Below are 144,179 nucleotides of genomic sequence, written 5' to 3' on the forward strand. Positions count from 1 at the left end.
AGGGCAAAAGTTTAGGGGTAACATGAGGGGGAACTTCTTTACTCAGAGAGTGGTAGCTGTGTGGACCGAGCTTCCAGCAGAAGTGGTTGAGGCAGGTTCGATGTTGTCATTTAAAGTTAAATTGGATAGGTATATGGACAGGAAAGGAATGGAGGATTATGGGCTGAGTGCAGGTCGGTGGGACTAGGTGAGCGCAAGAGTTCGGCATGGACTAGAAGTGCTGAAATGGCCTGTTTCTGTGCTGTAATTGTTATATGGTTATATGAGTAAGGACATGCCTTGGGATTTACACTGGGAGCATCTGCGTGAACAGAATGCAGTTGAGGTGAGGGCTTGGGTCAGGTATGTAGACAGTGTAGTGGTTGAGGGGGGTGGTCAGGACCCGGAGGAAAATACACTCAGTGGCCACTTTATTAGGTACACCTAGACACCTGCTCATTAAATATTTAACCAACAATCATGCATGTGGAAGTAGCTCAATACATAAAAATATGTAGATAAGGTCAAGAGGTTCAGTTGTTGATCAGACCAAACATCAGAATGGGGCAGAAATGTTATATAAGTGACTTTGATAGTGGAATGATTGTTACCTGATGGGGTAGTTTCAGTATTTCAGAAACTTCTGATATCCTGGGGTTTTTAAGCACAACAGTCTCTAGAGTAGGGGTTCCCAATCTTCTTTATGCTATGGACCAATATCATTAAGCAAAGAATCTGAGGACCACAGGTTGGGAACCCCTGCTCTGGGGTTTACAGAGAATGACAAAGTGAAAAACACTCAATGAGTGGCAGTTCTGTGGGCAAGAATGCCTTGTTCATGAGAGAGGTCAGAGGAGAATGGCCAGGCTGGTTCAAGCTGACAGGAAGGCAACAGTAACTCAGATAACCATGTTACAACAGTGGTGTGCAGAAGAGCAACTCTAAACGCATAACCCATCGAAACTTGAAGTGGATGGCTTACAACAGCAGAAGACCATGAATATACACTAGGTGGCCAGTTTATTAGGTATAGTGGCCACCGAGTGTACACTGTGTCAGAGTGGCATTGGTGCACAAAGGCAGGCCGCAGTCTAGCAGCGGGAGATCATCTTAGTCACTTTTCTTGTGATCGCAAGACCCTGTTGGACATTGTTAATGTGGAATACTGCAAGGGCGATTCACTGATTTCTTGGCAGGTAGCGGGGGTGCTGCGTGGCCTCGGTCAGAGAGAGGACGAGCCCTCAAGCTGCAGTGTTGCCTGTTCATGGATGCCCAGGAGAGAGGCGCTCCACCAGAGGCAGTGTGGCATGTGTACAGGCTGGAGCTGGTGCTGCCCCCCCAGTGTTCATTCAGCAGAGGACAAGCTATACGAAGGGTCTCGACCTGAAACGTCGACTGTACTTCTTCCTGTTGATGCCGCCTGACCTGCTGCGTTCCACCAGCATTTTGAGTGTGCTGCTTGAATTTCCAGCATCTGCAGATTTCCTCATGTTTGTACTGTGACAAACTGGGCTGAGAAGTGGCAGATGGAGTTCAACCCAGATAAATGTGAAGTGGTTCATTTTGGTAGGTCAAATATGATGGCAGAATATAGTATTAATGGTAAGACTCTTGGCAGTGTGGAGGATCAGAGGGATCTTGGGGTCTGAGTCCATAGGACGCTCAAAGCAGCTGCGTGGGTTGACTCTGTGGTTAAGAAGGCCTACGGTGTATTGGCCTTCATCAATCGCGGAATTGAATTTAGGAGCCGAGAGGTAATGTTGCAGCTGTATAGGAACCTGGTCAGACCCCACTTGGAATACTGTGCTCAGTTCTGGTCGCCTCACTATAGGAAGGATGTGGAAGCCATAGAAAGGGTGCAGAGGAGATTTACAAGGATGTTGCCTGGACTGGGGAGCATGCCTTATGAGAATAGGTTGAGTGAACTCAGCCTTTTCTCCTTGGAGCGACAGAGGATGAGAGATGACCTGATAGAGGTGTATAAGATGATGAGAGGCATAGATCGTGTGGATAGTCAGAGGCTTTTTCTCAGGGCTGAAATGGTTGCCACAAGTGGACACAGGTTTAAGGTGCTGTGGAGTAGGTACAGAGGAGATGTCAGGGGTAAGTTTTTTACTCAGAGAGTGGTGAGTGCGTGGAATGGGCTGCCGGCAACGGTAGTGGAGGACGATACAATAGGGTCTTTTAAGAGATATTTAGATAGGTACATGGAACTTAGTAAAATAGAGGGCTATAGGTAAGCCTAGTAATTTCTAAGGTAAGGACATGTTCAGCACAACTTTGTGGGCTGAGGGGCCTGTATTGTGCTGTAGGCTTTCTATGTTCTATGTTCGACTGCAGATTTCTGCAACATTCATGGACTCAGGGTGTTGAACTATATTTTTGTGTGACTGTATTTTACTGATATCATACGTGTGGTTGATACCTTATATGTGCTCTATGTGCCTTGTGCTGTGTGTGATGGTTAGTGCTGCATTTTGCACCTTGGCCCCAGAGTTAGGCTGTTTCGTTCGGCCGTATTCATGTATGTTGAATGACAATTAAACTTGAACGTGCACATGGTCAGGTGGCAAGAGTGCGGGTAAATTGTGGCAGGGAACAAGTTGTGAGGCAAGAATGTGGTTGGGGGCCAGAGGAAGGCCAGCATTGGCAGATGGAGACTGGGAATGCGGTCAGGTAGGAGGGAGGGAACATGATGTAAGGGCTGAATGGACAGGGTCTGTGAAAGGGCAGGAAGTGGTCAGAGAACTGGTCGGCTGGTTTAGAGGAACTGGGGTATTCAGAAAACTCTGAGTGAAGCTGCTCAGGGTGAGTGAGGACACGTGGGTGCAGCTGAGGTCAAGGGGAGGATGGGTGGAGGGTTAGGAAAGTCAGAGAGTTGTCAGTGGGCAAAGGTGTCAGTGCCCAATTCTATATGGATGTGTGTATTTGTGTGGTACATTGGCACAATATTCAAACATCTCCAAGTATCTCTGCTGTATAACATCACCCTGTTCTCTTATTTCTATATATTATTGATATGAGGAGGCCTTTTGGTGCCATTGATTCACAGCGGTCCCAGGTAGAGCAACCCCAATAGTCCTATTCCTCTTTCCTTAAACCCCACCCCCCTTGCCCCTATCACTTTCTCTTTACACGAGCCTCTTTAGACCAAACCTTCCTTGCACCAACAACTTCCTGCACTCAAGAATTCACTTCCAGTGCGGGGCCGTCTGCATCTAATACTCCCTATCTCAACGGCGTGCAGAAAGGACACGTGGCTGGCTGCACAGCAGGTCGCCACAGAGGGAACACAGGAGAGGGCAAAACAAGACTCAACACCAGCACCATTCTCACCCAGTTTTTGCTGAGCCCATGCCTTTATCCCTGACTACTCTACCACAACCATCCTCACTATGATTTGCAACTTGCAAGGCAGCCTCATAGTCACCCTTAGCTAGTCAGCCCCGGCATTGACTCAGGATGCTGCCATTAACCCGTATCATATTTTAAAAGTTAATGCATTATTTAAGGAGAGAAGATTTCATCTACTTTTCTGCCACCCTAAAGACTAAAACCTTTTGTTCATGAGGACCTCTTAACATTCTAGGTTTCCCAAACTACTGGCGTTCAGAGTCAAGTCAATGTGGATGCCCGAGATCTCCCTAGCAAGCTCCTGCCAAGAGCTCCTTTTGTTACTGTGAGGCACACCAGGCACATAGGAGCTTTCTCCTGTGAGTGATCTCCTATTAGCGAATCTGAATGTCCTTTTCAACCTCTCTCATAACCAATTTCCACATTATCGCTGGGTTTTGCTCGTTGCAGCAGCAATCGTTCTGTGCTGCACATAAGAGTTGGAACTCACGACTCCAGCTGTGTGGTTAAGAACAGGCAGCTCTGTGACATTGCTATGGAGAAGTTCAGCAGTCTGTGCCTAGTCACGAATCAGCACTATTGAATAATAATAACAACTTTATTGATCTAGCACCGGTCTTACATTAAAATGTAGGCTCATAGTGCTTTACATAGCTTGTAAAGATAAATCAATATTGTCATAAAAATGAGACAAAATTAAAATCATAAATAAAGATAAACATTATATAGAATAAAAGGTAATCAAATATACCTAATTACATAAATATAATCAACATCAACAGACATTGAGTAATCCTATAAGTAAGCCAAATTAAAAAAGATAAGTTTTCAGAAGTGTTTTGAAACATTCCATAGTCCCAGCCTGGCATATCTCAGTCAGTAGAGTATTCCAGATTTTTGGTGCATAGAAGCAAAAGGCTACATCACCAGTTCTTATATGCTTGGCTCTAGAAGCATTAAGCAAACCAGCATTAGTGGATCTAAGATTACGATTAGGGATGTAAGGGGATAGACACTTCAAAATATATTGGGGAGATAAATTATTCAGAACCTTATATGCAACTAAGAGTATTTTAAAACTGATCCTAAAGGAGACAGGCAGCCAGTGTAATGATGCCAGAACCAGTGAAATGTGCTCAGATTTTCTTTTTTTTTTGGTTAAGATCCTTGCTGCTGCATTCTGCACAAGCTGCAGCCGATTTACATCTTCCTTAGACAGTCCTGAAAAGCGTGCACTGCAGTAGTCTAATTAGCCAAAGACAAAAAAGTGTGTATCTATTTTTCTGTATCTTGAGATGTTATAGGAAATCGAACTTTTGTAATGTTCCTTAAATGAAAGAACATTAGTCTTACTAATATGGTTAATATGCGATTTCAGATTTAGCTCAGAGTCAATAATAACACATAAATTCTTTACTTAGCTTTGATTTGTAAAGCCACAGGATCAAATTTATTTCAAAAATTCATACTTTTTTATTGCTACCAATTTTTCCTTATTTAGTTTAAGGAAATCTGAACTTACTCATTCTGTAATGCTTGTAAGACACTGAATCAGAGGGTTTAAAGCTTCACGGTCATCTGGAGTAATAGACAAACACAACTATGTATTGCTGCAAAGAGCTGGGGCAATTCACCTTGTGTTTTGAAATAATCTGACCTAATAGATGATGGGGTGGAGTTATGTCTCTACCAAAGGTGGTGTAAATCACTCCTTCCCTCCGCTAGCTTCAGGTCATCCTTGGGTAAGGTGTAACTCCTGCTTAACCTCCCGATCAGGGTCACATGAAGCCATAGGAGCGGGTGGTGGATGATCATATGAGCAGCTGGTGCATATCACAAGTCCTGGTTATGCAACCACTGACGCCGCAGACAATCTCTGAAAGGCATTGATAATGGCTGGGGTCAACTGCTTTGTAAAGACACTGCCCAGAAGAAGGCAATGGCAAAGCACTTCTGTAGAAAAATTTGCCTAGAGCAATCACAGTCGCGAAAAGACCATGATCACCTACGTCATGTGACACGGCACATAATGAACGAGCAAATGGGGAGCATGAGACTGAGAGCGGCAATGGGCCAAGAATTGATCCTTGCAGCACACCAAATATATAGATTTTAGACCACAGTCACCTTAGCTAACCAAAATATCTCTTCCTGTTATGTAAGATTGAAACCATCTTAAGGCAGTGTTAGAACGATTCAGGCAGTTTATGAGAATGTTGTGATCTATGGTATCAAATGCTGCACTCAAATCTAAGAAGAACTGACATGTTCCCTGCAAGTGACATTAAGCCACAAGGCGTTACATACTGCAGTTTCAGTACTATGATTTGATCTAAAACCCGACTGGTAATTGTCAAGAATCGTATTTTTATTTATATAATCACTTAATTGTTGAAAAATTATTTTTTCTAAAATCTTACATGGAAAAGGCAGGTTGAAAATAGGTCTAAAATTGTCCAAAACAGAGCCGTTTAGCTTATTTTTCTTAAACAGGGATTTATCTACTGCAGTTTTTAAGGAAGTCGGAAAACTGCCAGAAACTAGTGAGCAATTAACTCTGTCAACTACACTGTCAATTAGCGTGTCAGGAACTTCTTTAAAAAAGCCCGAGGGAATAGAATTTGACCGATGAACTGTACAGTGCTTTTTATTGATGATTGTGTTAAAATATTGCAATGCCTTTTTAATGTTTCCAAAAGCAAAATAGAATATTTAGGCTCTTAAACCAAAGTCAACTCTGCTTACACCAGTACATCTTAAGAAAACCCCATGGTGATACTTGGAGCACTATCGAAGTTATCCTCAATGTCTTTACCAACATTTACCTCACAACAAACATCAATAAATAGATTATCTGGCCATCATCATATTGCTGTTCGAGGGAGCTCTGTGTGTACTAATTTGGACAGATTTCCTTCATTACAACAATGAATAAATTTCAAATTCATTGGATGTTAAGTATCTTGGAATGCTGGTCTCCTGCTCTCCTTCCACCCACTTTCACTAGGGTCAGTTTATCTACCAGCATGTCTTTGGGATGTGGGAAGAAATCGAAGCACACAAGGTGGAACCCTGTCACAGAGAAAACTCCATGTTGACAGCATCTGAGGTAAGGATCAAACCCAGATCACTGGACATGCGAGGCAGCAGGACTAACTACCCTGCCAGCGTCCTGTCTGATGCTAAATTAGGTACAAATCCTTGCAATATTCTTCCAGCAGTCGACATTAATGCAACAGATTCATCTGTAGGATCTCCCTAACTGCTGGTACATTTGCAATAGTTTATCCCTCTTGCTATGCATCTATAAATACAGCCCAAGACAAGGAGTACAATTATATTCAAACGCATATTTCTACACAGTGTTTTTAAAGATGCCTTCAGCATATTTCAAACCAATTCACAACCAAGCAATGGGTTCTGTAGTGCTATTGTCACCTACGTGAGAGTAGGATGTCTAGTGTGTGACTCACTGCTCCTTTCAAATCCCCATTTCACAGTCTACTGAGACAAGCAATAAAGAAAAGCCCAGCAGGATCATTCATGTTATTCTTTTCTCTCAAAACAGTTTATTAAATAACATCTTGAAACTGTAAAATGTTAAAAATTATTCAAATCAGTACTGAATGTTAAATACAGAAAGTGCAGAGCTTTACAAGAAGGAAAGAGCAGTCTGTACATTTATACAATAATCAGAGTGGTGGGTAAAACAGGCAGAGTTAAGAGAAGATGGCATCCCTTGGGATAGACCTGGTCAGGCTGCACTGTAGCTCACAGTTTGCAAATGGACCTTTTGGTTTTGTGGCATTTAATTTCTCAAGATCAGTCCAAAACGGCACGAGTTACATTCTTTTGGAAGACTATGCTATACGGAGGGTCAGTGGACTGGGTCAATCATTCAACCCATGCCAGGTGCGGTGGGAGTTTCTGGCATCCTGGTACCCAGTGTGAAGGTGGAGGAGGTTGCAAATATCAGAGACCTGTTTGACATTGAATTCCCAAGCAGGGAGGCACATTGGTAGGTTCTGCATGGCTGCCTCAGAGGTTGGTGACCACTCCATTGTAAGTCACTGGAGGAGAATAAGGCAGCTAATGAGGGAGCGAGGGTGCTTGAGAGTAGAGGAAGGGAACATGAGGAGTGAAGAGGGTGGGGTGTGTAGCGGGAAGAGGGCAGGGAGTGAGGTGACCAAGGGACAAGGGGGCAGGGAATGGAGTAATGAGGGAAGAGGGCAAGGGAAAGTGGAAGTGAGGGAAGAAGAGGGCAGGAAGCAAGCTGAGGAAAGAAGAGCAAGGGAAGGGTAGGCGAGGGACAAGGAAAGGGCGAGTGAGGAAGGATGAGAGAAGGTGATGGTGAGGTGCAGGGCTTCCCAATCTGGGGTCCATGGACCCCTTGCTTAATGGTATTGGTCCAAGGCATAAAAAAGATTGGGAACCCCTGGAGAATTTGAGAGAGGAAGCATGTGAAGGAAGTGGGAGGAAAGCAAAGGGCACAAGGCTTCAGAAGTGGGAAGAGTTGCAGGGTAATGGTAATTGATGACTCAGAAGCTGAGGATAGAAGCCATAGGCAGCAGGTCACCTGATCTAATGGGTACCATCCAGCACCGGGAGCGAGGAGGGAGAGAGTGGGAACCTCCCGCCATCCCGGGAATCTCCAGGACGTTAAACTTCAAGCAACTCTGCTTAGAGTTACATTGCAACATGGTTAACATCAGTAAGAAAAAAGTGGGGACAGAAGATATTTTCCCAGTAATCACTAACTAGAATCTGGCCGACACCTTGTAGCCAGTGCAGTGGTGGTAGCTTGGATGGAGCTGTGTTATTATTGGTGGTTTGCCTGTTGGATGGTCAGTGTCCCACCCAAGGGCCTTTCACCTGCACAGAGAGCTAACAATCCCAACACCATCTGGGACAAGGATGTAAATGAGAGGCTAGGCTACAAATGGCCTTTAAATCACAGCTACTCCCAATCGTCCTCCTGGTCAACGGGATTGAAATCTTTGCCATGCTATCGTCTCTTTGTAATAGGAATGCAGGTGAGGTGTGGTGAGGCTGGTGTGCATGCAGCCTGTGTGGGGGAACAAGGGAGCCATCCCTCAAGATGCTCACGCAGCACTTTAACTTATTGCTCCAAGTATTCAACAGAGTGATTTCATTTTGATAAAATAGAAAATCTGTGCTTCCATGAAACAATACAGATATAAAGGCAAAATTGAAACAAATTCAGATACAACATGTGGCAAAGGACCAAACAAGAGATCTGACCAGCTCCCACCAGCACCACATCAATCAAAGGCGTGGAACCGGAACTGTGCTAAACATTAATCTCTGCTAATCAGTGACACTCCAAAAACCAAACTACTTAACTAGTGACAAACCACTCATCAAACTCTTTGAAATGGCACCATACTAAATATAAAACCTACTTAACTAGTGTTATGCCAAATAACAACACTCACCCAGGATCTTTCTGAATTACTATAATTTCTGAATGGCACTGCGTCATGTTTCATGATATCCTAAAATTTCTTGCACCAAAATAAGGTACAATAACCAAGACTATCCACTATTCTAACCAGCACTGCTGAGTAAACCCTCCCCTATACATCAAGATTTCAGAATCCTTACCATGCCAAATATTTTGCCTGAAATAACCAGGTTGTTCAAGTGTAAATGCTGGGAAAATCAGGATTTGTATTCCCGGATCTGGATATGTGGCTTGGACTCAGAAACGAAGACGCTACCCCGACATAGGGATGAAGCAGCAACTCTGATCTGAGCAGGAGCGACGTCCTTACAGAGAATACATTGGGCTGATGTTCAGCTTAAATCTTCAGTGTCGCTTGGGCTACAATTTGCCTCCGTGGCTGAAGTGATTGGTGCAACGTGGTAAGATGATCACTGATCATTTAAAATGCATCCTGCCTGACAGTTCTTTGATGCAAAGAAATTCATGGTAGGTTGAAGATGCACATAGTGAAACTCAGTCTGTGGACGTAATATTTTGATCATGAACATTCCTGCAGCTGACAGTCCAGTTTATATGTATACTCCTAGATGGCTCATGAGGATCATCTATTTTCGAGGCATTTACTTTCGCCACAGAGCAACTGTGATCAATCGTTTATTGGATATTACAAGATATGTGATCAATGAAAGTACCACTAATGTAAGAGGCCCCCCCGTGATCTTATTAAACAGTGGAACAGTCACAAAGGAGCTGAACGGCCTACTTTTGCTTCGTTGTTTTAAGGTTCTTCAGGTTTTTAAGTATTAAGCCTCACCTCTCCACCACCACCTCCAAATTCCTTCCAACGCTCTGCCATTTAGAATTCGGGGCTTGACAATACTCCTAATTATCGATAAAGCTTGAAATTAGATCTGACTCATTCTTGGTATTGTTATTCTGCAAACTCTTTCTGTGAAGCCATCTGGCATTTGATGCAACATTCACTGAAACCCATGAGATTTACAGCACGAGCTCACATAACTGGGAATGGGGAAGAAGATTCTGGGATGGGGGGGCGGATATGGCAGGAATTCAAGAACAGGGATGAAAAGGGGGTGGGGAAAAGAGTACATGGAAACTCAATATAGTTGAGGTGACTTATCATCTGATAAACTTGGTAATAATATTAACACAAGATGTGCCTTGATTAACTGGGGTATCAACTCCACCATGTCTTTTTTTAATCTTAGGTTGCCATAAAATTTGCATCATAATGAAAAATCTGTTGATGTTAAATGTATTGAAGCTTAAAGACCCTCTAATCAATTATCTGAACTTAATTATTGCCGTTTCAGATATCTCATTTGAAACATTATGTGTGTAGAGTGCTCTGCAGCCTGGTAAAACTATCCTTGCAAATCCTCTGTATCACTCATTGCAGGTGCTACATATAGAAAAAATTAACAGGACCTTTAACAGAGAAAGCTCCAACAAGGATAACACGGGAGAGGAGATTGAAGAGGAGGTGCTCTGTCCCTTTGAACTTCTGATGAAAAGCTCCAAGCAGTACAATTATAGAATTTGTTCTTGACAAAACTGGGTTACCTCTCCAGAGGAAACTTCCAGCTGCATTTGCTGCTGACAATTAAAAATATAATGCAGCCATCTGACACATCACTGGGATGTATTGTCACCAATGCATTTAACTAAACTGAGAAGCTATAATGGATCACGACAATAACTGTATCCAGCATCTCTCATATAATCTACCTGAGAAATCAGTCGAGGAGCTGTCACTTGTGGGAAAGGCTTGTTCCATCCAGTCCCTACTAAATGATGGCAATCGGCCTGTGTATTTAACAAGCAGCATCAGGACGCAATAGATCAGTTGGTGCTACCATCAACGGTGAAAATCCAGTAATCCAGCACCTGATTGTTTGGAAATGCTGATGGTCTCACACTTGGTTTACTCGTTGATCAGGAATGAGAGGCAGGGTCCAGAGTATAAGTGTAGTGTGTGGCTAGAGGTATTTGGAGGATTCGCAAGAGTCTAAGCTGTGGGTTGTAGCTTAAGTCAAGGTCCGGTGTATCTGTACATTTCCTGCCCTCATTAAACTCACTGGGTTCATTGGAAATGTTATTTTACTAACATGAAACAAAGTGAAATAAATGTGTTTTTTTTTGGTAGGAATAGCAGTAACATCCTATCACCCAGTGATGCCCAGTCCCAACAGTGCCAATTAGCAGTCTTACTTACTTCATTGCCACATAGCACCAACCTGCACCAAAATGGGTTCATTGGGTTTTTCAGGAGGTATTTTAAGCATAGAGAACCACAATGCATTAGGAAAACAAGGGGATGAGAAAAAATCCATTCCCCCACCGTGCTAATGGTCAGTGAGGATCCAACCCAAGTCATTCAAGATTTTTGTCTACTGAAGCCTATACTAGGCTGAACTTTTCTGTAAATGAATTAAGTGTGATGGGTGTATCAAGACTAAAAGTAACTTCTGTCTACATTCTGCTGACTTCAGGTTATCAAGTTAATTTAGTTAATTCTATAAACCATCAATCAATGCTTAACTACTCTTCTACTAATCAATCACACAAAGATTGTAATCTACATTTCCAGTGCTTGTGCTCTGTAAGCGACTTTGAGACACTCTGGATGTTTTAGGCAACGCTCATTGACAAATTCTAGGCTGGTAGGTCTACAAAAATTGGGTGGCACGGTAACCTAGTGGTTAGCACAACACTTTACAGTGTAGACGACCCAGGTTCAATTCTTGCAACTGTCTGTAAGGAGCTTGTACGTTCTCCCTGAGACCGTGTGGGTTTCCTCCTACAGTCCAAAGACATACCAATTGGTAGGTCAATGTAAATTGCCCCATGATTTGGCTAGGATTAATCTGGGGGATTGCTGGGCAGTGCAGTTCAATGGGACCGAAGGACCTATTCCACGTTGTATCTCAATAGATAATATATAAAAATTAAACACGGCACAAGGAGAAAACAGATTTCCACTTTATCCAAAATAATTCAATAATGAAGGAAAGATCTCTGCTACCCAACCAAACTTTGGTCTGGAGTTTGCAGTAGTTTCCTGCCGAAGAATCTCAGCCCGAAACATCGACTGTACTCTTTTCTATAGATGCTGCCTGGCCTGCTGAGTTCCTCCAGCATTTTGTGTGGGTGGCTTGGCTCATGGTCTACTCTGTAAGTGTCAGCAACTTTCAGTGTTCACGTGCATGGAGTTATGTGTGGAAATCCAGTCACAGCTGTCAGTTCTTCCCCAGTGCAATCGACAATGAATGAGTGGCTTGACGTGAACTTCAGCCTCATAAAAATCAATGTGTCCAATTGTGTAAATATAATGCAACATATAGTTAAACATAAGCATTGCTGAAAATGCACCATGGTCCTGAAATTCTGATTTTAAATGTAAAATTGTGTAGGGCAAAATAAATAGCTGGGAATGAAGTATTTCAGAGGTTGGATCAATGCCCCACTTCTGAGTTTGGCCTTAACAGTGACATGATGATGGTTATCAACAAGTACATGTGAAACACGCCAGTGGTTGCAGAAAAATGACTCATTTTAAAGACATCCTCCCAAAGGAGAGCTCATAATTTGACTGAACTAAGGAGTGTTATAGGGTGTAACAGAGGGACAGTTAACAGTGTGCATTTTCAGACCTTGTTTAAATTAAATTGTGAAATTGTTTCAGCAAAAAACAAAGGCAAGTTGAAAACGATGAATTGCTGAGTGACTGTCCTAATTTGAGTTGTTGTAACATTTCTCAGGAACTGGTACAGATTTGTGGCAATTCTTTGCAAGACGATGAAATCAGCATTAACATCCTTTCTCCAGGATGTCTGCAGACCCTACTCTGAAATTTCAAGGATCAGTCACGGAAAAAATTCAAACCTGAAACTGATTATCAGAAAGCGCACAGAAATCATCGACTTTGAAATGGATCTCCCACATGAAAAAACTGGAACTTATTTAAATAATCAACCCAGTACTGTTGCAGGACAGGGTTGAGTATTCCTGGAACGATCAAAAATGGGATGATTGGTCTTTCTTATCCCAAATTAAATGATGGTCCATTTGTTATTTGTTTTGCATCTGTTGTCATAGAACGTGCTCACCACTACTGACTGACAGTGCTAAATTAGACTAACATTAATGTTGAATTACAAGTATATATGTAAAATACTTAAGATGAAGTTTTTTTTAATGAAAAGCTGCTTGCTTTAAATGGTGAAGTTAAAATCCTTTGGTACAATCACAATATAACTGCATGATAATACTGTATTCTATAGCTTAAGGATTTATAATGAGGAAATTGTGATTGGAGAATATATTTGGTGCCTGGAAATCTGCGATTCTTTGGGTTTTAGAAGGTCAAGGTCTTTTGTGTCTGCTCTTTCCACCCCACCCCCGACACACTCCCAACTTTTAACACAGAGGTAACAATCTGGCTACTGAGACGAGCCTCATTTTTTGTATATCTTACATTAATAAAGAATTCAAGAGTTGAAGGAACTACCTTAAAAGTAGCTGACTGAAAATCAAGTTTGAGTGTTTCTCCCCACCCCCCATATGGCTAGACTACATTGCAACACATTCAAGAATATTCTTTTATAAAACCTTTTGATTACAGTAATATCTTACCTAAAGGACATCTCCTAACCTACATAGCCTAGCCTAAGTCACAACAATAAAACATCTCCAAGGTTCTGCCACACAACCATTTTAAGAATGTTACTTGCTATGACAATGCAATGGAATTGAGCATAAATAATCATCAAATCCAATCAATACCAGAATGTCAATCAATAAAAGTCAACAGTTCATATTCAGACCTTTGCTAGTGCACTAGGGCTTCCTTGGAGAGGGATGAATCCAGAATTCATAACAAAGATCAACAAAGATCATCACAGTGTCTCTAATTAGATAAAGGCAATGCTGTTGGTGTTCATAACGGATCTGATAAAGCTTATCCTATAAGAATTGCCCTCAAAATAAACCTGTCATTGTTAAACCTCCAATCCAGTTGTTGCCATTTTACCAACAACCTCATTGATGATTCTTCACGGTTTCCACATCTTTTTTGTTTAAAACACAATAAAACCCACAAAACTATTTTTCTACGACTCTATCACATCTGATAGACACAATGATGCTAGGACTGTAATAAACAAAGTAAAGGCAATAAATTTGCTTCATCACAGGAAGGTACCTCTCAGTATTTCTGTCTGAAGAGTCAACTTTTCAACATGGTGAACACCACCTGGCTCTTCCTTGCCACTGCTTGAGTGGTAAACTAATGTTAATGGGAACCCACTGCATCACACTCTCAAATAGATGAAAATATCCTAACTACCGAGAAACTCTTATTAACTAACTCATATAATTAGCACTAATCAATTAAAAATCCGTTATACCTATATTCAGTAATAAAACCTTCAACTGCTTTTTCTCCGCACAATACTGGCCTCCGTTGAAGGTCTAAGGTCCAGGAGCAACGAGGGGAGCTCCAGAACCATCCATGTATCAAGTCAAGCCCAAGGAACCTTCAAGGAATCTTGTTTGGCACCTTCTCGTTATCCAGGATCCCAACAGCTGACCCCTGCAGCCCATCCTTTGTGTAAGGAGGGTGGGACGAAAAATAAAATAACCCGAGCTCTCCTGTCTTGACCTGGGTCAGACTCACCCTGCAGAAAGTAAAATTCGGACTCCTGCTTTATCTGCAGAAGGAGGCAAAGCTCCTAACTGCTCTGATCCATTCTTTACCAGGACTTCCATGAACCCTTTCTTCCTCAGAATAAGATACAACAGAAGTGTGTCCTGGTTCTTCTCCGTCCCTTCATAGACACTCCATCATCTGCACTGAGGAGACGTCTTTCACAATAGGAGCAGTTACAATTGATCATTCCAATACCATCTTCCTTTTTCTCACAAGATGTCATCATAGTCCAGCAGTTTTGAGTGCTGCCTGGATTTCCAGAGTCTGTATAGTCGAAAATCAAAGTACGTCTCTATCATCCGCTTCCCTGTAATTCAATGCGGCAACTGTCAGTTAATGGATTTATCAAAGATAACTGTCTTCAAATCATTAAAGTAAAACATAATCAAGTTATTACTGCCTAGTTCTATTTTTCCTTGTAACATAGAAGGAGGTGATTCAGTCTGTCTAAACTAAGCCAGCTCACACTAGCCCTTTTCCCCAATAATCACCTCTATGAAAGATTCTCTCACTTTCCCATCAGCTACACCCAGATTCTATCCCTCGCTAATATTAGGGGCATGGTATAGCAGCCAATTAGCCTACCAACCTTTTTCTCTTTGGGAGTTGGGAGCAAAGTGGAGTACTCTAGAGGAACCCACGTGGGGGAATGTGCAAATTCCACACTAACAGCACCAGAGGTCAAGAATGAACCTGGTTTACTGGAGCTATGGGGCAACAGCTCTATTAGCTGTCATCCTCACCAATTCTAACACGGATTACATGAGGAGTCTGCACCTTGTCAGTTTTCCCATCAAGGTGCAACCATTCTGCAAAATGTCCTTCTAAAAAGTTGCTCTTAACTTTAAAAGCCAAAACTAGCCATTTGTGGAGGAGGCTATGGAGGCAAGTTATTTTTGGTCAATACCCTGGAAAGACAAGAAGGGAGAAGAGAAACCACTGTCTGCGCTCAAGGCAAAAGAGGCAGCTGAAAATCCCACCAGAGGCAGGGGAGGAACCTCTTCAAGCATTTTTGTAAAGCAGGAATTGCAGGAACTCAGCTGATTTCACACCAGCCTTTTCAAACTAGTTTAGATATTTTGCACATGCTTGCTTCCTCCTTGCTTGCAAATGCTGCTACATTTGGGGAATGGATCCACTGCAATATCCCAAGTGCTTCAGTACACGTGCACTGGCTTCTCACGGCAACACTGGCATGACCGTCCAGAATGACACATCCAGTTCCAATCCCGACTTCACAGGGCCCTCCCATAGAAACCTTCAGGAAATCTGAACAACAGTTACTCCCTGCTTGTATCTGAGGTGTTGAGACTATTCTGGTACAGACTACGGACAATCAGATTGTGCGCTCACGGTGGTGCGGAAGACACACGAGATGGATCAGCTCTCTGAGCTACCCAAGGCTTTTACCACTGGCATTCCCCAAGTGCAGAAGCAGCTCATTAGGGCCAGGATGGAAATCAAAGAGTAGGTGTCCACCCGGACTATCATGGAAACCTGGAACTCCTAACCCTGAAAGCTGTTTGAGGGAAGGTCACTGCAAGCGTTCAAAGGCCAACACACTGGGATTAGGCAAGTGTCTCAAGGGACGCGGAGCATAGATAGGGAGATTGTGTTAGTGTGCAGATTAGTCCACATAGAACCAAAGGCAGAACAGTGATAAGAGGTGAACAGGTTTTCTCCTGTTCCTTTGCTCTAGAGCTCTGTTAGAGTTCCTTTACTCTAGAAGGTTCCCAACTTTTTATTATGCCATTGACCCCTACCATTAACTGAGAGGTCTGTGGATCCCAAGTTAGGAACCACTGCAGTAGAGATTCTAAATGACTTTTCTCTTGTTCCTCTCCATAGTTCCAGACACTCCAACCTACAGAAAATTTCTGCTTGTCCGAAAACCAGGACTTCTTGGACAGTGTCCCTCTCATTCTTTCCTTGGATCTTTGTACTCTGAACTTTGACCCAGCTTTTTTCGTACAGTCTACAGACTTGCAGTTGGGATTTGGCATTTACTCCTGCATTTTCAGTTGGGTCAGTTTATCAAAATAATGTAAAATATAAGGAACATTTTCCAGCTATGCTTCCTTTGGGGCTTGGATTGAATCAGCTATCGTTAACCTTCAAAAGTGAAGCCCTTTAAGGAGGGCATCTCTGAGTCTAATAAGGTTACTGTGCTCAAATCAAAAGTTCTCAATTTTCCCAATATTTGATCTGACAAACATCAAACTAATGCCTACTGGCTTGATCTGTCAGGAAGGGCAGTACATACAAGGAAAAAGTAACCAGAAAAAGTAACTGTTTCTGTTGACATGGACACCACCCAAAACTGATGAGAGTTTCCAGCATTTTCTGCCTTTATATCAGATTTTCATCATCTGTGGTTCTTTAGATTTTCAAATCTGGACATACCTTGGGCTGACAGTTCCAAAGGAGACTCGAAGGATATTCGGTGAGGATTCATTAGATTTTTCAGACTCTGAAAAAGCTGAAAGCAAAAGCAATGAATAATTATAAGGGAATTCCAACGTGAATGAAGTGCTGTCAACATACACTCAGTGGCCAATATGTTAGGTACCACTGTGCATCCGCTTGTTAATGCATAAATCTCATCAGCCAATCATGTGGCAGTAACTCAATGCATAAGAGCACACAGGCATGGTCAAGAGGTTAAGTTGTTGTTCAGACCAACGAGAATTGGGGAAAAATGTCATCAAAGTGACTTTGACCGTAGAATATCATTGACGCCAGAATGGGTAGTTTGAGTATCTCAGAAACTGCTGATCTCCTGGGGTTTTCACACACAACAGTCTCTAGAGTTTACAGAGAATAGTGCACAAAGCAAAAAAAAAAAATCCAGTCAGCAGCAGGTCTGTGAGCAGAAAAGTCTTGTTGATGAGAGTTCAGAGGGGAACGGCCAGATTGGGTCAAGCTGAAGGCAACAGTAACTCAAATAACCAAGTGTTACAGCAGTGGTGTGCAGAAGAGCATCTCTGAATGCACAACACATTGAAACTTGAAGTGGATTGCCCACTGTAGCAGAAGACCACAAACATACACTCAGTGGCCATTTTATTAGGTACAGGAGTCTGTAATAAAGTGGCCACTGCACATATTGGAGTGCAGAAAAAGTTTAGATCATCAATTGAGTTTGATTCTTTCCATTTTTTGTTCTTAATTTAATTAAAATAATGATTTGATGAACACAGCAAGAAGCTGCCTAGGGTGAGTACAAATGAGGAATTGATCCATGGCACACTGGTGATATCTTTATATTGACTTAATGAGTAGAATCTTTCGGCTCCAGTTGATGAGTTTTCCCTGTGTTGTTTGGATGGTAAATGGAAATGATTTCTTCTGATGAGGTCAAAGACAAGACCACCAACATTAAAATTAGAGCTATGCTGTTAAGGTTGTGGCAGGAGTACTTCTTCACAAAGAGGAAGGCAGGATGTTGGCATAACTATTGTGCAATACAGGGTAGCTCAGTAAAATTAAAATCCCAAGTCTAAACATAGGTTATTGGCTGCCAAGGGCATGAAGTGTTAGAGAACAAAAATGGGTAAACAGAGGTCAAATCTAACCGAGGGGCAATAAATATTTCGCAGGCTAAATGGCTTCCATGCCATCTCCATTGTGTTGCAGGGTTAGGGTTACACCCAGGCTTACAGCAATAGAGTGGGAATGGGAATGGGGAAAGAGATGAAACAGAGAAGAATCAGAAAAAAGATGAACACAGATTTTAAGCACACCAGGGAGATATGAGGGGAAAGACTGTTTTATCCTCAGGAGCATGTGTGCAGAGGGAAAGGGTGGCAGAATGATACAGAAAGAGTGAGTGGGGGAAGAGAGAGAGACAGACAGACAGACTGAGAGAATAAGAGAATGAGAGAGAGAATAAGAGGGAGAGAATAAGAGAATGAGAGAATGAGAAATAGAGAGAGAATAGGAGGGAGAGAATGAGAGAGAAAGAGAGAGAATAGGAGACAGAGAATAAGAGAGAGAGAGAGAGCGATGAGAGTGCTACAGATCATGATAAAGATAGAAACAGGGTGATGTCATTCCTCATAGACCACTGCTTCAGGAGCAGGAGTGTTTGGACTGTGTTGCTCAGGAGGATCCTGTCTTTAGGCACTCTGGAATAGTGATCTGAAATTTAACTTCTAACCTTAGATGGCCACATGCTAAATAAGATCTCTGCCTCCACCATACTAAAACAAGCTTCCACAGATGTCCTCAATTCTTGACCCATATTTAAACTCTTAATTGTGCTTACCCAGCCCGGCAACACTTGTTTTACTGTTGTGCTGCCAGCCCACACCTGTTGGAACATACCAACCCACCTGACTTCACACCCCTACCCCCACCAACAGCTGCTCTGATCTCCTCCTCCTCCTATTCACCACAAAGAGGCTGCTTATCCATCCCAATCTCTACCCTCACACCACCTCCCCGTTCCACCCTGCAACAATGGAGACGACAAGAGCACCAACAACGTCAGGAGGTGACTGCTCCGAGGTTCCCTATGTTCACACCTACATCAGGCTGAATTTGAATGTCTGTGTGCTAGTGAAGGAAACCTGGCAAGGGTTAGCAGATACAGTGAGATGGAGGGGGAGTGAAGGCTTGCAGTGATAAAGTGGGACAATCAGGAGGATGGGAATCTAATCAGAAACAAAGTCAATGATTAGACCCTTCGCTATTGATTGATAAACAGGATTAACAATTTTAAAAATCGAATTCAAAAATAAAAATTGTGTTTTTATTTGACTCACTACCCATGGTTGCATAATCTTATGTTTGATGGAAATTAAATCATTTACCTTTAGAGTGATCTAGACAGTATTGGCTGTTCTAATTGCCTTTCCTTCAGAGAAATGTAAGACTAATCTCTAACCTGGCTTTACAAAACGAGTCATAATTCATTTTTGTAACAGGCACACTGGATCTTCACAAACTAAGCCATTTTGTCAGGCTGATGCTACTGCCTACTCCTGTTCAATGATGAATAAGACTTCACACTGCGACTGAAGTGCCAGGAACTGCAGATACTGAGCAGATTGGTAGACTGGGAAATGCATTGAGATAACTACTTGGTGGCCAATATCAATGCTGACAGTTTCCATATAACACTATCAGGATCCATGCCAGTTCTCTGAAGAGCTATTAGGTTGATCGAACACCTCTACTTTTTCCCATCGCCTTGTCACACAGCTCAGCATATCACAGAAACCAGATTCCCCTCCATGGTCTCTTACTGATCTCCTCACTGCCTCAGTAAAGCAGCCAGCATAATCGAATACCCCTCCCACCACAGTTATTCTCTCTTCTCCACTCCCATCCGGCAGGAGATACAGAAGTCTGACAGCCCCCACCACTAGGCTCAAAGATAGATGGAACATAGAAAAGTACAGCACAGGAACAGACCTTTGGCTCACAATGTTGTGCTGAACCAGCTGAAAACTAAATTAAAAAAAACAAAAACTAACCCCTCTTTCCTACACAATGTCCATATAGTTTCATCTTCCTCATATGCATGTGCCCACCTAAACGTCTCTCAAAAGTCTCTAATGTATTTACCTCGACCACCATACCAGGCAGCACATTCCACTCATCCACCACTCTGAGTTAAAAGCTTATCCTTCACATCTCCTTTGAACCTAGCCCCTCTCACTTCCAATGCATGCCCTCTGGTATTAGACATTTCTACCCTGGGAAAAAGATGCTCCCTGTCTACTCTACTCTATCAATGCCTTTCGTAATCTTATAAACCTCTGTCAGATCTCCCTTCAACCATCGCCCCTCCAGGAAAAATAACCCAAGCTTATCCAGCCTCTCAAGATAGCACATGCCCTCTAAACAAGGCAGCATCCTGGTAATCCTCTTCAACACCCTCTCCAAAGCCTCAAGTTCATTTCTATAGTGTTGTAAACTATTGAAAGAACCTCTTGTATGCCATGATAAACTCTTGACCTCATAACCGACATCGTGCTGGCCTTGTACGTTACTGTCTGCCTGCACGGCACTTTCTCTGTGACTGAAACACGATATTCTGTGCTCCGTTACTGCTTTTCCCGTGTACTGATATAGTGATGTGATGACATGATCTGTATGGTAGGTGTGCAAAGCATTTTTCACAGTCCCTTGGTATATTTTTATTTTATTTTATTTGGAGATACAGTGCCAAACAGGCTCTTGTAGCCCAGCAAGCCACACTGCCCAGCAGCTCAGCTATTTAACCCTATCCAATTTACAATGACCACTTAACCTACTAACCCACAGTTAAGGTCACAGGCATCTTTGGGACTCTACTGAGAGAGTCTCCAAAAGAATGCCTGCTCGTCATGATGAATAAAGACTTCTATATTACCAGCTTCAGTGTCTCTCCTGTAATTCAGATCACAGTCACAACACCACCATCAGGCAGATCACAATATATCACGGTGTATCGTTTAATCTTTATGTCTCATGATTTGAGGAAACCCAGGTGTTCCACGGGGAAGATATACAAACTCCTTACAAACAGCATTGGAATTGAATGCTAAACACCAATGCCCCTAGTTGTAATAGTATTGCAGTAACACCAACACTACCGTGACACCCCAAACATGTGACAATAATAAGCCAATTGCCAATTTAATTTTGTTTTCAACTATTTATCCAGTTCCTAATCGAAAACTTATCAATGAATTTCATTCCACTGTTGGGATTATTGAGGAGTTATGAAATGATGTAAATATAACAAACATTAATTCAAACAAGAACCAGACTTCAGTCCTTAATGTAAGTTGCAAGCAGTTTGAAGTTAAAAGAACACCTTTGCAAATAAACAATACTGTCCCTGGAGCATAGTCTGGCCTACAGCAGGGAGTGGGGTTGCTGGCTATGGCTTGCACCATGAAGTGACCATGAGATGTTCTCACATGCAATGTAAGACAAAGTGACCATGAGACATTCTTGTATGCAACATAGGACAACGAGGTTAATTGACCTACACCATTTTGACTTGAGGTCAAGCTGGCAGACCAGACTGAAGTTGTCACCTAGCATATCAGTGACGATCACAGGTACCGTGCGTGTCCACAAGTATCATTGGCACTCTACTGAGAGTGCCTCCAGAAGAATGCCTGCTTGTCATGATGAATATAAAGACTCCTATATCAGTGTCTTTCTGGTATTTCAGATCACAGTTTAAAACACCATCAGCAGGCAAATCACAATATATCACGGTGCATAGTTCATTCTTCACCTCTCCTCTTGACATCTTTCCAGGAATCCACTCATCCAGTTGCCACATCTGTCCACACAGTAGTGATCATACTTCCCCAGTGGGGCAACATAGGAATCTGATCCAATAAGGTTGAATGCAAGATTGTTTAGGCAGCATCTTGCCTTGCGAGACTTGCAATGGAGTGTTCACTCACTGTCTACAAGGGATCTTTTCAACAAGGAAGTCACATGCTTCTGCCCCAGATTAATCATTGTGAAAAAGGAAGAATTGATGGCTCTGTTCTGAATGATATTTTTGATACTCTACACAATGCTAAAGGTCATTTCTTACTAAGTCAGTTTCTTCTGTAAGATACACAAGATTCTGCAGATGCTGGAAGTCTGAGCATTACATAAAGGTGCTGGAGGAACTCAGCAGATCAGGTAGCCTCTATGGAGGAAAATGGATGGTCAATGTTTTAGGTCTCAACCAGTCTAGATGAAGGGCCCCAACCAGAAATGCTGACTGCTCATTACCCTCCACAAATGCTGCCTGCCCTGCTGAGTTCTTCCTGTGCCCTTGTGTGTTCCTTCTGTTGAAAGTTCATTAGAAAGTGCAAGGGTTGGAGCCACTTTATATCTGGGAACTGTTGCCCAGAGACACTGGGATTGCCAGGATACCTGGATGGCATGGACTCCACCCAATGGATTTGTCACTAAGAGTCTGCAGGTGTTGTCCACCCCTCAGTGAGGCCTACCTTTTCTCCATTGGGGTTTCCTAGGATGTAGCAGCCCATTACATGGATCACATTTGGCTCGGGGTTAATCTTGCTCATCATCCTGCTCAGTCGCCTCCAAAACCTGCGCCGGACAAGACACAAAATTCTTGTCAGATGTTTCTGCTGCCGATCAGCAAACACGGACAAGAGAAACACAGTCCCACCCTCCAAGCACCAGCTTCTCGATTCCCATTGGGCCCAGAGGGACACCTCAATTTGCTGGCAGAAGTCAGGGACGCAACTGGAAACCAACGTGCCCTCATGCAGTAAAGCTCTGATAATCTGTTATCTGATTGATTGGTAAATCCGATGGGTTTGCATCTGCTTCGGTCACTAGTAAGCAACTTTATCCATGGACCTGGCCCGTGCTACAGGCCAACTGGGTATTACTGGGAGTTTGAACCAGGTGTGCAGCCAGAGTGTGAGGGATCCAGATTGCTGACTGGGTATGTTTCTAGAACAGGAATTGGGAGTGTGGGACCAGATTTGACAGCGGACCTGGAATTCAGAGCCAGAACTTGCTGGTCAAGGTAAGATGGACCTGCGGTCTCTGTTGAGACCAGGGCTCCGAATTAGTTGTTCTTTAGGTTTGTAGGGATGATTTTGGAGAGGAATTAGGGATCTGGTTAGGGTTTAGGGACAGGGATGTGGGGGAATTAGAGATCAGGCCAGAGCTTAAGCCTCCACTCAGCATTCAGAGGCCAGCAATGTGGACGTGGGAGATCTGCAGTCGGGTGTCGGGCCGGCAGTCCAGTGTAGACAAGGGTTGTGGCATCCCCCATCAGGTCAGCGCATTGTTGACGGGTTCTGGAACCAGAATTCCATGCAGGCTTGAAGAATGAGGGCTGGTGACCCTCTAGGTACGCGAATTGACTGTAGTTCGAGACCCGGTATTCAGGTCCCAGCACAGGCGAGTCTGCCATTCAAAGCCTGGTGTTCATTCTTCAACTTCGGCGAGTTCTGGGTCAATACCGAAGCTTGATCGGAAGTTGGGTAGCCAAGGCCGGATGACCGGAGCCCTGAGTCTGTGGACCTCTGCAAGTCTGTTGGGGAAGTCAAAGGCCCAATGTCTTTGAGTGCTTGACTCCGCTGGAGGCTGGAGGCTGGAGGCTGGTGGCTGAAGGCTGCCTCTCTTGGGGTTGGTGGACTGTGTATGTGGGTGGGAGAGAGGAACAGGGCTTGGTTTGCTTGTTTTCACCTGTGTTGTTTTGTAGTTCTGCCGAGCATTGTGGAAGTGTCCCGTTGGTGCCAGAGTGTGCGATGACACTTGTGGGATAGCCCCAAAACATTCTTTGGTGTTTCGGTTGCTAATGCAAACAATGCATTTCTCTGTATGCTTCGTCGTACACGTGATAAATAAATCTGAATCTTGAATTTACAAGCTGAAACTCACTGGGTTCAGCTTCCCACTCACTATTCAAACATAGTGGTGCCATTCAGTTTCCCACTCCATTTAAACTCACTGTTTCCATTGCAAAAATGTATTATGCCACTGAGTAACAATATAGAAATTAAATAAATGTGCGTGGGATACAGAAGTAATATCTAACAACCAAAGACCTGGATTACGATGGGTTATTGCGGTCTCACTACGTCTGCTTTCAAGTTCAAGTTTATTATCATTCAGCCGTACGCATGTATACAGCCAAATGAAACAATGGTCCGCTGGGACCAAGGTGAAAAACCTAGTACATATATCATATGCAGCACATAAAATATTAACAGATAATAAAAATATTCTGTACACGCACAAGTTAACATAAAGTGCCTATGTCGTATAGTAATATATACAACAGTATAAAGTGCATTTGCAACATAGCTAAATATACAACAACATAATACTGATGGTACTGTCATAAATAATGTGTACTGGGTGGTAGCAGAATGTTCAGAAGTGTCACAGTCTGGGTGAAGCAGCTGTTACCCAGGCTAACAGTTCTGAAAGCCCTACCAGGAAAGAAAGGCTTCAGTTACCAGAACCAGATGTAGGATGTCAGTCCCTGCGTGTGTGCTTGGTGACAGGGTTGCTATTGTGGGCTTCTGACCTCATTAACGACGAAGAATAGAAGTTGTTTTTATGAATTAATTTCTCTGGCGTCTGCAAGACCACAAATGCCCATGGTGTTTCATGTTGCCTCTGACATTGGAAGGGAATTTTCATTTTTAAATGCACTGACTGTAGTGCAGTCGCTAAAGGGGTGAGGCAGATTAAATATAACTTTCAAAAAGGAGATCAGATATATTCTTAAAAAGGAGAAACCAGCAAGGCTCTAGGAAACGTCCTCGTTCAGAAACAGGTCTAAGGAATTGTCAGGTAACTCAGTTAATCCCCGGTTGTGGGGTGTTTTGAGGAAAACTGATTACAGAACATGACAGCAGACATTTGGAAAACAGAAATCCAGTACTGACTTTCCGGAGGCAGAAATATTTGACGAGCCCAATAGAGATTTTAATCAGGTAACTGAGAAGGATGAAGAGGCTACCGCTGATGCCACCTGTATGGAATTTTAGATGTTAGACTCCTTAATGCAGTCCCTCCAGCAGATTCTTACTGAACCACATGCCAGAACTACTGAGGGATGGATAAGACCCCTGGTAGGGTGTGGCTAGGATTGGGATTGGGTGATCTGTAGATGAAGTCATTCTCCCTATAGTTTAAAACTAAGCAACACACATCAAAGTTGCTGGTGAACGCAGCAGGCCAGGCAGCATCTCGAGGAAGAGGTACAGTCGACGTTTCAGGCCGAGACCCTTCGTTTCTCTATCCAAGTCCAGAGGAAGGGTCTTCCACTTGAAATATTAGCTCTGTTTCTCTCTGCACAGGTGCTGACTGACCTGCTGAGTATTTCCAACACCATTTTTATTTCAGGTTTCCAAAAATCTTCAAGACTACAATTTGCATATGACATGCAAATGACTTACAGAATCAGATCCTCCTCCTTCTCCACCTTTGCAAAAGTGGCAACTTTGTTCTTCAGAAGGTACAAATGGCCAGGACCCCCCTACCAAAAAAGCACAGAACCCATCATTACACAAAGAGTTGCTGTGGCAACAGCATATTTGCATCAATTTACTACAACATGCCTTGTGTAGAAATGATCAATTGTGTTAAGACAACTTCACAAGATATGTTGACCCAGGCATACAGGAATGCCCATTTTTTGGAAATGTTAATAATTTCTTCAATATCAGGATGCTGACATCATGAGAAATTCCAGTCCAGTCTTAACTGTCTGCAAACACCCGTGGATGTGAAGTCACGGAGAAGTCAAACTAGATATTGATGGCAGATTTCCTTCCCTGGAGAACAATATTGAGCGAGGTGAATTTCACTCGACTGTCATGGTCACCATTATTGAGACTAGGCTTTGTTTTTAAAATTTCAGATTTATTTAACTGCTTGAATTGGAACTCTGCTCTCTTGATCAATATTCCAGGAATCTCACAACTTATGCAAGAATCAAACGCTATATTGAGAAGCGAAGTGGGAATAGGTGAAGGAGGGAAAGCCAAGCAGAACAACAAGATCTAAGGTTACTATATTGTAATAGAGTCAACTTGATACCCCACCCCACCAACAGAGATGGCAGAGGGAGAGGGAGGAGTATGTGTGTGTCTGAGGGATGTGAGGCTTGCAGCATATCCTGCAGGTCGGTAACAAGGTGAGGGAGCAGTCAGTGAAACCGTAATAACACCAAAGAGAAGAAATAGTGTTCACAGAGGGTCTCCAGTCCAATATACAGTAGGGGCACAGTCTGGTCCGAGAGGGCAAAAACTCTACAACGGATCTGAGCACACAATCCTCTCATAAAAGGGCCTGAGTGATGACACTCCAAGACTGACTCATAATCACAGGATATCAAGCTGATAAGTAGAGCGGTCGATTGTGGTCGCTCGGCGCAGCATCACCTGACAGAAGATCAGCAGCTTCCAGATCTTGCAGCCCCTGCGGTAGGTGGTCAACTTCCTCTCAATCTCCTCTGTGAGGAAACAAACATGGTTGCAGATTAGATCAGCTTTATTTGTCACATCTACATCGAAACATCCAATGAAACGTGTTGCTTACGCCAACAACCGACACGGTCTGAGGATGCGTTGGGGGCAGCCTGCAAATGTCATCATGCTTCCGGTGCCGACATAGCGGGCCAGAAAGCTACCCACCCATACAGCTTTGGAATGTGGGAGGAGACTGGAGCCCCCAGAGGAAACTCACTTGGTCACAGGGAGAATATAGAAACTCCTCATAGACGGTGGTGGGATGAATCCCAATTGCTGGCACTGCGAAGCATTACACTGACTGCTAAGCTATTGTGCTACCCTTATGCTCATAGCACTGTGAGTAAGGCTCCAAACTACCATGCACAAAGAGGGCATTTGCTTGTGGATCTCGGGGAGGAGGTAGAAGCAGGCTGTAAGTGGCTGAGGTGATTGTGGAGGAGTGGGTGTGGAAGACGGTGTCATCAGAACAACTACAAGGCAGCTCCAGGAACAGGGAATAGAATGGAGACTGCCAGAACAGGAGAATGTGTGGGTGTCTGTGTACATGAAGGATACTGGCACCCAGCCTATTAACTGATATGGAGATAGAGCGTTGAGTAAAGAAAGAGAGGGGCTGCGTGAAACTGAGTGTGGGATGCAAACTGGCAGCAAAGATGTTGACTTTTCCTAGTTCAGTACTAGGACTGATACATCATCAATGCACTAGTAGAAGGTCTGTGGAGAACTGAGACACTTAAACACTCAGTGGCCACTTTATTAGGTACATCTGTAACACCTGTGCATTAATGCAAATAATCTAATTAGCCAATCATGTGGCAGCAACTCAATGCATAAAAGCATGCAGACCTGGTCAAGAGGTTCAGCTGTATCACATACCAAACATCAAAATGGGGAAGAAATGTGATCTAAGTCACTTTGACATTTGAATGATTGTTGGTGCCAGATGGAGTGGTTTGAGTATCTCAGGAACTGCTGATCTCCTGGGATGTTCAGGCACAACAGTTATCTGGAGTTTATAAGAGTGGTGTGAAAAACTACAGAACAATCCAGTAAGCAACAATTCTGCAGTCAAAAGCACTTTGTTAATGAGAGAGGTCAGAGGAGAATGGCCAGACTAGTTCAAGCTGATAGGAAGGCAACAGTAATTCAAATAACAACATGTTACAACAGTGGCGCAGAAGAGCATCTCTGAACACCACATATCGAACTTTGAAGTGGATGGACTACAGTAGTAGAAGATCGCACCTGGTTCTACTCCTGCACTTAATAAAGTAGCCACTGAATGTATGTTCCACATACATGCACAAGAGTCAGATGTGGCCTGGACACATCTGTGTTCACATAACTACCTCTGAGTTGAAGAAAGAGAGTAGAGTTGAAGGGTAAATTGTTCAACATGAGAAAGAGTTCAGCCAAGTAAAGGAAGGTTCTATTGTAAGGTGACCATTTGGGCCCTCTGGCCATCCTAGTGTAAGATGGAAATGTAGAGAGACTGGATTGGTGGAAATGACCTGTCTGGAACCAGGAAACACTAAACCATCAAAGTGGTATATGGCATTAAAGGTGCTATGGAAGTAAGTGGAACGAGCCTAGATAAAGGGGCATAGAGTTGAGGTGAGAAGGAATAAGGTTTGTGGGATGGTACGAGGATGATGGGTCTATCAGGGCAGCCCCATCTGTGGATCTCGAGGAGGATACAAACATAAGCTTGGTTGACGGACTATGAGGCAGGAAACCGACTGAAGGACTGAGAGATGAGAGTTACAAGCTCTAAAGAAACTGAGATCAGTGACTGTTCTGGAAGACAATGGTCTAACGTTTGTTGGTGGGGTCGTGGTCCAGGGGGAGTTGTGAAAAGGTGTCACAGAACTGGCAAAGAGCACCTGTGAGACTGAGGTCAGTTTGTCAAACTACAGTTGACTGGTGACCTACCATCAAGCAATAAACCTGATCTATCTACTCCAGCAAACTGACACACTTCTTGACAAATCAGAAGCAGGTTATTCACCCCCTTCCTGCCACTGCCTCACAGTGCCCAGTGTCTGTGACCGATGAAGGGGCTGGAAGTCGCCTCTCTAGGAGATCTGGTGGGGATTGGGACAGCTGCAATGCTGCAACATTATTTTTTACAGTGAACAAACTCTGAAATGAATGGAATCCGAGCAGGGTAGGTTTTAAAAAACGTTTTGCATTTTCACTGCATCCTCAGATCATCCCCAAACAACTTGCAGCCAATTGAGTGCACTTGAGGTGCTGCATTTGTGATCATGCAGGACAGAGGCATTTTGAATGCACATGGAAGTTGACACTGATCCCACAGTTTGTTTTAGTGCTTTTGGTTGAGGGATGAACATTGGGCAGAACACCAGCGAGATTTCTCCAGAAGAACATAAGGGATAGGACCAGAATTAGGCCATACAGCCCATCGAGTCTGCTCTGCCATTCCATAATGGCCGATCTATTTTTCCTCTCAACCCCATTCCCCTGCCTTCTCCCTGCAAGCTTTCACATCCTGACTAATCAAGACCTATGAACCTCCGCCTTAAATACACCCAATGACCTAGTCTCCACAGCTGCCTGAGACAGCGAATTCCACAGATTCACCAGTCTCCGGCTAAAGAAATAACTCTTCATCTCCATTCTAAATGGGAACCCCTCTGTCTGCAGCTGCTGCTCCTCCTCCACACAGTTCCTCGGAGTCTTTTTACATCCACTGGAGATGGAGCTCTCAGCCATGTATAATAACTATTTCACCCCAAAATGTACCATATCTTTCTAAATCAGTTTAGGATTTAACTTAAGGCAAAGTGAATCTTTAAATACTCTGGCCAACAGTGGCTTCAACAACCACTTAAGCCTAGAGTTTACTCACCTAAAATGTCATCGAATGTAGCATGTTCATGGTCCTGTTGGAGAAATGAAAGGCACTGTTAACCCTTTAAACATTTAGGACCTTCTAGCCACACCCTTATCTGCCTTGGATATGTTTTATCCTTCAGCAGATGTAAGTGGCCATGGTGAAACATCAAACCTTCAGTCCCTACTGAATGTAAATTAATATCCTTTCTATTGCTTTTGTGATTATTGTTGTTATATTTTTTAATTTTTCTCAGCTCAAGCTGGTAAAACCTGAGGTAGGAGCATTGCCAAGCACACTCATTTCTCAATTGCTAGGAACTTTCGGACTATTTTAGTGGTGCTTAGTATTGTGGCTTTATGGAGATTTACATAAATATTGCTGCATAGGCTTAACTGTTTAATACTATTATGTAGTGACTTTGGAATGATACCAGTCGTAGTTAATACTTTTGGGACAATGTATACCCTGTTCATGTTCCACTGTCTTTCAATTTCTTCTTTTAATTCAGCATATTTCTGGTGGTTTTCAATTATTGACTTCTGATGTTGTGTGTATTTGAAATGGCCATATCTAGTAAGTAAGCTGTTCTTGCTTGTTTATCCTGTAATATTATATCTGGATGGTCATTATGGATTGTCCTATCTGTAATAAAAGATCTGTTGTAGTATAAGGTCTTTTATCAGTTTATATTTTAAAGCAAGATTTTGGTGAATGATGTTTGTCACTTGATTGTGCCTGTGTAAGTAACCAGGTTAAGTTAAATTGCTGCAGGATCCTGTAATGTGTTGGATGATTTCTGGTTTCTCTTGGCATTTTCTACATTTATCATCTGCAATTTGTTGGTCTTTTATTGTGTATTCTTAATTTTTTTGTGTTAACCACATGGTCCTGTATTGCCACAAGGAAGCCCTGTTTCTGGGAAGGAGTCTCCAACTCTGAGCCAGGTGTTCAGCACTCCCTGCTCAGATCGAGGAGGGTCATGTCCTTCCATTGGTTAACCTTTTCTCCTGTAGTGATAATTTCTTCATTTTTCAGGGTGTGCTTTCATTTACGTTTAGTGGTGTGTACTCTTATCAAAATTGCATATGCTCACATGGAGTGCTAAATCCTGTTTTCGTTGATGGAAGTATATCCTTTGAAATTTTATCTGACTGTTGCGTAAATTTTTAATGTCTGTTATTCCCCTTCCTCCTTCAGTCCTAGGTAACGTGAATCTAGACGTGCTTCAGTGTACATAGTGTTTGCATTTGTCATTTCAGGTCTTATTTTCCTTTGTAAATTTTCCAGATTGGTTTCAAACCAAGATATTATGCCAAAAGAATACATTAATATGGGTATTGCAAAAGCATTCATTGCCCTTGTTATATTTTTACTATTGAGCTCTGTTTGGCAGATTTTCTTCAGCCTTAAAGTCAATTCTGTCAAAAATTTTCCCTTTATCGCACCATGATCTACTTTCTTTGCTTTTTGATATCTCAGATATTTATCTAAGTTTTGTATTCATCCATCGGTTGTATTGTATCCTGCTGCTTTGTTTTACATTCTATAAGCTCTATTGCACCTTTCTTTATGGTTAATGTTCTGCACTTATCTAGTCCAAAGTTCATGTTTATATCTTTTGAAAATAGTTCTACTATTTGAATTAACTGTTTTAGCTTTACAGATGAAGGAACATATAATTTCAAATCATCCATATACAGAAGGTGTGTCAAGATATAATTTGTTTGGTTGTTTCTGATTTGTACCCCATTTTTGCCTGATTCAGTAAACTAGAGAGCAGATTTAAAGCAAAGCAAAACCATAGAGGGCTTAGAGGGTCACCCTGAATAATGCCTCAGTTTATTTTGATAACAGTGGTTGTTCTTTTTTGGTTGTTAATAGAGAGGGCGATTACAGTACGCCAATGCTTCATCAGATGTTGAAGGAATTGCACAATTATTGGGTGTAGTTTATATATATTAAGAATTATTAACCATGAGTATTGGATAGAATCAAATCCTCTTTGGTAGTCAATATAACAAAATGAGAGATTTCTGCTTTTCCACTGGGCTTGACTTAGAATTACAGAACCTATTGTCAGTTGACCTTTACATCCTTTCTGCTCTTCTGTAAGTATATTGTGGTGATTAGTTGCAAGATGCATGATATTGCAATTTTATATATAGTTTGTAAACAAGTAATGGGATGATATTTTGATGGGTCATTTGTGATTTCTCCTTTAGGTAAAAGATATGCTTTATCTTCTGTCAAGAATTTGGGGACTTTTCAGGATTTTTGAGAAATTTGTTGATATGTATTTATATGTTATACTATTATGATTATTATTGGCTTATGTACTGAGTCACAGTGGAAAACTCGTCTTGCAAGCATCCATACAAACGTATTCATTACAACACTGCATTGAGGTAGTACAAGGTAAAGCAATAACAAAGAAAACATAGACAGTAAGGAGCAAAGTCACATAGAGCTACATTGTGAGGTCAAGAGTTTGGCTATTGAGTGTGCAGGTCAGGAAGTCTTCTCGCCATTTAGGCCTGGGCTCTCTGGTGATGATCCACAAATGGCAATGAATTTAAACTCAATTAATGAAATCAATTCTGGAATTGAAGAGCTAATATTAATAGTGGGAATCCCAAAACTTATGTCTCCCAGGGAAGGAACTGAGTCACTTCCACTATGTGATTCCAGACCCATGGCAGAAATTGACTCTTAACTTCTCTCTGAAATGGCCCAGCAAGCCACTCTGTTTAGGCGGGAATGTAAGAAGGTAATAAAAGTGAAAATCACATGTCCATGATTGAACAGAGAACAGAGGTTCAAATGCAGCCCAGATTATTCTACCAGAGCTCTAGCGAAGTACTTTGTAATGCTCAGCCCGGTTTCTTCAAGTCAAGTCTCTGATTTTCATTTATTCCTGGGATCAGCTCAGTGCTGTTGCCCCAAGTCATCTGCACAGGCCTGGATGTTAATGCACATCGTACAGAGTGCATTACGTGGGGAAGTTGTTGGCTATGGCATCCAAGGTACAGGACTCTGGTGTCAGGCAACATGATCTCAGATCTGGTGGGGATGGATGGGATTGTGGTTGTTTGCCAAAGACTGCCCTCTTTTTGGGTGGCAGGGAGAATTGTGGTTTTAGTCAGGGAGTCAGGGAATTAGGGGGCAAGAGGTTAGGAGTGGGTATGGATACTGGGCTTCAGGGGAGAGGGAATACACAATGGGGTTCTATACTTCCTGGATCATGTGCACTGATTTCCTCAGCACTACAAACTTTCAACAAAATTAGAGAAATACTCAAATCACGAACAAGAGAAAATCTAGCAGATGTCAGAAATCTGAGCAACACACAAAAACTGCTGGAGGAACTCAGCAGGCCAGACCGCATCTTGGAAAAGAGTAGAGTCGAAGTTCCGGCCTGAACCATTGACTGCAGTTTTTTCCTTGATGCTGCCTGGCCTGCTGAGTTCCTCCAGCATTTTGTGTGTATTGCTTTGAGAAATACTCAATGTTTTGCATAACCATGAGGACTGTGGGGAACAATGTGGAGTGGGAAAAATTGAAGGAGATGGATAGCATTGTCAGACAACCTTCTCTTCTATCTTCAACATTTTATATCTAATAAACAAAGTATATATATATATATGTTTTAAATGGCTATGTGATTTTTTTCACAGGAACTGCTTACACAGTGTCCTTGAGGTTCATCCAGAATTCCTGGAGACTGTGGGTTTTTAGCCCTAACCCATTCAGGCGTGGAAATATTCCCCTTGACTGAAACAGCCAGAAGTGTGGAAAGCAAAAGTCCAAAAATGTTGTACTCACATAGAGGATGGGGATGACGGAAGGGTCATCCCTGCGGATAATGGTCGGGATGTACTCTGCCTTGGGAACCTTAGATGAAATAAGCTGCAAACAAAATAAGATAATTATTTGAGGTGGAGGCGGACGAAACTGCAAGTGCTGGAATCTGAAAGCAACACACAGAACACTGCAGGAACTCAATGGGTCAGGCAACATCTGTGGAGGAAAATGCAGCACCATGACTACTCTCTGAACACTTTGCACTAAAATGGACTTTGTTCTTTGTTCTAATTGTATTTCCATTCTTGTAAGAATTATGTATAATTTGTTTATATATATCTTGTGAATTTTGCTTATATGATTCTCTGTGCTTGTGATGCTACTGAAAGTTCCTCATTCCAGCTGTGCATTTATGTACTTGTGTATATGACAATAAACTTGACTTTGACTTTAAATAATGTCGTTCCCCAAATTAACTGGCTGGATTGTAATCTTTTGGTTGCTCATCAGCAATAGGCTAATCGAAGATGACTGGCAGAGTACTGAACCAGGCTAAGTAGATGAACAGAAAGAGTTCCCAGTTCCAGATTAACTACTGCCAGCAAAAATCAGAAGATGCTGGAAATACTCAGCTGGTCAAACTGCTCCAGTGCAGCAAGTATCTCTTACATCAAAGCTGGGAACATTCATAAACGAGAGAAAATCTGCAGATGCTGGAAATCCAAGCAACACACACAAAATGCTGGAGGAACTCAGCAGGCCAGGCAGCACCTATGTCCTGCCGAAGGGCCTCGGCCCAAAACGTCGCCTGTACTTTTTTCCATAGATGCTGCCTGGCCTGCTGAGATCCTCCAGCATTTTGTGTGTGTTGCTGGGGCCATTCAAAGATTTTAGGATTACCTCTGCAAAATGAGCAGAGGTGCTTCCCAAAACAATCACCCAATCTGCATTTGCTTTCTTCAGTGTAGAGGCCGCATTGTGAACACTGATTGCAGTTCAGTGGATTGGAAGAAGTACAGTGAATTGCTGCTTCACTTGGAAAAGACTGTTTGGATCCCTGCTGGATGGAAAGGAAAGAGGTATTGCCTGTCCTGTGGTTGCATGGGCAAGTCCTGTAAGATGAGGAACTGTCAGAGGGGACAGAATAGTGGCCCAAGGACTCACAAAGTGTGTAATCCCTTTGAAATGCTGAGAAGGGAGGTTATGGGAATATGTACCTGGAGGTGGAATCTAGTTGGAGCTGGCAGAAATTGCAGAGGCTCGTAAGGTGGAAGGTGAGGATGAGTGATCTCCGTCCAGTGGGAGAAAGGGTGAGGGGAATAGATGCGATGTGATTGAGTGCTTTGTCCGAGAGGAGAAGCCGTGGTGAAGTGAGAATTAGTCTCTCTTTGTTCCCGCCTCTATTTCTTGGTCATCTTTACTGTTTCCTTCAACAATTCTGCCATTCGATCTCTGAGGCCTTCTACTCCCTCCCCTTTTGTGCTCCCTGCCTTTTCCTCTGTAACCTTATAACTTGTTCTACTTTTAATTTTTTCCATTTCTGATGAAAGATCATCAAAATTTTCTGCACAGGTAATCTGATTATTTCCAATACCTGTAGTTTTATTTCAAATTTCTAGCATCTGCGGTATTTTGCTTTCAGTCTCTGCTCTCACAATCACATCCAGCCATGTGAGGATTGGACGCAGGGCCACTAGGCCCGATCTGTTGTGTTGGCAACAGTTTTACTGCCCGGGTTCAACAATGACACCTTTAGTTTTGGCAAAGCTCCAAAAAAAAACTGTAACCAAACACCCAAAACCAGCAAGGCAACAAACCAAAATCTTAAGTCAAAAATGTAATGCTTGCTTTAAGGGAAAGTAGTAGTAAGATTTAGGAAGGGAATTCCAGAGCTTAGGACTTGAGCAGCTGAAGGCCTGGTGAGCAGTAACAGAGATGCAGAGGCCAGGGGGGTGCAAGGTTATCAAAAGGTTCAGGAAGGTTACAGACCCAGGAAGGTGGAGAATTTTAACAAGAAGTTATGTGTTGGATTGGCAGTGTACGGAGAGTGGTATACGGTGAAAAATGAAATGGGAGCAGACTGAAGGCACTCAACCCTTACTGCTACTTTTGACAGTCAATTCGATCTTTACCTCACGGATGTTAGATGCCAGGACTTGGTATGAGATATTAACCACCCGCCCCGCCCCCCCCCCCAGGTATCACTCGGAAGAAAAGGTGCGAGAGTTGAACCCAAGCCATTATTGCAGGACAGCTTTTGAGCTGCAATAATTATGTGAATTAACTGGCCTGGGCCAGTCAAAATGGCCGCTGGAAGTTTCCTCATTGAAAACCTTACCATAATCTTGGGCGGAACGAAGTCTTCACCATCGCACGACAGCAGCTCCAACTCCTTCTCCGCCTCCCAGCTGAGATCGTCAAAGTCATCATCCAAAGCAGCGCACAAGCTCTGCAGCTCGTGACCTGGTGTGACGCAAGAAGGGAGATCAGGCAGTGATTACCATGGAGACCTAGGCAGTGTTCCAACAGAGCAGTCTTTTGAATAAGTATTTCATAAAAACACACTGTCGGGGCTGAGTTCAAAAGACGCCCCATCTGTTACTTGGGCGTTATGTGTCTTCATTACGTGTGACACTGTGAACCTCTCACGCGGAGACGCTGCTACAGAGACCCCTGTGGAAAGGAATGAGCTGAGGCACTGAAGCTATTCAGGAAGCAGGATTATCAGATCACTTCAGGGACTGACTTTAGAAAGCAGATGCCACTCACACAACATGGTGTCTCCTCTCATAATTCCATTAACTCCACAGCGTAAATCATAATTAGATGTCAAGCTAATGAGCAGGAACGAACGAGGTTGTATGGGAACCCAACATTTAGAGGAGCCTGAGTAAAGCAGAGTTGAATGAAATTGTCCCAATTTGTATGATTCAGTCCTATTTCACCATAACTGCCTTTGTTGCTCCAATCACTTATTTTTTATTTATTGAGATACAGCGCGGAATTCGCCACCCCCCACACCCGTCGAGCCACACCACCCAGCAATCCCCTGATTAATCTGAGCCTAATTATGGGACAATTTATGATGACCCATTAACCTACCAACCGGTACGTCTTTGGACCGTGGGAAGAAACCAGAGCACCCAGAGGAAACACACACGGCCACGAGGAAGACGTGCAAACTCCTTACAGGCAGTGGCGGGAATTGAACCTGGGTCACCTGTACTGAAAAGCATTGTGCTAACCACTACACTACGGTGCCACCCCAACAACTGCTTTTTGTATCGATCAATAACACATCAAAAGTACAGAAATGTAGATGTTCTGGTATCACCTAATTCTCTCAGAGTCCAAGCAAGGTGTAAGATAGATCTGCTTTATACTGTCTGAATGTTGACTCCCAACTTGGTATAATGTGAGATATACTACCAGAGGACTCCTGTGCACCTACATTTCCATTGCTTCATAATATTATATCGCTCCCTTTTATAGTCCTCCTCTATTCACAAAATTCCAGGGCAGTTCAATATATGCTAGAAACTGCCTTTTCACACATTCCTAGGTCAATTTGGAGCTGATCATTTCCCATAGTAAATCTCCCTCCCTCAACACTTCCCCATCAAGTGTCACTAGCTGTAGCAGAAGATGCATCAGATGCCAGTGAAAATGGTGGATGCAGGGTTGATGTCAACATTTAAAGGAAGTACATGGATGGGAGGGTTATGAATAGCTATGGTCTGGGCGGAGATCGATGGGACTAGGCAGAATTATAGTTCAGCATAGACTAGATGGGCCAAAGACCTGTTTCTATACTGTAGTGCTCTATGACTCTAAGTATAATAAATTCCATTTGCACTGTCCCATCAATTAATTTTCACACTACTAAATGGTGCAGATCTCCTCCCAGGTTCCCAGAATCTATTCCCAAGCGTTTCCTTTGCACTTTGCTGTAATTGCTGTGGCATTAGAACCTGTGCTGCTGTTGACCTGGTCTACCGCATAGAAAGCCTGCTGAAGCCCAGCCTTGTTGCCTTACAATTCAACCTGGGCCCAGGGACCTTGTAACATAACTTTGAACAGCAATTTAAAACAAAGCACTGCATCATCCACCTGAGATTCTCCCCCCACCCCAAACCAAGAAGTTAATGGAAAACCGGGAGATGTGTGTGGCTGGTGATCTGGTAAACCTTTGTCAAAGGTCAAACAAATTAGAATTTGTATTTCTTGATGACGCAGAAGGAAGTCATTCAGTCTGTTCAGTCAATGCTGGCTTTGAGCCATCGTAACAATCCCATTCCCTTATTTAATTCCCTGAACCCTAACCGTAACCCTCTACCCATCCCCCCCCCTCACACACACACACACACACACACACACACACACACACACACACACACACACACACACACCACAGATTCTGCCACTGCCCACCCACATCCGGCCAATTTAAAGTAGCCATTGAACTCACCAAGCAGCACGTTTTTGCAATGTGGAAGGGAGACAGTGCACTGAGGGAAGCCCATGTACTTGCAGGGTGAACAGGAAAACCCCACAGGCTGCACCTCGGTGAGGCACCCACTGTGCCTCTCTGCTGCCCTTAACCTTGCACCTTGTTTACAACCTCTACTGCATTAATAGATGGACTTAAGAGACAATTTTACACCTAATAGTTGTGGAAGCTATAATGACCCTTCTATATGTTTGCAGACATCTTAACTTCTTTTAACTCCTGTATAAAAGGCCTAATTAATTTTTATAAGTTAAGATTCCACAAGCTGCTAATTAAATCAACTTTCAAACAAGCCACTTGAGGGAGAGATGCCAGCCAGGAAATTTGAGAGAGCTCCTGGTTCTTTTGAGACTGCGTTACTAGGCTGACAACAACACTCCACCATGCTACCAGCCTGAATAATGAACCCTTATAAACTCCTGAAGGAAAGGAAAGTCGACCGATGTAAAAAGTTACTGGTGAACCTACTATCACGGGGGTCACACATCAGATCGGACTTCACTGGTGTGGGATCACTCCAGGAGCGACCTAAATTTTTCTCTTGTCGCTCAGAGAAACCTGTAAAAAGGTGTGAAACGTACCATGTTATTGATATACAATGTATAAAACACAACATAAGTACCATAGAGTCATAGTCATTGAGTCATACAGCATGGAAGCTGGCCCCCTCAACCCAAGTGGTCCATGCTGACCATGGCCCCCACCTCAGCTTGTCTCATTTCCCCATGTCTCTAAATCAGGGGTTCCCAGACCCCTCGGTTAATGGTAAGGCCTCATGGCATAAAAAAGGTTGGGAGTTCCTAGATCCTGCTCTAAACATTTCTTCTCCATATACCTGCCTTGTTAATGTAGCTGCCTCGAACACTTCCTCTGGCCGCTCATTCCATATACCGACCACCCCCAGATGTAAAAAAAAGTTGCCCCTCAGGTTCCTGTTAAATCTCTCCCCTCTTACGTCATGTTTATGCCCTCTAGTTCTTAATCCTACAACTCCAGGAAAATGACCAAATCAAGTATTCAAGTGAAAATGAAACAATGCAATTACTTCAACAAGCTAGGAACTACGAAGGATTTGAAGGTATCGACAATCATCTTGAATGTTACAATGAAAATGAAGATTTGGAGGATGCAACGGTCAAAAATTGTATGAAGGCAGTCCATTATCTGCACCAGGTATCCGCACTGATTTTGTTTATTTGCAGTCAATCAAAAGAAGGCGGCAGTGTGTAGGTACACTAGATGAACTCCTCCATCAATAATAACTAAAACACAGTTTTATAGTGCTGTAGTAGTATTGATAGTGTTCTAACTTGTTCTGCATTTCATTTAAATACAAAATTTGTTACTCAGCTAAATGGTAGTTTGTCTTTTTCTATGCCTTTATAACTACTGTGGGCCGGCTGGTGGTGTAGTGACATCAGCACTGGACTTCAAGACAGAGTTCAAACCCAGCCGGGCCCCAATCTGGGCAGCAACAGTATCTGAGCGGAAGAAAGGCCTGGCAATCTACTTCCGTATGGACCCTAAGGTCCATGAGGTCACAAAGAGTCAGACTCGACTTAACGACTGAACAACAACAATAACTATTGTATTTCAATGAAACTTTGGCTAATTGGGGTCCCCTCTTAATTATTTGTGCTGGGCATGTGGCCAAGTGGTTAATGCGTTCATCTAGTGATCTGAAGGTCGCTAGTTCGAGCCTCAGCTGTGGCGGCACACAGACTTCTAATCTGTGCCTTGTAAGGCACGAAAATGCCCGACACAGGCCTCTCGTGGTCTGAGTTGACATTCCCTCCCTTAATTGGGCCAAAATGTACTTGTTCTTATGTGTCCCAGTTAACCGGAAACTACGGTATTGTTCATCTCATGTTGGAATCTTTCTGTGCTCCTATCACATCCCAGCTCTGTGGCCTCCCCAGCCCTCCAAAAAATGTGTTCTATTATTTGAGGGCTCGTGTGTCTTCCTGCACCCTTTGGTCCATGACTGGCAGAAGGCTCCTCAGTATTGAGGCTCAGGGGAAGTGTCAGTCTGATTAAGCTCCCATCGACGCGAGGACTTTTGCTACCATTAGTCGCAAAGTACGGCTTGGGGTCTGAGGAAACATGTTGGGAATGAGCTAGCTGTTGCCCAGCAACGGTGCTACAGGAGCAGCCTCTGCATTAAAATCACAAGCAGAAAGACCCACAATTTAATGGAAGCGTACTGTGCAATCCGCAGGAGACAAGACTGTCCAGAGCTTCCCTTCCCCACAAGGGCTGCAGATAGTTGTTCAGAACTCACCGACTCTGGGCTTCAGCCCTCTGAGCTGCCTGTGCACGTTCGCACACTGAGTGAAGGTGTAACGTAACCAGGGACTGAGGTCATGGACCAGGGACCAAGGTTAGTGGCTGAGGGGAGATGTTAGAGACTGTGGACAGAAGGGGACTGGGGCTCGCAGGGAGAGATCAGTGACTGTGGACAGGGTTCAGTAATCGTGCGGAGGGGGTCAGTGACCATGGGCAGGAGTCAGTAATCGTGGGGAGTGGTCAGTTCTGGGGGTAGGCGTCAGTGACTGTGGCGAAGGCATTACTGAGAGGAGAAGTCAGTGACTGTGTGGGGAGGGTTCAGTGACAGAGGGAAGGGTCCGAGACTGAGAGGGAGGGCCGGTGACTGTGGGTGGGGCTTGGTCAGTAAGTATGGGGTCTCTGTAACTGTGGGAGAAGGCCAGTGACTGGCGGGAGGTCGTAACTGTAGGGAAGGTTTAGTGATTGCGGGGAGGGTCAGAGACTTGGAAGGGGTGTAAGTGTCTGTGGTGGGGTAATGACTGTAGTGGGGTCAGTGACTGCACATGTTGGTGGCAGTGGGGAGAGGGTCAGCTAATGTGGGGAAGGGGTTAATTACAACGGAGAGGGGTCAGTGACTCTGGGAGGTATTGTAGTAACAGTAACTGCGCGAGTGGTTAATGACTACAGAGAGGGATGACTGATCGTGGGAGCAGTGAGTGACTGCAGCAAGTCATCAGCTGTCATGGGAAGAGATCAGTGCTGAGGGGTCAGCAGCCAAGGGGAGCGACCAGCAGCTGAGGTGACAGGTCAGCGGATAAAGGAGTGGTCAGGAGGGTGGGGAGGGGTCAGTAATTGAGAGCGGAGGATCAGCAGCAGTGGGGAGTGGTTTTGGAATTGGGCAGCAGCTCAGCGCATCCCTCCGTGGACTGCTGCCACCCAACGACGCAGTACACGAGCAGAGCAGTGGACACTCCCGGCCGTCTGCCTGATGTCCCCTGCGCTCCGTAGTGATTAGCCCCATGTCCCGCCAAGCACAGTCTCAGTATTCTTAATCAAGTCTCACACTGCCACCCAAGGGGATGCATTTAATTAGTTTTTGACATCAGTAAGGTGATGCGGTACTTAAAAGAGCAGAATGCATTAAATAATGCATGAAAGGACAGGGCAGGTGATGCAATCCATTGCAGGATTTAATAAACAATTAAATACCAACTCCGTGATCAAACTTGTTCCTGAACTCTCTGTCACACAGCTTGCAGTCACTCTGTCGTAGAGCCATACAGCATGAAGCAGGTTGTTCAGCCCAAATTCATCCATGCTATCCCATTCTAATCTGGTCCCAATATCTATCTAAATCTTTTCTCTCCATGTACCTGCCCAGGTGCCTTGTGTGCTGTACCTGTCTCACACACTTCCTCCGGCAGCTTGTTCCATATACTGACATCCTCTGGGTGAAAGAATTCTACCTCATTCCCATTAAATCTCTCCTCGCTCACCTTGAGCCTATGTCCTGTAGTTCCCGATTCCTCAACCCTGGGGAAGATCACCTTGTGCAGTCACCTTGTCTATGTCTCTCACAGTTTTATACACCTCAATAAGATCACCTATAACTGAATGAAAGGGTTAACGTTTGCGGAATGTTTTATGGTTCTGAGGCTGCACTCCTGGAGTTTAGAAAAATGAGGTGGGGGATCTCACTGAAACATACCAAATATTGAAAGGTTTAGATAGAGTGGACATGGAGAGAATGCTTCCATTAGTGGCACAGCCAAGGAGCAGGGGGCACAGCCTCAGAAGTCGAGAACGTCCCTTTCAAACAGAGATGAGGAGGAATTTTTTGTAGCCGAGGATGGTGAATCTCTGGAATTCATTGCCATACCTGGCTGTGGAGGCCGAGTCACTGGGCACAGTAAAAGCGGAGGCTGTTAATAGTTTTGATTTGTAAGGGCTTCAAAGGCCACAGGGAGAAAACAGGGGTAAAATTTTCACCAGAGGATGGTCAGTACGTGGATTGCGCTGCCAGATGAAGTGGTTGAGGCAGGTACATTAACGACATTTAAAAGGCAATTTAAAGGACAGAGACGTGCACAGGAAAGGTTTAGAGGGATTTGCATCAAACACGTGCAAATGGGATTCGCTTAGATGGGTCAGCATGGACTTAAAGACCTGTTTCTATGCTGTGTGAATCCAAGACTCTAAAGCCTCCCACCTGGCAACTGCTGATGAGGCCAGCAGTTTGTAATCCTGAACACGTGGTGCATAACCAATAGGTTTGCAATTTCACTCTCCCATTTCCCAAGGCAGCCCTTCAGGCTGAGACTGTGTTCCCTAACACAGGGCAAGTGAACACCTGAGCTCTGTGGGCCAGCTGCATCAGCATATGCTGACTGCTACTCTCCCCTGGGTCCTCAGAAATAAGCAGCAGATCTTTCTGCAAGTGCCCCGTGAGATGGTGCAGTCATTCCGTCCTCGAAACCCACAAAGCTGCACCTTCCCTAAAGCTACTGTGTGACATGCAGACGGGGGAGGCCTTACGTGGGCAATGTAGACAGATAGCAGGATCCCACTGCTTCCACAATTCACCTCAACCAGCGGGCTGCAACAAGGAGTCCACTACTCTGACTTCCTCCCCAGTCAGTGCAATGAGACACACCTTCTTCATATAGCTCAACTGTAAGGACCTTTGCAATATTAGCAGGAAGATTGTGATGCCCTGAACAACTCAGGCTCGAGGCACTGTCCATTGTGATGCCAGCCAATTTCTGACAAAGCAGAAGACTCTGGCGGCATTAAAAATACTTCTTTCCACTAAACCAGCAGAGCTGACAAGTTCCTGCACTGTTCACTGACCACTGCTTGTCAGCGGCAGAAACTTGCGCTCGGCGCAGGTAAGAAGGGTGTCCATTTAATACGGCATGGTTCACATCACAAGGCAGCTTAATGCATTCACTGAAAGATCCTTCAGGGAAGTGGGGCAGCAGAATCACAAGGAGCAATGAGATGAATAACCAGTTCTGGTGACCCTGGTTGAGGCAGGAAAGTGGTCACAATCTTGGGAACATTCCCAGTCCTTGAATAAACAGTAAAGAAGATCACTAAACTCCATCTCAAGCCACAAAAGGACCCTGATATAATCTCTCTCTCTCACTCTTGCAAGACCATGGATCTGCGCCTGGAAAGTCTTCACTCTCCAGGGCGCAGGCCTGGGCAAGGTTGTATGGAAGACCAGCAGTTACCCATGCTGCAAGTCTCCCCTCTCCACAACACCAATGTTGTCCAATGGAAGGGCATTAGGCCCCATACAGCTTGGCACCGGTGTCGTCGCAGAGCAATGTGTGATTAAGTGCCTTACTCAAGGACACAACATGTTCCCTTGGCTGGGGCTCGAACTCATGACCTTCAGGTCGCTAGTCCAATGCCTTAACCACTTGGCCACGTGCCCACTCTCTCACTCACTCACACACATTGAAAGATACACACTAATAACACATACCTGCCCACACACTTATACACGTACCAGTCAGACTCACACATCCACCCCAAAGTAACACAGAAACACGCACCCACAGGCAGACTGAAGCAGTCAAGGGCAGGATCACACTGCCAGACAGAGGGAAACAAGCAGGGCGACAGGCACCCTCAGTACTTACTCTGAACTCTAATTCGTCGACTCCCAACCATTCGAAGGTGTTTTCGGAAATTTCTGCAGGAAAGAAAATTCACTTAAAACCAAAGTAATCTGAGTCGTCCCAAAGCCAAAGTCTGCGATGAAATTGCTGTGATTTAAGTAACATACGTATGGTTCATTGCATGACTAGTATGGTGAAGGTACCAGTCAGACAAAGCCACAATGTACTAGAAGCAGACTAGTACATTGTACAAGGGCTGGAAGGTACCACACCTGAGATCCCTCTTGTAACTGCACTGGCCTGAGGAGATACTCAGCCTGTGCCAAAATCTGTCTCCAACAACCTTCTTGTGTTGTTTTACAATTTACACTGGGCACCTTGCTATTATCCTGGATGTAAGACCTGGCCACATGTGAACTGGGCCAGGTAAGAAGGCCATCATATTTAGTCACCTCGAGGCAAACTTTATACCAACATGCAACGTCACTGCCAGACTAATGAACTTCAGAGTTAGAGAATGTTATGGCGAGGACATTCCTGTTCAGTATCAAATATCAGGAGATACAGAGCACAAAGTTTCATCAGCACTGTTCTAATGCAGTGGTGCATCAGTGCGACATTCCTCCAATGCCGATCAGACGGTTCTGATTCTATATCCTTTTCCCGGGATACACTGTCACAGTAACGTGAATCATAGCAGACATTTCTGGTCTTTGGAACCAATGATCAGAAGTCCTCGCTCCATGTGCCAGGATGAAAGAATGAGATAGCGACCCCACATTGCCAGTAGTGTTGGTTTTGGTGGTTGTTTTATTATTGCAGTGCACAGTCAACCAGCTGGGGTTCTTCCACAAAGTGGGGGGATAGGACTGTCACCAGACCAGACTGTCTCACCCATGGCATCAGCAGAGCCACTGGAAGTCACCTTTTGAGGTGTGCGCTAGTGCAATGTTTTTGATAAGAGGAACCAGGGAGGAAGATGCATACCTCTGGATCACAGCAGCACACTCATTTTCCCGTTTTCTTCTTTTCCGTTCTGTGAAGCCTCGGAAAGCCCTGGTGGAAGATATGAGGGGCAATCATCACAATCTGAGGTGTGCTTAGAAAATGCACAAACTCTAGAGAAAGCGGAAAGAGCTGAGATGGAAATCAAGTAAGGTACTCACGAAATCCTTCATGACAGGCACATGGATAGGCATTGAAAGGGAAAAAAAATGAAAAGATCGGGTTAGTGACTTTGAAGCAGATATTATCCAACACTTGAAAGAATATTCTGACCAGTAACTTATTCTGTAATCTAACACATGGTGGTCTCCTTAAAAGAATTCAGCGCAGGTACTCTGCTACAAAATTTATTCTGTAATCCCACAGGGGGATGCTGTTACAGTAGCTCATTATATAATCCAAGTTGCCGGAATTTTTGTTATATGAAGACACAGCAAAAATTCAGCGCAGGGACACAGATACAGAACTCAATCGGTAATCCAACACAGGGATGCTGTGACAGAAACTCTTTATATAATCAACATATGAATATTTTTACATGAATGCACTACTTAATCCAGCACAGAGACAATATTATAGTAAATTACTTGATAATCTAACAATGGAGTATAGTTATGGTGACTCATTCCAAGATCAAAAGCAATGGGACATTGATATAGTAGCTCATACCATAATCCAACATGCATTCTGTTGTATAATCCATTCTGTTAAACAGCATCGAGTCACTGTTACACTAACTCACTCCGAGAGCTAGTGTTACACCAGCTCACACCAAATCCAACATATCATTTGTTCTGCGCCATCAGGTAGGACGTGGGCGATCATGGTCTTTGATCTGTCTTTAATACCTCCTCCACTCTGTTGTTCTTATTCTTATCTTTAACCACAACCATGATTGCCCTTGGCAAACTTTTCTACACAACTGGTTTGCCATTGCCTTCTTCTGAGCAGTGTCTTCACAAGATGGTGACCACAGCCACTCATCAATACTCTTCAGAGATTGTCTGCCTGACATCAGTGGTCGCACAACCAGGGCTTGTGATATGCACCAGCTGCTCATACGACCATCCACCACCTGCTCCTGTGGCTTCACGTGATCCTGATCGGGAGGAGGAGTGGTGGGAGGGGGGGCTAATTTGCACCACAGTCCAACAAAGGAGCATTATTACAGTAACTCACCTAACTCACTCTGTAATCAAACACAGAGACTGTGTTTCACAGTTCATTCTATAACCCGACGCGGGAACACTATCACAGTAACTCATGCCATATCCAATAGAAGGAGAGCGTCAGAGTAACTCAGTCCTAATCCGACAGAGGAGCCCTATTGCCAAACGGATTCCATAATCCAACACAGTATTACATTGACTCACTCTGTAACCCAATGCAGGATCACAGTCACAGTAACCCACTGTACTCTAACACAGGGACATTGTTACAGAACTCACTCCAAAATCTACAATGCATGCTTCTTGTTATAGCAATTTACCCTACAATTCAACATATGGACAACTATTTCAGAAACATTTCTTAAATCTTTGTGCAGGTATTGTAATGATAACACTGTACAGTTCAACACAAGGCTAGATTGCTGTATTCATAATCCAACACGAGGACAATGTATCAATTAGTCGATTCACAGCTACTAACACACTCTATTAACCCTGCTCTGGTAAAATTCACGTCCATCTTTCAAATCCCTCCTTTCTCTTGGCTCTCTATCACTCTCTCTCCTTCTGCCCTATAGAATTGATTTGTGTGACTTCACCATTCTGGCCTCTGGCACACATAACATTAATATGTCTCTCATCAGAAGCAGCCTCTTCCATTTAGATCTGTTGTTGCCTTTTTAAATCTGCTTCCCTTTCCCCTTTCAGGACTCTCCTCAAAATACTGCTTCACTTATTACAGCATTCCTGACCTTGGAGTTATAAAAGTCAGGGGTTCAAATTTAGTGCAGTGTACAAAAATTAAGGCTGATAGATCAATGCAGTGATACAGACCTGCACTGATTGAGATGCCAGTTTTTCTACCTTTGCTGTAAATGATTACATAAGACCATTTTGAAGAAAAACAGGTGAGTTATTCCCTTTTGCCTGGTCAATATAAATTCCTCAAACCAATGACAAATGCCTAACTGTTTATCACCATGTCATTGTTCATCGAGCCTGTGTTTGATGTTGAATTCTGTTCATTTGGGCTATGTAAGCATTTAGTTAGGATTAACACTTTGGCGATACGCTTGAGGGAGGGAAGGGGATTGTGGGTAAGAAAATGGCAGCCTTTGTGTACTGATCATGATCGTCTTTGTTATTTGAGTTGTAACATTCAAGTTATCTTTTTGCTCCCTTTGTAATATTGTAGGCACACATCAAAGCCGATTCACTGGCCATTAACCACTTATAGGGATGTGAAAGGCTATATGCAAGTTCCTTCTTTATTGACTAAGATTTTACCCAATGAACAGCTTTTATATAGAACATTCCACAAACTCAAGACTTCACAAAGCAGGCTACAATGAAATGCTTGGTCTGAACTGCTGCAGTAAGTATGATATCTGAAAGCTAAAGGGTGGGCAAAAAGCAGTTTCTCCAGAATTACCCCAGAGAGTCAGTTTAGTCTTTGGCGTTTTTCTACCCACTAGGCTCAGAGGCTGACACACACATCAGTTGGTATTGCTTTCCTTGATGGCTTTCTTGTGGAAGGTGCTTTGTACTGTTCCTTTTAAAGGATTAAAAGAAAATACTTCCATGTTGAACCACTGTGATGGCTATTTCACTTGAAAGGAAGTTGAAGAAGTATGTTGTATAATACTGTGACCTGGGTATATTTTTAAGCAGCAAACAAGGACTGCCTCCTTAACATGCTGGTCGATGTTTGACTGAGTTGAGCAACTTGCTGAAGGGAATTTTGAAGGGAGGTTGAATAACCAATCAGTTTGGAATTAGACACCAAATAAAGCAAAGGAAGCTACTATGGGGAAGAGGGATTAGTGTAAATAAGTACAACGAGCAGCACAAACATGTTGGGTGAAGGCCTGTTTCTATGCTGTGTGACTCTATTATGACAACAGGTTTACCTTCCCTACTGTACATCAGAACATAAAGAAAAACTAGTTAGAATCCCTCTGTTAATGATAAGTAGTAAACTTAATTTTAAAAGTAATGAACATTTTAGTTTATTTTTTTTACATGAAAGCTTTATTATATGCAGGTTAAATATTTTGGAGATCGTAACATTGCAACAAGGTACTGTTGTACGTTCAAATTCTCTCTTCATGGAGCGATGCCTACGAGCAGAAGACAGGTGTCAGGTGGATTATTTTTCATATTTATTCAGCAGGGAAGGTTTTAGAATGCCTGCTCATTTACTTGGAGCCACCTGGGTACCAGTGTTGTGCATTAGTCAGTCAGATTTCTCCCCAGACTGTATGTTGCTAAATGGAGATAGTCAAAGTTCAAAGACAGGGCCAACGAACTTAACCTGTTCTTTAACAAATTCAACATTGTGACCCCTGCCCATCCCCCACATGAGCCATCTGTTGTCGGCCCCCAACCAACACATATTCCACTCTCCCCTCCGACCCCTCCTCACAGTCCTCACCCTGCTGTCATGACTATACCCCTCCCCAACACAAAACCACCACGGTGGGCCACGCCCCAGCGGCCTCAATGACTACAGACCGGTGGCATTGACCTCCCACATCATGAAGACCCTGGAGAGACTTGTTCTGGAGCTGCTTTGGCCTGTGGTCAGGCCACACTTACCAGTTCGCCTACCAGCCCCGACTAGGAGTTGAGGATGCCATCATCTACCTGCTGAACCGTGTCTACGCCCACCTGGACAAGCCAGTGAGCACTGTGAGGATCATGTTTTTTGACTTCTCCAGTGCGTTCAACACCATCCGCCTTGCTCTGCTGGGGGAGAAGCTGACAGCAATGCAGGTGGATGCTTCCCTGGTGTCATGGATTCTTGATTACCTGACTGGCAGACCACAGTACGTGTGCTTGCAACACTGTGTGTCCGACAGAGTGATCAGCAGCACTGGGGCTCCACAGGGGACTGTCTTGTCTCCCTTTCTCTTCACCATTTACACCTCGGACTTCAACTACCGCACAGAGTCTTGTCATCTTCAGAAGTTTTCGGATGACTCTGCCATGGTTGGATGCATCAGCAAGGGAGATGAAGCTGAGTACAGGGCTACGGTAGGAAACTTTGTCACATGGTGTGAGCAGAATTATCTGCAGCTTAATGTGAAAAAGACTAAGGAGCTGGTGGTAGACCTGAGGAGAGCTAAGGTACTGGTGACCCCTGTTTCCATCCAGGGGGTCAGTGTGGACATGGTGGAAGATTACAAATAACTGGGGATACGAATTGACAATAAACTGGACTGGTCAAAGAACACTGAGGCTGTCTACAAGAAGGGTCAGAGCCATCTCTATTTCCTGAGGAGACTGAGGTCCTTTAACATCTGCCGGATGATGCTGAGGATGTTCTACAAGTCTGTGGTGGCCAGTGTGATCATGTTTGCTGTTGTGTGCTGGGGCAGCAGGCTGAGGGTAGCAGACACCAACAGAATCAACAAACTCATTCGTAAGGCTAGTGATGTTGTGGGGATGGAACTGGACTCTCTGACGGTGGTGTCTGAAAAGAGGATGCTGTCCAAGTTGCATGCCATCTTGGTCAATATCTCTTATCCACTACATAATGTACTGGGTGGGCACAGGAGTACATTCAGCCAGAGACTCATTCCACCGAGATGCAGCACAGAGCGTCATAGGAAGTCATTCCTGCCTATGGCCATCAAACTTTACAACTCCTCCCTTGGAGGGACAGACATCCTGAGCCGATAGGCTGGTCCTGGACTTATTTCATAATTTACTGGCATAATTTACATATTACTATTTAACTATTTATGGTTCTATTACTATTTAGTATTTATGGTGCAACTGTGACGAAAACCAATTTCCCCCGGGATCAATAAAGTATGACCATGACTATGAGTGAAACTACAGCAAAGCCCATTGTTGCTTCACTCGAACCCGTGGGCAGGAAATATTTCAAATTTGCAGATATCACTAAACAAAGGAGGTCACCTGAAAGACTCAGAATGTCAACACAATTATGAAAGGGACACACAATTGGCAAATTACTTACTAGCAATGTGCCAAGAATAAGGAAGTTACATGTTTCATTGAAAATAGTGCCTAACTGAGCAGGGGGATATCAGGGACTGGTACACACACACACACACACACACAGAGGCTGCTTGAAGTAATTTTATGCTAATAATGTTGAAGAAAACAAGGAAAATGAATTAATTTCTGCAAGGTTGCTTAATCCCTGCTAGACTGAGCTAATTTGCTGGATATGTAGCAAAGCAATATTAAATTTGTATATTCATGAAGTACTTTTAAGAATTCAGTCCTCCAAGAATTAAAACATTTATAGCAGCAGTATAGAGGTACAAAGGATATTTAATAGGATGATGCCAGAACTGGGTATTTAATGATGCCATTGAACTGAGCAGATACACTCAGTAGCCACTTTATTAAGTACACCTGCTCGTTAATGCAAATATCTACTCAGCCAATCACGTGTTGGCAACCTGATGCATTAAAACATGATCAAGAGGTTCAATTGTTATTCAGGCCAAACATCAGAATGAGGAAGAAATGTGAGTTGAGAGAGTTTGACTGTGGATTGGTTGATGGTGCAAGACGGGGTAGTTTCGGGTTTCTCAGAAACTGCTAACCTCTTGGGATTTTCATGCACAACAGACTCCAGAGTTTACAGAGAAAGGTGCAAAATACAAAAAATATATCAAGTGAGCAGCAGTTGTGTGGGCACAAACCTTGTTAGTGAGAGGCCAGAGGAGAATGGCCAGACTGGTTCAAGCAGACAATAGGGTGACAGTAACTCAAATAACCACACATTACAGCAGTGGTGTGCAGAAGATGATCTCTGAATGCCTAACGCACCAAACCCCGAAGTGACTGGGCTACAACAGCAAGTAGACCAGGAACGTATGCTCAGTTCTGCTGAATTTTTCCAGTATTTTGTGTGTTGACCAAGATTTCCAGCACCTGCAGAATCTCTTGTTTCTTACATTGAAGAATATGATGAAATTCTATTTAAGGGATAGACAGAGCCTTGTGTTCACCATTGATCATCCATATGGGTCTCTTGAGCTGAAATGCTTGTAAACCTGGCTTTTGCTACTTTATTACACTTCTCTTTTACGTTCGCAAATTGCTACAGATGTACCCTGGACAGCATTCTAACGGGCTGCATCACCGTCTGGGTATGGGTGGATGGTTGGGTGGATGGTTGGGTGGGTGGGTGGGGGGTGGCTACTGCACAGGATCAAAATAAGCTACAGAGAGTTGTAAACTTAGTCAGCTCCATCATGGTCACTAGCCTCCACAGTATCCAGGACATTTTCAAGGAGCGATGTCTCAAACAAGTGGCATCCATCATTAAGGGCCCTCGTCAGGACGTGCCCTCTTCTCTTCTCATCAGGAAGGAGGTACAGAGGCCTAAAGGCACACACTCAACAATTCAGGAACGGCTTCTTCCCCTCAGCCATCTGATTTCTGAATGGACGTTGAACCCATGAACACTGCCTCACTGTAATTCAGTTTTCTTTCTCTTTTACTATATATTGCAATGTATTGCTGCTGCATAACAACAAATTTCACGACATATGCCAGTGATATTAAACCCGATTCCAGTTCTGTGTATTGGCTTATTATAAAGTGATTTGCCACATCTTGAAAACTCCAAGGCGTTTCATTTTCCTTTCCCTCCACAATTCCGTGAAAAGCAATTACGCTCATTTGATGTTCCTTGTTTGAAACTAAGCCCTGGTAGTTCTACTGGAGTACATTTTCATAGCTTAGTTCCCGTCTTCATCTGCCATGGTCATTTGAAGTCACACTCCGGATTTACACTTACTAAAGGCAAGCTGATGAGCAATTACATTGAACCGCATCACCTTGGGAACTGAGACATGTGAAATACAGGAGATAGTATCGAGCACTGGAAGCTCTCCATATTTAAGGCAAGTGTAATCATTATTTGATCTGCTGATTCCCAAAGAGGATTATTATCAAGAAAACAATTGGTTGAAACCCTGGAATTATATTTTATATGACGCACCGCTGGTGCAATAAATTTACATTCAATTATAAATTTACCAAATGGGAGCACTCATTTAACATGCTGGCTGACTGAACCTACTGCTATTCAGTATTCAGTGTGATCTCATTAAACACCAAACTTAGCTCTCAAATGCTGGCATACTTTGCATGTTTAACAAAAAAATCACTGATAGGAATAATGGAAATGTTTTAGAGAAAGCTTGATTGTTAAGTGACACCCAATTAGTTCCAGGTTAGTGGATTACTACTTAGGGTGTGGGATGCTTATTAAGCCGTGTTCAGACCTCTGGTTGGTACCGCCTGTTTCTGTCATTACTAAATCCAGGTGCATTTTCCTTTCATGTACAGTACACGCCAGATAAAAGAGAACAAATGCTTGCATCAATAAAACGCAACTTGTGCTTGTTCGCTGCCGACTCCTGTTTGTGTGGCTTGGCCAAAAGGGAATAATAATTGTTTCTGTCAGGTAGCACCTGAGCTCAGCGGCTTGCATTGCTACCAATCCCCATATCCTCTGCTTTACAATTCTCATCCCTGTTTTCAAATCCTTCCAGGATCACGGCCATCTTCGGGTTCACAGTTCCTCTGAAGCTGTACCCTTGCCCATCGCCCATTCCTTCACCCTCACTCGGGTGACTGCCATCAGCCTGCCTGATCCCTGCTCAAGACAGGCCCTCTACACCTCTTGGTTCCCTTTCCTTTACACCAAGTGTTACCCAAACACTATTTTGGACTTGGAGAGTCAGACAAAACAAAATTTGACCCATCGGCCCATCGAGTGCACTGAAACCATCAAATGCCAATGTGCACCAATCCGACATAAATCCCTGTTTGTTCTCCCTAGATTTCCGTCAGCTCCCCCCGATTCTAACACTCGCCTATATATTAAGGGGAAATTGGCTAATTAACTTACTTCTTTATGAATAGAATTCTGAGAATACCTTTGGGCATTTTGCTATATTAAAGGTGTCTTAACTTGCTAGTAGTGTATGACTTTTGTAGGTTTCTGTGTCATTTTCCAATATGACTGATGTAAATAGGGCATGAGGGAGCTTTCCACATCATTGCACAGCAACCAGCATACATCAGCGGCACTATATATAAAGTGTATCAGGCCATTCCTTCAATGCAATCTTTTCCATTGCCACAGGGCATCATCGTAACCGTCTACAATGTCACTGTTATTGATTTGTGGTTGCAATTTGGGGCAAAGAACAGAATCTGCAAGACTACATCTCCATCAGTGCCAAGTGCTGCCCACTCTCTCACATACACTGACTGTTACTCTCTCTCCCTCATACACAGAGTAACTCTCCTTCACTGACTCTCCCTCACACATAGTGACTCTCTCCTTCACAGACACTGGCTCTCCCTCCCTCTCTTACAATCACACTGAATCTCCCTCACGTACATATACTCTCTCTCTCTCTCAGACACTGACTCTCCCTCCCTCACTCACAGTGCCTCTCTCTCCCTCAGACCCTCAGACCCACACACTGACCCTCCCCCCTTACCCACACTCTAACTCTCTCATGCAGACCCTCTCATTCTCTCACTTACACCAACTCACCCTCCACATCATGCACAGTTCTGACGTGCTGACTCCTTCACTTTCATATACACCCTCTTGCATCGACGCTCTCCCTCCCCATGTGCTGACTCTCTCTCTCTCTCTTTTCAGCTCACAAGCATTGACTCTCTCTCCCCAAACTGTGATTTGAGTCTGCGTTTCAGTCTCTCACTTGCTGAGTCATTGCGTCTCTCATGCATTCACTCTTACCCTCTCACTTGCTGAGTCATTGCGTCTCTCATGCATTCACTCTTACACTCTCACTTGCTGACTCACTTCTGAGGTATTATTTCTTGCTCGCACGTCAGAGCAGAACCTTTCCTCGCACCACCTTTCTCTAACCTGCTGATACTCTCTCCCTCGTGCACAACCATTCTGGGGCAGCATGGTAGCACAGTGGTTAGCTGAATGCTTTACAGTACCAGTGACCCAGGTTCAATTCCCTCCACTGCCTATAAGGAATGTACGTTCTGCATGGACAGTCCAAAGACATACCGGTTAGCAGGTTAATTGGTCATTGTAAATTGTCCCGCGATTAGTGGAGGTAACCCCTGCAGTCACAGGGAGAAGGTACAAACTCCTTACAGTCAGCAGCGGGAATTGAACCTCGATCTCCCATTCTCAGGCGCAGTAAAGTGCTTCGCTAGCTGTTATGCTGCGATGTCACCCTTCATCCTCAGCCACCGTATGAGCTTGACAGAGGGAGGGGTCTTGCTCCAGTAGCAACTGGAGACCAAATACACCTACATGTATAGTAACAGGCACACCCAAAATGTGGTGGGCATGTACGTGGATATTCCTTAGTATTTTCTTTCTTTCTCTCCCTCTCTCACACACACATACACTCCCTGTCCCTACAACACCCCACATACGATTTGGGAGGAAGATGAAGACGGCCACAGAGGTGTAAGAGAGGAGTTCATGGAGGAAACAGTGCTTCAGGGTCCAAGTGAACGCAATTCCCTGTGTAGTTGATTTTTAAATGCCTAGCAAACCAAAGCGGATAATACTGGCCTTGTCAGTGAAGCCCAGATCCTCCAAAAAATGTGTAAAGATATCATCAGAGGCAATGATTCACTCTCTCATAATACTGTACAACTTATCTCTGTCTAGGTCTTGATTGCACTCTTTGAAAAAGGAAGTTTCACTGTCAGCCAGGATTATACAACTTCTGCACCCCAGATGTGGAGGGAACGTATCAGGGCACAACCTGTAGCTCAAGTGATTCAATGTTGATTTAGATGCAGTGCACAGATGAAAGGGAATTTTTATTGCTGCCTGATGCCACACAAGCGGTGAGTGACGCTTATGCCTGAAGCCTGAACCTGACCATAATATTGACACAATGAATGGGGAAACTTAGATTTGAAAGCAAGATGCCTTGTGAGAAATTTCCAGGCTAGGGAAAGTTTAGCTTACGACGTTTCCCTAAAATTAATATATTACCATCAACGGAAATCTTAATGAACCCAATGAAGTAAGGCTTTCAATGGACTGAATCTTTGGCCTTTTCTGCTAATGGTACATATTTAAAGAAATAATTTGCATTTACACAAAAATTGAGTCAGAATGCAAATGCTTGAAATTTGAAATTTAAAAGAAAATGATGAAAAAATACTCCATAGGCCATGCAGCAACTGCAGGAAGTTAATATTTCAGGTTGAAATATGTGTGAATGGGTCTTCATCAATTTCCCTCTGGGTGGGAGGTGGTCACTGTCTAGTGCCACAGATGACCACTGTTCACATGGCAACGGGCTTCCTTGAGTTGAGTTCAGACCAATTCACTCATTTCCCCTGCAGACACAGTCCAGAAAGTGGCCATGAAATTGCACACATTTCTGCAGCTAATCTGCCACTGCCAAATTAAAGTCAAATTTCCTCAAATCCCAAATGTGAAGTGTTATAAATCAGTGTAAACTACCTGGGCCCCAATGAAAGCCAAACCTGGACCCAAAGCAAAATAAATCATTGAAAATCAAAAACTGCAGATGCTGGCAATCTGAAATGACCATAGAAAATGCTAGAAACATACAGCAGATCTGGAGAGACAGCCAGAGTTAAAAAAAATTCAGATCAAAGATTTGAACTGGTGAGAGGAGGCTCTGATAAAGTTAACTCTGCTTTTCTGCCCACAAATGTTGCAGAACCTGATGAATGTTTACATGACTTTCTGTTTTTTATTCCTATTACATATTACCTTTCATATGTTCTTGAAATCCCAAAACACTTCATCATTAATTAATTATTCTTTACATTTTGTCACTATTTTCATTTAGAGAAATATGGCAGGTAGTGTCTTCACTGCAGGACACCATACACATAACCATTCTTGTGGGTAGAGTGAATATTGCCAGGAATTTGATAACTCATCTTCATGTGCTTTTCCTCAAAATGTGCATTTTTACATTCACATAAGGTAGTAGGTAGGGTTTAAGCTTAAACATATCGCCTGTGAGATTGGAATTCCAACAGTGCAGCAATCACAGACTCTAAGCAAAATGAAAAACTTGCTTGCAATGTTGTGCATCAGTTAAAGTTTGCCAAGTAAATTCCCTCATCTTTCTTTCCATAAAAGAATGTGCACTCACTGGCAATTGTAGGTTTTGCTGTGAAACCAGTAACAGTTCAAGTCTTTAAACCTGGGGTTACTTGCACCAGTTAAACTTTGCCAAATAACCCCAGGTTTAAAGACAACGTGGTTCTTGTTTTCTCAGCAAAACTCTGCACCCTACAATTGCAAGTCCATGCACAGTCTTTCACACGGGATCACAATAGAAAAGACACAGGAAATAGCAGCAAGTCATCAGCAGTCAGATCTTTTCTGTCTTTCAATAAAATTAGTTCTGAATCTCTGTAATAGTCTTCTTTCCTACACTGATCTCCAACACTTAAAATTTCCTTACTGCCCGAGCATCTAGTGATCTTACCCAACGATAAACGTTCAGAAAGCAAAGGCAATGTGTTACTATACTCACGCCTGCATTGTGGTGGTGGCTGTCTGAAAGTTGAAAAGGTTTTCCTTTGGAAACCAAGTCCGGATTGGAACATCGTCTGAAAAAAAAAAGACTTTGATCAGAAATAACAATGGAAAGAATGATTAGGGAAGTGACCCTGTAGAACTTGCTCTAAAACAGACAGCAGTGAGCTACCACCATGTCCGTTAACTGGATTCTGACTGTGACCATAGATAGAAATGAGGAAAGGAGATTGGCCCAGAGATGTCCAAGTGACCAACAATCAGCCAATCATGGGGGGGCGGGGGGGGGAGTTGAGGGAGGTCAAGCAGCTTCTGTGTGGAGTGTGGAAGGATGGAAAGGTCAGTGCCACAGGTTGAATTAGACCTGAGGCACTGAGGCAGGTGTTTAAGCCAAAATGTCGACACTCCCTGTTCTCCCAAAGTGCTGGTCAATCCACTGAGATCACATTGTTGCTCCAGATTCCAGCATCCAATCTTCAGTTGAATATCAAGAATGGATAGAGAATCACCCAGCTTCAAATGAAACTTTTGTCCCACGGGATAAGGAGCCGGAACTGCAGAAGCAGGAAAAAGTAGCAAATCCAGAACCTCACTGGCCAGCTCTTAGGACTAAAGGTGTCCAAACATGAGTGAGCTAGACAAGTGCTCATTTGTTCGGCTCCTACATATAATTCCCCATTCCCATTGAAAAGCAGAGTTACCTGCTGATACGCACAGAGCTTGACGCCATTAAACATCACTGAGGTGGAGGCAAGATCTGATCTTTCCAAACCGCTGGGTCCATTAGATTCAAGACAGCCACCACAGTCTAAGTTTTGAACATAACCTCAGTGTCTGTTCAGCACATCTACCCTGGGAGACTCACATCCAGGGCCGAAGACTTTGTCCCAGGACCTTTAGGACTTTTGCCTCAAATCCTACATGGCCTCTTACCAGAATCTCACAGGTCTATGCAAGACTACTTGAAGCTTTGCTAAAATCAGACTCCTCCTGGCACCATTATCACATAGGGGTTTAACTGCAGGCAACAGCATGCAGTTCTTCCTGCTGATAGACAAATACAGCACAGAAACAGCAACTCCGCCAGCCCTGTCAGGATGGTGCCCTTTATCGAAAGTGGGCAGAATGAACAACAGTACCACTGTGCCAACTCAGGACGAGTTTAAGAGGTGGAAACTGATGGAAATCTGCTTTGGGGCTCTCCATTTTTCTGTCATTCATTCTCTGGGGTTTTTCTTCTGTTTTGTGGATGTCTGTGAAGAGTAAGAATTTCAGGCTGTATACTGTATACATTCTCTGATATTAAATGGAACCACTGATTATACCTGTGGAGAGTACTAATCAGATCTATTTGCGAATGCTGAAGCTGGAGAGTGGGTAGCTCCACAAGCCATCACCAATCCGAGTCATTTTACAACTCCCTTGCTGTAATCACACAAAAACACAGTAACCCACTACACAGTATGTTGTTACAAAATGCACGCTGACTGTAGAGCCTCCTAGCAACCAACTGAAAATTATTTTTCAATAAGACTCCTGCCTTGAAAATCAGAACAATAATTTGCTTTTGAACTTGTTTCAACACAGGAGGTTTAATCATTGTCTCTCTGCAGTGGCAAATACTTCAGCTCGAGACTCCTACACAGGCTCTCGGACTCATGACCAAAAAGATGACATTAGGCTGTTAAGAGTGCAGAGGAGATTTACAAGTACCTTTTCAGGACTCAACAGGCTGAGATATACAGAGAGGCTAAGTGGGTTGGATCTTTTTATTGGAGCATAGGTGAATGAGGGGTGACCTTCGAGAGGAGTATCATGAGTGTATAGACAGAGTGAATGTCATCTAGTTCTTGATTTCCCAGGATGAAGGAAATGAAGAACTAGAGGACGTCAGATTAAGGTGAGAGGGCAGAGAGCTAGTAAGAACCTGATGACATTTTCACCCAGAGTGGTTAGTAGATGGAATGAACAAGAGCAAGTGGTTGAGGCAGATACACTGAAACATCTAAAAGATATTTACACACAAACAACAGGAATTCTGCAGATGCTGGAAATTCAAGCAACATACATCAAAGTTGCTGGTGAACGCAGCAGGCCAGGCAGCATCTATAGGAAGAGGCGCAGTTGACGTTTCAGACACAGGTACATGGAGAAGGAGAGTTACCAGGGATATGGGCAAAACACTGGCAAACTGGATAGCTTAGCTGGGGATATTGGTCAGCATGGACAAATGGGCCAAGGAGCTTGTCTCCATGCTAACCCTAATGCCACAGGCAGTTGTGGAGGCCAAGTCACTGGGTGTGTTTGAGGCAGCAGTGTAATAGATTCTGGATTGGTCAGGGCAGGAAGGGATATGGGCAGGAGATCGGGCCTGAGAGGGAAAATGGACCAGCCATGACAAAATGGTGGGGCAGACTCAATGAGCCAAATGGCCTATATCTGCTCCTACATCCATGGTCTCATAGTCTTCTGAGTCTAGGGGAGAGGTCACTAGGTCTAGGGTACGATTCCCTATCTTACTGAAGACTCACTAACTATACCAGATGGTGACTCTAGACAAGCCTGAGGCAGGAACAAAAGCCAAGGGACCAACAAATAAGAAGGGGCTGGACATTCACTGATTTCAGTGAAGAAGGGCAAGGCCACCTCAAGAGAGGAAGAAGCACTGATAAATGAAATCTCTTTGCTCCAGTGCTTTTTGGATTTAAAAAAAAATGGATTGAAATTGCTTTAAGGTAGGACGCTTGCAACAACCACCAGATTTAAACTACGTCACTACGATGTTCCATGATTCCACATCTAAAGGCAAGGAATCACCCACCCACGTTAACAATCCAGTGGAGGGAACCTGCAGGTTGAGCAACATCAGTGGTAGGAAAGGAGATGCAATTTTCTTTCGATAGGCAGGTGTGCCCTTCCCCTCCAACACAACGACCTGCCATCTTACACCCCATCTCAGTCCACCAGTCTCCTCCTGAGCTCCTACCTCAGCACTCCCTTCCTCTCACTACACTGCACAAAACTGGGTTATTTGTGGAGTTTCAGAGGCCGAGGGGAGACCCATTGGAAGTTTGTACAATTACAAAAGGCATAGATAGTGTGGACAGACAAGATCTTTTTCTCTGGGGTAGAAATGTTGAATTTTCGAGAGTTTTAGATTGAGAGGGGGAAAGGTTAAAGGAGATGTACAGAACAAGGGTTTTTTTTTACACAGACTGATGGTGGTGGAAGCAGATACGGTAGTGGTGTTCAAGTTGCTTTTAGACAGATGTATGAACATGCAGGGAATGGAGGGATATGGATCAAGTGCAGCAGAAGGGATTAGTTTAATATGGCATTGTGTTCAGCAGGAAGTGTCTGTACTAGTGCTGCCCTGCCCTGTGTTCTGTGTTCTACACTCTGCCGTCCTGTGTCCTATGTTCCATGTCCATGGTCAACCAGCCACACGCGGGCCAGCGTTCCCACTCACCAGACACCCTGTCCACGCTGTACATCCGCTCCAGCTTCTTGCGATGTCGGGCAGGCTCACGGGATGCCGCCTGCTCCAGGTCGAAGGTCTGCTGGGTGGGGACAGAGCCCTTTGCGCAGCCAGGACAGTCCTTGGAGCTCTGCTTGCCACCGGACCAGCTCCTGCCCGAGCTGCACGGTCCCTGAGGTGCCTGCTGCCCCACCCTGCCGGGCCGAGGGCCCTCGCTCTCCCTCTCGGCCATCAGTTGGCTCTCACCAGAGATGGTGTACACCCGGGGCTTCTGGGCCTCGGTCGACTTCTCTGTCCCTTCCTCCGAGAAGCTGCGGTCCAGTCTGCTCTGTGAGATGGCGGACAGGCGCCGCTTGTTCTGCACCGGTGGCTGGAGCTGAGACGAGTCCTCTGGGCCGATTGATGTCTCTACCACCAGATGATCTGAAAGGCGAGGAGAGAAGCAGTTGATACCTCCACCTATAGAACTGATTTCATTAGAATTCTGTGGAATTCATTGCCACAGACAGAGTAAGAGGCCAAGTCAATGGGTATATTTAAAGCAGAGGTTGATAGGTTCCTGATTAGTCAGGGCATCAAAAGTTTGTGCAGAAGGTAGGAGAATGGGGTTAAGAGGGAAAATAAATCAGTCATGATCAAACGGCCGAGCACACTCGATAGATTAAATGACCTAATTCTGCTCCTTAAGTGTTAACTCTTAACAACTATCACTTGTTTCCCAAATGACCAACTCCCTGTGCCTGTTCAGTGGACAGCACAGATGTTCCCAGGCAGAAGGCCGAGAGTTCGAGCCTTGCTCCAGGAACATGGAGGAACTCTCTTCAATAATGAAGAAGTCCTGCACAGTCAGAATGGTGAGGCTTTAAATCAATGTACTGACCGTTCCAACCGGTGGACGTGGAATCACAGAACAGTGACCCAAAAGGGAAGCCGTTTGGACCTTAGAGTGTGGAGTGACCCTCAGCGCGAGTGACGAGCCAGGCCCACTCTGTAGACCTGTAATTTATAACCTTGCCCTTGGATAACAAAGAATTCAAAAGCATGATGAAGAACGGGAGAGGTATCCTCAGTGTTTCCACCAATGTTTATCCATCAGAAATCCTCAGTAAGAAACAGCTTATCTGCTACCACATTGATTTGGTGATGCCTCAGCTGAGTAGGATTTAGCACTGTCTTTAATAAAGTACTTGAATTGACAAGGGGAGATTTACCATTAACCTCAACTGGCATGTTAACAGGAATACTCCAATAACTGTTCAGTGACTAATCTGGACATTTGAGGACGGGGCAAGATTGGATGTGATGAAGCCGATGGTGGAATAGCCTGCCAACAACTACAGAGTCCTCTGCCCGAATCCTCTGATGCGATGCCCGGGCAGGGTCAGTGGGGAAAGGAAATGGTTTGTCTTATTACTGTTTAAAGTAATTATTGACGCAGGGAGCACTCAACTCCAGAGCCTGTACTTTCTGGGTCTGATTTGTGTATCTTCTGTCTGCACAGAGTAACCTGAGGAAAGAAGCAACCATCAGGAAGCTGACTACGACATCTGGAGATTATATATCCAACCAGACCTGCTTATCTGTTACTTCAACAGAGGGGATTACAATACAGATTTAAAGCAAATTAGATTTGCAATGTCTTAATTCTGCAATTCGCTCTTCTTTGATTGTTTTTACACAAAAGCAATTCCCAGGTCAGAGTTCAAACTGAAACTGAGGGACATGAACATCTACCCCTTTGCTGACTGCAGACCGTGTTCCCAGCTGAGAGGGAGGCACCTGTTACTCACGACATAACGTCAGTACTCACAGAATGCAGGACATTCTTACACTGTCGCTCACCCAGGGCCAAATGCTCCCACCGTTAATGGCAACAACAGTTCCGCATCAGATTCCACATTACGTAACTCACAGCAGGCCCTGGAGTGAGCGAGTGACTGGGAGAATGGCTCCACTACTGGTGCAGATCATCTGTCCCTGTTCATTGTATATTGCCAATACTATACACTTGCTTGGTGTCCACTTGTGACTGGAGCTGTCCACAGATTGCAGTTGAAAGGCTGAGAGGATACTCATGGTATCTCTGTCGGTGCATTCCCAATCATTCATTTATCCGGCACCCATCTCAGTGCGGAAACAACACCTCCCACTGGCTTCACCGCAACCTGCAGGACTCTACGAAAATACTGAAGGCACGGTGATGTAGTGGTTAGTCCAAGCCTTTACAGTACAGGTGACCCCACTGTACGGAGTTTGTACATTGTCCCCGTGACCGCATGGATTTCCTCCCGGTGCTCTGGTTTCCTCCCACAGTTCGAAGATGTACTGGTTGGTAAGTTAATTGGACATTGTAAATTGTCCCATAATTAGGCTAGGATTAAATCTTGGGATTCCTGGGCAGTGTGGCTCGAAGCGCCAGAAGGGCTTAAGCCGAGCTGTAACAATAAATAAATTGCCCAACTTTCGGTTTCTCACTTTCTATAGTAGAGGTTCCCAACCTGTGGCCCATAGACCCCTCGCTTAACAATATTGGTCCATAGGATAAAAAAAGATTGGGAAGCCCTATACTACGGGTATGGATGGTTGTTGCCTGTTATCATCTTGGTTCAGCTTTTCCTTTTTCTTTGCATAGTCTGCTCTGCTGGATATAGAAACATAGAAAGAAACAACACAAAACAGGCCCTCCAGCCCACTGAGTCTGCACCAAACACCATCCATGCATTTACACCAATCCTACAGTATTCCCATTTTTCTTCTCCCTCATGCCCATAAACTCCCACCAGATTCCACCTGCATACAGAGAAAAATTTCCAGTAACTAATTCTAAGTTCAAAGTAACTTTATTATTAAGGTTTGCTTTTTGTTGTCATATACTACCTCAAGATTCATTTTCTTGCTAGGCACTTGCAGGGGAAAAAGAAATACAACAGAATTTATGAAAAACTATACATAAGCAAAGGTTGATAAACAACTGAAGACAAACTGTGCAAATGAAAAACAATACTGAAAACATGAATTGTAAAGAGTCCTTGAAAGTGAGTTTGTATGTCAATTAGTGGGACTGAAGTTATCCAAACCAGTTTAGGAGCCTCATGGTTGTAGGGTTATAACCTACCAATTGGCATGTGAGAGGGAACCCACAAGGTCAAAGGAAGAACATACAAACTCCACTCAGACAGCACACTAGCTCAGGATCACAGCCAGTGAGACAACTGCTCTAATAACTTCACTACTTTAAAATTCTGTTAAGAAGGGTCTCGGCCCAAAACGTTGACTGCTTATTCCTGACCTGCTGAGTTCCTCCAGCATTTTGAGTGTGTTGCCTTGGATTTTCAGCACCTGCAGAATCTCTTATATTTATTCTATAACTTACCACTCACTAGCTATTCCACACACACGGAAGCTTAATTGCACCTTCAGTGTCCCACATTAGATCATCCTGTGTCAATGGACCAGAGAAATTTGCTTGGTTCCACCCATTGCACTCCCCCACCTTATCTGCTATCCAAACTAACTTCTGTCCTTCACAGTACTGATTTAGGATTCCAGGCTGGGAGTCCAGAGCTGCTGACTGACCTACTGAGCATTTACAGCTGTTGTTCTATCTCTGTTGGCTTGGCAATGGCAGAGCGACTAAGGAGAGGAATCAGCTGCCTTTTCTACCGCACTAAATGCTCTGAGCAGCAGTGACCGTAGTGCTCAGCGAATTCAGTGATAGTGGCATCTGGATCTTTTCAGTGGCTGTGCATATACAAGAGGCCAAATTGCCTTCTTGCTGCTTCTATGCCTATGATCTGATGACAGGAAGCATATGACAGTGCAATGCTACTGCGGTTAATGTGTCCTCTGAGGCATGGAACAACGACTAGCCCAAAATTCTGCAGATAAGAAATAATTCTAAAGACTCTTCATTTCCTATAAGACCCTTGTTTAACTATCCAACTGCAAATGTCTCTTCACACTAGCTTGCCTCGGGCTTACACTGAACATCGGAATCAGGTTTAATATCACTGGCATATGCCATGAAATTTGTTGCCTTCGTGGAGGCAGCACAATACACACATAATAATAGAAAAAATGTGAATTACAGTAACATACGTGTGTGTGTGTGTGTGTGTATATGTAGTTAAATAAGTAGTGAAAAAATAGAAATAAAAAAGTAATGAGGCAAGTGTTCATGGGTTCAATGTCCATTCAGAAATCTGATTACAGAGGGGAAGAGGCTGTTCCTGAATCACTGAGTGTGTGCCTTCAGGCTTCTGTACCTCCTCCCTGATGACAGCAATGAGAACAAGGCATTCTTGTTGGATGCCGCCTTTTTGGGGGATCGTTCCTTGAAGGTGTCCTGGATACTACAGAGGCCAGTACCCATGACGGAGCTGATATGGTAGTTTCATCTAAAAAAAAAATCGAGGATACAAGTTTTAAGGTGGGAGGGAGAAGGTTTAAGGGAGAGCTCCAGTGTAAGTGTTTCATATAAAGAAATAATTGGTATCTGGAATGAATTGCCTGAGGAGGTGGTGTGGCAGGAACAGTAACAACATTTAAGAGGCTTCTTGACATACTGTATACCTCCATAAGCAAGGTATTGAGGGATATGGAATTAGGGAAGGTTTGTCGGATTTATATAGATAAGCATGGTGGAGGGCATATACGTGATGGGCTGAAGGGCCTGATTCTGTTATGTACAAATCCATGACTCTATAAAGCCCACTTGAATCAGAGGCACACCATTGACACTCCTCTCTTCACACATGTCATATGTGTGCTGCAGGAGGGCTCAAAGAAACACTTGTCATGAGATTAACACCTTCTCTGCCAGAGGTTCTCACTACTGAGTACTCTCATGCTGAATATTGGTTTTGTTTGTGAACAACTTCACTTCCGTGACTGCAAAACATTGTGCATCAAACAGATGTGGATCAGTAAGACACAGTCCTTTCGAAGCAAGGCCATCTCTCTGTGAAGTTTGATTAGCAGGTCAGGGTCTTTAAGGACAGCTTTTACGTGGTCAGAGACCAACGAGACAAGCACAGACGCACAAACAGCTGAATAAAAAAGCACTCAGACATATTGAAGAGTCGATATGTATCAACGACAAACCCACAAATCCATTCAAATATGCACTTATACACATACATGCACATTCACACACGCATACATTTTTATTAATATATACACAAAGATGTAACTATATATAAATAAATATCATGATTTTATTACTGAGATACAGGGCCCACGCCGCCCAGCAATCTCCCGATTTAATCCAAGCTTAATTTACAATGACCGATTAACCTACCAACAAGTCGATCTTTAGACCTAAGAAACTGGAGCTCCCGGTGGAAACCAAATGGGAAAACGTACAAACTCCTTACAGGCAGGGGTGGGAATTGAACCTGGGTCGCCTGTACTGTAAAGCATTGCGCTAGCCACTACACTACCATGACAATACATGTGAACAGCTGCCAAAACAAATGTTCATTCATATCCAAATGCCAGATATATAGGTATCCATATAGAAATATATGCATACAATTCACTTCCTGCAGAGGCATAGACTGTATGTATTCAAACATCTCCTTACAGCTCCAAACATAAACACTAGCAAATCCACAGAACAACAGTCATTCTCACATCCACGCCGGCTGATGAAAGTACCCCCACAACACCTGCAACCACAGACAGATTTCCACCCACAGACAGGTACAAATACACAGAGAATTAGTTAAAAAAAAGGCACAAAGAGTGACTGACACCCACTGGGACAAGTGGATGAGGCTTGCTTTTGACTTGGATTGAATGGGAACAGGCAGCAGGAGTGACTGCAGGCACCGGGATATGGGCCAGGTTAACAACAGCAATTAGCTAGCTCACTGTAATTATGTTTAATTGCTGGCTGACTGAGACTGTTGCATTGAGAAAAGGACCTTTGAATTGCTCCTCTGGTCACAGCCTTGACACGATTACTAGAGTATTAATATGAGGATTGTGACCACTCCCTCCAGCCCGGCACTTTACATCGTGATAAATAGCCATTCAAAAGGGAGTTGGGGCAGTTAGCGTAACACTATCACGGCGCCAACTCCACGACTGGGGTTGGATCCCAACACTTGTTTATTTATCGAGATACAGCTGGGAATAAGCCCTTCCAGCCCTTCGAGACACTCCAGCCAGCAATCACCCAATTTAATCCGAGCCTAATCATGGGAAAATTTACAATGACCAATGAATTTACCAACCGCTACATTTTTAATCTGTGGGAATTTGCACATTCCCTCCGTAACCTGGGGTGGGTTTGCTCCCACATTCCAAAGATATAAAATTTAGGGTTAGTGAGCTAACAACATGCTGCATTAGTGATGGAAATGTGGCAATACCCGTGGGCTGTCCAGCACAATCCACACCTATTTGATTTGACACAAATGACGCAGTTCACTGCATGTTCCGATGTACAATTGATAAATAAAACTAATCTTTATCTGCAGTTAATACAACACCCTTCGGTACACCTTTAGCTTTCCAATCTGTAATGTATCTAGCTGCAGATAAGCAGACATAGGCATGCCAAATAGCCAAAGGGCTCTAGCTACAGGAGTGGTACTGAGCCAATGTACAAAGCACAGGGGTCAGTCCAGCTCCAGTTTAGATTACTGTACAGTTTGCCTATCTCTAGTCTGGGAAAGAACTCTCCACTACCACCCTCTGACTTGTCCCACCAAACTAGGGTCGAGCTAGCAACTCAGCCTCATAATAAACAGAAAAATGCTAAGGAAACGGTAAAAATGCCGTCCAGTGTGCTACAAGGTGCGGAAAGGAACTAGCCTACCATTGTAGGACCTTGTGAAACGTCATGTAAAGTTCATGCAGGCTGCCCCCACCATATCTCAGACTGTGTTGGTCATTGATGCAAACAATGCATTTCACTGTATGTTTTGATGGTTCGATGTACATGTGACAAATAAAGCTAATCTTTAATTTTTATTACAACAATATCTGTCATCCTGCCCTCATCAGTCCTCTTGGTCTCCTCTTCGAAAAACTAAATTTGTGAGGCACAGTTTCCCACACACAAAGCCACGCTGACTATTCCAAATTAGTTCTTGACTTTCCAAATGGAAGTAAATCCTGCCGTGTGGGAGGAAATAGGAAAGCTCGTGGTCATAGAGATAATGGACAAGGTATACACAGTCAGAGGTCACGATTGAAATACGTTGGACAGAGCTAGCAGGAAGGACAGAAGCTTCCTCACAAAGGCATTGATGGGCATCTTGATGCCAGTTACAGACAGAGACCCAAGTTAGACTGCAGATGCTGAAAATCTGAAGCAACACAGAAAATGCTGAAGGACTGGAAAGAAAGAGGGAAGATAGTCAATATAAAATGCCAGAACTGAAAAGAAAATGCTGGCTATCTCCCCACTTTCCTTCAATACTGATGAAGGGTCATGGCCCAAGACAGCAACTGTCCATTTCTCTCCATAGATGCTGCCTGACCTACTGAGTTCCCCCAGCACTTCCTGTGTTTCTCCAGTTACAAACAGATACCATTCCAGTATTTATTACCCAAACCTAATACCACTCGTCACTGTGACGATGAGCCACATCTTGAATCATGGTTGTCCTTCTGGTGAAGGTGCTCCCACGGTGCTGTTGGGTGGGGAGCTTCATGATTTAGGGAAAATGAAGTCAAGATCATATGCAGCTTGAAAAGGAATCTACGTTTGTTTGTTCCTATGCTCCAGCTTCCCTTGTTCTTCGCAGTGGTAAGGGTTATATGTTAATGCGTTGATAAGCATATAAGGTTTTGTGTTGTGGGGTTACTTCTGTCAGATTATAGCTACACAGGATTACATCAGAGTTGTTTATGGATGTGTAGCAGTAGGTGTGCGGAATTATGCGTCAATGAATCACAGAGTCTTACGCTACAGAAACAGGACACTTTTGCCTACAGAGTCCATACTGATCATCAAACACCCATCTACATTAATCCAACGTGAATCCGATTTCTACTCTTAGGTCCTACCACTCACCTACACAAGAGGTAATTTACAGGGGCTAATTAACCAACCAACGCACCCGTTTTAACAGGACAAATCAAATTCAGCAAATTACCATCCAACCAGTCTGCTCTTAGTCATCAGTAAAGAAGGTACTGCTGACAGCATTACCAGTAACCTGAGCACCCCAAAGAATCCCACATATAACCATATAAGCATATAACAATTCCAGCACGGAAACAGGCCATCTCGGCCCTTCTAGTCCGTGCCCAACTCTTACTCTCACCTAGTCCCACCGACCTGCACTCAGCCCATAACCCTCCATTCCTTTCCTGTCCATATACTTATCCAATTTAATCCAATCCAATATCCATGTTTACAGAGAGAACGTGCAAATTCCACACATGCAGCACCGAGGCAAGTTCAAACTTCAAAGTAAATTTATTATCAAAGTACATATACGTCACTATATACACCCCTGATATTTAGTCTCTTGTGGGCATTTTCAATAAATCCAATAACCATATCAGAATCAATGAAAGACCGCACCAACAGGGTGGACAAGAGTGTGCAAAAAAACAACAAATTGTGCAAATGCGAAAAGAATGGAAAAATAATCATAATAAATAAGCAATAAATATCGAGAACGTGAGATGAAGAGTCCTCGAAAGTGAGTCTTTAGGTTGTGGGAGCAGTTCAGTGTTGGGGAAAGTGAAGTTATCCCCTCTGATTGAGGGGTAATAACTGTTCCTGAACCTGGTGGTGTGAGTCCTGAGGCTCCTGTACCTTTTTCCTGATGGCAACAGCAAGGAGAGAGCATGGCCTGGATGGTGGAGGTCCCTGATGATGGATGCTGCTTTCCTGTGACAATGTTCCCAATAGATATTCTCAAAGGTAGGGAGGTATGGTACCTGTGATGGAACCAGGGTCACAGGAGCTACAAGGCAGCAGTTTACTAGCTGCATCACGGGGTAAGATTGTGGCAATGGGTGTGACTATGTGATTGTAACAGAACTGCTGTTTGTTATCTTTGCATCGGTTCCATTTATCACTAGTTCATGGTGCTTCTGATGTGCTGCAGTATGCTTTACAAAGCCTTGTGCTAAAACCATTCAAACACTTGCCCTGTTCAAAATCAGAGCAGACAGAATAAGGCATAAAAGGATAAAGTGGGTTAACATTGTTCTGCCTGTCTTGCAACTCCCTATAACAAAATTCATTTTCTTTGGATCAGACAGCAATTTACATTTCTCACCTTTCTTTCCTGCAGCCTTTGTGATGTGTTTTTTTTAAAAGAACTTCATGTCTATAAATCAGACTCCAAACTCTTTATTTCAAAAACAGAACAAATCAAATTCAGTTAATTACCATCCAATCAGTCTGCTCTTAGTCATCAGTAAAGAAGATGCTGTTGATAGCATTATCGAGTGTCACTTATCAGCAGTAACCTGGCACTAATTCACGCCCTTGTATCAAATTGACTAAATTACTGCAATGTATTTTTCGCTGGCCTTCCAAAGCAATCTATTGATAAATTTCAACTCATTCAGAATGCTGCTGCTAGACTTTGAACTAAAACCAGGATGAGGGAGCATACACTGGTTTCCTGTATCTTTCAGAATTGATTTTAATGTTCTCTTGTTTTTAAAGCTCTCAATGGTCTGGGACTAGAGAACATCACAGAATCACTTTTATAATCCCACTTGAGCTCTCAGGTCTTCTTCCATCAGTATCTTAAATTAACACAATCTCTTATTTCAAATGAAAATTGGCATGTCAACTTTTTGGTAAACTACATTCCTAAACTATGGAACTCAATACCTAAAACTATAAGAGATGCAGGCTCGGTTGACACTTTTACCAGCTCAAACCCTGTTTCCTCTTGTTGTGGTTTGGGGGTTTGTGTGCCTCAATGATCCAGAGATCTATGCCGGATAGAATCAGGGCCTTATCCTTTGGCTCTTGGTAGGGTCACTCATGCCAAACAGATCAAAGTGTAGAGGCCAGACTGAGTGGTCCACCAGACCTCCAGGTTTTGGGGGTTCAGCTCAGGGCAGACCACCCTGACTGATAAAACAAAACTGTTACAAAAACAGCAATGAAGAATCCTCCTACATCTAAGTGTGATGGTATTCCTGAGTCTCCAACTGGGACTTGCAAGACCCGAAAACTGAGGGGAAGCTACTAACATGATGAAGGAAGCCCTGAACACCACCACTTCATCGCTGTCCAAAATGCCAGCGGCATAACTGGCAGTAAGTAAATCAAAACGTGTTTATTTAATTTTGCTTTCAACTAACATAATTCTGTCTTTTATTTTTATGTTTGCACTCTATCCCATTGTAAAGCACTTTGAACTGCATTGTTTGTACAAAAAATGCTCGACAGATGTTACTATTAGTAATGCTAATTCTGGGTTTTGATAGGACCAGTCAGCTCAACCTTGTCCCAACCTTGGACCAAGCATCGATCACAGAGTTGAATTCCAAAGCAGAGGGGAGTGGGCCTGCTGAGACATTAAGGCGCCACCTGACAGGTTCCAGCATCAAGGCACCCTGTTAAAACTGAAGCCAACGGCATTAACAGGAGAATGTTAAAATGACTCAGGTCAGTTCTTGCACAAGGGAAGATGGTCATGGTTATTGGAAGTCCCAGGATAACATTTCTAAAGTTCCTCAGGATAGGGCTCATGGCCTAACCATCTTCAATTGCATCAGCAATGACCTACCTACCATTACAGAAGTCAGCACATTCCTATGATGACTGCACAGTATTCAATTACATTCGCAACTTCTTATACAGTAAAGTGACTGACAACATTCAGGTCTACGCTGATAAGTGGCAAATGAAGTTCACACCTCAAAAATGCCAGATAATGGGCATCTCCAACTAGGGAGAGTCTAACCACCAACTCTTGACATTCAAGGGCATTACCATCACGAAGACCTCCACCAACAATAACTTGGGGGTCGCTATTTAGCATAAATAGGCCAGCAACCCAAATAATGAGCTGGTCAGAGACGACATATCCTTGATGAATGGCTCTCCTCTTTACAACTAAACAGTAAGTATCAGGATTAATGTGGGATGTGGAATCTCAGGCAAGATCTTTTCTAATTACCTTTGGGAAGGTGATAATGATCTGCTATTGCCCATATGATGAAGGCACTCCTTCAATGTTCTTTGGCAAGTTAGATCCAGAAATGACTTGGAGGACAAGTTACAAGTGTGGAACATCTGCACCTAGGTGGTGGTGGTAGTCATGTGTTTGGAAGGTGCTGTTAAGGAACCCTTAACAAGTTCATTTACTGAATATTATATATTGTATAACCTGTGGTCATGTGGAAGAGAGAGTGAAACTTCAGGGGAACAGGTGGGTGAAAATCAAGTCCCTTTCTTGATTTTGGGTGGCATTGACATTCTTCACTGTTGTTTTACCTCTCGGCAAGTCAAAGGTACTCCAGCACTGTTGATGGGGAATTAGAAGGTGAGTCACTCAGTATATAATACCCAAGCGCTGATGTTACCAGTTTAAGGATGAAAGGTCAGCATTGATGTGATGGGCTGGAAGTCCTGTTTCTACTCTGCATGACTCTATCTAATCCAGTTTAGAATCTAGTCAATGGTGACGTCCAGGATGTTGAATTTGCCAATGATAAAGGCATTGAATGTTGACAGCAGGTTGTTAGACACCAGCCACACCTACCCCACTTCATTCTAGATGCTCGTGGCTGAGCACTTGTAGAGCATACTTGCTACATGCAATTTATGGAGCCATGACGGACTGCTGTCCAGGTACCCGTACCTGTGGGTGTGGACTACTACGTTATCTCATGGAGATGTCAAGAATGAGCAGGTACAGATGCACAGTGAAGCCCAGGCCATCTAGTCATGAGGACAAGAAGCAGATATTCATTAGGCACTCTCCTCTCTCCAAAGGCTGCTGAGGTTAGGGTTCCATTGAACACTGACAGAGGTGGATTTTGATTGGGTAAAGGAATTAAGGGACGTTGAGCTGCCATGAAGAGCTGGAATAAGGAGACAAACCAATGTAGAGCTAAGTGGCAGAAGTGTGTTCAGCGGGAAGTGTGTCTCTGTAAAGACACACAGTAAATATCAGAGCTACAATCCATCCTAAAAGCCCAAGAAGGAATCGGGAACATCCATACCAGAATCCGCATTCCTAAGAAAGTAAATTGCCTGGCTCAATACACAAGATGCTGAAGGAACTAAGCAGGTCAGGCAGCATCTAAGGAGGGAAATGGGGCATCAACTTTGCGGGACAAGACCCTTCATCCTGGTGACCCTCTTAACCAACCGTTGATCTTTCAAGACCCAGTGACATGAAGCAGATGATCTCTTACCTGGCACTTTGGTGCTGCTGGTACCAGCCTCACTCTGTGATAAATATTCTCCAAAAGCTTGGGCTGCTCTTCAGGTTCAAATCCACATCAAGACATCAGGGCGGAGCAGGGAGGCAAAGAGCACAAACGTAAGGGGTTTATAAAACTTGCAAAGCTGCACGTCAACCTCCCTCTTGCAAATGACCAATTCACCCCAGCACTTAAAAGGGGCTTGAATGATAAATGTAAAATGCAACCAGATTCTCCCAGCCTACATCCGTGAGAGGAATAATGAATGAATGTTTGTGAAAGAACCCATCTGCTCTAATGTAGCCAGCACAATAAAGCACATCCAATATTTACACATATCCAATTGTTGCACCTTTTAAGTGTTACAGATAAAGAAAAACATGAAACTAATTCAAACAGTGAAGGGCACAGTTTATCTTCTGCATGACAACAGAAACATTTACAGAGAGAAATTGAAAATAAAACAGATGAAGGAAATAACTAGTTGGATTATGAGAATATGATACTGGCACACTGCAAAGCCTTCCCACCACTAAAGCTGGCCGGCTTGCTGAGTGTTTCCAGCATTTTTCGGCTTCCACCGGTCCCTGCTATTTCAGCTGTTATTTCAAATCTATGTTAGAATAGGGCATACAGGAATGTTACGCGGCCCCACAGTTGATGGAGAGCTAACGGGAGTGCACCGTAATTCATAGGCTGGATTATGAAACGCTGGCTGCATGCTGGACCACATTGTCTACGGGAATAAAAGCGGGGCGCCGAGTGAAGTGGGAATAGGTTGCAAAGAGGAACAGAAATAAAAACAGGATTGAGCAGAAGAGAAAATAAAATTCACAGAGCAAAGATATAGCACACCGAGAAACGGTTCACGCACAATGCAAAGACATTGAGAGGGGGCAGAAATAGGCAAGGCAATGAAACAGGGCTGGATAAGGCTGTGCGGAGTTGGGAGAAAGAGGGAGGGAGGATTCGGGAGATAGTTCCAGAGAGACTGCAGATGCTGGGGTGAGGAGCGAAAAACAAACGGCTGGAGGAACTCAGCCGGCCAGGGGAAACGGTCAGCCAACTTTTCGGTGAAGGGTGTCAACTGGCCTTCTCCTCCCCAGCCAGAGCTGCAGAGGCTGGAGAAGTCAGGGCGTTTGGACGGGCGCATTTTGGCCGGAATCAGCCCCACATTTTATCAGTGGAGGGACCGGATCGTCCTCCGCGGAAACTGAACCAATGTCTCCCAGGGCAGGGATTTTAACACCCAGTGAGTTCAGCCGCCTTTTGAGTTAAGAAAAGCGCGCAAAGTTTCTGGAAAAGGAGAAGGCAAGTAAGAAGGAGATCTTAGGCACAGTAAATGAAAGCGGACTCGGAAACAAGGTGTAAACTGCAGCAGAATCTCTGGTGCCTGAGGATCGAGAGCTGAACCCCGCCTCACTTACCTAACCTTGGATTCAGCCGAGGAGATGGCTTCGCTCCGCGGGGTTTTGCGTTTGGATACAGCGCTGCCCATGCTGGATCGAGAGTTCGGGAGTGGGACTCATCGCAGTGTCGGCGCGGCCGGGTGTAACCCCTCGCCCACGCCGGGCTGTGCCGGGTTCCTGCGGCTGGCTCCCGACTGCCGCGGCCGCACGCCGCTCACTCCCATGCCCGGACTCCCGAGCTCCTGCAGCACCGGCTGTGTGTCACCTTCCCGGGTAGAGTGTCGCCGGCCGTCGCTGAGAGGCTGGGCAGGAAGGGCGGCTGCCAAATATGGGCAGGAGGAGGGAGCCGAAGTGACGCGAATGGACCACCCCCGGGGGGAGGGAGGAGAGATCGGCAGAGGGGGGAGAGGAGGAGGGAGAGGGCGACAGAGGGGTCAGTGAAAGGGTGGTGGGGGGGTGGATCGGAGTGAGAGGTAAGGTGTGGAGCATGTCAGGTTAGGAAGGGTTAGAGGGGTCAGAGAGAGAGAGAGAGAGAGAGGGACGGATGAAAGGAGATAGGGTTGGAGGGGTGTCAGGTTTGGAGAAGTCACAGGTATGAAGGTCAGGCGATGAGCAGAGGGGATTGGAGGGATCAGGGAGGGAAACGTTAAAGAGGCTGAAGGAGGTGGGATAGGAGGAGTTAGGGCTAATGGGTTCAGAGAGGGAGGGAGGGAGGTGAGGAATGGAGAGTTGGGAGGGAGGGAAAAAGAGGTTGTCGGGGTGAAGGAATCATAGAAATGAAGGAAGGTATGGTGGAAGAGTATAAGGGATAGAGGAATGAGAGGAAACGGTGGGGGTTAGGAGGGAAAGAAATTCTTGGAGTGGAGATGATTAGAGAGAGGGAGTGAATTGGAAGAGCTGGGGAGAAAGGTAGGGAGTAGAGGGAAGAAAGAGGGTCAAAGAGAGGGAGAATGATGGAAAGGTAGAGACAGAGGATGGAGGAATTGTAGAACGAGCGGATGGCGGGTCAGGAAGAGGAGACAAGAGAGGGAGACAGAGAGAAAAGGGATAGAGTGTAGTTGTAGAAGTCAGAAGGAGAGAACTGGAGAGGGTCAAGAGGGGTGAAGGGGCAAGAGGAAAAGAAAGGAGTTCAGAGAGACGGGTCAGAGTGAGAGAGGGTGGTAGAGTGGTAGATGCTCAGAGAGCATGAGGGGTGTCGGAGAGGAGAACAAACACATTTAGGGAGTCAAAGATAAAGGAGAGTCAGAGATAGGGGACAGAGCAAAGGAGATCAGAATGACAGTGGGACAGGAACCATGCAGCTCATCCAATCTGCCAGCTCCCTTGCCCTCACCTGGTCCCACTGCCCCCTCCCTGCAAACACACTCAGATATTACTCCAGTTCTGTTCGAAACACCACCAGTGAACTTGCTTTCCTTCCTGGCCCTATGCACTAATCACTTGCTGTGGAAAATAAAATTGTCACTTTGAGTCTCTTTTCTGGTTTTCCAATCACTTTTGATCTCGACTTCTCTACCAGTGAACGGGTGGAGGAGGGACATGGTAGAGCTTAGGTAGAGTATGACCAAGGCAGAAAAGTGCCCAAGGGAAAGTCATTGAGGGAATGTAAAGAGAGAAGGTGGCAGATAAAGAAATAGGAAGTAGAGGGAGGGGACAGCAAAAGCACGTAAGTATAGGGAAGGGTATGTTTTGTGGGGTAGATAAGGAGGCAAATTGGAAAACAAAAGGTGAATAAAGAGGGGACGATTAGAGAAGAGCGAGTAGAGAGGGGGCAGAAAAAAGGCAGAAATGTTGAAGAAAGAGGGACACATGAGGGTAAATTTGCAGATAAAGAGAGAGAAATAGTTTGGAGGTAAAGGAGAAGAGGTCAGAGAAGATGCAGACAGAGAGCAACATACACACAAAATGCTGGTGAACGCAGCAGGCCAGGCAGCATCTATAGGAAGAGGTACAGTCGATGTTTCAGGTCGAAACCCTTCGTCAGGACTAACGGGAAAAAGAGATAGTAAGAGATTTGAAAGTGGGAGGGGGAGGGGGAGATCCAAAATGATAGAAGACAGGAGGGGGAGGGATGAAGCCAAGAGCTGGGAAGTTGATTGGCAAAAGGGATACAGAGTAGGAGAAGGGGAGGATCATGGGATGGAAGGCTTTGGAAGAAAGCAAGGGGAAGGGGAGCACCAGAGGAAGATGGAGAACAGGCAAGGAGTTATTGTGAGAGGGAAAGAGAGGAAAATAAATAAATAGATAGATACATAGATAGATACGGATGGGGTAAGAAGGGGAGGAGGGGCATTAACGGAAGTTAGAGAAGTCAATGTTCATGCCATCAGGTTAGAGGCTACCCACATGGAATATAAGGCATTGTTCCTCCAACCTTGAATGTGACTTCATCTCAACAATAGAGGAGGCCATGGATTGACATATCGGAATGGGAATGGGATGTGGAATTAAAATGTGTGGCCACTTACCCCTTCTTACCCCATCCTTAATTAATTAATTTATTGATTGATTGATTTTCTCTCTTTCCCTCTCTCTTTTCCTCTCACAATAACTCCTTGCCTGTTCTCCATCTTCCTCTGGTGCTCCCCTCCCCCTTTCTTTCTTCCAAGGCCTTCTGTCCCATGATACTCCCCCTTCTCCAGCCTCATATCCCTTTTGCCAATCAACTTCCCAGCTCTTACTTTCATCCCTCCCCCTCCTGTCTTCTCCTATCATTTTGGATCTCCCCCTCCCCATCCCACATTCAAATCTCTTACTATCTCTTTTTTCCATTAGTCCTGACGAAGGGTCTCGACCCGAAACGTCGATTGTACTTCTTCCTATAGATGCTGCCTGGCCTGCTGCGTTCCACCAGCATTTTGTGTGTGTTGCTTGATCTTCCAGCGTCTGCAGATTTCCTCATGATGCAGAAAGAGAGATGGGTGAGGCATATAGAGAAAGAGGCAAATGGGGAAAGGGATAGAGAGGGTAGAAAGAAAGTAGGATGGATAGATAGAGAGAGGATCAATGGGAGAGGACAGAAAGTGTGAGAGGAATTTAAAGGGCAAGGAAAGTTCAGAACAAAAGGGACAGAGAGAAAGAGAAAGACAGATAAAGATTATAGATAGAGAAAGACAAAAAGAGAAGTAGAGACGTAGACTAAGCTAGAGAGAAAGCGCGGACAGAGACAGGCAGCGGGAGAAAGGGGCAGAGGACAGAAAAATGCAGAACAAGGAAGATAGACACAGCGATACTTAGAGAGATACACAGAAGATAGAAAGAGGGAAGAGGGACGGAGGGGCAGATAGAGAAGGAGAAGGGGAAGATAGAGTTTGGGAAGGCAAATAGAAGCGGGCGTAGAGATAGAGGCAGCTGTAGGGGGTAGAAGAGAGTAAGGGGGCATACAGACTGAGGCTGCAGGGAACAAGGAAGAGAGGACAGAGTGGGAGAAAGGGAAAGGTTAGAGAGGAATTAGATAAGAAGAAGGGCTCAGAGAGTGGCAGAACTATAGGCATAGAGGGGGCAGATAGAAGAGGATGAATGCATGGAAAGGGCAGAGTATTGGGGAAGCAGTTAGATAGATGTAGGAAAGAGGGAAGGAGTCAGATAGGGAAAGTGGGACAGAGGGGGCAGAGAGAAATGAGTGTAGCTACAGGGGAGTGTTAGAAAGATTGAGAGGGTAATTAAAGGATTTGAGAGAAGGTAGGTGTAGGGAGAGATATAAAGAAAGAGGAGCAGAGAGATGTGAAAAAATAGGCAGTGGAAAGAGGATAGATAAGGAAGGACAAAGAGAGGGGGCAGGTGAGAGAACAGGTAGTTAGCAGAGACCAAGGAGAGAAAAAAGTACAGGGCAGATTGCGAAAGGAGAGAAAGACCAGAAGAAAGAACTGGCAAGGCCCCAGAGCTGGCCAAGAAACAGAGGCTGGGCAATTGTGAAGGAAGTCAGAGGCTAGGTACATACAGCAGCAAGAGTGCCCAATGGAGGGTAGATAAGGAGACATGGAAGAGAGTAGATAAAGAGTATTGATCGAGGATAGCTAGAAGAAAGGAGCATTACCGAGTGAAATTCAGAGACAGAGAGGCTGATAACTGGTAAAAGAATGTAAATAGTGTAACGAGTAAATTGGAGAAACAGATGGAGCAGAGAGATATGAAAAAGAACGAGGCAAATGAAGAGAGGCAGATACAGGGTGGGACAGAGAGTATATCAATAGAACAGTCAGTTAGGGAGGGAGATAGAGAAGGAGATGAAGATATTTGGACATATGGATAGAAGGAGGGAAGGAACAGGAATAGGTATAGAGAAGAATTTAAAATGCAGCTTACAGAAAGTGAGAGGCCATAAGGAACAAAACAGCAGTGGATAAAGTGGGACTCATAGATGCAGAAAAGGAGAAAGAATTGGTGCTAAAGAGAGTAGACCTTTTACTTAGCTATTTTTTTTCAGCATATGGTCATGCATCCCCAATTGCCCATAAGATGATGGTGATGAGTTGCTCTTTTGAACTACCATAGTTCAGTGGGGAAGGCTGCCCCAATGAGTTGCTGGGGAGGGAGTTCTTGGATTCAGACCCAGTGACAATGATGGAATGGTGATAAACAGTACTTACAAGTTAGGATGGTGTGTGATTTGAAGGTAATGATGTTTTGATGCACTTGCTGCCCTTGTCCTTCCTGCTGGTAGGGACTCAGAGCTTGGGAAATGCTATTTGTATAGCTGAGGTGGGTAATTGAAGTATATTTAGCAGGTGGTACCGTGACAATTGTGTACCAGGGGTGGAGAGAGTGAATATTTAAGGTGCTGGATGGAATGCCAATCAAATGAGCAACTCTGTCCTGGATGGTGTTGAGGACTTTGAGTGTTGTTGGAGACACACTCATCCAAGCAGATGCAGAGTATTCAAACACACTTCTGAGTTGAGGCTCTTGGATGGTGGAAAGGCTTGAGGAGTAAGCAGGTGACTCAGTCACAGCCTCTGACCTGCTCTTCCAGCCACAGTACTTAGAGAATTTTTAGCCTGTGGTGATCCCCGGATGCTGATAATAGGAATTGGCAAATGATAACAGCATTGAATGTCAAGATTAGGCTCACTTTTGTTGGAGCTGGTCACTGTCCGGTACATCTGCAGTGTGACTGCTACTTGCCACATTACCCCACTCTATTGAGAGGTCTGAACTGCTGAGGAGTTGCAAATGAAACTAAACATTTTGGAATCTTCATCAAACATTCCCACTCATGACTATATGATGGAAGGAAAGCCATTGAAGGAGCTGAAGATAGTTAGGTCTATGACACCGATCTGAGGAAGGCCAGCAATTAGGTTCTGGGGCTGGGATAATTGTCCTTCATAACAATAGCCATCTTCCCATCCGCAGGTCATGCCCCACCACTATTGCAACAGTTTTCTCTTGATGCTTATTAACATCATCATTATAAATCCATTAACATCATCATTATAAAGTGGAGGGAAACAATCCCATTGACCCACCGTCCATGCAGATAATCAGCCACCTATTTCCACTTAAATCCCTCTGGATTCCACCGCTAACATATTATAGGCAATGTTACAATGGACAGTTAAACTACTGTTCTGCACACCTTCAGGAAACTAACCCATCCAGACAAACACACACACACACAATCACAGAGAGAACATGAAAAGTCTGCTCAGACAACACCACAGGTCAGGTTTGAACCTGGGTCTCTGGTGCAGAGGGGCAACGATGCAGCTAGCTGTGTCATAATGCCTCCTTAACTTCAGTTTCTCCAAGCTTCAGAAGCCACTCTTGAGCAAATTTTGCTAGAGTTGAGGCACTCACTCACCTTACCTCTTGAGTTCAGCTCTTTAGTCCACGTTTAGAGAAGGTGGGATGAGTTATCCTGATAAAACCCAAACTGAGCATCAGTGTGCTACTTACAAGGAGTACTGACCCTATTTTTGCATTCTTGAACTATAGATCCTGCCTTTTGTGAAACAGACATACCTGGGCGATTTTCCACACTTCTGGGCAACTTTCAGTGTTGTGTCGAAACTGGAACAGCTTGGCTAGAGGCACAGCTGGTTTTGAAGCTCAGACCTTCAGTACCACATCTTGGATGTCTCGACCACTTCTCTCAGCCATTTCTTCACATCATGTGAAGCAATAAAATTAGCTGGAGCCTGGCTTCAGTAAAGACAAGGATCTCAAGAGGACATCGAGATGGATCATACACTAGGTATTTTAGGCTGAACTCTGCAGCAAGTGTTGTATCTTTGTGTCCAGTACTCACATGCCAGGTCCTGCCATCACTGAGAACAGGGTAGATTCTCGAAGCCTCCTCCCCCAGATAATTGTTTAATTATCCACAATTGATGTGGCAGGGCTGCAGAGCTTTGCTGTGATCTATTGGCTGTGCATCAACCCTTCCTGATGCTTCTGTTAGTTGTGAGGGGGAGATCGTAATGGATCAGCCTGTTAACACCTCTGGTAGTTGTGGAATGTTTCAGCTGTGCCTTTTGCAAAGGGGTGGTGAAGTTTGTGGATCTTTCTCCTTCATAGTGGGCACTCAAGGGACTGCGAGTGTTGGAATCTGGAGCAACAAGCAAGATGCTGGAAGAACTCAGCAGGTCAGGCAGCATCTGTGGAGGGAAATGGATGGTCAATGTTATGGGTTGAGACCCTTCATCTGGCCTGCAAGAGTAGAGTGGAAACAGTCAACGAGCAGGAGAACAGTGAGGGGGAGCAATGACAAAGGGCTGCACAACTCCAGATGAAAGGGGAAAGCTTACTTAAAGTGAGACTCAACTTGAAGTTGCTAGTTCCTTCTTCACCCGTTCACCTTTTTATACTGGCCATCTCCCCTCTATCTGTAGGAAGGGCCTTGCCTCCAACATCTTATATTTCCTCCATTAATTGCTTGCGTTTACGTCTGTCCAAGGGTGATGCAACTGGACTACAAAGCACTGACCTTACCCTTCGGTTCTGGAATCTCACTGCTTGCTAGATCAGCTGTTCAGCCTGCATGTAAGTCAGTGCTGCAGTTTCACCAGCTGAACATGTCACCTTTTAGGTGAGCCTGATGGCTCGTTCTCAGCACTTATTAAAAGAGAGGTAGCCAACCATTGACTGTGGTGAGTGAGGGAGGTGTTGCACTGTGGCACAACTGGTGCATCCACTGTCTCAGTCCCCCAGCAGCCTGGGTCCAATCCTGACCAGTCCCAACTGTGTACTCTTTGCATGTTCTTCCAATGACCACATTGGCTTTTTTCTGGATGTTCTGGTTTCCTCCTACATTCCAAAGGGCATGTAGGTTGGAAATTGCCCCTGGCGTTCAGTGAGTGGTTGAATATGAGGGGAATAAAGATGGGATTAATGTAAGATGAGTGTAAACGAGTGCTTGATAGTCAGCCCAGACCCAATGAGCCAAGGTTTCTGTACTGTAAGGCTAATCAGTTTTTAAATAAACCCACAAAGTAGCCTTATAGAAATATTAATTTATAACCTTTAAAATGTTATGTCGTGGGATATGCTGGCATTTCCCAAGCACACCATTAGTATGTTCTTTTATTGCAAGTGGCTAGAGAACAAGGAATTCTTGTATCATTCCCACTTCACAGGTGTCAGTGTACAGGGAGCATAGCCAATATCTCTTCATTCGCAATCCATTCCACTGCTGGGATGTCACAGGAATCAGTGCCGAGGCCTCAACTGCTTATGGTCAATTTCAAGGACAGGCAAAGCTTCGAATGCATTACAGCAAACACAGGAAAAAACAGGCAGCAAATCTATTGGCATGTGAGACAGGTAGAGTGAACGGCAGATGGAGTATGATGTAGGGAAAGGGGAGAGTGTCCAGTTTGGTACAAAAAGATTAATGTTGAAACGGAGACAGAGTACAGAAGGATGTGCGGGTCATCATCATGAAACAGAAGTTAAACGCATGTTCTACAGATAATATGAAAGACAAATAGAATGTCAGAGACACAAGAGATTCTGCAAATGCCTGAGATCTTGAGCAACACACACACAAAATTCTGGAGGAAATCAGCAGGTTTTGCAGCATCTATGAAGAGAACTGAAGAGTTAACGTTTCAAGCCAAGACTCTTCGTTAAAAGTTCAAAGTACATTTATTATCAAATTTTTTTGCCGGTAAACAACTCTGAGATTTGTCTTCCCACAGACAGCCACAAAACAAAGAAAACCCTGGAACCTGTTCAAAGAAAAACATCAAACCCCATCAACATACAAAAAACAAAACAAATCAAGCAGCGGCAAAAAAAAACAAGGGCAAATCACAGAATATAAAACATTAAACTACAAAGTCAATGAAACAGTGTCAGAACGTTTAGATTCAGCTGATTTCCATTCAATCTAACACTGTTATTTGTTGACTGCAGGCCACAGAGTCAATCTGCCCCAATCAAAATCACACAACATAGCACCAGAAAAAGAAGCAGCCAGAAACAAGAAGCACATCATAACGGAGCCCAGTCCACAAACTGCATCGGTTAACCTTTGCCCAAGGCCCACGACCTTCGGTACCATCCTCTGGCAGCAATGAGCGAGAGGGAGATGGGCGAGAGATCACTGACTCACAGGCAGATGATGCTGAACACCCACTTGCCCTCCACTCTCGTCCTCGTCTCGTTGGTTTCAATCATCCTCGACGCTTTCATCGGTGAAGAGTGGAGTCGATCATGGGCTCTATAGGCTTCTTGGCCTCCACCACTTAAAACCTCACCGAACACCCTCGAAGACAGCAAAGAGCCAGATCGCTCAATCGGCCCAAAAGCACACCATCAAAATGTAGATCATAGGCTCCAGCAGTAGCTGAGTCATATTTGAAAGAAGAAGAAGAAGAAAAGGGAAGTAGAAGAAATTGTTCCGTGATCTGTCTGAAGGATGTCACCTTTGTCACGTTCTTCATTGGCTCCATTTTCTTCAGATTCATTAGGATTCATCAACGTTATCACTCAATCCTGAAGAAGGGACTCAGTCCAATGAATCAACTGTTTATTTCCCTCCATAGATATTGCCTGGCCTGCAGAGTTCCTCCAGCACCTTGTGTGTGTTGCTTAAACAGAATGGTGTTCTGTTTTACAGAGGTGATGGGAGAATAAACACAGCCAAATCCTACTACACTTGGAGAGGTTGGTGTGGGGAGAATGAAACAGGTGTTTGATGGTCAGTGTGGCTTCATACTGATGGGCCTTTCTGTACCTTATCTCTCTATGACTCTACCATCGGTCAGATTATGATGTCAGAGTGGTAACAGTGGCCCAAAAACATCACAGGCAGAAGCTAGAAACCTTTGAAGTCATAATGAGCAGGAGCATGTCTCTGACCTGAAGTCCAGAGTCCACACCGAGCACCAAACCCTACTCTCTGCCTTTGTTCTGGTAGGTCTGTGCTGAAACCTCTGCATCTGCTTTGGATCAATTTAGCAGAGAGATCATGCAATTTAATACGTTGCAGGGTGGTCTTACTGTTAAAATGGGAGGCTTTCTCTGTAATGTCTGAGAGGCAGTCTCTTTTCACTTGTGGACAGCACATCGGTGGCAAATGGATTGCTGAAGATCAGTTCAAGCAGGTTTGCCTTTCATCTTTCTCTCCATTCTCACAGACATGAGTTTCAGGACATGGATACTTGGAGAACGAAGGTGCTCAGTTGATGAAGGGTTACAGGGATAAGGCAGGAATACGGGGTTGAAGAAAAGTCAGCTATGATCGATGGCGGAGCAGATCCTATATCTTATGGTCTAATGGAGCCACTCTTCATTGAAGTCCCCCACTAGATCACAGTCTCCGTCCCTGTCATTCTCAATATTTCTTTCAAGTGATGTCCAATGTGGGTGAGCACAGCTCCATCAGATAGAAAACATGAAGGATTGGTGGATGAAGGTCAAAAGTCAGCAGGGTCTTCAACGGAGGGACTTTAGAAAGTGTCATCCTGAGTTTCCACAACACTTTGTGGGCCAAAGGGCTGATCCTGAGCTATACTGTTCTATGTTCCACTGAAACTCACTGAGGCACAGGATAAAGCCTTGAAGGCATTTGTTATTACGTGTTTAATTGGTCCAGACATCAGTGGTTTTATGCATTTCTCTGTATCAACTCATCTCTTAGTCCATGGCTGTATAACTTTTACCTCTGTGCCTGTGCATCTAAATATTACCTCTATCTCTGTGGCTCTGCTTCCACTACCTGTGCCTTTGAATCCACGTCTGTGCCTCTCTCTGACTGCGTGATTCTCCATTTGTGTGGCAATGTACACATTTCTACCTGCACCTCGATGTGCGCATGTCAGTGTTACTGTATCTCTGTGTTTGGGTCAGTTTATGCATCTCTAATCTTTCTGTGTGGATCTACTCTCTGGGCCCCTTAGTGTGAGCTTTTCCCAAAGATATTACTCCTTGCCTGGATTATTTCCTTTTCTTTCTTTCTTTCTTTCCTTCTTTCTCTCTTTCTTTCTTTCTCTCTTTCCCTCTTTCTCTCTTTCTTTCTCTCTTTCTCTCTCTCTCTCTCTCTCTCTCTCCCCCCTCTTTCTCTTCCTCTGTCTCTCTCCATGCATGTCTCTCATCCTCTCTTTATCTGGGACCCCTTTCTCTAATCCTTATCCAGGGCTAATCTGTCTCATAAACTCAGAAATCAATTCTCTGAATGCTTCCCTCACTCAGTATCTCTTTGCATGAGGCTCTTGACATCGCAGCCTGCATACTCCTTTCACTGTATTATGTAGGCCATGTGAATGGCATTAAACCTTTTTCTCTCTTTCTGATAAAGTATGTTTCATTCCACCTCCACAACTGCATTTCCTTTCCATATTTTCATCAGTAGGTTTCACTCTCTGTCTAGGATTTTAATTCAGGCCGGATTTATGGTCACTAGCTGGTGGACAGTAGTGGAGAATCCAGCGGTGGAATCTCGATGAGTGTCGGTGGCCTTAGTTCACTAGACAAGAGGCTTCTTTGTGCTGTGTCAGGCCTAATTCAGTCTTCTCCCAGCAAGCACAACCTGGAAGCTGATCTGAAATTCTACTTATTTTTATATCTTATCATCCCCTGTCAAATGAAATTCAATTTCCACAGAAGCCAGACGTAAAGTGGTTTTGAATTAACCTACACTAGATGGGCCCCAAAGAATGAGGAACAGTTAATGTCTTGGGTTGAAAAGCTGAAATGGTGGGAAGAGATTCTAATGAAGGGTCACTTTGAAGCATTAACTCTGTCTTTCCACAAATGCTGCTGAGCTGTTTAGGATAGTTATTAATTATGAAAATTTGCAGCATTAGCCTTTATCGGCATGCACAGCACACTTAAAATCACTATCAGAGGAATCTTTCAAATTTAAATATGATTAGTTCCATAAAGGTGAATTCAAGAGGATTGAGAATACTACAGTTTTCAGGGAGAATCATAACCTTTTCAGAATGGTGAGAGAAGGTTCACTTGGAATGTCAAAACAAGTCAAAAATGCAATAAATGCTGAAGAAAATGTTTCCTGCTATGCTTAAGGAACTGCTGATGACTGAAGAGAAGATTTGAACCAGCTTCACTGCTGAAAGCTTACGCATGAAGCTCCCTCAGTGATGAGGTTGTGCCTTTGCTGTGGATAGCTATGTGGTCAGACCAGGGAATGATCGGAGAGCGTAGTAAAATGAGATCTCCTCACGTAGTGTGGGCCTGAGAAAATGGTTCATCATTGAATTGCAGAGCATGTACTCAGCAGAAAGTGCTCATTCTGTTTTTACCTCTGTTTTCACTGCCTTTGAGAATCCTCCCATCCCTTCTCAACTCCCTGTGAGCATGGTCCTCCTCATAAGTGTATTGAGCAAAACAATTTCCCACCACCCCCTCACACAGCCCTACATTCCTGCTTTTCGCTGAGTAAAGACTTCCTTCCACATGCCCTGTTTGATAACTTATTGCCCATCTTAGCTTTGATGGTCTAGAGATTGAAGAATCAGAATCAGGTTTAATATCATAGAGAGACACGCCATGGAAACAGGCTCTTTAGCTCACTGACCATCCCCCATTCATACTAATAGCACTAATCATACCCCGCCTATTTTATCCTTCTGATAAACTCACCCCCCCCGCCCAAAATTTCTCACTCCCAGTTTTTATTGACGCACCAAGGAAAGCATTCTATCTGGGTGTACAATGACTTGGTGTGGTAGCTGCTCTGCACATGACTGGAAGAAACTGCAGAGAGTTGTAGACGCAGCTCAGCACATCACAGAATCCAGCCTCCTCTCTGTGAACTCTGTCTATACTTGCTGCTGCCTCAGAGAAACAGCCAGCATGATCAAGAGCCCAACCACTTCAGACGTTCTCGTTTCTTCCATCTGCCATCAAGCAAAAGATGCAAAAATCTGAAAGCACTTACCACCAGGCTCAAGGACAGTGTCTACTTCGGTATTATCAGACTCATGAACTTCTTGTAAGCTAAGATGGAATCTTGACCTCACAGTCTACCTCATTATGATCTTGTGCTTTATCATTTATCTGTACCAAATCTTCTCTGCAGCTTTTACACTTTATATTACATTTTTTTATTGTTTTACCTTGTTCTCCCTCAACGCACTGTGCAATGATTTGATCTATAGAAACAGTATGCAAGACAAACTTTTCACTGGATCATGGTACACGTGACAATCTTAAACCAAAACTGATAGCATTCATCTGGACACTGGGGGAAGTTTACAGTGGCAGTACACCAGACTTTAGGATGCGGGAGTAAACAGGAACACACACAGTTACAGGGAGAACTTGCAGACTCCACACACACTACTAGAGATCAGGATCAAAGGGTCTCGGCCTGAAACGTCGACTGCACCTCTTCGTACAGATGCTGCTTGGCCTGCTGCGTTCACCAGCAACTTTGATGTATGTTGCTCAGATTGCTGGAGCTCTTATGTAACAGCTCCTCCAATGGAGCCACTGTGCTGCCCTATTTTCCACCTCTCAAGGATTTCTCAAGATTTCCATTTTCTCAAGGATTTCATTCTTTAAAATTCTCTGACAATTTTAAAGATATCTATCAGGAAGACCCTAATAATGAACCAGATACTTGATCCATGCTCTGATATCACCCAGGACAAATATATGGGATGTCGCTGTCTACTGTCTAGGAGAACATTCAATAGCAATAATTGCCCAATGGTTGAGAGCAACTCTTCGCTCAGCAGGAACAACACACTTTGATTAATGGGCAATTCCATTAGCTGACAGGTTGAGAATTTCTGTCAATGGCTGGAAAAGCTCCACTGTTCTTAAAACATTTTGATTCTCTTCTGCTGCGAACACCAGATTATTTCTATTACAATTGAAAGCCAAGTTCAGGCCAAGGTCAGACACGTACACTCAGCGGCCACTCCATCTGGTACCTCCTGTACCTAATAAAGTGGTCGCTGAGTGGATGCTCGTGGTCTTCTGCTGCTGTAGCCCACCCACTTCAAAGTTCAGTGTGTTGTGCATTCAGAGATGCTATTCTGCACACCACTGTTATAACACGTTGTTATCTGAGTCACTGTTGACTTCCTGTCAGCTTGAACCAGTCTGGCCATTCTCCTCTGACCTCGCTCATTAGCAAGGCATTTTTGCCCATAGAACTGCTGCTCACTGGATGTCTTCTGTGAATCACACCATTCTCTGTAAACTGGAGACTATTGTATATGAAAATCCCAGGAGAGACTCAAACCACCCTGCCTGGCACCATCAATTATTCCATGACCAAAGTCAATTAGATTACATTTCTTCCCCATACTGATGTTTGATTTTAACTTCAACTGAACCTCTTGACCACGTCTGCATGCTTTTATGCATTGAGTTGCTGCCACATGATTGGCTGGTTAGATATTTGCATTAAAGAGCAGGTGTTCAGGTGTACCTAAAAAAGTGGCTACTGAGTGTAAGTCTCATGAATGGCCAAGTAGGATTTCCCGTGCAAATGTAGAATGAAAAACGCAGATAGAGAGAGCATTTAGCATGGCAAGAGGTATGTGTCCTTTAATGCAAGGGAGTTACCATATGGAACTCAGTGGAACTATGCCAGAAATATCTAGGACAAATTTAATCTCATACCCACCAGTGGAAGTTTTCAGAGTCACTTCTGGGATAAGTAGTGAACCCAAATGGAAAGATTAAAATTGGCCTGTGCTAGGAGAAATTTAGACGTATGATAGTCAATCTCAATGAGATATGAAGTTATGAGACCTTCTCTCCAGGCTCTGATGTCCATCAGATTTGTGACTCAGACTTAGTTTTTTAAATTTGTAGGATGGTTTTTGGGGTCAGAGTGGGAACTTAGGAGTCAGGTTATGGGGTAGGAATAGTGATTTTTGGGTGTGAGTGATCTGGGGCAATAAATGAAGCGTTACGGGAAGAAACCGGAGGTCAGAGTTCAGTTTGGAGCACTCTGAGTTCGGAAGACAGTAATTCTTGAGAACAGAGGCTTGAGGTCTGTGAGCTCTGAGAACAAGGGCCCATGATCGTCAAGGTTGGTGAGTCCTGGGGTCAAAGGTCTGAGGTCAGCGAGTCCCAGGAATGGAGGCCCGAGGTCAAAGCCCTGATGTCGGCGAGTCTGGAGGTCAAAGCCCAAGGTTAGCAAGGCTAGAACTCGAGGCCAAAAGTTGAAGCCCCTGGAACAGTAAGTCCAGGAGCTGGAGGTCTGATAGTCTCCGACTCCAGGGCCATGGTCTGAAGGTCAGAAGTGGTCTGCCCTAGGTTTTGAGGCTCATCTGTGCATGTGAGTGGGGTGGGGGAGAGGTGGGAAAAAGATGTGTTTTGTTGTTGTTGCTTGTTGTACATTGGCTACATGTTGTTCTGCTGACCATCGTGGGCATGCGATGTTGGCGTCAGAATGTTGGTGATACTTGCGGGCTGCCCCCAAGCATCATCAGATTGTGTTGGTTGTTGATGTAAGCAACATATTTCACTCTTTTATATACATGTGAATAATAAATAAATCTAATCTTATCTAACTGGGGGCAGACTCTTGGGAGGGGGTGGGTGTCCATTTAAGACTGAGAAAAGTGTTCAGCTGTAAAGTTTTGAAATTCTCTGCCCCAAGGTGTCTGTATGCTCAGACTTTGAGTACATTTTACATTGAAGTCAAAACAGGGAACGGGTATGAGGTAGAGGTTGAGCCATGATGTTATGTAATGATGCAGCACACACCCAATAACTCACACTTTTCCACTTGTCCCTCTATGAGAAATTTTCATTGACCTACTCCAGTGTTGGAACCTTAGTAGAAAGGATGGGTCAGCAGAAGCCTCACAGGTGGATAGGGTAGTTAAGAAAGCTTATGGGGTGTTAGCTTTCATAAGTCGAGGGACAGAGTTTGAGTTGCGATGTACTAATGCAGCTCTATAAAGCTCTGGTTAGGCCACACTTGGAGTACTGTGTCCAGTTCTGGTCGTCTCACTATAGGAAGGATTGGAAAGGGTACAGAGGAGATTTACCAGGATGCTGCCTGGTTTAAAGAGTATGCATTATGATCAGAGATTAAGGGAGCTAGGGCTTTACTCTTTGGAGAGAAGGAGGATGAGAGGAGACGTGATAGAGTTGTACAAGATAATAAGAGGAATAGATAGAGTGGATAGCCAGCGCCTCTTCCCCAGGGCACCACTGCTCAATACAAGAGGACATGGCTTTAAGGTAAGGGGTGGGAAGTTCAAGGGGGATATTAGAGGAAGATTTTTTACTCAGAGAGTGGTTGGTGTGTGGAATGCACTGCCTGAGTCAGTGGTGGAGGCAGATACACTGGAGAAGTTTAAGAGATTACTAGACAGATATATGGAGGAATTTAAGGTGGGGGATCATATGGGAGGCAGGGTCTGAGGGTCGGCACAACATTGTGGGCCGAAGGGCCTATACTGTGCTGTACTATTCTATGTTCTATGTTCTATGTTTAAGCTGACTTTGCCCATTCTGCCAGTTCCTGGTCTCTAAAAGAGTAATCTAGCTAATCTCGCATCCTGTTTATTCCAAGGACTATTCCTTTTCCTCTTTCTTTTTCCCTTTTGAAAATGTTACTGAGTCTGTTTCCACAAGCCCTCCTGGCAGCCAATTTCAATTCACAACAACTGACTGGATCAAAGAACTTCATCACAGGAGCCAGTTTGATTTACTGCATGGATCAGACAATATCCCGACTGTATAAATAAAAACCTGTGTTCCGAAGTTCACCATGTGTCTGGTTAAATATTTTAGTAAGTTTACACTGGCAAATTGCTCAGGTACACACTGTCCCTAAAATGCAGGACAAATCCAATCTAACTAATTTCTTCCCATAATAGATTAATCATCAGCAACATGATGGAAGATGTCATCTGCAGTGCTAACATGAGGCACTTACTCACTAATACCTCACCCACCGATCTCCAGCTTGGAATTTACCTGAATCACTCAACGTCAGGCTTTATCGTAGACTTGGTCTAATCACAAATCAAAGAGCTGAATACCAGACCTAACCTGAGACAGACTGCCCTTGTCATCATTTGTCCTGGTGTTGCATCAAGGGTCCTCATAAAACTGAAGTCAATAGACAACAAAGGAAAAACACTCTGGTTGCTGGAGCCATGCCTCACTGAGAAGAAGATGGTTGTTCTTTGTCGTACCAGTACCAGGACATCACCGCAGAAGTTCCTTGGAGCAGTGTCCGAAGTCCAACCACGTTCAGCTACATCCTTCCTTCCACCACAGTTCCAGAACTGGGTTGCTGACTGACGATTGCACAATGTCCAAATCCACTCGCAACTGTTCAGCAAATGAAGCAGTCAATGTCTGCCTGTGGCGAGGCCTAGACAACCTTCAGGCAAAGGCTGATAAGTGGTCAGTAGCATTCACTCTACAATATTTCCAACAATGTGACAAAACTTCTTCAGCATCTCCGCCCAAACTCAAGGGGAAGGATAGAGGATGCAAGTGAAGACTGACATCTCTGAGCTTTTCTCTGAATCCACACATAGATAAATAAATTGAAATGCTGGAACTCCTAAATCTAGTGGGAGCACCTGAACACTTGGTTTAGTGATGAAAGCACTTAGCAGCACAGAAACATACCATTCAGACAAGTAGTTTTGTGACAATGTTCATGTTCCACTGAACTCTTCCTGTAAGCACCCACCCTACCCACCTAAATCAATCACCGTGGAGTTCCTTGCTTTTGCCAAACAGTGGTGCATTATTTCTGTATAACAAGAGTTGCATATGTTCCATAATTTCTCTCCTTAGCAATACTTTTTCCCCCAAAAAGTGTGAACTGTATCCTGGCACCGACTCAAGTGGAATAATGAACCATGATCCAGCAGAGTTCCTGATGGAATGGTGATCCCAAAACTGTTTCTGATGGAATGGTGGACAGTGATCCCAGATCCCAATACTAAATCTTATGGAATGCCTCTTCCCAACTTTTGCCACTTTGAATAACAATGTTTAGTTCCCATTCCCTATTTTCTGTTTTGGAGCCACTTTGTTCTCCATTCTACAATTTTTCCTCTGTTTCCACTTGTTCTGCCCTTAGTCTGGAGTATATTGACTGGCACCTGATCAAGAACTTCTGGCAATACAAACATACTGTACTTGTTATATTGCTCAATCTACCCTATCTGTTACTTCCTCATTAAAAGTCAGTAAGTTTCATAAACGTTGAGCTACCTCTTAGAATAAGTGCTAACATCTGCTTATTATCTTTTCTAAATTTCTAGATTTGCTTTATTGTATTTTTAAGTCAAAGTTCCTTTAATTTTGAAATCAATCATATCAAGCTAATTGCATATATTTGCCAAGACATTTACATTAACTTTTTCAAATATTGGAATCACATTAGCTATTCATCAATCCTCTGGCACACTTCCTTAGCTAATGAATGTGTACTTATATGTGATAGTGCCTATGATATGGTTTCCTAGTCTTTATTTAAATGTGTGGATCATTTATGGATCCTTGTGAAGCAGGATCATTTCCTTCACTGTTTTTCCAGAAGTTATGTCCATCATCACTTCTTGGTAAATCTAGACACAAAATAATTTTGTTCATACAGTACTGTGCAACGGGCTTAGGCACATGTACATATGTAGCTAACAACACACATAAAAATTGCTGGTGAACGCAGCAGGCCAGGCAGCGTCTACAGGAAGAGGTACAGTCGCCATTTCGGGCCGAGACCCTTCATCAGGACTAACTGAAAGAAGAGATAGTAAGAGATTTGAAAGTGGGAGGGAGAGGGGGAGATCCGAAATGATAGGAGAAGACAGGTGGGAGACATTTCAGATCCCCCCTCCCCCTCCACTTTCAAATCTCTTACTATCTCTTCTTTCACTTAGTCCTGCGAAGGGTCTCGGCCCAAAACGTCGACTGTACCTCTTCCTATAGATGCTGCCTGGCCTGCTGCGTTCACCAGCAATTTTTATGTGTGTTGCTTGAAATTCCAGCATCTGCGGATTTCCTCGTGCTTACATATATAGCTAAGTTGCCTAAGAATTTTCCACAATGCTGTAGTAGTTTTACGTGTTGCACTGTACTGCGGCCACATAAGGTTATGATGTACGTGAGTGATGATAAACCTGATTCTGATATGGGTCTCTTTCTTTCTTTTTAAATCTTTTTATTGAGTAAGTATACAAAAAAGGTAAGCCATATAAACATTAATACAATGTTAAAGTATAATAAAATTCCAAAAGATAACAATACCAAAAAGAAAATACTACAAACAATGTAATTTAAGCATAAGAAACCAAGATAACATAATAGTATACTAGATTTTATATATATCAATGGAAAAAAAAGAAAAAAAAAACCCCAAAAAAAAACCCACCGTGCAACTAACTAAAAGCAAAGCAGATATGGGTCTCTACCGAGAGTGGGAAAGAGGCAGGAAGAGGGGAATCATGGTTGGGAGAAAGAGAGAGGGAGAGGGGAGGGAATGGGAAGCACCAGAGAGACATTCAGTAATGATCAATAAACCAACTATTTGGAACCACATGACTTGCCTGGTGTCACAGGGCTGGAAATGTCTGCACCCGTGCTACCTTCTCACTGCCCCCCTCCCCCCAACCCAGCACTCCTTCTCTGCCACCTGCCCCACACTCATTCTGCAGTTCTCCCTCGCCCTTCCCAACATCTTTCGCTCCTGTCAGATTTACATCCTCGCTCTCCACTACAAATATAGTACTGTGCAAAAGTCTTAGGCACCATAGCTATATATACGTGACTTAGACCTTTGCACAGTACAGTACTTCCACCATTTTACTAACATACCAGAAGTGTGTCCAAACAGCCAACAACGATCTCACTCTTTTGTAATATTCCTTTGCATGTTTTCCTTCTCCTCTTTATATTCCTTCGTATTTTAACATGGTAGCTTATTTCTACTACGTATCTAAATATTTTTTTTCCTGATCTTTTTACAGTCACCTAATGCCTTTTCTTCCTTGATTGTTTATGTACTTTTTAATTTTTATGTTCAGTCTGTATTCATCTATTTTAGTAACAAGAGTGATCCCAGCGCTGACCTTGATGGAATAGCAAACAGTGATTCCAACATTGAGCCCCATGAGAAGATTCATTGTAATCTGCTGGCTGTATTTTCTTCCTCTGATCCACTCAATGTTATTTAATGTTCAGTAATTCACATTTGCCTGGTTTTTATTTAATGTAATTCATATCTCTTTTCTCTGAGTGCCTTCATTACTGCTTCATTACTTTTAATCTTATTGCCTTAGATCTGGTTAATTGCTCAGATTAGTCATATATTTATTAATTTAATGTGACTCTTGGTGTAGTTGTGCTTGGAATCAAATTCCCATTGTCATGAAATCACATCTCAAATATCCAGACTGTTTTACCCACATGTGGGTTGAAAGCATTCAGCTGTAACTTTTCAAAGGGGGGCTGGATACATATGTCAAAAAGAAAATATTATCCAGGGCATGGGAAAGAATGAACATTAGTGGCTTTTCCAAAGCAATGGTATAGATGCAATTGATGAACACCACTGTGCTGTATAGTGTACCTGTGTTAGCTAAAATCTTCGGATCTTCAGATGTTTAGAGATTGTCCAAAAAAATTAAAAACAAGAATGGAAGGATTTATAAACACATGAGATTCTGCAGATGTTGGAAACCTAAAGCAACACATGCTAAATGCGGGAGCAACTCAGCAGGTCAGGCAACATCCATGGAGATGAATGAACAGTCTGCATTTCAGGCTGAGGTACTTCTTCTGGACTCGAAAGGAAAGGGGGAAGATGCCGGAATGAAAAGGTGGGTGGAGGGGAAGGAGGAGAGATAGAAAATGATAAGTGTAAGAAGTAAGAGGCCAAAGTGGGAATAGAAAAACAGAGGATTGTTGGGGGGTGTGGGGGGGGAATGGGTAGAGAAGAGAGAGAGAGAGATGCAATGGGATTTTGTCAGAGGAACTACAAGAAACTGAAATCTCAGCTAATTTTTACCTTTCTATTGCCCACAAAGCCAATTTCCAATGATTTATGTAATTCAAGTTCACATGTAACAAAAAGGGGTGAACTGACTTACCATCTGACAGCAGTCCATCTCCAATTCTGTAACTTCTGTTGTGTTTCTGCATTAACAGCTGTCCCACCAGGGAAGCACTCAAGTGGATTGGGCATCACTCTGATGCCCAGACTTCACCGATCGTGCTCCACGGTTTGCCAGGGCCCGTTGTTGTTCAGTCACTTCTCCCTGCAGGAGCTTGTCATTCAGTGCTAAAATGAGCGGGAGCACCTGTAGTCATCGTATTGCAGCAGACTCCTGTTTCATGTATGGCCTTTGTTTATCAAACAAAATGAAAGCATTTATAATATTCTCCACTTGAGGAAAGTAATGGCTATAAAATTCAATAAAGCATAATTTTATTCAAAAGAAAAAGAAAATTAGCAATCTAAATAATGTGAGTACAGAGCTCTCTATAGTATTTTAAATTTTAAATTTAGTTTTCAGGTTTCCTGAAAATGGGAGTATGGCATCAGTGAAACTGTTCCTTAATCTGTTGGATTGCTATGTAGGCCCACAAAGATTATTTGTTCTCCTGATATTCAAAAACTTGCTCATCCTACCTGTATAATAAAATTCTACCCAAATATGGATGTGAGGAGGATGCTTCCTTTTGTGGATAAATTTAGAATAGGGATCACTGTTTGATTAAAGAAGGGTTTACTTACTTAAGACAGCAATTAACTGAATAATTTTCTTTCCTATTCTTTAGAGTTTATTTCCTTAAGGGATGGTGAAAGCAGATTCTTAGTTGGAGGAAAACAGATACTTTAAGCAAGAGGATGAAAAGTTGAAATTTCAGTCAGATTAGCTGTGATCAAAATGGAGCAGGGTTGAGGGGCCTCGTTCTGCTCCTCATTTGTATGTTCGTATGTCCCGAACTATCCTCTAAAGCGGGCCTTATCATTTGCTTAACTGAATTAATGCAAAATAACTCTCGACTTGCAATAGCTGCTGACTCCATGGTGACATCTATATTTCAAGAATAAAGGTTTGAAAGGGTGAGGTAGAATGAATATAGCAAAAGTTCACCGGGTTGAATCCCGTAATTTGTATGGCACTTGAGGAGAGATTAAGCAGAACAGACCAAGTCTCTCTTGAATTGAGATGAATGAGAAGGGATCTCATTGAAACATACAGAATTCTCACGAGGTTTTGCAAGGTAGAAGCAGAAGAGAGATAAGAAATTTCTTCAAGCAGATGGTAGTAAATCTTTGGAATTCACTCCAAACAAGTCTTTAGGTACTGAGTTATTGAACGTATTCAGGACAGATATTGATAGTTGTTACATAATAAGGGATACAGGATTAGTGTGGAAAATGGGTTTGAGGTTAAAACAAAATCAGCCACAATCTTGTGGAATGGTAGAGAAGGCACAAAGGATTATAATGCCCACTCCTGAGGCTAATTCATATATTATAGTATATTGAAATTTTGCATTGCAATATTGAACGCATATCCAAAGATAGTGGATTTTCACTTTCAGGATTTGTACTTCAGTATTCCAAACCACTTCACTGCCAATGAAGCCGTGTTCAGTGTGGTTAATATTAAAATGTGAGAAATATCACAGCCAGTTGTATTATGTGATAACATTAAAACAATCTGCTTTAGTGATGCTGGTTGACAGATTAACGTTGGCCATGACACTGGCAAATCTCCGTTTCTTTCATTGCATCTTTAACATTCACTTCAGTCTCGGATAGCACCACTGATCCTATGCTCCCCTACCCCCCCCCCCAACTCAGTACTGCATGTAAATAAGAGCAACGGCCTGTTGGGAGTGGGGTTGGAATATTTGCCTGTAACAATCCAAAAGGCACAATTGAAATGCTGATGACAGATTTTTATGCAGTGAAGTCAGTGAAGAAGTAAATAGTTGGAGATCCTGGCAAGCAGATGTGGGATGAAAAATCCAAACATTTTGTGAGACTTACACTTGGGCTAGAGAATAATCTAGTTACAGACACGTTTAGCAGAAGAACGCTGGGTCTGTGTCCTATACAAGCTCCAGAAATCCTTTTATTTCAGCACCCTGGAGAGCTCATTGACAAAACAAGCAAGAGGTCTCATCTCATCCTAGTCTGCTGCGTTCACCAGCAACTTTGATGTGTGTTGCTGTTGATTTAATAGTTGTGGTAGTGCTTCAGTGTGGTGAGAACCTTGATTCAACACACTCATCCCAGAGCATCAACGTTACTGGCGTTGCCTATCACCACGTATATGATCAAACAACCAATTCCTGGAGAATTTGGTGATTTCCTTGGAAAATACTATCTTTTTTTGGGCAGGAAAGTGCTTTTATTAGCCAAAGGCCTTGAAAGGTGTTGCATAAGCAGAACATTTAATTGTAATCTGTTGGGTGAGGCATTAAAACCAGGATCCAGTCATCCTTCTTGAGTGGTAAAATAAAACCCCAAACACCATTGAAAAGAAGAGCAGTCATTGTCAGCCAACGAGTTTGACAAAGATATCCATTCTAGTCACTGCCTGATTTTTTTTTCAGTGGCTTTTTATTCACAGTTCATTCTAAAGGCTCTCGGTGGAGAACTACAGCTTACTCATCTGTTATTAGTGTTTGTAAGAAGTCTCTTGAGGAAGTGGAAAAATATCTTCTCGCACTTGGTGGTGATGGACATTTGCCACTGCTGCCTTGATCACTGGTCACTCTTGGTATCTTCTCTGGTCTGATCCATTTTAAAACCTTTAGTTTTCTAAGGGAAAATCAAGGACTCCATTTGCAGGAGCTACATTGTGAGTGACAGCTTGAGAGATTTATTGGATATTGGCAGTGCTGTTTTAGCACAGAAGCCAGAAGTCCACGATTTTATTCCACTGATGACTGCACAGTGTAGCTCCAGCTCAGGGGTATCATCTTTAGAGAACCTTAGTCTTGTCATACAGGGGTATTTGAGTACATCTCCTCACCTGAAATTTTATAAGGCAGACATGTGTGTTAAAATTCCTGTTTGGTCTAACTTTTCTGTCACTCTAAGTTTGTGTATGGGAGCAGAGAGAGAATAGAGGAGAGGGCATGAATCATGGGAAACATTTCTATTATAGTCTCACAGAAATCACAGAAACCCCAGTTTTCTGTTGATGTAATGAGCTGTAATCAGTAATGAAAGTCACCAGGATAGATCTGCACCATCAAAGATCATAATGAGAATCTGCTGGATGTTTCCAAGGACTGGGACCACTTGGCATAATGGGTCCTCAGAATCAACCACAGTTTATACAGCCACTGACTGGTTATAAAGAAGGTGCAGTAGGATAAATCCTATTCGCAATGTGAATATGATATCAATTTGTATTTGTTCAGTACTGGACGTGTGACAGAAGACCATGAAAGGCTCCTTATAACCGGATCACCAGCCTCACTAGACATGGGCAAGGTCAGAGCTGAGGGGCTGTTACACATTTTCAAAGGGTATACAACCAAATGTACTTTGATTCTCAGAGGGAGTCTCTCAATTAATCTACTCTGCCTTCAGCGTGCATTCAGATGAAGCAAAAGCTCTACTGTTTTGGTCTTTGAGGGCTCTTCAGTCAGAACATATTTTCTTCTCTACAATTCTACAAGTTTCAAGTGCTTGTCCAATCCTGTAGTTCTCTCTTATCTTTCTCGCTATAAATCCATAGCTAACATTCCAGTTTTTGGTATTTAAGTTCCAAAATTCACTTCTGAAGAGTTCCTGTTTCCTGCTTGTGCTAAAACAAGTTAAGATGTTTAAAATACTTCAGTTTGGCCACATTTAAGGCACTTCAGTTCTAAGGAGAGGTTGGCTCGGCTGGGATCATTTCCCTTTATGTGAAGAAAGTGGAGTGGTCACCTCACAGGTTTATCAAGTCATGAGGACTATAGAGAAGCTGTATAGTTCCAGTCCTTTTTCCAGAAGGCATAGGTTTATGGTGAGAGGAGGGCATATTCAAAGGGAATCTGAGGGCATGTTTTGATATTCAGAATGAGCTTCCAGAGGAAGTGATAGAGGTGAGTACAATGTTTAAAAGTCATTTGGTCAGGAACATGGATATGAAAGGTTTAAATGGCTAAGGGCCAAATGAAGGTGAATGGGACTCACTTAGCAAAGTACCTTGGTCAGCATAGATGAGATGGCCTGAAGTACTTGTTTCTGTACTGTATAACTCTATGACTCTACAACTGTTCCAAAATCATTGCATCTTGCTTGCTGTTGATGTTTTGCTTGTTACATCAGGTGTGTTTTCTGGGATACTTTTACTATCTTAAAACTACTACTGTATATAAGTAAATCCTATTCATTACTTAAACTTTGGGTGTAAGATGGCACTGGTAATGCCCAGTGACTACTTATTGGTGGCTAAAAAAACAAAACAAAGAAAACCTCTATAGACCTTATTACTAACACTTCATTAATAATGATCAATGCTAACAGTGGACAGGCAAACAGTGGTGGTGGTGGAGGCAGAGGCGAGAAATGGTCGAGGAAAATGGAAGCGAGCGGTGGTCGAGTTGGAGGCGCAGGGAAGGCATGGTCAAGGCATTTGAAGGCAGAGGCAGTGTTGAACCAGAGTCAAGGTAGAGTCGAAGTGTCCTTGAGAGCAAGAACTGTGACAATGTCTGATCTATTTAAGTGCTGGGCTGAATTGGAAGGGTTGATTACAGGCCAAATCGTGCCAGCGAGGTTCAGGCCCAGGGCAGTCCAAGAGTGAGCATGATTTAAGCGCCGGCCCAGATTGTAAAGATCAGGGTGTTGGGACCAGAGGCGGGGAGAAGGCAAGTTCTGCTCACTGCTCAATGACATTTACTTAGCTCTGCACTGAACTGAGGGTGGCCTGCTCCCACTGCAGTGAAGCCTGGCTTCACATCTGTGGTCTTGCAAAGTTTATTCGGCTTTGTGATGAACTGAAGCAGGGGCCTGCTCCAGCTGCAGTGATGACTGGCTTTGTGTCTTCGCAAAACTTCAGATATGAAGCTATTTGCTTATTTTTATTGTTTGCATGATTTTTTTTTCTGTCTCACTGCGCATTAGGTGTTTGACGTTTTTTTTTAAATGGATTCTTTTGACGTTTCTTTGTTTTGTGGCTGCCTGTAAGTAAATGAGTCTCAAGGCTGTATAATTTATAGATACTTTGATCTTTAGGTAAGAATAAAGAGCTCCTGAGGTAACTGGTCTATGTGGTAAATGGCATCCAGATTATTTACTACAAGACAGCAAAGCAAATGATCTGGTAAGCACCCAAAACAGCTGCAAATCAGGTAAACATAGAGAACAGCTGCATGATCCCTGAACCAGTTGGAAATAAGCAGAAGGAGCACTTTCAGCCAAGCAGAAATATCTCTCTGATATTTACTGGTCTACAACACCTGCTTTCTCAAGCACAACATTAAAGTGCTAAGGGAAAATGTAAATAATACAATTGTATATTTCTAAATTTTCTTATGATATGGAGGAGGCTCCTCAGTCCACTGAGTCTATACTGTCTCACAGAGCAAAACTGCCCTCCCAAAAATTTCCACTACTACATTTTCTGCTCATGTTCCATTCAACATGCGACACAGCCTAACCTCTCCCATCTCCCCCTGAACCTACACACTAGGGTCAATTTACAGAGGCCAATTAACCCACCAATCCGCACATCCTTAGGATGTGAGAGAAAGCTGGTGTACCTGGAGGAAAACCACGGGATCACAGGGATAACATGCAAACTCCACACAGACAGCACTGGAGGTCAAGATTGAACCTGGTTATTAGAGAATCAGAATCAGAATAAGGAGCAGGATTATTATCACTGGCATAAGTCATGAAATTTGTTAACTTAGCAGCAGCAGTACAATGCAATACATGATAATATAGAAAAAAATATGTAAATCAGTTATAGTAGGTATACATATGCATATTAAATAGTTAAAATAAAAGTAGTGCAAAAACAGAAATAATATAAATAAGTGAGGTAGCGTTCATGGGTTCAATGTCCATTTACAAATCAGATGGCAAGAAGGGGAAGGGATGTGAGGTAGCAGCTCTGCTAGCTGGAGCACTATGATTACAGTGGTTTGAGTTAACTAAGCCATCGGTAAACTGGGGCAGCCATTTATTTGGGACAACCCATAAAGAATGCGAAGTAAGTCAAGAAAACAGCCAGGATTCCTTCAATCTATTTGGGACACTAAGCCACTTAATTGGGACAGGAGACGATTGCTAAACAGCTCCTAACTAGCATCAGTCATGTGCACTTGTATGGCCATTAGGTACTACACCATGCTTAAAGCAAACAGCTTATAAATAGCATCAATTGTGTGTGTTTGTATTCAAAAGGCAGTGATTTTTATCACTGATAGTTGGCTAGAAATAAGCAATAAGACTATTTGGAACTGCTTTGCTCACCACAGTTTCAAGCATTCAGGTTTGAAGATGCCAAAAACGGCCGGGAGTGAAAACAAAATGATTTCACTACTTCAACAAGTTAGGAATTATGACAATTTGGAGGTATTGACAATGTTGCAATTAAAATGAAGATTTGAAGGATAAAGTCATCTAAAGAAATGTATGAAGGCAGTCCATTACCTGCACTAGGTGTCTCTGCTGATTTTGTTCCTTTACAGCCAATCAAAAGAACACTGTAGATGAATTTCTCCATCAATAATTATAAAGTAATACACAGTTTTATAGTACTGTAGAGGTATTAATTGTGTTCTAATTTGTTGTATATTTCATTTAAATGCATAAATTGTTACTCAGTTAAATAGAAGTTTGTCATTTTTGTAACTTTTAACTACCTCCATGAAACTTCAGCTAGTTGGGGCAGCCACTTAATTGGGCCAAAATGTACTGGTCCCAATGTGTGACCAATTAACTGCAATCCACTATATTTTATTTACAATCAATACTGAGGATCTGCGTTGAACAAGGCATTAATAATCAAATTATAATCACCACTGTTCAGGGATAGGATCTTAAATCACAGAGAAGCAAATCACCAGGGCATTTCAGCTAAATAGAATGCATATCCCATGTGCGTCTGATGCACTCCATTCATTTCAAACTGTAACCTGACTGGAAGAAAACCAATGATATCACAAGCTTCCTCTGACCGCACCTTGTTGTTATTTCAGCAACTGTGTCAGTGGAATGGAAAAGCAAAATCAATGGGATACTGTGGTGGAGTCATAAAAGTAGGAAAAACAAACTATGCAGCCTGTGGTGGGAGTTGATAGGGTTATTCCTATGTCACTCACTTAGCCACTCCCACATGGGACGAGTTCATATACCAGACAGGCAGAGTTATTAATAAAGTTCAGTTGAATATCCTGCATGCTGGCCTCCTGGTGTGATCTGCACTGTTCCTCAATATCAAATGCAATATGGTGCATTATGGTGCCAGAAGTGGCTGAATGTTGGTGAATTAGTGCTACAGACCAAGTGAGATCCCCAAAAGGAAATAATTTACAGTAAGACTGTTCCAGTTCATACATATCTATGAAAAATATCCAGAGACTTATCAACCTAAACTGCCTATGTTAGTTCACTAACCGTATGCACCATGAGGCATGAGCTGAGAAATGGCCAGGGTTGCTAGGCAATGCCTTTGAGCTACACCCAAAAGTGGATACGTTGTAATAATCTGTGGGCTGCTAGCCTGGGGCAGTGCACAGAGACAGAGACACAGCAGAGAAGCTATAGAAGTCAGTCAAACTCTCAAGAAGAGAAAATAAGACTTTTGCACTGCAAATGAATAAAATAATAATAAATAAACAGAAAAATGTAGCAAATACCTGCAGTACCTACATCTACTTCCCTAACAAAGACCCCTGAGACATTTTATTTCTCTAAACCAGGGGACATTGAGAGATGGCTCAGACTCTTTGAGAGATTTAGGGTTTCAAGCAATCTCACTCAAGCTTCAGAAGAGCATTAAGTAAGCACACTGATATACTGCATGGGTGATAAAGTAGATGACATCATAGGTGGATTAGGACTGATAGATGCTCTGAAAAAGGAGTACAAACCAGTGCAGGACAAATTCAAAGAATATTTCACAGGAAAGCAAGATGTGATATAAGAGAGTGGAACTCCAACTCCAGAAAGCGGGAGCCGGATAAAAGTGTAAATGACTTCATCATAGCATTGTATGACCTGTCAGACAACTGTGCCCATGGAGCTCATTAGAGACAGGATTGTTGTCAGGCTACTGGACACCAAATTGCCAGGCAAATTTCACACCAGAGAAAGCTATTACTATGGTCAGACAGAGTGAGAATGTTTGTCAGTAACAGGCAGAACTCAAGCACGGAAACAATGATGAGGTAAAGCTAGAAGCTGTACAAAAAGAAGGGTACTAACAAGATGCAGTCAGAAAGACTATAGAAAGAGGTGACAGTAGAGCTCAGCTCAAACAAAACAGATGAGTGACACAAAGAGCAGGTAAAATGTCCAGCTGCAGGCAATGTGGCATGTCTCCATTCCACATCAAAGAGTTCCGTCCAGCAAAAGAAGTGAAATGCCACCAAAGCAACAGAGTTGTCACTCAAAAGCCAGTGCCACTCAAAAACAGTTCTTCAGGAGGTCAAAGAGATTCAGTTGAAGAGAGATCTTTCCTTGGGACTCTAGATTCAAATAGACAAGGTGGGTGTACTATTGTTCAGATGCAAAATGAGGCAGTGACATTCAAAATGGACATGGGGTAGATCTACAGACATCCCTGAATTTCTGTTCACAAAACTGGGAAGAATACAGGCTTTGCGCTAAACCCAACTAAGAAAATGTCAATGAGGCCATGGAAGCATAAGCTCAGTGTGAAAGAAATGCTATTTACTTCTATATTGTTCAGAAGCTCTTCTCACCACTACTGGAATGACATGCCATCGAGAAGCTGAAGCTCATTGCAAGGTTGGATTGGCTAAATAATGTTCAGTGGAGGAGACATAGTCGGAGTTGTTCACAGGCCTGGGGGTACTGAAAGAAGAATACCTTATCCAATTGAGGGCAGGAGTGCTGCCCTACTCTCTGATCACAGTGAAGCGTATACCAGCCCCACTGGTGAACAAAGTCAAAGCTGAACATGAAATATTGGAGGCGCTTGACATTATAACTAGTGTGAATGGACCTACTGACTCGTGTGCAAGCATTGTTCCTGTTGGATAGCACAGTGAGGATCTGTTGATCTAACAACATTGAATAAGTTGAAGTTTATTCTTCCCTCTGTTTGGTATACTGGGTGGAGCGAAGTTCTTTACCAAACTAAATGCAAATTCAGGGTTTCTGGTAGATCCGTTTAGCTCCTAGAAGCTCACAATCTTTATCACACCCTATGGACACTATGCCTTCAAGAGACTCCACTTTGGCATCTCATCAGCCCCTGAACTCTTTCAGTTGAGGATGAACCAAATTTTGGAGGTTCTGGAACATGGACGATATACTCATCTTCGGAGACTCAAATGAGGAACATGACAGGAGTGGGAGCTGCCTTGGAGAAACTGAAACAAAAAGAAATGTGAATTTGTAAAGTAGGAGGTGAAGTTCTTAGGCCACTAACTGTCCTCAGAGGGAGTGCAACCAGATTCAGCCAAACTGGCATGAGTTCGGAAAATGGAACAACCTACAAATGAATCAGAGATCTGCAGTTTCCTTGGCATAGTAGACCAGCTGGGAAAGTTCATTCCAGGTTTGGCAGAGAAAACAAAGCCCCTACATTACCCCAAAGCTCAGAGAAACATTTGGACCTGGGGCACACCACAGGAAAAGTCATCCTCATCTCTTAAAGCAAACAATGGCATTCTTTCATCTGAACAAAGTAACCAAGGTCTCAGCAGACACCTTTTACTTTGGCCTAGGGTGAGTGCTCACGCAACACTGCAGTGGTGTATGGAAACACCAGTGGCATATGCATCAAGAGCACTGACGTCTACTGAACAGCGTTACACCCAAATTGAAAAAGATCACTGGCTCTCGCGTGGGCTTGTGAACACTTCAGCTGCTACTTGATAGGCACCTACTTCCTACCTGAAACACACCACAAGCCACTCGTCAGCCTTTTTCAGCTTGAAACACTTGGATGCCTTACCTCCACATCTGCAAGGATTCAGAATGAGGCTTATGCGATACTGTTATGACATTGAACATGTTCCCCGCACGTATTTCACCACACCAGACACTCTGTCACAGATGCCATACAGAAGTGAGTGGACAGAAGCTGACTCCGCCCTCACGGAAGATACCAACATTTACTTATCTCAGGTATGTGAAAGCTTTTCGTAAATCACAGAGTAAACGGGATGAAATTCGCACTGAGTTGAAAAAGGACCAAATCACTAGCAAGGTCATGCAGTACAGTACTGTGAGCATGGATGGCCAGCTGTTCCAAAAGCAGCTGACAAACTCCGACCTTACTGGCTTGAAAGAGACACACTCACCATTCTTGATGGTTTGCTGCTAAAGGGCTCCAGACTCATCATTCTAACTCCCATGCATGCCAAAATCATCAGTTGAATCCACCAAGGCATCGGAGCATCAAAAATTATCGCCTAAGAGCAAGGCAATCCATGCAGTGTTTTGGTCTGAGTACACAGCTGGGAAATTATGTAAAGCTAAGTAAAGCATGCAGACAATCATGCTGAACATCTCTGTCCCACAGAATTCCCAGACGTTCCATGGCAAATTGTAGGAACAAAATTTTTCAGCTGAAAAGAGACAAATATCTCTCACTGTGGTTACTACATATGGAATGCTGAGGTGTCCAAGCTGTCCTCCACATCCTCAGAGGCAGTTACACAGCACCTCAAGGCTGTGTTTGCTCACCATGGAATACCAGAGACACATGTGCCAGACAACAGTCCACAATTCAGCTGCTCAGAATTCAAAGCCTTTCCTAAGGACAAACACCTGACAAGCAGTCTACAATACCCACAGGCAAATGGAGAAGTGACTAGAGCAGTGGAAATGGTTAAAAATCTATAGCTGAAGACAAAAGAACCCAAGGAAGTATTGCCAACTTATTACTCCATACCTCTTTTGAATGACTACAGTCCATCCGAGCTGTCAACGGGCTGAGAACAAGCCTGTCCTTTCTTCCTTCCCTTCTCCAATCTCACTTACTGGACTTAGATAAAGTGGGAAATTTTGAGACATCACAGCATGCATGATCTCAGACACAGAGCAAAATCTTGGTTGCCGCTCAGGAGTGGTAAACCTGTTTGGGTTTCAGATGAATTCACTAAAGGAACAGTAGTTTGGCAGCTCGTACCATGATCACTTGTGAGAAGAACACGACAAGGTGAAATCAGGCACGTGCACCTCAAAGTCCACAAAAGAAATAGAGTGGCCTGATTCTCAAAATGAGGACCACTTACCTGAGGTGGACACACCCGTTCAAGAATCTCCAACTACCCCAACACTTCCAGGAACCTATACCAGATCAGGTCATTTATCTGTCCCACCACAGAGATATACTCCACACTCTTATAGCTTAGGGTAAGTGACTAAAGAGGCAGAATAATCCTCTCACTGCCAGTGTTCAGGTAGTCTACCCTGACCTCCATTAGTTTGAGTGTTTTTTTAAAAGTAATTCTAATGTTGAAAACATTTCACATAATGAAACTGTTCTTGGAAAAAAAAGAATTGATGGAAAAAAGGAGGAAAACAAAGAGAGAGAGAGACTGTTAAAAACAGAAAGAAAGATGATTAGAATGTTGTCAATTCCTTTTTTAAATGAACAGAGTGGGAGACCATTAAAACAAAGAGAAAGACAGTAATAATGTTGGCAATTATATTTACGTAAGGAGCATAATTTTCGCACTATGGGTAAAGTGAACTGAATCCCTCAATTCCAGTGACTATAATTTCAATGTAGTTCTATGGATAAGAGGTACTTACCTAGTTTATCATTTTATTTCAAGAAGGGGAGATGTAGTGGTAGGTGATAGTGTTATTCCTGTGTTACTCAGTTAGCCACTCCTGCATGGGAGGAGTTCACATAATACAAGCAGATTTATCAATAAAGTTCAGTTGAGTATCCTGCATGCTGGGGGCCTGGTGTGCTCTGCACTCTCCCTCAATGCCAAATGCAACGCAGCCCTGGGAAACATGCTGAAAATGACAACCACTCAATGAATAACAGAACCCAATAGCAGTGATATTTGTTCATTACACCATCTTATCATCATTTTAGGTGTAGGGGTGACAGCACTTTTGCCTGCGAGTCAGGAGGACATGAGCTCAAGAGACTTGAGGTATGATCCAGGAAACTACTGGTGCCAAGGGATTGTTGGGCTGTCACCCAGATCCTGTCACTTGGATGAGACCATCAAACTTCATTTATCCTCTAAGCAGAATATATTTAAAACATGGTTTTGAGGAAGAGTGAAGAGCTTACTCAGGAATCTGAGCTCATTTTCTGGTCGTAGCTTTTGATGTAACCCTACTGAGTGAAAATTTAGCTTCTGCCTGTTCAATTATAAACAACGGCCTCCCTTCCAATCTCTTTATTAGCTGTAAAGAATGTTGCAATGCCCTGTCTCTGTGAAATGTTTTTTTTTCTTCTTTCCTTTCTTTAATACAAAGGGAGGCAGAATAAATAGAAATGTCAGTATGTGATTGAGTAATATGCCTGTGGGTGAAATGGAGAGGGAAATTGGGTAAAAGCTGGGACAAGTGGACAGACAGAAAATGCAGAGAAGCATTGTGTATGGACAGACACTAAAAGCTGCACAGACAGGCAGCATAGGAAATGTATGTAAATGGAACTGCACAGCTCCTTACTGAGTGTATTACTCAATGGAGCAATTTTTCCAGTCAATGCATTCTGGTACTAATGGGTTATTTTGACTTATATTTGAAGACTGAATGCATACTTTAGCTCCATGGAACCAATTGTCTTTTTCATTTTTCAAACAACACATTGCATTACACAATGTCTTCATCATGGTAAAATGTCTTAAGGCACTACATAAGAGCAGGAGTAGATATAACTTAATATTGAGCTACATTAGGAGAGTTCGAGCAGTTTGATCAAAGGGGTGGTAAAATAAATTTTAAAGAATATAGGGGAGGATCAAAAGCTGGAATCAATCGTGGCTCATGAGGGGAACTTCAGAGCAGAAGATTGAGGCAGTCGAATCGATGAACCCTGGGGAGGTGCAAGAGGTCAGAATGAAGAGCACATGAAATCTTAGAGAGGTGAGGACACACAGTCCATCACAAAACCAGCCTCCTCTCTTTTGACAAAGTCTTCACTTCACTGCCGCCCCAGGAAAGTGGCAAACATAATCAGGGACCCTTCCCACCCTGGTCATTCTCTCTCCTACTCCGACCATTGGGCAGAAGATATAAAAGATTGAAAATTTGGATCCCAAGCTTAAGGGCAGCTTCTATCCCACTGTTGTAAGACTCTAATATGATACACATGAACTCTTGTCTTCACAATATGCCTCATTGTAGCCTTTGCACCTTATTACATATCTGCACTGCACTTGGAGCCTCTAACACTATATTCTGTATTCTGTCATTGTTTTTTCTTTCCTACTACCTCAATGCAGTTAAGCTTTAGAATGTTCTGTCTGGATGGCTGGAAGAACGATGGTTTTCACTTTATCTCCGTACCTGTGACGGTAATAAATTAAAAACCAATGTAGCAAAGAGAAATCAGAGAGGTGTATGACCAGATAAAGTTATAGAGATAGAGATAAGTAAGACTATGGAGGAACTGATTCAGAATGATGAGGCCTTCAACAGTCTTAAGCCATGCTGGGCCATATTACTCCAACTAGAATATTAAGAATTGGCTAGGGTCACTGTAGCTTATAATCCTGCCTCTGCAATATATCAATGACATGGTTGAGAAAATATCACAGAGAGAACACTCCCAGGAACTGTGCAGATGTAATGAATCTCCAGATGTATTCAGATGTAACGTCTCTCCCTACCAGCTCAGCTGTCCAGCAAATATTGCACAAGCCCCTCCAATTAGAAACCATCAATAGAGTGTGGATATAGCTAAGGTTCAATTGGAAGCTTGATTATAAAATTTAACATCATATTATGAGGATAGACAGATTATATAAAATTTACAGGCAATGTATTAGATTAGATTATGAGGACACTCAGTCCTTGTTTATTGTCATTTAGAAATGCGTGCATTAAAAAATGATACAACGTTCTTCCAGAATGCTATCACAAGAAAACACAGGACAAACCAAGACTAAAACTGACAAAACCACATAATTACAACATATAGTTACAACAGTGCAAAGCAATACTGTAATTTGATAAAGAGCAGACCATGGGCACGGTAAAAAAAAAAGTCTCAAGGTCCCAATAGACTCATCATCTCACGCAGGCGGCAGAAGGGTGGAACTCTCCCCGCCACGAACCTCCAAGCGCCGCCAACTCGCCGATGCAGCACCATTAGGAAATTATTCAGAATTTTGAAAATGAAAAGAATAATTTCCTCTCAAATTAATTTTCATATTCACATTTACTTATCACATGAACATCAAAACGCCTAGTGAAACTTGTCATTAGCACACCCAAAGGTGTGCTGGGGGCAGTGCACAACTGTCACCACACCTTCTGGTGCTGACGTGGCATGCCCACAGTGATCAGCAGAACAATACAAGCAGCAGAGCAAATAAGACAGCAGCAGCAAAGCTGGGAAAAGCCCTCTGGCAACACACAGGCAGACCTCCAAGCCCAGTGTCGGTCACCTTCAGGCTTTCACTCCTTGGCCCCAAGCTCTTGGACTCTCTAATATTGAGCTTCCAACCACCAGTTCCTGGCCCGGACTTGCTGACTCGTCCTTCGAGCCTCCATCTCCAGGTTCGCCGGCCTCAGATTTGACCTTCAGCCCATACACCATAACCAAAGAGGCAACCATTAAAATTCACATATTCCTTAAACCAAACTTAATTCACAGACTCTTCATTATGGTCCTGGTGGGACATCACAAAATATGCCTGAATGTGAACTGGGAATTGCTTTCGCCCTCGCATATAGGAATCTATGGTTTTCACTTATCCAGTAGGAATATTAGTAAAATCGATGTTGGCTTTAGCGCAGGATGCACAGGGGTGGGGAGGCGGGGGAAGAAAAGATCCCTTGAAGTTCATCTTCTCAGTGAAAGGTTGCTGGATTTTGAATATTGAATGTACTCGATTCTCAGAATGTGATTGAGCTAGCCAAGGTTAATGATTCACAAAGCTATTGAAGTGTAGTGAATTTTGTTGAGGACATGTGTCCCTCAGGATGGCCTGGTCCAGGGATTTGGAGGTGGTTTAGAGGCCTACATCCAATCAGACTCTTGGAGCCAGGTCAAGGAATGTTTCCGGAATGTTTTCACAGAAGTATAGGGATCCAGAGGAAGATGAAGAAAAGGTCTCTCAGAAGTGAGTATGTAAGAAGAAGGAGTCTGAGATTGGGTGTAACAGATAATCAGAGTCAGTGATTGATGAGAACTTTAACCTGGGATGAGGGAATCGACTTATATAGAGCAATCAGAATAATCCTCCTCAAGGCAGGAGAGTAAGGTCATGGAGAGATTGTATTTATTAAGATCTTGTTATTTCTGAAAAGACCAACATTTACTATCATTTCTCTTTTCCTTTGAGGAGATGGTGGTGCTTGGGCCACTGTGTCCCACCTGTTGGAGGTACTACACTATGCTGTTGGGGAAGGAGTTCCAGAAGGTAGACCTAATGGCACTGTAGTTCTGGTGATACAGTATATTTATTTATTTATTTATTTATTCTCTAGTCAATTTGGCGTGTGACTTAGGAGAAGAGAACCTGCTGCCCTTATCCCTCTTGGTGGTACAGTTTGCGGGTTTGGGAAGTTCTATTGAAGTGACTGCATCGTATTTTGTGGATGGTTCGCACTGCAACCTCAGGGTGTTGATAGTGGAGGGACTGGGGAATGACTGTTTTAGGTGGTGGGTGGGATTCCAACCAAGCACACTGCTTTGCTTTGAGATAGTGCCAAGTTCCTTGAAAGTTCTTGGTGTTGCTGTTATCCAGACAAGTGAAGAACATTGCATCTCATTCTTGACTTGTGCCTTGTAGATCATGGAAAGGGTCTGGATATTAGGAGGTGAGACACTCACTGAAGGATACCAGTCTTTGACTATCTATTGTCCCACGATATTTATGTGGCCAGTCCTGTTGAGTTTCTGGTCCATGTTTAGGATGTTGATGTCAGGGAATTTGCAGTGAAAATGCTATTGAATGGCCACAGTAGATGCTTAGACTCTCCCCTTGTACTGCAGGGCATGGATGGTTGAGTTGGTGGGCAGGCTGATGATGTTAATTATCCGGCTTGAACACTGGGTCGAAGGGCCTCTGCTGGTAGCTCTGGATTACGACAGTCTTTAATTTCTATTTTCTTTCACCTGGCCATGTGGGTTCTGGCCCAGCCCCTTTCCTTTTTTGGACTTCTTCCAATTACCTGTTTGTCTCCTCATTTGCACCCACCTGTTTCTAATTTTCACTCATTACCCTGTCCATTTAAACCCCACCTTGACTAGCCTTCTCTGCCAGTTTGTCCCAGTTCTGACCTGTGTCGTTCCAGCCTGTCATTGTGACTCCTGCCTTCTGATTTTGCCTGATTCTCTGTTTTGGACTTTGCCTGCTCTTGGACCTGATTTTTGCCTGTGTGCTCTGGATTGTCTGCCCTCGCCTGACTGTCTTTTCTGGTAAGACCTCTGCCTGCTATTTTGGATTCGTGCCTGCCTTCTGTTTTTGAAAGACTGTTACCTTTGTGCTCCCTAACGATCCTGGTGGAATAGTATTCATTGGTCTGCACTTGAGTCCCGCCAAAACCCGACAGAACCTGACAGATGATTCCACCCCACACTTTCTTCATCCTGAAGAGAAGAGATCCCTTTGTCCGTTCCACAACAGTTTCAAGATGAAGGTTTTTCTTCAAGAGGAGTTGTGCATTTAAGCTGTGCTATTGATGAAGAATAGGGCATCCCCAACAAACGCAAAGATAAATGGATCAAATTTGTTTTGAAAAGCTACCAGCTGCCTCTGACTGGTATTTAAGCTGATGTCTAGAGCCTCCCTCTGTGGGTGTAAGAGAACTGAAAGGCAGTCATTAAAGAGGGGGGCACTCTCAGTGTGGTGCACTGATTATACCCTGCACACTGGCTCATGTTTACTGTCCTATTTTTAGAACTGGGCCTGATTAATCCCAGGATTGCATCAGCATCTGTGCCTCATGCTAAAGGAATTCAGTAGTAACTGATACTTGGAGAGATCGGATCACCAAGTGGAGCCTGGGCTTCAGGAAACCAAGAACGCAAGTTACATCCTGCTTCAGTTCATTGAGACAGACGTGACATCTATTGGCATTTGGTTGCTGCTCAAAGCATCTCATTCCGTACATGAGGCAGTGTATCTCAGTGACCCCAACTATCAAAGTTACTTCCTGATATATAGGAGTAAAACAGCTGAGGATTTACCTCTTCTCCATTGTTACTTCACCAATGCATAACGACCTCGACAGCTGGAACAGTGTCAGTGAATATCTTTGCAGAAAGCTGACACAAAAGTGAACTCTCAATGTCAGGACACCGTTCAAAGAGAAACCCTCTGGAAAAGTAACAGTTCAGAGGAAAGGAAGGTATAGATTCTGCAGGTGAGCTTCCTGATTAGTTTAATAAGGAAAAAAGCAACAGGGAAATCATTCCTGAGGGACAAAGAATGAGTGGACCAGATAGCTTCTTGTTTAAATGGGTAAGAATGATTATACTATTGTCAGGCATAGTGTGATTAGGAGAAAGTACAGGAAAATTCAGATCTGCTCATTTATGTGTTGAATGCTTTCTGAGAGCCCCGCATAAGAAGTGACTCGGCACACATTTATTGCATCGATGGTAGGTGCTATTGAAGGGACAGGACCAAGTGGCGACAAGCCCCACATAATATGAGATTATGTTGCAATGTGTTGCTAGCTCCCATCGCTGAATCACTGAAGGCACAGGAGATTCTGCAGCACTGAAACAGAGAATGGTCTTTACTGGTGTTCATGGTCCACACAAGCCTCGCCCTTTCCTATTCATCAAAGATCATCAGGGCTCATAATCTGAATCAGATTTATTATCACAGACTTGTATGAAATGAAAGTTTTCGTTATGTGGCAGCAATAAAGAACAAAAACATAAAGTGACTATAAATTACAAAATAAATAAAAGGTACAAAGAAAACAAACAATAAGATTAGATTAGATTAGATTCAACTTTATTGTCATTGTGCCGAGTACAGATACAAAGCCAATGAAATGCAGTTAGCATCTGACCAGAAAAGCAAAGAACAGTGTTATTTACAAAATAACTGCAAATAAAAAGTAAGTGCTACAGCACACGAATATAAAAGTACTGAGACAGTACAATATGGGTGCAATACTGCTTAGCGCTGTGATGTGAGGTTCAGCAGGGTCACAGCCTCAGGGAAGAAGCTGGTGCGGGAGCGGAGGCTCCTGTAGCACCTACCAGATGGGAGGAGGGTAAAAAGTCCATGGTTAGGGTGAGATGCATCTTTGATAATGCTTTTCGCCCTGCCCAGGCAGCGTTTATGGTAGATGTTCTCAATGGTGGGCAATTGGGTGCTGATAATCCGCTGGGCAGTTTTCACCACACGCTGGAGTGCTTTGCGGTCCAATACGGGACAATTGCCATACCACGCTGAGATGTAGTTGGTGAGTATGCTCTCAGTGGTACAGTGGTAAAAGTCCATCAGTATCCTGGAACAGAGGTGAGCTTTCTTGATGCTCTTCAGGAAATAAAGGCGCTGTTGTGCCTTTTTGATCAGGATGGAGGAGTTCAGGGACCAGGTGAGATCCTCGGAAATGTGGACACCAAGGAATTTGAAGCTTGATACACACTCCATTGCAGCTCCGTTGATGTAGATGGGGATGTGAGTGTGGCTCCTAGCATGCCTGAAGTCCACAATGATCTCCTTGGTCTTCTGGGTGTTAAGGGCCAGTTAATTGTTGGCACACCATGTGGCCAGGTGCTGGACCTCGTCCCTGTAGGCCGTCTCGTCATCCTCTCTGATCAGGCCAACCACCGTGGTGTTGTCTACGAACTTGATTGTGGAGGTAAAAGGGAGTACAGAAGGTAAGGTAACGTTCATTGGTTTATGGACCATTCTGAAATCTGCTGATAGAGGAGGAAGGTGTTCCCAAGTTACTGAGAGTGGGTATTCAGGCTGTTGTATCTCTTCACTGATGGTAGTAATGAGAATTGGGCATATTGCAGATGATCAGGTTCCTTAATGAGGGATCCTCCTCCATGCGGCATGGCCTTCTAAAGATGTCATCAATAGTGGGGACAGTTGTGCACGTGATAGAACTGTGATGTTGTGCCCGTGAATTTTTGATCTACAGCACTGGAGCCTCCATACCAAATGTAATGCAAACCAGTCAGAATGCTTTTCATCATGCACCTATAGAAAATTTCAAGAGAGATTGATGATGTATCAAATCTCCCCAATCTACTAATGAAGGCACTGGTGTGCTCTCTTCATTATTACATCAGTTTTTTGGGCCCAGGACAGAATTTTGGAGATGTTGAGATCCAAAAACTTAGAGCTGCTCACCCTGGTGTATGTTCTCTCAACTTTCCCTACATGAAGTCTGTTATGTTTTCAACTCCAAAGCATAAAACTAATCAAAAGGAAAGCATGGAACCCAGGATAACGTGTCTACTTAGTTCTGACGTTCAGTGAAGTGTGCACTGTTTGGCCAATTTAAGCACTGGGCCAGTTTGAAAAGGTCAGGTATGGGCCGAATCAAGTTGGCAGGGCCCAGGCCCAAGACCATATCAAAACAGCAGGGCCCTTGGCCAAGAGTGAAGAACAACCCAAAATTTGGCCAATTTAAGTGCCAGGCCAGACTGGAAAAAGTCAGTGTGCCAGGGCCAAAAGCAAGAAATGGGTGCTTAGCTCACAGCTCGACAAGGTTTACCTGTCTCTGCACTGACCTGAGGCTGTGGCCTGCAACTAGTTCCTGGCTTGGCTGTGACTGACCGCGGCTGTGTACTCTCTATCATGAACTTCAGTTCTGAATGTTATTTGCCTACTTTTATTGTTTGCATGATTTGTGTTTTTTCTGCACATAGGGTGTTTGATGGTCTTTTTTTAATAGGTTCTATTTGACTTCTTTGCTTATGGCTGCCTGTAAGGAGACAAATCTCAAGGTTGTACATAGTATACATACTTAGATAGTAAATGTACTTTGAAGTTTGAACTTATGACGTGGTGGTGTAATAACCTATGCCATTCATGCACTTCTACATATAACCCATAATGAATTGTGTAAATAACAAAGAATGCTAAATCAAACAATATACTTACAATATTACTCAAATATTATTGAAATATTAAATACACAAAGTCCACAATCAGTTCCTTGATCTTGCTGACAATGAATGCAAGGTTGTTGTTGTGACACCACTCAGCCAGCTGATCTATCTCACCCCAGTACACCACCTCCTCATTACCATCCGATATTTTACCAGTAACAGTGGTGTCCCATGTAAATTATTAAATACCTTTCCATTCTCTTCTCCCTCATGTATTTAACTAGATTCCCCATAAATGATTCATGTGGTAGTGAACTTCAGAGTTGAAATAATGTCTGAGTGAAGCATTTTCCCCAGAATTTCTTCCAGTGTATTTTAAATTTATAATGTCTACTTTGGGATCTCATCCACAGTTTAATCTGAAGGGTTACAGTATGTACCCCAGGCCTAAGGATCAAGATCATATTTACAGTGCCTATAAAAAGTATTCGCCCCTCATTGGAAGTTTTCATGTTTTATTGTTTTTCAATGTTAAATCATAGTGGATTTAATTTGGCTTTCTTTGACACTGATCAACAGAAAAAGACATTATCGTGGCAAAATGAAAGAAGATCTCTACAAAGTGATCTACATTAACTACAAATATAAAACAGAAAACAATTCATTGCATAAGTCTTCACCCCCTTCAAATCAGTATTTAGTAGATGCCCATTTGCCAACAATTAATTGAGTCTTTGTGGTAGGTCTCTATCAGCTTTGCACATCTGGACCACACAATTTTTCCCCATTCTTCTTTATAAAACTGCTCAAGCTCTGTCAGATTGCATGAGGATCATGAGTGAACAACCCCTTTCAAGCCCAGTCACAAATTCTCAGTTGGATTGAGGTCTGGACTCTGACTTGGCAACTCCAGGACATTAACTTTGTTGTTTTTAAGCCATTCCTGTGTCGCTTGGCCCTATGCTTGATGTCATTGTCTTGCTGGAAAACAAATCATCTCCCAAGTCACCGTTCTCTAGCAGACTGCATCAAGTTTTCCTCCAGGATTTCCCTGTACTTTGCTGCATTTATTTTACCCTCTACCTTCACAAGCCTTCCAGGGCTTGCAGTGAAGCATCTCCACAGCATGATGCAGCCACTGCCATGCTTCATGGTAGGGATGGTGAGTTTTTGATCAGGGGTCCCCAACCTTTTTTGCACTGTGGACCGCTTTAATATTGACAATATTCTTGTGGACTGGCTGACCCAGGGGGTGGGGGTAGGGTTGCCAACGGACAAGAGTAGCAGTCAAATACGTTGTGCTTACCCCGAGAAAGACTACAATGACCATGAAGCCCAGCGCGGGCACCAGTGCGTATGCGTGTACGTGCCAATATTTCTTTCTACAAATTGTTTTTGGCGATTCTGTTCCAGGGGTGGGGTGGGTGTTAATCATGACCGGAATATAGATGATAATTAGCTAATACACTCAATTTTGTTTCTAAAAGGGTTTATCAAACGAATTTAGTATTAAACACACAGCGCATATTTTCCTCGCATGAATATAGTGATAAGTCAATTATCAGGGGAGCTTGAAGTAAGTGTTGAACGAACTTCCAGTAGAAGTGGTATAGGCAGGTTCGATATTATCATATAAAGAAAAATTGGATAGGTATATGGACAGGAAAGGAATGCAGGGTTATGGGCTGAGTGCAGGTCGGTGGGACTAGATGAGAGTAGCGTTCGGCACGGACTAGAAGGGCAGAGATGGCCTGTTTCTGTGCTGTAATTGTTATATGGTTACATAAGTAAGTCAATAGCATCATAACATTTTAAGTAACGTTTGGATATTAAACACACAGCACATATTTTCCCCGTATGAACATATAAAATCATTGCGACGCACCAATATCGCTGAATCAGTGGGAGCTCTGGGCTTGTTTTCCTGCAACAAGACGGTCCTATCGAGGGGTGATGGGAGACAGCGATACTCGAAGGAGGTTCCTTATGTCCAGTCTATTCTGCAATTTAGTTTTCGTTGCATTCATTGCAGAGATATGTTGGAAATGGAAGCAACATTTTCAGTGCTTTCATGGCTGTCTCAGGATATTTAGCCTTGACTTTGATCCAGAATGCCGGCAGAGGTGTTATGTCAAACATATTTTTCAGCCCGCCGTCATCTGCAAGCTCCAGGCGTTGATCTCCTTCCCGCGCTGACATGGATGACGCGTGGGTAATGACCTCACGTGCATTCAAGCTCAACAGAGGGCGTGATAGGGAATGAGGAAAGGTGCAGCTGACTCTCATATTGTTTCCTCGCGGCCCGGTAGCACATGCTGTGCGGCCCGGTACCGGTCCGCGGCCCGCTGGTTGGAGACCGCTGTTTTTGATGATGTGCGGTGTTTGGCTTACACCAAACATAGTGTTTAGTCAGATGGCCAAAAAGCTCAATTTTAGTTTCATCAAGCCATAGAACTTTCTTCCAGCTGACTTCAGAGTCCCCACAAGACTTTTGACAAATTTTAGTTGAAATTTTATGTGAGTTATTTTCAACAGTGGCTTTCTCGTATCTACTCTCCCATAAAGCTGTAACTGGTGAAGCAGCAGTTGTTGTATGTGCAGTCTGTCCCATCTCAGCCGCTGAAGCTTGTAATTCCTCCAGGGTTTTTGTAGGTCTCCTGGTGGCCTCCCTCCTCCTTGCATAGTCACTCAGTTTTTCAGGACCACCTGGTCTAGGCAGATTTACAGCTGTGCCATATTTTTTCTATTTCCTGATGATTGACTTAACTATACTCCAAGGGATATTCAGCGACTTGGAAATTTAATTGCATCCATCTCCTGACTTGTGCTTTTCAATAACCTTTTTGCAGAGTTGCTTGGAGTGTTCTTTTGTCTTCATGGTGTAGTTTTTGCCAGGATACTGACTCACTAGCAGTTGGACCTTCCAGATACAGGTGTATTTTTACTACAATCAATGGAAACACGTTGACCACACACAGTTCTCCAAAAACAGATCTCTATTTAACTATGTGACTTCTAAAACCAATTGGCTGCACCAGTGATGATTTGGTGTGTCATATAAAGGGGGTGAATACTTATGCAATCAATAATTTTGTGTTTTATATTTGTGATTCATTTAAATCACTTTGTTGAGATCTGTCTTCATTTTGACATGAAAGAGTCCTTTTCTGTTGACCAGTGTCAAAAAAGCCAAATTAAATCCATTGTGATTAAATGTTGTAAAACAATAAAACATGAAATTTTCCTGGGGGGGGAGTGAATACTTTTTATAGGCACTGTATTTATTTTATGTAAAGATACAGCACAGAACAGGTCCTTCTGGCCCACTGAGCTACGCCGCCCAGTGGCTCACCAGCCCACCAAGTTATGTTGCCAAGCAACCCACCAATTTAACCCTAGCCTAATCACAGGACAACTTACAATGACCAATTAACATACTAACCAGTACATTTTCGGACTGTGGGAGGAAACCAGAGCACCCAGAGGAAACCCAAGCGTTTCACCGGAAGGATATGCAAACTTTCCTACAGAGGACGCCAGAACTGAACCAATGTCCCAGGCGGTAATAATGTCGTGCAGACCTCTATGGTACTGTAGCAGTTAGTGGTCGGGTAATCAAGTGCAGCCAGGTTTCTGTTTGATCTGAAATGCAAATAAATTTATATTAATAATGAGAAATAAAAGCAAAGACAGTGTGGAACAGGCGTTTGTTGCCGCACTGATCCACAAAGTTGGTGTTTCTGAGTCTTAGCACAGGAAGCAGCATAAAGGGATTGATGATTTCAGAAAGTAAATCAGACAGTGATTAGTGAAGTCATCTGATTAGAGTTGCCTTTACTTTTTCCAGATGGTCTCTGCGAGGCAGTCTGTAAAATGCTTTACACCTTTAGCATTATATTTCAAGGAAAATCTAATTTTGTTTTTGGTAAAACATCAAGGTTAAACTTGTTCATACAGGATCAATTGAATATGAAGACTCAAAACATGCTGGGAAAAATCACATGGAAGGGAATGTTTGAAACATTCCTCATCATGTGTTGAGGCTTTCCATGTGAATTGTAAATGTTGCAAAATCTTAACTCCATACAACATGGCTTCAGGAAGTACTTGTCACTGTTAGAAATATATAACAGAAAGGTGTCAGAAGGTGAAGGACATCTGAGTTATCAGATCTCTGCTGTGGTAGTGAAACTGAGCTGTAGACGGAGTGAGTCTGGGCTGCCACTTGTCTGAAAAGAGTAGGGGGTAGGACAGCATAAACTCTGCAAACTGCACCCAAGACAGCCATCAGTATGAGGCAGCAGCTGTGCCACAGAAGCTTCCTCAGCCCTGCCACAGAAGCTTCCTCAGCCCTGCCAGCTGCAAGACATTTCCTTAGAGTGGTATTAATTTAACAGAGGAACACAAGATTAAATGCACAGCAGCGTGGCCCAAACCCACTGAATATTCATGAATTTAATCCGGAGTGACACAGCTAAGTAGAGTCGTTATTTCACAGCTCAAGCGAACCGAGTTCAGTCCTGACATCCAGTCCAGTCTGTGCACCGTTTGCTCATTCTCCCTGCATGGATTTTCCCCGGACACTCTAGTTTACTCCCACATCCCAAAGATATGCAGATTGCTAGGTTAACTGTCTGCTATAATTTGCCCCTAATGTGGGTGAGTGATAGAATCTGGGGGTGGGGGGGGTGGTAGGGGTGCAAGAACGGATGAGAAAATGGGAATGTGAGGAGAATGAAATGGGATGGGGGATAAAGGGTTAATGAGTGTTTGATAGTTGGTACCAACTCAATGGGCTCTGTGATTTCTTTTTTCAATCTACGTAACCCTAGTACTCTAAATACTGGAAGCAGGGATTGAAGGTATCTTAATTTTTTTTACTGGTATGGTGCTCTCACAAACATTGCCAATTTAATCCATAAGTTCATTATCCTTATTATTTGCCACTCTCTCATTATTGCACTCCAGTGCACTATTCCTGACTCTAAACTAATATAACACACATTTCTCACCATCTGCACTGTGCAGCTTACTTTCCTTCTGGCCAGAGAAGGTGCTTGCACACGTCCTACAGACTCAAAGGTGAGGAAAGAATTTGTTCCAGAAACTAATCCAAGCTCAGAGGTTTGTTATTCAGCACAGAGCACCAAGGATGAATTTACAGTCCCAAGTAAATGGAAAGAGCAGAAAATAAGTGCAGCACATAAAGCCAAGGAAAGCACTAGAGTAACAACTGAGGCTCAAGGAACTCTAAGGCTGTAAGACTGAGCTCCAAAGGAGGGAATTGTGCACTACTTTAGGTAAAATGTGTAGTAAGCAACCGCTTGCAAGGAAATTCTATGGAAAACATCATCTTCACATAAGCAGGTAGTGGAACCAAGAACACCAGCTTTTGTTGTCAATGGTGCGATGCTTAGGGTTTGGATGATGTGGAGTGTGCTATATTAGGTTTGAACCAGGATGCTGCATGAGGCTTTATAAAGGTGAAGGAGTTGATGTAGCGTATATCCGCTATGCCTGTGCAAGAATTAAACTTGTAAAGATTGCCACAGGTTGTGAAGAAAAACTAAAGAATTATTTCAAGATTGTGATAAACATAGAGAATCATTTCAACAAAGGTATGTTCAAGCAACACTAAAGAAAGATGAAGTGGAACTTCAAAGGTAAGAAGTTGCCATGATTGGACATATTGCTGCAAACCAAGGATATTTTGTAGAATCAGCCAAAATTACAGCCATTTTAGAAATGTAACCTTGACAGATGTGGCATGGTTCCAGCTTGTACTGGGACATGCTGAATATCTGAATAAGTTCTTCTAATCTATTAGATGTGATAAAGCTTCTCTGAGATTTAAGAACGAAAACTGGAGAGGAGCCCAAAGAAGATTTCATTGCTCATTGAATCAATTCAGGCTTCCAGAGTAATCCCATCAATCCGGTTTCCCCACATAGCTATTCTCTCTCTCAACTCCACTCTGAATCTCCTTCCATCCACCTATGCTAATGATAATTAACAGTGGCCAGTAAATCTTTGAGATTTGGGAGGAAATTGGATCACCTAGAGGAAATCTACGCTGTCACAGGGAGAACATGCAACTGCAGAGGTCAGGATCAAACCAGGGTGAAGGTTAGGGTTGGTTCTGCGAGGCGCAAAGTGGTGCTGAGCAGAGATAATACAGTTCTTAAATATTATCATTATAGTAAGAGATAATGAATTCATAGTAGGGAATAGTGAATTCTTGGCTCGGTAGCATAACATAGATCAAAGTACGTTTATTATCAAAGCATGTATACATTATACAACTTTGAGGTTTGCCTGTTTAGAGGCAGCCACAAAACAAAGAAACCCAAAAGAACCCATTAAGAAGTCTATTGAACACTCAATGTGAAGAGAAAAAAAAGCAAATCATGCAAACAATAAAGGCAAGTAAAAAGTATTCTGACCTGAAGTCCTCAAGGAGAATCTGAGACCCATAGTTCCGCGCACAGCGGAGTAAACAATACGGATCAGCGAGTTGATCCTGCTTGTCCTTAGCCTTGGGGCCCAACGCTTTGACCCTTTTCAATCTGGCCTGGCGCCTAAATCATTGTCCAAAGATCAGGTTGCTTTGGTATGTTCTAGGCCCTGTACCCGACCTCTCTGACTCAGCCTGGGACTTAAATCGATCGAACCTCAAGACTTCTTCACGCTTAGCAAAAGGCCTGCTGCCTCACCTCGCCTCCGCCACATTGAATTGCCTCCAAGTCCAAAGAGAAGTTACAGACTATAGTTTGTGATGATCACTTACCAGAAAAGGAGTGATTAACGAAGCATTCAGTTGGTTTCCTTGTTTCATTACCACCAGCCAGAAGCCGCTGAGATTCACCAGCACCATCTTAAACAGAAGATAGGGGGATGAGCATAGAATAAAGAGTTCAAGGCAGGCTTACAGGTCTGTAGCAGGTCCAAATGGCCTGAGCAACGAAGCTTAAGCTAAAATGTTAGTGTGAACTCATGCATGGCTACCTAGCACAAGTTCTTAAAACTTTAGGGGAGAAGCTCGTCATTGTACATATAAGGTAACAGGGGAACTGTACAAAGCTCACAAGTAGATACTGAAGTTTGACACTGCAAAAGGCTTATCTCACTCTATGTAGGTATAGCACGTGCTGTTTAGAGGTAGTGAATGGATCAGAAATAATATAAGAATAATGAAAACTTTGGATTGGGGGTATTCGTTCTAGGATGAGTGACTGCCTTGTTGACATCAACTTGTGATGAGAAAAGTTTATTCTGAAGATAAATGGCAGTGTGAAATCTTTCTGTCGACAGCCTTCTTCAAAGGGAGGTAACATTCTAGCCTGATGCCTTTCAGTCTGGAGAAACAACAACAAAAAATGTACAACTAGTTACCCTTGAACAAAGGATATTAAGAGACACATAGAGACAAGACCTGCACAAATTGGGAAGCAATTCTTAGCCATTTCTTTTACCTGTGACAAGTCTGAACCAGGTACCAATGCTTAGGATTTATCAGGATTAAATCAGGCTTAGTGAATCTTAAAGCAGATCATCGACCATTGCAGAGAAGTGTTCTCAAAACCACTGAGCAATACCAGCAGATACTAGACAATGCTGCTGACTTGATGGAATTTTCCTCTGAAAGTGGTGTTTTAAAATAGAGAAATTGATCAGAGCACGTCTGCCAGAGATTAGCATCTGTGAGTTTACACGTGAGCTGGAAAAGCTTTGTTGCAGACAAACTTTGGGAGCAGTTTAGTCAGGCAGCTGCTTAGGAACTGAACTGGGAGCTCCTGTGTGTTGCTATTTAGCATGAATGGCCTCAGAGCGAGCCAGAAGTCCTTAAACGTTTCCATCTTAACTTGGATTTTTCTCATTGATTAGCTGCACACTGCAATCTAATCTTTTAAACACAGTGACTCCTGAGACCAGTTTGCTGCATAAAGAGCTAATGCCAGTTGTTCAATGCACATTGGCACAGATTTGTGGAAGCTGAGATGACCTCTATTAGCTGTGGATAAATCTGAGCTTAAACATCAAAATTTAGCATATTCAACTTCATTAAGGAAGGAATCCTTTTTTTTTTGGTTCTAGTTGTCTCTTGTAAAACTTACGTAATTTATATTTAATTTTTGTTTTCTTCTTGTGAATGCTGCCTATGTAAAATAAACTTGTGTGCCTGTGATGTTACTGCAAGTAAGCTTTCAATTGCACCTGTGCTTGTGCATATGATAATATACTTGACTTACACTGTGAATCTTTACTTCACCATTACTTTGTGACCAGACCGTGAGTAAAAGTTGGTGCTGATCTCTGTGAGTAATGTAATGCCCTAGTTAAGGAAATGTTTTATTGTATTTGTACTGCTATGCTGTTAGCTATTTAATTTTAGAAGTTTTTTTCTGCAAATGCAGTGTTTTCTTTTAGTTAAGCTAAATAGATGAGTGTTTTGGCTTCAGCTAAGATTTTGAGCCGTTCGGTCAACTTAGGATTGTTGTGTCAGCCAGTCAGGTTTGTCTTGGTAATGCTCTATAATATTTTGTCCAGTGGAGTGCTATGGAACATTCGAGAGAACTGGGCGGGATCAGATTTCTGAGGGACTGGGTTTGTCTGGCTTTTGTGCCCTTGGTTGACAGGGGTGGGAAGACGAGGGTAGTGTGGAGCGGAACACAAGGTAAGATGCTCACAGAATCTCGTCCGAAGGAAGGACCCCCATTGTAAGAAATGCTTTGTGCAGACAAATGGTTCAAAAGAGGAAGTGCCAATACTCCTGAGTCAGTGAGTTCTTTCAAAATGGTCTTCAGGGAGAGTTCAAACTGTAGCTGTTCTCCTTCATGCAAGGCCTGTGAGTAATCAAAGCAAAGCACCTGACTACTCCAGAAATGAGCTCCAATGTTTATGTGTACACTTAGACAGGTTTATCTGTACTGGGTCCTTTTCTTTATTTCCTATTAATTATTATTAAAGTTGAAGTATATGTCAATATACTTCCACTTCAGTTTTATGCTGGCATAACGAATGCCCATTATTTCCTGGTGAGGATAACTTCTCATGGGGCAGCATTTACACAGCTTTCACCATTATTTCCATTCCCTTATTGGAACATTCCAACTTTCCTGTTTGGTTGAACCTAATGCATACTGACCCGAGATGTATGTTGCTTATCGAAGGTAGTTTTCACACCATTACCCATGCAATACCTAGCCAGAGTTGGCTAATGAGCCAAGTTTATTATGAGCCACAGCGATAGGGTTACATCAATATGGCCATATTTATTGCATATGATTATTACTGCGAATCCATCAAAATATCTAGGCTCGTGCAGCATTGTGAAAGGACTTCAAATAATGTTTGCTGGATTTGGAATATCAAGGGCCTTGGTTATGCATAATGAACCACAATTTACATCTGTTGAATTTCTAAGCTTGCTAAATTGGGGCTTTATGCTTTAAGTGAAATTATCAGCCTTATATCAAGTATTGCAGGATGATCCTATCAGCAAGTTGCTTGATAATGAGGGAGCTAGATTTATTGCATACTATTGTTGCCTGGACTTGTTGCATAACGCTGTGCAGGGATGGTGTGCAATCCAACAAAATGAGTCAAAATGCAAGGCATTGCTAATGTAGCCATTGGCTCTTTTATACATGTTGTATGGGAATGCCCAGGGGTTTTGATTTGTGGGGGAAGGTTATCAGTAGTCTTACAGAACTGACAGGGGTACAATTACCAATGGACCCCACTGTACATCTTCTAAATGATGACTCCCATCTTTCCCTTATGGAAAAAACACGCAAAATCTGGCTGGCAGGCCTGACTGCAGCTAAGAAGGTTGTAGTCCAGCGTTGGAAACCTCCCCATGATATTTCAAATACTCACTGGCTTCAGAGCTTTTTGGACATTTCTTACCTGGAACTTTCATCAGCAAGAGTAAATGATGGACGACCAAACACAATCTTAATGTGGACAAATTTGATATCTAACTTAAAATATCTTTTAGGAATGCTTTGTCTACTATTCAGTTGATTGGTGGAGGGGAGAGGGATGGGGGAGAGAGGGGTGGAGGGGGGAAGGTGATGAAGGTTGGGGGGTGGCTGGGTTAAACAGTCAAAATGTAATTGGCAGCTGGTTGTATTGAATGTAATTTGTTGGTGTTGCAATAAAAAATTAATAATTAAAAAAAAGACATTGCAGTATTCTACATTAGCAAGTCCAGTCCATTGGTGAGACCAACAGTGGGAGAGCTGCATTGGTTGCGGCGAGGACTAAGCCTAAGCTGAGCCTGCAGTGTCACCTGCAGCAGCCGCCCAGGGAAGGAGAGCTGAGGTTGTGTGGAAGAAAGAAGGGGCCTCTGCTGGGTGTACTGGGCTGGAGGCTGGCCTCTCCCATTGGTGCTGCTCTCCAGTACTTGCTTGGTGCTGCTCTCTAGTGTTCATTTGGTGGAAGAACAAGCTGAACCAGGACAATTACTGTCATGCCACTCAGGGACTTGGGCTATATTTAATTTTCTGTGTGACTGCATGTTTTTCTGAAATCATCATCATAAATGCTATTTGTGCTATACACTATGTGCAGTGTGTTGGTAATACTTTGTGCACCCTGGCCCCAAAGAAACACTATTTTGATTGGCTATATTCATGTATGGTTGAATGATAATTAAACTCAAATTTGAAACCTGAACTTAAGAGCTTTTTTTGTAAGATAGCCAGTAAATCTACTAATGGACTGTAGAGAGGATCCTAACATGCTGCATCACTGCATGGACAGGAAAGCTCGGCAATCGATGGTCAAAACTGCACAACACAACACCAGCACCAGCTTACCCTCCATCAAGGACATATATACAGAAAGGTGCAGAAAAGGTCCGGTAACATCATGCAGGATCCTACTCGTTCTGCTCATGGATTGTCTGTCTCACTCTAATCAGGGAGGAGCTACACAGTATCCATGCCAGGACCACCAGACTCAGGAGCAGTAAGGCTGATCAACACCTCCAGCCACTGACCCACCCCTCCACACTTCATGGACATACAATCATCACTTTATAGACATAAAATCAACCTATGTATATAAGCTGTCTTATGTATTTATATTTATTGTTTTTTTTATTATTGTGTGTTTTCTGTGCTGTGTCAGATCCAAAATAACAATTATTTCATTCTCCTTTACACTTGTGTACTGGAATTGACATTAAACAATCTTGAAATCTTAATATTTAGCTCTGTTGAATCAGCAACACATTGAATGAAGAGGAGCTAATCCCATGCAGAGAGTAATAGATGTAAACTTCATATCTCACTCCAGGCGCACTGCTGCAACCTTGATATATTTTTGAGGAAGAGACTGGCCAGCTGATGGGAATGGATGAATTACTGAGATTGAGAACTGCTCTTGAATGCAGACCCCCACCCCTCCAGTGGCTCTGTAACCTATTCACAATCTCCAAAACCAGACATAACAGTTCTCCATAGTGGATCCCATGAATCAAACTCCAGTCACCGAGCGTAAACACTGGAAGGAGACACTCGATGCTCGATTCATATTTTACAGTGCCCATTGCGATTGTGTATCTGCTTTGGTTAAATAGCAAGATTTTTTAAAGAAAAGGTGTAAAAAACATAAGTTTTCTAATTAAGCATAATTGAAGTGACTAGTAAGGTCAGATAAGTAATCTTCTGATTGATATCATTTCAGAAAGTTTCATGGCACGTGTCTGTGAAGCATCATCCAAAGCAATCTGTAAAATGCTTGTCTTCTTTGTCTTATGACATGTTACTTTAAATAAAAATTGATTTTTCTTTTGGAGTGAAGGATGATGACAGGTGAATTGATGAAAGTGTACAAAATGATAACAGGATAGATAGAGTGGACAGCCCAGGGCAGAAATGGCTAATGAGAGAGGGCATAATTTTAAGCTGGGGTGGGGGGGGAGGGGGTTGGATGACAGAAGTAGGTTTTTTACACAGAGTGATGTGCATAAAATGCACTGCTAGGAGCACTGGTAGAGGCGGATACATTCGGGAGATTTAAGAGATTCATAGATAGATGTTGAAAGAACCATCTATGTTTGACATTCTATAGTTAATTGTAGGTATACAGAACTGATGTACTGAGTGAGCAGGTGTGATTCGACTGATGGGTTTTTTAGTTGATTGCTTTACTTCACACAAGTGGAGATGAGTTTTTAATTTTGGTCAAACTCACTGCTAGCTGTGAAGATACTTCAGGAAGGATATCTCACCTGGATTATTTATGCGATATGCTCTCACTCCTTCTGGGCTGTTCCATCACCCACGGGACTAATCAGTGCAGGTGCTGTGCTGACAGCCATTAGCTCTGGCTTAAAATGACAATTGCACTCTCATTTATGTGTAATGCCAGCCCTGTTTCTAGTTTAAAAGGATTATTTTGCCTGAATAAGACAGACATACTGAACACTTGGTGAAGAACCTTTTCTAAAATGAATTCTATCATTGAACATTTTTTTTTTGAAAGTGTTGCTCCTCAGATTTTTTGTGGTCATGATAGACCATGTGAAGCTAAGCACAATTATAATTTCAGACTACTTGTATCACATAGGATTTTGAAGAAACAAGAAAATACCTTTTATTGAATATGTGTTTACTTGCTTAACAGTGCTGACACTTTGCAATAGTTCAACTAAGCTAAAAAATATTTTGTTGATAATTTTCATTTGTACTCAGTGTCTGAAGCTTCTCACTTAAGTGTCCAACAATAATCATCCAGCATTGATGGATTCCAGTTGCCCTGATACCATTTCTCCATGACCACAATGTTCTGATGAAAACATTCACCATGCTCGTAACTAACGCACCAAGATTTGCAGGGAAGAAGTCTGAATGGGAATGCAGAAAATGAATCTTTAGTGACATGTTGCACTTCATGGTTTTACATGCTTGAACCATGTTGTCAACCAGCTACACATAGTTTGGTGCTCTGTAGGTGCCAAGAAAATCTTCAACTACATCCTTGAATGCTAGAACCAATGAGGCAATAAAGGCACCAACCTCAGTTAGATTAGCCTCTAACAGAACCAGTTAGCAGTCATGTTCGCTGGTGTGTGAGGATGTCAGAAGGAGAGATGAAAAGGAACTTCTTCTCCGAGAGGGCTGTGGATACTCAGACTCTGAACATATCCAACACACCAATCAATGGATTCTTAGATATTAAGAGATTCATCCAATCCAATTAGTAATTCAATTCAATTAGTAAGTAAGCAAACTAATGGAGTAGTTACAGAAGAGAATTTTGGGTTGAACGAACACCATGGGAAATGGACTTTAAATAACAGATATGCCACGGATTTCAAGACTACTTGTGGAGTACTTGGCCAAACTCTGCATCTGAATAAAGGCACAGCAGCAGATCCCTTGACAGTGGGATGATATACACACAGCCAGAAGTTCAGTAGTGTCCAACTAATTAACACAAAATGGTATTAAACACAACTTCTGGTGAACAGCTAAGGATAGTGGAGCAGTTGATGTGAAATGTTCTTCATAAAGGCGAAGTTATCATATGGCAAATAATTATGGGCAGACTAAACACACACATACCAATATTGCTGAGTAGGAATGGTTGAGGTCTCAAGCTCAACTGGACGCAAATCTACACTCTGCTCTCAATCTGAACAAGACTCCAATGCCATACATGGCCCTCTTGAAAGAATCCTAGCACACTGTGGACACCAGCTTCACAAATGGTGAGATGTATGTCACCAACAACACCAGTGCCCTAAGTTTTAAGAACCAAATAGATGAACTAAATTGGAATACCATGGACATCTGGGACAGATAGCATGAAAAGGATGAGCAAAACCAAGACGTAGTTCCAAAAGCAGACAAAAGTCTACCTCTGTGGTGACTATAATGCCACTTGTAATGGGACAGGGGAGAATGAAGCTTGTTGTCTGCGGATGTTCCCTGAGGATAGTTAGCTCACCTCCATCACATCCAGTCTTGGCCAGGTGTTCCAAATTACTTAAAATGATTTGCACGTATTTATCATGTTACCATTTATATCTTGGTTGTCAGGGTATTACAGAAAATTCCTCACTGTCTCTGTAATCATAATGATCGCCACGACAAGAGAAGCACTTAAGGAGACTGGAAGAGATTTCGCTGAGACTTTGTGTATACAACATTAAACCGCAGATGCACTTTCCTGCATAAACCGTTTGTATACCTAGGCCTGGATGGGAATGAATTGTGACCTTTCAGGTAGGAGATGGCAGCAATGTTAATTATGCACAAAACAGAAAACTTCTTGGCACTCTGCAACGTGATGTCATGTTCTACCAACCCTTGCCATAACGTTAGCATCCCCCCAGTGCCATCAGGGTGCTGAAAAACACAGGCCGTGTGGAAATGTAAAGCAAATCAAAGCAGTGAGTTATTCTTAGCCATCTGTGACACAAAAATTGCACTGAGGCCTTCCTGTGATACTTCCAGTTACAGTGTTGGAGTGATCATTACTCAACTTGTGGATATGGATCAAGAGCAGCTCACAGCATATGCTTCGCCCACATTGGCACAACTAAGAATTATGCACAAATCAAAATATTCAATATTATTTACCACTTTTACAGTTTTCTACTTTATACTCAAAAAAATTGCAAAGCTCTTTTGACCACACTTGGGCCAAAGCTAGTCCTTCCCTCATTGGAAGCATCACAGTTGCAACAATGGGCTGTAATACTTTCCTACTATGGTTATGGTCTTAGATGCTGCAGTACAAAATGTCCTACCAGTGCTCCCTTCCAGGAAGTCAGAGTAAATTCCAAAAATATTTTATTTTACATGACATGTAGGTTGATACAGTAAGACACCTGGACCAGATGGACTACACCCCAGGGTTCTGAAAGAGGAAGTTGAAGGGATTTTGGAGACATTACTAATGAACTTTCAAGAATCACTAGATTCTGGAATGGTTCCAGAGGACTGAAAACTTGCTAATGTCACTCCACTCTTTAAGGAGAGAGGGAGACAGAAGAAAGGAAATTACAGGCCAGTTACCCTGACTTCAGTAGTTGGAAAGATGTTGGAGTCCATTATTAAGGATAAGATTTTGGGGTATTTGAGGCATATGATAAAGCAGGCCAAAGTCAGCATGGTTTCCTTCTGGGCAAATCTTGCCTGACAAATCTGTTGAAATTCTTTGAGAAAATAACAGACAGGATAGACAAAGGAGAGTCAGTGGGTGTTGTTTACTTGGATTTTCAGAAGATCTTTGACAAGGTGCCAAACACGACGCTGCTTAACAAGAGTAGAGCCAATGGTATTATAGGAAAGATACTAGTATGGATAGAATATAGGCTGATTGGCACGAGGTTAAGAGTTGGAATAAAGGGGACCTTTCCTGGTTGGCTGCTGGTGACTAGTGGTGTTCCATATGGTTTGGAATATTGAAAGACCTAGATAAAATGGATATGGAGAGGAGTTTTCCTGTAGTGGGGGAGTCTAAAACCAGAAGGCACAGTCTCAAAATAGAGGGTCATCCAATTAGAACAGAGGTGAGGAGGAATTTCTTAAACCAGAATTTGGTGCATCTCTGGAATTCACTGCCACAGACAGCCGTGTAGTCCAAGTCATTGGTTATATTTAAAGAAGTGTTTGATAAGTTCTTGATTAGTCAGGTTGTTGAAGGTTACAGGGAGAAGGGAGGAGAATGAGATCGAGAGGGGTTATAAATCAGCCATGATGAAATGACGATGACGACTCAATGGGTGGAATGGCCTAATTCTGCTCCTATGTCTTATGGTCTTTGATATGTTGAGTGAGTAGAACAAACCTGTCATAGCAATGGTGCAGATATCCCAAATGGACTACAGATCAAAAAGTGGGTTTCATGGGGACACAGCGTTCCAGGAGCATTTCAAGGCTGTATCTTGGCTTGGTGCAGATCAAAAACTGTGGTGGGTGTATTTGTTTACTAGCCTGGTGGTGACCAGCTCAGTAGTTTTCCACTGACATAGAAATGATGAGCCAAGTGATTTCCCTCTGAGACATAAATTGTCTATGAACTTATGATTTTACAAAACTAAAGACATGGTTAACACACACTCAACTCATCACTTGCCCAGACTCTGAGGACTCTGAGAGGAAATAGTTGGAGAGGCAATGCCAGAGGGTCCATCTTAATTATAGCCAGATATGACCGGAGAGCATCCTCAGGTGACAAAACACCGACTCCAGCCTTGATTGGAAATGTGACTAATGAGATCCTGAACCATGGGGGTAACCATAGTTACCCATGTTAAGAACTAATTTTAGACAATGACCAAAGTCAATGTTGGAAATTCATCCTACAAGCTGCTTGTTTTTTGCTCCTTTCATTCAGGCCCAGATCTGACAACAACCGCCATGCTGATTTGGCTGGGAAACCTCTGCAGCCGATCTCCACAGGGAACAACCATGCCTGCCATCCCTTGTCTTTACACTCCTGCAGTAAGGGCTGGTACTTCAAAGCCTTTCTCTCGTGGGCCTCTTCCCATCCCTCCTCCCACAGCACAGTCAGCTCAACCAGAATTATTTTCCTGTCTTCAGTTGACCACAGTACAATGTCCGGGCGTAAGTTGTGTGCACAACATCCAGGAACTGCAACCTCCTTCCCACATCGACCCTCATCTCCCAGGACATGGCCGTTAGCAGCAGATTGGGCTTTGGTTGTTTGGTTACAAAAGGCCTGGCTCCCTCTTTGATGAAGGTGATGGTCTTCCTCAAATCTGTGCCAGCCGTTCTCTTCTTGCATCTCTCCCGCTCTAGTGTGTCAGCAAGAGCCAGAAGCACCTTATCGTGGTGCCACCTATACCGTCCTTGAGTTAGAGCTGTTTTACACCCGGACAGTAAATGAGCCAGTGTCCCCTTTTGACCACAGAGCTTACAGTTCGGGTCCTCTCTTATCCCCCATGAGTATAGATGTAATGGTAAAGGAAGGGTGTAATACACGGATCGCAAGAGGAAGGAAATACGGAAGGGCTCTGGTCTCCATAACTCTGCCCATCAGATCTTGCACTTAGGCAGATCCCATTTTGTCCAGGCACCCTGGGACCCTTGTTCCACTGCCTTTGAAATCCGCTTCTCTTCCTCACGGATCCATACTTCTGCCTGTACCATGTCTCGCCTGTTCCTTATGCTTGTGTTTCCCCACTGCTGGAAGTGAACTGAGCCGAGGCCTTGCCGCCCTACACAAGGGTTGACGATGATATCTCGCAGCTTCAGAGAGCACACTGCCTGCTCCACAGATGCGTTGGCTGCCCACTTGCACCCAGATCTGGTTGTAACGCCTGCTTGCTTTACTAAGACGTCATTGGAATCTCTAAAGCTTAATGAGGCTCTGCATTTTGCCACCTTGAATTCCTCCACAACAGATGACAGGGGAAGCTGCAGTTGCCCAGATCGAGGCCCACTGAAGAGAAGCTTGGGGGAACTCCCAACCATCTCCGCAGGTGCTTGTCGGTTTTCCTCTCGATGCCCTCTACGACAGTCATGGAGAACTCATCAAGTGTGAAGAGCCAGAGAAGCCTGGGCAGAATGCCGTATTGGTACAGCCAGGTCTTGAATTTACCGGGAAGTCCAGATTTGTTGATCTTCTTCAGCCATTCATCTGTCTGCTTCACAGCATCGGTGACATTGGCCCCATCTGTCAGTGACACATTAAACCACTTCCCCAAGCATTTTATCGGGTTATCTTCGATGGAAGGGATGACCTCACCCTAAACTTGGAGGTTAAACTTGCTAGTAACTTTGCCCTTTCTGGTCACCATGCACCTGGACTTCCTGGCCTTGAAGGACATCCTCGCCCAAGTGGCTACATTATCCAGGGTTTCGAATACCCATTTTGCTTGGACATGTGACACAGTTGTTATGGTGATGTCGTCAGGACTTTGGCCGAAAATTCTGGAAGGTTCATAATGATTTTTGCAATTTGCCTGCATCCCAAAATATAAGAATTGATGTCACACTGAGTCAAGAGTCATCCATTGGGCTTGGAGAGGACGCCAGAGCAGAAGAGGAGGAAACTGCTGGAGAGCAGTGATGAGGAGCTTGAGGTGATCTGTCATCAATGTCCCAAGTGGCTACACTCACCATAAATCCAAGGGGCGGAGGTCACCTGTGACCCAGACAGACCTGTAAATATTCAAATATTTACATACACAGTATAGAATCCTAGCATAGAGAAGGCCTTTCGGCCCATCAAGTCCACGCTGACCATCAAACACCCATTTACACCAATCCCATTTCTCCACCAGTTAGCCTGTCAATTCTCTCCCAAATTCCCACCACCAACACTGGGGGAAATTTACAGTTGCCAATTTACATCTTTGAGAAGAAAGACCGAACACCTGGAGGAAAGTCGAAAGGAGAAAGTGCAAACTATATAGTCAGGATCAAACCCAGGTCTCTGAAGTGGTGAAGCAGTGGCACTAACCATTACACCATTCTGCCCCTACCCTACCCTCATATGGAGTCACATGAGTCTATTATGTAATATTTATTTATTTAGCGATACACTGTGGAACATACCCTCCCAGCCCAACAAGCTGCAACAGCGTCAGAACAGAATTCCCAACACCCCAAGGGGTAATAGCGCCACGGTAACCGCTATGTCACTGTGGCATAGGGAGCTGGTTGCTCCAGGCTGCTACCTCATCAAGTGTGGGGTATATTTGTTATTTCAATTCATAATTCAGGTCAATTAAAAAGTTGCCCACAATGTAAGCTGAAATGTTTCCAATCTTGTCCAAGCATGCCTGGGCATGCTTAGGCAGGGCAGATACTGCACAGCAGGGCAGGTTTTATAAAGACTATAAAATCATCATGCCACACCATTCAATGCATTGCATTCACATGTACTGTATATCAGTTTTCAATCACGTTGATGCACATTTTCTACATGCGTAGCATATTGTGTGTACTCGCAACAATGAAGTAATTGTATTTTCAGGATTATTTGTGATAGCAAAATGTCTCACCAAAGTTGCAACAGCCACGATACTTTCTGTTATATTTGTGGCGAGTATATGCTTAAATCTCAAAGATGGAGTATGACTCCTCTTATTAAGAAAGCTCATAATATTATTGTGAGCTCCACTTTGAGTGCAAAGTTGGTGACCAAAGCAAAGCTTGGGCTCTTCACAGTTGTTGCATTCCCATTTAGACTTCTTTCTGTAAATCTTGGCACTGTCAGTGATGAGTATGGTGAACGGTTTCACTGGGATATTGCAGTCATGGAGAAACAGTACTAGGACAACTGGGAATCCATCAATGCTGGCAGATTATTTTTGGACCCTTAAGCAAGAAGCCTCAGACACTGAGTACAAACAAAAATCATCACCAAAACATTTTTAGCTTAGTTAAACTATTGCAAAGCTTTAGCACTGTTATGTAATTAAACACATTATATTCAATAAAAGTCAATCTCTTGTTTTTCCATAATCCTATGTGATACAACAATTTGATATTATGTAATTATATTTGAGTTTAGCTTCAAGTGGTCTATCATAACCAAAAAATTCTGAGGAAGCAACACTTGGAAACATTTATTTTCTAGTGGATTCAGTAAGCTTCAAGACCTTGGCTTCAATACCTCCTTGTGCATTTGCATCCTCAATTTCCTCACTTGCCTAGACCGCAGTCAGTTTGGATTGGCAAAATATATCTCCTCCACAATCTCCATTAGCACAGGTGCACTACAAGGCTGTGTAGTTAGTCCCCTGTGATACTTTATACTTATGATTGCGGGACTAAGGCATATTTAAGATTGCTGACAATACCACTGTCATTCGCCCAATCAAAGGTGGTGATGAATCAGCATATAGGAGGGAGATTAAAAATAAAGCTGAGTGGTGTCACAACAACAACCTCTGAATCAATGTCAGCAAGACAAAAGAGTTGATTGTTGACTTCAGGAGGACAAAACTAGAGGTCCATGGGCCAATCCTCATCAGAGGATCAGAGTTGGAGAGGGTCAGCAACTTTAAGTTCCTCAGTGTTATCATTTCAGAAGACCTATCCTGGGACCAGCATGTAAGTGTAATTATGAAGAAAGCATGGCAGTGCCTCTATATCCTTAGGAGTTTGCGAAGATCCAGATTGACATCTAAAACTTTGACAAACTTCTTTAGACGTGTGATGGAGAGTATATTGACTGGCTGCAACACAGACTGGTATGGAAATACCAATGTCTGTCATAACAGGGCGCACTGGGAATGGACCCAAATACAAGACACAGACACTGAGGTACTAGGAACAGGATTAGGTGTGTCAAGAAAGCAAGGGAATTGGGGAAGAAATGACACTGGACAGGACACAGGCTCTGGACGAGACTAGGATACAGGGCCTGGGCTAGGACTAGACTAGGAAAGCGGGACCTGGACAAGGAACAAGGAACTTGGAACCTGGACAACGACTCCGAGCCACAGACTGGACAGGGACCCAGAACCTGGGTCTTGATTTGGGCTCGGACCCCAGATCTAGGTGAGGACAAGACATGGCTACAGGACTGGACATGGAACTCCTGTACAGGACAAGAACACAAAGCTGTGGCTTGGACTAGATGAGGTACTTGGACGTGGCTTGCACTAGATGAGGCACTCCAGGGCTGGGTGAAGCACCAGGACAGGACGAGACCCCAAAGCCTTGACTTGGAAGGCAGGAAAACAGAACACAGAACCTTGGTCTTGGGAGACAGGAATGCTGAACACAGAGCCGGGACCTCTCCTTGGGAACAGGACGTAGGGCCAGGACTCGTACAGAGAACACAGAGCCGGAACCCCTCCTTGGAGGACTAGACGAGGCGGCAGGACGCAGGACTCCTGGGTAGGACGTGTGTTTCCTAGGCAGGATGCAGGACCAGAACTGGATGAGGACACGAAGCTCAGACTTGGACTTGGGAGACTGGAACACAGAGCTTTGGTCTTGGGAGACAGGAACACTGAACACAGAGCCTTGGTCTTGGGAGACAGGAACGCAGAACACAGAGCCTTGGTAATCTTAGGAGACAGGAACGTGGAACACAGAACCTTGTTAATCCTGGGAGACAGGAACGCAGAACACAGTGCCTTGTTAATCCTGGGAGACAGGAACGCAGAACACAGTGCCTTAGTAATCTTGGGAGACAGGAACGCAGAACACAGTTCCTTGGTAATCTTGGGAGACAGGAACATGGAACACAGAGCCTTGGTCTTGAGAGACAGGAACATGGAACACAGAGCCGGGACCCCTCCTTGGGAACAGGATGTAGGGCTGGGACTCATACACAGAATGCTGAACACGACGAGACGGTTCCTAACACAAGGTAGTGGCAAACGGCCGGACCTACCTAGCGAAGGCATGGACACAGAGACATTTCAAACTCAAGGTAGCGGCAAACGGCTGGACCTACCTAACGAAGGCATGGACACAGAGACAGTTCCAAACAATGAAGGACAGTTCCTTATCTAGACATAGCAAGGCTCTGGTCTTGCTCCGGTGGTAGAACTTGATGGGGAGAATAGGCGAAGGTGCAGGTGAGGCTTCAAGCGAAAGGTAACAAGCAAGGCTACAGAAGGAAGGGAAGGGAACAGTCCAGCAACTGAAGCTGAATCCAGGAGCTGTTTATGTAGCCAGCCAAAAATGAGAATCATGTGCCTCAATTAAGGCACCAACAGAACAAGGGAAAACTGGAAAACCTGGAATAAGGATCGATGGACTGGTCAAATGAACTGGAATGTGGACTTCACGGACCGGACCATGATAATGTCCTTGAATGAAAAATCCTATAAAATCTAGTGGATATGTCCCAGTCCATCATGGATAAAGCCCTTCTAACCACTGAGCACATCTCCATGGATCTCCATCCAGCATCGATTATTAGGGACCCCCACCATGCAGGACATGCTCTCTTCTCACTGCTGCCATCAGAAAGAAGGTACAAGAGCCTCAGATCTCACACCACTAGGTTGAGGAAAAATTATTATCCTTCAACCATCAAGCTTGTATACCAAAGGGGATAACTTGGCAAGTAGGATTGGGTAATTTTCAAGGAATTCTATACATACAGGATAACCAGGGGGAGGGTGGGACCACGTAATGATAAAGAGCATGAGGAGAATGAGAGTGAGGTAATTAATGAGTACTTTGCTTCAGTATTTACCAAGGAAAAGGATATGGAGGACCAGGAGTTGAGTGCTGAGTGTATAATTATGTTAAGGTGTTTAGAAGTTAAGGAGGAAGAAGTGTTCGGTCTCCTAATGAGTATTAAGGTGGATAAATCCCCAGGGCTTGATGGGATTTACCCTAGGTTATTGAAGGAGGCAAGACACGAGATTGCTGGGCCCTTGACCGGTATCTTCGTGTTCTCTCTAGCCACAGGCGAGGTCCCAGAGGTCGGGCGAGTGGCTAATGTTGTGCCTCTATTTAAACAGGGAACTAAGGAACAGCCTGGGAAAATAGACCAGTGAGTCTCATGTCAGTTGTAGGGAAGTTGCTGGGGAAAATTCTTAGGGATGGAATATATAAGCATTTGGAAACCCATGGCCTAATGAGGGAGAGACAACATGGCTTTGAAAGGGGCAGGTCGTGTCTTACCAACTTGATTGAGTTTTTTGATAAGATGACGAGAGAAATTGGTGAGGGTAGGGCAGTGGATGCTTACTACATGGATTTTAGTAAAGCTTTTGACAAGGTCCTTCACTGGAGGCTAATCCAGAAGATTAAGGTGCATGGACTCTGTGGCAGATTGGCTGTTTGGATTCAAAATTAGTTTGCACACAGAAAGCAGAGAGTGGTGGTTAAAAGGGACCTGTTCGAGCTGGGATCTATAATTAGTGGTGTTCCACAGGGATCTGTGCTGGGACCTCCGCTGTTTATGAAGTATATAAATGACCTGGATGAAAATGTAGATGGGTGGGGTAGTCAGTTTGTGGATGATACCAAGACTGGTGGAGTTGTGGATAGTATAGGAGACTGACAAAGAAGACAGTGCAATACAGACCAGTTGCAGATACGGGCAGAGAAATGGCAGATGGAGTTTAACCCAGATGAGTGTGAATGGTTGCACCTTGATAGGGTAAATACAAGGAGACAGTACACTGTTCAGGGCAAGATCCTCAACAGTGTTACTGAACAGAGAGATCTTGGGATTCAAATTCATAGCTCTTTGAAAGTGACTACATAAGCTACATAAGATGGTTAAGAAGGCTTTTATTAGTCAAAGCATTGAGTTCAAACCTCAAGAGGACATGTTGCACATTTATAAATCTCTGATTAGGCCACATCTGTAGTATTGCATACAGTTCTGGTCATCCCAATACAGAAAGGATGCTGAGGCTTTGGAGAGGGTGCAGAAGAGGTTTACCAGGATGCTGCCTGGTTTAGAGTGCATGTGCCACCATGAGAGGCTGGAGGGAGGATAGACTTGGGTTGATTTCTCTGGAAAGCTGGAGGCTGAAGGGAGATCTGATAGAGGTTTACAAGATTATGAGAGACATAGGTAGAGTGAACGGAGAGTACCTGTTTCCCAGGGTTGAAATGTCTTATACCAGAGGGCATGCAATGAAGGTAAAAATGGGTAGGTTCAAGGGGGATGTGAGGGGTAAGTTTTTTACTCAGAGGTGGTGGATGCTTGGAATGCTCTGCCTGCTATGGTTATAGAGGCAAATACATTCGAGGCTTTTAAGAGATGTTTGGATATCACATGGCTGTAAGATGGAAGGATATGAGCATGGTGTTGGTAGGAGGGATTAGTGTTTGGGTGTTTTTGATTTGCTTTTTAGCTTGTTCACCTCAACATTGTGGGCTGAATGGCCTGTTACTGTGTTGTACTGTTCTATGTTCTATGTTTGATGTTCTGACTTCACTCAACCTCATTTGTCGCATCACAACCAATGGACTCACTTTCAAGGACTTTTCATCTGATATCCTCGATATTTATTGTTTATATATTTATGATCATTATTTCTTTCTTTTTGCATTTGCACAGTTTGTTGTCTTTTGCATACTGGTTTAACACCCAATTGGTGCAGTCTTCCATTGATTCCATTATGGTTATTATTCTATTATGGATTTATGAGTATCCCACAAGAAAATGAAGTTCAGGGTTGTATATGGTGACATATATGAACTTTGATGATAAATTTACTTTGGACTTTGAACTACAGGATTGGTCTTCTTCCTTAAGAATGGATATGCTTGCCATTGGGACAGTTTAGCAAAGATGAAAGATTCCATAGACTGGTACCAGGGATAATGCATTTGCATTTTGAACAGAGACAGAGTAGCGTTCAGAAGGAGAGATTTCACTGGAATGTATAAAATCATTACAGGTTGGATGTAGGGAGGATGTTTCACCTGGATGAGAAATCAAAATCCAGGGATCACAGTCTCAGAAAAAGGGGGAGGTTATTGAGAACTAAAATGAAGAACGAAAACCTTGAAAGACGACAAAGATTTCATCATTGAATTAATTTCAAAACAGAGATTGACATATTTCTTGATATTAAAGGGAGCTCCCTTTATCATTGGTGCTTCGAAAGGGGAAAGTGAACGCATGGACATGACACCATGATGTAAAGAAAGACACGTAGTGATTTGTATTCTCGTATATTTTTATAAAAGAAGCTTATTTCTGAAATAAATATCCTTAACCCCTTTAACTTTGACTAGACTTTTGCTCATCTTTCCTAATATGTTCTCTTTTGGATTGGTGTTAATTTATTCAGTCTTGACAAATACGTTGATACAAGGTTCAGTCACATAAATACATATTGTTCGTCATGGGCCATTTCAGTTAATTTACAAGTTGCTTGACAAGGCTGACCATCTCTTTGCCTGCAGGGCTCCCTTCAGTCAATGGCTTTAGATATTGCATCACACTAAACATTCCCCCATCTGCCACACAGCATTCTGAAGAAGTCTTTTCAATGCAAAGTGATGACTTGGGTATCATTCCACCGAGTTCTAAGTTAAATTTGCCAAAATACAACCAGCAATGTTTCTCATTTTATCATCTCGGGGTGCTCTGTTGTCACACCAGCTAACGTTTCCCTTTGGCCATTACATGAGTCTTTAATTAGTGTTGGAGCTCTCCTTCACTCTGACTCCCACTGTATTCTTTTTCTCTCTCTTTCACTTTGCTTCCAGGAACTTAATTAGAAACAAATGACTCATGATGTTTGCAGAGAAAATCCGACGGTTTAATTGTGGAGTCTCCATTTGAGCCTAACATTGAGAAATATAAATATTTTTGCTAAGTGTTTGATATTAGACTATTCAATCACAGTCCTCTTTTACTAGAAGCTCAGAGGGCAGAACAAATGTGAATAGAACAATCAGCAACGGGCTCCTGCTGTTCATTCCTGTTGCTCACGACGTCTCACCGGCCATCTGTTGGCACTCTGGTGCTTAGTCTTCTTCTTGTGCAATCCGTTGAAGTCAAGGATGACTTGCTTTGTGAGTTATGAGGACAATGTGGAAACCATTGCTCATTGCTGATTTATTAACATACAAATCAGATAGTTTATTTCACAACGTACTATTGTAGTTTAACATATCGAGCCAATTTAGATCCATGATACATGGGAAGTTAAGCTTCGTGGAGGTGAAGTGTGAACGTGCATGCTATGGTCTCAGGAACCTTTCTGATTACTGATCCTGCTCTCACCATTTTCCAAGGAAACCAATGCCACTAGGGCTGCCGGAGTCTAGGGTCCAAAGTACACTTATTATCAAAGTATGTATGCAGGATACAATCCTGAGGTTCATCTTCCCACAGACAGCCACGAAACAAACAAAACCATAGAACTAGGTCAAAGACGAACATCAACCCCCCCCACCCCCACCACACACAAAAAAAAAAACAAATCATGCAAACAACAACAGAAAATGAGTGAAAAACACAGAATAAGACTCAGAGTTACCATCACAGTTTTAGCTGGTATGAAATTTGTTCTATTGTGGCAATCTATGGAAGAAGCTATGACTTTGGTGGGTGGACGCCAGAACAAAATATAGATCAGTGGTTGCCAAACTATTTTGGGTTCCCACCCCCTTGGATCCCAGACCACATCCTCAGCGTGCCCCTTTCCCTTTCCAACCATTGCATAAAAATGATAAAGAGTTTTGATTTACAATGCAAAATGAAAGAAAATTGGAACTGCAAATTCAAAGCAGTGACAAATAATTGCAAAAATTATTCAAATCTATTTAAAGCCACAAATAAAAAAAATATTTATTTATTTAAATGCAGTATAAACAGTTTTCATCAACAATTTTAGAATGTATATTAGCGTTCCAATTATTATCAACTTCATTGCTTTTACACCTTTCAGTGAGATGGACAGGTTTGGTACAGTGATGTCAGCTTCTCAACATCAGGCTGAATGTCACTTAGGAGTTTCAGATCCCATGTTCAGTAATTTGCAGCTCATTTCATTGCTTTGAAAGAAGTTGGGTGACTGCACTGAAACAGCACCCCACTAAAAATGACGATGGAAAGGCAATAAAGAGCATTTTGAGCTTTTACCATAGTGCCAGAGATTTCTTCCTGCATCCAAAAATCCTGATATGATTTTTTTAACATTGGCTTCAGCTCAAAGTCATTTTGTAGCAAGATCAGTTCTTCCTACATCCTTTCTGTTAACTCCTCATTACAGGTGTTCAGGAAAGGATTTATTATCCATTCTGGAATTTGGATCGAGAGAAGATCGTGAAATCTCTCTGACATGTCTTTATGCAGCTCACCCAAGTGGGCACGGTATATGTGAAGATCAGCACCTGGTATTCTTTCTTCCTCTTCCAACCCAGAGAGGCTCAGAAATGAGAAAATGTTGCAGTAGCCAATGTGAACTTAAATAGGGTTAATTTGGACAGAAATGTGGAGATGAATGATTTGACTTTAATAAAATTCACATCATTTCCTTGCAATTGATGTGATGATTGATATCATTAAACTTTGTGAATACTTCTGACAAATTTCTAATATTCTTGAGTTGATTAATGAATAAGCATTCAAGTCTTCAAAGAATTATATCACAGGTTCAAAAAGGACATAAAATTGTATCAGGCAGTTTTCAAGAGCCATCTGACTTCTGTATGCAGCAGCAAGTGTTCAATCTAAGCAGTTCAATATTCTCAATATAAAGCTCTCAAAATAGTCAAGAATTAGGAGCATTGGATTTGATATTATTTACTGCTGTGATAACAGTATTTAATGATTTGTGTAGCCGATCACTTAGATATGTTGTGACAAGATGTCTGTAAATTACACAAGTTTGTTAGGTACAGCTTTTTTCAAGAAATTAATAACATCATCACGGCGATATCCTATCATAGATGGTGCCCCACCATTGTACAAGCAAGAAAGTTGAGAACAGAAAGTCCTTCTCTATAAAAAAATTACTCAACAGCTCAAAATATTGACTCCCCTTTCATAACTGTTTCTAGTTTCCTTTCTAAAAACAATTCTTGAACAATGCTTTCATCCTTTATAATGCAAACATAACAAAGTAGCAAAGATTTGTTGCCTAGCAAAGTTGACTCATCCAACTGCAGAGCAAATTCTGTTGTCCAAAGAATGTTGCACATTGTGTCTTTCACATTCTCAGACATTTCATCTTTTTGCCTTTGAAAAGAGATGTCGCTGAGTGGAATCACTTTAATTATTTGGTCTGGTGACTTATGCAAAACTGTACTCAGAACTTCCCTTACTGCTGGCAGAATCAGTTCTGCTCCAATTGTATGGGGCTTTCTAGACTTAGCAATGAGCAGTGGAATGTTGTATGAAGCACGCAATGCATCACTGATTTGTTGTGAAGTACTGACAAACATGTTTCAAAGGGCTTTCCGTTCCTGAAAGATTTCACGAAGAGACTGAAAATTAGCTAAGTTCTTGTTTGCTTTGTCAGAGTGCATTCTCTACGAGTGTTCAAAGAGCTTGGATGGTTTCATTCCCTCATTTGAAAAAACAACTTTTTCACACAACAGACGCATTGGCTACTGTTGGTTTCTTAGTGCTGGTAGAAATCTATATTTCAGATACTCCACTCTGTTATGTTTTGTAACTTTAAAACATTAAATTAATTCAAAGGAAAACACAGGAGTCCAAAATGTGAGTCTAACTACAACCTTACTTTAACTGAGGTGTGCACGCATTATATGGTAGTGTGATGAGGTATGCAGGTATGCAATTAATGTATTTTTACAGCTAAGACCATAAGACTTAGGAGCAGGATTAGGCTATTTGGTCCATTGAGTTTTCTCTGCCATTTCATCATGGCTGATCCATATTTCCTGTCAGCCCCAATCTCCTGCCTTCCCATGTATCCCTTCGTGTCCTGACCAATCAAGAATCTATCAGCCTCTGCCCTAAATAAAGAGTACATACAGACTTGGGGTCCACAGCTGCCTGTGGCAACAAATTCCACAGATTCATTACTCTCTGGCTAAAGAAATTCCTCATCATCTCCGTTCTAAAAGGATGTCCCTCTATTCTGAGGCTGTATCCTCTGGTCTTAGACTCTCCCACCACAGAAAACATCCTCCCCACATCCACTCTATCAACACCTTCCACCATTCAATAGGTTTCAATGAGGTCACCTCTCATTCTTCTGAATTCCAATAAAAACAGGCCCAGAGCCATCAAATGCTCTTCACATGAAAAGCCGTGCAATCCTGGAATCATTTTCGTGAAATTCCTCTGAATCCTCTCCAGTTTCAGTACATCCTTTCTATGATAAGGGGCCAAAAACTGCTCACAATACTCCAAGTGAGGCCTCACCAGTGCTTTATAAGTCTCAACATTACATCCTTGCTTTTATATTCTAGTCCTCTTGAAATGAGTGCTAACATTGCATTTGCCTTCCTCACCTCTGACTCAACCTGCAAATTAACCTTTAGGGAATCCTGCACAATCACTTCCAAATCCCTTCATGACTCAGGTTTTTGTATTTTCTCTCCCTTTAGAAAATAGTCAGTCCTTTCTTTCTTCTGCCAAAGTGCATGACCATATATTTCCTGATACTGTATTCCATCTGTCACTTCTTTGCTCATTCTCCTAACCTAAGTCCTTTTGTAGCCTCTCTACTTCCTCAAAACTACCTGCCCCTCCACCAATCATCGTATCGTTTGCAAACATTGCAACAAAGCCATCAATTCCATCATCCAAATCATTAACATATAATGTAAAAATAATCGGTCCCAACATAGACTCCTGTGGATCATCACTAGTTACCGGCAGCCAGTCAGAAAAGTCTCCCTTTATTCCCACTTCTTGCCTTCTGCAAATCAGCCACTGCTTTGTCCATGCTAGAATATTTCCTCTAATGCCATGGGCTCGGAGCTCATTAAGCAGTCTCATGTGTGGTATCTTGTCAAAGACCTTCTGAAAATCCAAGTACACAACATCAACCAATTCTCCTTCTTCTTTCCTGCTTGGTATTTCTTCAAAGAATTCCAACAGATCTGTCAAGCAAGATTTTTCCTTGAGGAAACTATGCTAACTACAGCCTATTTTATCATGTACCTCCAAGTACCCCAAAACCACGGCCATAAAATTCGACTCCAACATCTTCCAAAGCACTGAGGTTAGATTATCTGGCCTATAATTTATTTTCTTCAGCCTCACTCCCTTCTGGAAGAGTGGAATAACATTGGCAATTTTCCAGTCCTCCATAACCTGTGGTTTAGACCATTTGGTCCAGATGACTTATCTACCTTCAGACCTTTCAATTTCCTAAGAACCTTCTCCCTAGTAATAGTGACTTCACACACTTCATGACCCCTGACACTTGGAACTTCCACCATACTGCCACTCTCTTCCACAGTGAAGACTGATGCAAAATACTTATTCAGTTCATCGGCCATTTCCTTGCCCCCATTACTAC

General features: G+C 43.2%; 1 protein-coding gene across 1 annotated transcript; it reads right to left on the reverse strand.

Moving 5' to 3' along the window:
• Positions 1–4,001: 4,001 nt before the first annotated feature.
• On the reverse strand, positions 4,002–73,848 carry nsmfb (NMDA receptor synaptonuclear signaling and neuronal migration factor b). The gene is made up of 16 exons (XM_063073804.1): positions 73,566–73,848; positions 72,130–72,197; positions 59,761–60,192; positions 56,290–56,365; positions 44,741–44,746; positions 44,562–44,630; positions 43,596–43,648; positions 38,149–38,238; positions 35,509–35,633; positions 33,192–33,275; positions 29,382–29,415; positions 26,420–26,490; positions 25,433–25,512; positions 22,490–22,592; positions 16,935–17,010; positions 4,002–14,838 (listed from the first exon to the last, which is right to left on the reverse strand). Exons 1-16 carry the CDS (start codon positions 73,634–73,636, stop codon positions 14,741–14,743), a joined length of 1,536 nt encoding a protein of 511 aa, XP_062929874.1. The 5' UTR covers positions 73,637–73,848; the 3' UTR covers positions 4,002–14,740.
• Positions 73,849–144,179: the final 70,331 nt, after the last annotated feature.

Source organism: Mobula hypostoma, chromosome 21 (assembly GCF_963921235.1).
Source record: "Mobula hypostoma chromosome 21, sMobHyp1.1, whole genome shotgun sequence".
In the NCBI taxonomy this organism is placed as follows: domain Eukaryota; kingdom Metazoa; phylum Chordata; class Chondrichthyes; order Myliobatiformes; family Myliobatidae; genus Mobula; species Mobula hypostoma.

Excerpts from the sequence above, each read along its gene's own strand:
- nsmfb (XM_063073804.1), bottom strand. The coding sequence starts at position 73,636 with ATGGGCAGCGCTGTATCCAAACGCAAAACCCCGCGGAGCGAAGCCATC. Across the intron at positions 33,276-35,508 it reads TCGTTCCGCCCAAGATTATG|CTTATTTCATCTAAGGTTCC; the intron begins GTAAGGTTTTCA and ends TTTTGTTTGCAG. Across the intron at positions 26,491-29,381 it reads TACATTCGATGACATTTTAG|AGGAGATTGAGAGGAAGTTG; the intron begins GTGAGTAAACTC and ends GTTTCCTCACAG.